Below are 144179 nucleotides of genomic sequence, written 5' to 3'. Positions count from 1 at the left end.
TACCAAGTCGAATGCCTTCTTGAGGTCTAGCACCAGGCACCCCACTCGCGGCCAGTGTCGGACAGCATATTCCTGTATCCGAAACAGTCGACGGATATTGTATGAGGTGTGGCGTTCCGGTACAAAGCCATTCTGGTCATGGTGCACCAGGAGGGGAACCAGGGGGGCCAGTCTCCGAGCCAGAGTGGAGGCCAGTATTTTATAATCTGTATTCAGGAGGGCTAGGGGGTGATAAGAGCCCACTCGTGTGGCGTCTCTGCCGGGCTTGGGGATGGAGATCAGATTGGCTTCGTTTAGTGTGGGAGGGAGGTAGGAGTCTTTTGTAGCCGCAGTGTACATTTTTAGAAGCTCTGGAATGAGGATGTCCGAACCAGCCTTGTAAAATTCGGTCGGTAGGCCATCCGGGCCAGGGGATTTACCGTTGGATAGGTTGAATATGGCATCACGTAGCTCTTCTGACGTGAGCAAGGCCCCTAGGTCTTCCTGCTGAGCAACGGTAAGTTGCGGCATCTGGAGGGGGAGAGGTATTCCATTACGTCGGGGCGGGGATCGCGAAGTCGGGAGCGATAAAGGGCATCATAGTGGGATGAGAACGCCTCATGGATGTGGCGTTGGGAGTATATTAGTCCCTTCCCGTCAACATGCAACGCCGCTACCGGAGCCGCTCGGTCTTCCTGTGAAATCAACCAAGCCAATAATTTGCCGGGCCTATCGCTTAGGTGATGTGTTCGCGCCGAGTGCGCGGCGTAGTTGAGGTTGCGTAGCCACTCTAGGAGGCGCACATTTTCCGCGCATGCCTCCGTTAGTGGGTCATCAGTGCCATCAACCGCTTCCCGTTCCCGATTAAGTAGGTCAGTCTCCAGTCGCGTTAAGTCGCCCTCCAGCTGACACCTCATGTGTCCCTTTGTCCCCAAGCAATGGCCCAGTATCACATCTTTAAAGGCATCCCATTCAACCTGGGGAGAGGATGCCGTGCCAGAGTTCTTCTCAAAGTATTGGGCAGTTTGTGCGAGAAGGGAGTCGCGAAAAGCCGCGTCTAGCAGGAGAGCCAGTTGGAGTCGCCAGGTGGGGATGGGCGGGTGTGGGCGTTCCCAGGCTATGCTTAGGAAGTGCGGGTTGTGGTCTGAGTGTGTACGCCCCATGTATCGTGCGTCCGTAACAATTGGGAGAAGTTCAGCAGACACCATAAATCTGTCCAGACATACGTGTAGGTTATGTGCGCCCGAGTAATAGGAATACAATCGCGTTGCAGGGTTGTGTGATCGCCACGCGTCATGACGATCCCATTGTGCGGCCCATCCAAGCAGCGCCTTCATGGCACCGTGTGTTGGTGCACCTGTTGGGGGTGGGAAAGAGCGGTCTAGTGTCGTGTCCAATACGCAATTGTATTCACCCCCCAGTACCCACTGGACTGCGTGCCAGGTCGCCATTGTCGCCAAGAGGCGTGCCAGGAAGCCACCCTGGTCAGTGTTTGGTGAGTAAAGGGAGGCCAATACCACGTGTTGCCCATCCAATCTGCCCTGCGCTGCCACAAATCTACCCTCAGGGTCTACATGTGTATCCATGGCTGTCCAAGGGGTCCCAGGGCGGATCCATATTAGGGCGCCACGCGCATATGAAGAATAATCTGTGGCATAAAGCTGCCCGCGCCATCTGCGATGCAGCACCCGCACCTCTATTCTGTTCAGATGTGTCTCTTGAAGCAGCGCTACATTGATCTTATGATTCAGAAATGGGGGTGGTGATGAACAGAGTGTCTGAATTAAGCAGACCACTCTTACCCAGTCCAAAGATCAGGGCTTGATCCATCACCGTTATTTATCTCACTGCACCATCCCAGTTCAGAACCTGGCTATATGCAAATCAGTCTGTCCCTGGCCCAGTGCATCATGGGAACAGGGCAGACTAAACTACCAAGCCAATTCTTCACCAGAAAGGAGACAAGCTACCGGGGACCGGTTTCTGGCATTTCAGCCGTCTTCGGCTCGGCTTGCTTGAATCCTGATGGTGCAGTGAGAAAGGGACTCATGTCTGAGTATACCCTGCCACACCTATAGTGGCCAAAAACGATTCAGAAATGGGGGTGGTGATGAACAGAGTGTCTGAATTAAGCAGACCACTCTTACCCAGTCCAAAGATCAGGGCTTAATCCATCACCGTTATTTATCTCACTGCACCATCCCAGTTCAGAACCTGGCTATATGCAAATCAGTCTGTCCCTGGCCCAGTGCATCATGGGAAGAGGGCAGACTAAACTACCAAGCCAATTCTTCACCAGAAAGGAGACAAGCTACCGGGGACCGGTTTCTGGCATTTCAGCCGTCTTCGGCCCGGCTTGCTTGAATCCTGATGGTGCAGTGAGAAAGGGACTCATGTCTGAGTATACCCTGCCACACCTATAGTGGCCAAAAACGATTCAGAAATGGGGGTGGTGATGAACAGAGTGTCTGAATTAAGCAGACCACTCTTACCCAGTCCAAAGATCAGGGCTTGATCCATCACCACCCCCTTTTCTGAAACATTGATTGTTAGACGGACCGGGAGGGTCGGCCGAGGACAAGGGGAGAGGTCTCCGGGGAGAGCCGTCTCCAGCGATCGTACAGACGAGTAACTTCCCCCCCACAGATGTACACCACACAGAAATAAGGTTTAACGTTCTTTATAAGCAATCTTTAAGTACGGTGGAATGGTACAAGGAGGTCTGGACTCCGGGGTCCCCTCGATTCTAGTCTCTTTGTTTGGGGAGAAGGGGTAGCGGGACAGTCTTGTTACCAATCTGGTAGATGCGATGATAAGATGGATAGCTCACAATCCTCGAGCTCGGCGTTCTAGATGATCGGGCCGCGGCGGAGCCAGCAGGTCCCGAGAAGGTGGTAGTTACAAACGGTCCGCAGCCACGCCAGCAGGTCCCGACGAGGATGAAGGTTTCAGAAGGTTGCGGCAGCGCCAGCAGGCAAGACAGTAGTTCGCAAGGCAGGGCTACGGCAGCGCCAGTAGTCCGTCAAGGATGAGTTCTTCACTGCGTTTCTCGACTCCAGGATACAACTGCCTTCCTGCTCTGGAGCTGCCCCAGTTATAGGTCTGGCGCCCTTTGATGTCCGGACCCTCGCACTTGGAGGTCGGGAGGTCCAGGATGAGGGAGTCCAGACACCCAGCAGGGGGGTGGAGCCAGCGCCTGTGGGAGCTGGGGGCGGTCGGCACCTGGCGGGGGAGAGCCATCGACACTTCTTTCTCCCATTGACCTGCCAAGTGGTCCGTTCACCTCCTGGGTGGATGGTGGTGCCGGGATGTCGGGCCTGGCCAGGCCCAGGGTTAGGGTCGATCGGAGGCCACGCGGCCTCGTGGTGCAGTGCCCAAGATGGCGCCCAGGCCGGGCGAGGGGGCCGGTAGTGATTCGGGCCCATGATGCAGAGATGTCCGGGGGCAGGAGTCCCGTATGAGTCGGGGAGTGGGTGGTTTCTGTGGGTAACACCTGGAGGGCCGGGCTCGGGCCTTGTCATGCGGGGAGGGAGCGAGCCCTTCACGTGGCCTGTCCAACATGCGTCCCCCCCAGCTGAAGGCGGGGAGAGTCACCCATCCTCTTGGGGACTCTCCTTGTCGAGGCGGAAAAAGCGTGACAGGCCATCCGCGTTGGCGTGGTCTTGCCCAGGTCGATGTTCCACAGTGAAGTCCATCCCCTGCAGGGAGATGGACCAACGCAATAGTTTTGGGTTTTCCCCCCGCATCTGCATTAGCCACTGCAGGGGCCGATGATCTGTCTGCACCCGGAAGTGGGTACCGAAGAGATAAGGCCGGAGCTTTTTGAGGGCCCACACCACTGCGAATGCCTCCCTCTCGATGGTGCTCCAGCGTTGCTCTCGGGCCAGGAGACGTCTGCTGATGAAAGCCACTGGTTGGTCAAGTCCTTCGGGGTTCAACTGGGAAAGGACTGCCCCAATGCCATGGTCGGAGGCATCCGTTTGGACAATGAATTCCCGACTGTAGTCGGGGGCCTGGAGCACAGGGGCGGAGCACATGGCGGCCTTCAGCTTCTCAAAGGCCGCTTGACAGTCTGGGGTCCAGTTGACCTTTTTTGGGTGGTTTTTGGATGTGAGTTCCGTGAGGGGCCCCACAATGCTGCCATAGTCCCTAACGAACCGCCGGTAGTAGCCTGTGAGTCCAAAGAAGGCGCGGACCTCGGTCTGGGTGATGGGGGGCTGCCAAGACTGGATGGCAGCGATCTTGAGTTGCAGAGGGGCCACCAGACCGCTTCCCACCTGGTGTCCGAGATAGGTCACGGACCCCTGGCCAATTTGGCATTTGCTGTCCTTGATCGTGAGGCCGGCTCGTTGGAGGGCCTGCAGAACCTCTCGGAGGTGGTTGAGGTGGTCGGACCAGTGGCGGCTGTACACAGCGATATCGTCCAGGTAGGCGGCGCTGAATTCCTCGAGTCCCGCCAGGACCTGGTTCACTAGCCGCTGAAAAGTTGCTGGGGCATTCTTCATGCCGAATGGCATGACCTTGAAGTGGTAGTGGCCATCAGGGGTGGAGAAGGCAGATCGTTCTTGGGCCCGGGGTGTGAGACCGATCTGCCAGTAGCCCACTGTCAGGTCGAAGATGCTGAGGTAGCGGGCAGCTCCCATGCGGTCGATTAGTTCATCTGCTCGGGGGATGGGATGTGCGTCGGTTCTGGTGACAGCGTTCAAGCCCCGGTAGTCGACGCAGAACCGGAGCTCAGGAGTGGTGCCGGGGGCGGCCGCTTTGGGGACCAGTACCACTGGGCTGGCCCAGGGGCTGTCTGAGGGCTCGATGACCCCGAGCGTGAGCATTTTGGACACCTGCTCTTGGATGCAGGCCCGTACCTGATCTGGTACGCGGTAGGCCCGATGTCGGATAGGGGGACTGTCTCCAGTGTCCACGTTGTGCAAGCACCAGGGGGTGACCCCTGGGGTGAGGGAGAACAGGGTTGCGAACTGCAGTAGGAGATCTCGGCAGCCTTGGCGCTGTTCCGGGGTGAGGGCCTCTGAGAGTCGGACCCCGTCCACGGAACCGTCCTTCTCCCGAGTCCGTAGGAGATCAGGGAGTGGTTCGGAATCCTCTTCGGCTCCGCTGTCTGTCGCCATCAGGAGGCTGAGCTCCGAACGCACAAAGTGGGGTTTTAATCTATTGGCGTGGAGGACCCGGAGGGGGTTCCGTGCAGATTCCATATCGATGAGATAGGTGACAGGGATCTTGCGCTCGACCACTTTGAAGGGCCCTGTCCACTTGTCCTGCAAGGCGCATGGTTCGGTGGGGGACATCACCCACACTTGTTGGCCGGGTTCGAATTCGATGGAGGAGGCATTTCGATCGTACCACCTTTTCATGTCTTCCTGACTGGCCTCCAGGTTCGCTTTTGCCATTTCTCTGAATCGCCTGGTCTGATTGCGTAGGGTCAGGAGGTACTTGAAAACATCTGGAGGGTTCTTCAGGGGGGGCATCTCCCAACCTTCTTTGACTAGGCTGAGCGGCCCTCGCACAGGGTGTCCGTATAAGAGTTCGAACGGGCTGAAACCGAGGGACTTCTGGGGGACTTCTCGATAGGCAAAGAGGAGACAGACACGGCAGTAGCACATCCCACTGGCGACGGAGGGGCTCTTCCAACCCCCCAATCATCCCTTTGAGCGTGCGGTTGAACCGCTCGACTAGTCCGTTTCCTTGAGGGTGATAGGGGGTCGTGAATCGGTAGGTGACCCCGCACTGTTGCCAGAGGGACTTCATGTATTTTGAAATAAAGTTTGTGCCCCGGTCGCTGACGGCTTCTCGGGGAAAGCCCACCCGGGAGAAGATCCCCATCAAGGCCCGGTCGACTACCGGGGCTGTCACAGTTCGCAGGGGAACAGCCTCGGGGTAGCGGGTGGCGTGGTCCACCAGTACCAGGATGAACCGATGTCCTTGTGCTGTACGGGGGTCCAGGGGCCCCACAATGTCTATTCCCACCCTCTCAAACGGGGTGGTGACAACTGGGAAAGGTTGCAGAGGTGCTTTAAGTTTGCGGCCGCTCTTCCCGCTGGCCTGGCACGTGGGGCAAGACCGGCAGTGATTGAGTACGTCGTTTCTCACCTTGGGCCAGAAAAAATGGGTCACCAGGCGACTGTAGGTTTTGTCCTGACCCAGGTGACCAGCCAGTGGGACATCGTGGGCCAGGTTTAGCAAGAAGTCTCTAAAGCGGAGGGGCACCACTAGCACTCGACTGGCCCCTAACTCCGCGATTCTCTGTTCGCTGTACAACAGGTCGTTGTCCCAATAGACCCAATGGGCTCCGGAGGTATCCCCTGCGCTCTGGGCGAGGGCTTGTTGGCGGAGTCCCTCGAGGGAGGGACAGGTCTTCTGCTCTTGACGAAACTGTTCCTGGGTGGGCCCCCCTTCCTGACGCCACTGAGCCAGGTCGGGAAGGTCCTGGGGCTGAGCGAGCCCTTCGGGGGTTTGCTCTTTAGGGTCGGCCCGGTCGGCGTCTTCTGCTGGAGCGACCGGGGGAGGAGGTGCTGGCCATTCTGGTTCTTCAGGTCGGGGGATGGCACGGGCGGCCATGGACCGGGTGGTTACGCACGCCCAGTCCGGGAGGCCCAACATCCCCAGGTGCTCTCTTCTCTCTACGGCGGCCCACGGGGAACTCTCAAGATCATTCCCCAGGAGACAGTCCACGGGGGCATCATCTCGGACCGTTACCTTCAACATGCCGGAGACTCCTCCCCACTCGAAGGGGACGCAGGCCATCCGGCATAGACTCTCCGAATTGTCGGCTGAACGGACAGGGCAGAGAATGTTCGGCAGGATCTGTTCTGGGGTCACCAGGTGACAGCGGACGGCTGTCACACTGGCCCCTGTGTCACGTAGGGCTTCGGCCCTGCGTCCATTAATGTTCACCCACTGACTGTACTTCCTGGTGTTGGCGGGTAGGGGGCCCGCGGGACCATGTCTCTTCCCCCTAGGCACGCTAGAACCATGGCGGCTGGTTCCCACTCTTGGTGTTCTTGCTCGCACTCCTCTTGTTCTTCGGAGATTTGTTCTTCCCCCAGGGCGGCGGCAGCCATCTGGCAGGGTCTCGGAGTCTGGTTCTGTGGACAGTTCGGGTCATTTGCGTAGTGGCCGACTCGCTGGCATCGGTGACACGTGACATTGGCTCTGTACCCCGGGCGCGCCGGGGGGTTGCCCCGGTTGGCCGGGGGTGGGGTGCTGGCAGCGGGAGCGGCCGGGGCGTTGTCTCTTCCTCGTCCCTGGCCCCCTCCTCCTCCTCGGGGACGGTGCTGACCTTGGTTGTTCCGGTTCTGTTCATGTGGCCCATTCCGGCCCACTCGGGTAATTTCCCACCGGTTAGCCTCGGCGGCGAGCTGCCGTGGATCAGTCAATTTACTGTCGAGGAGGTGCTGCCTGAGCTCGACGAAGCAGTTGTTAGATAGGTGCTCCCACACCATGAGATTGAAGAGTTGCTCGTAGGTCGTTACATTGCTTCCCTTGATCCAACCCTCGAAGGCTCGGCTGAAATAGTTCACATACTCCTCCCAAGTTGTACCCGGGATCCGGGTGCAGTCTCGGAACCTCTGGCGGTACATTTCGGGTGTGAGCCCATAGCGGGTGAGGAGGGTAGCCTTCATGTGGTCATAGGAGGTCATCAGGTGGTCTGGGAGCTGTAACAGGGCGTCGCGGCCATCATTGACGAACCTCCCCCATAGCCCGGCTCCCCAGTCACTTCGATCGATCCGGTGGGAGGTCATAGCGATCTCGTAGGCCTTGAACCATTGTTGTATGTCGTCATCTCGGAAATATTCTCGAACGACATCCTTGGGGAGGTGTACTTTCTTTTCTGTTGCTCCCGGTGTGCGCGGTTGCTCGGGCACCCCTAATTCTTTGTTCTGCTTACGTAAGTCTATTTCTGCTAGCTTGCGCTCGTGTTCATACGCTAGTCTCTTTTCTTCGAGTTCTCTTTGTCTCTGTTTTTCTTCCCGTTCTTCTCGGAGCCGCAGATGTTCTAGGTTCAGTTTTTGTTCGGCTAATTTGAGTTCGCCATCCATTTTGAGCCGGGCCATTTCTAATTCATGTAGTCTGCTTCTTTCTCGTTCTTGGATCTCATCCTGCGAGAGACCCGTTCTTCGCTCCTCGGGAGCCGTGGTGTTCCTCTCTGATGCTGCAACATTTTGGTCCGGGGTCTGACGGCCCCGGTTTCTGCCCATGACTCAATGGCGTGCTTGAAATCGTCTTTAGTACTCAGACCGGTGGTAGCGATACCTAGTTCAATGCAGAATTGTTTCAACTCACGATGGCTGTACTCTTCCAATTTCTCCATCTGGAATTTCTCGGTGGATCCGCTCTCTTTGGTTGTCATTGTGGTTTCGTCGTGGGGTGAGCTACTCTCTGTACGATTACGCGTTGATTCGGATCGCGCCGCAGGCTACCAATGTTAGACGGACCGGGAGGGTCGGCCGAGGACAAGGGGAGAGGTCTCCGGGGAGAGCCGTCTCCAGCGATCGTACAGACGAGTAACTTCCCCCCCACAGATGTACACCACACAGAAATAAGGTTTAACGTTCTTTATAAGCAATCTTTAAGTACGGTGGAATGGTACAAGGAGGTCTGGACTCCGGGGTCCCCTCGATTCTAGTCTCTTGGTTTGGGGAGAAGGGGTAGCGGGACAGTCTTGTTACCAATCTGGTAGATGCGATGATAAGATGGATAGCTCACAATCCTCGAGCTCGGCGTTCTAGATGATCGGGCCACGGCGGAGCCAGCAGGTCCCGAGAAGGTGGTAGTTACAAACGGTCCGCGGCCACGCCAGCAGGTCCCGACGAGGATGAAGGTTTCAGAAGGTTGCGGCAGCGCCAGCAGGCAAGACAGTAGTTCGCAAGGCAGGGCTACGGCAGCGCCAGTAGTCCGTCAAGGATGAGTTCTTCACTGCGTCTCTCGACTCCAGGATACAACTGCCTTCCTGCTCTGGAGCTGCCCCAGTTATAGGTCTGGCGCCCTTTGATGTCCGGACCCTCGCACTTGGAGGTCGGGAGGTCCAGGATGAGGGAGTCCAGACACCCAGCAGGGGGGTGGAGCTAGCGCCTGGGGGAGCTGGGGGCGATCGGCACCTGGCGGGGGAGAGCCATCGACACTTCTATCTCCCATTGACCTGCCAAGTGGTCCGTTCACCTCCTGGGTGGATGGTGGTGCCGGGATGTCGGGGCCTGGCCAGGCCCAGGGTTAGGGTCGATCGGAGGCCACGCGGCCTCGTGGTGCAGTGCCCAAGATGGCGCCCAGGCCGGGCGAGGGGGCCGGTAGTGATTCGGGCCCATGATGCAGAGATGCCCGGGGGCAGGAGTCCCGTATGAGTCGGGGAGCGGGTGGTTTCTGTGGGTAACACCTGGAGGGCCGGGCTCGGGCCTTGTCATGCGGGGAGGGAGCGAGCCCTTCACGTGGCCTGTCCAACATTGATCTTATGGCATTTTAAATATGAGTATATCTGATACCGCCTAGCCGGTGTGTGCATGCCCCTAACATTCCAGGTACATATTCGGATTTCAGCCATAATCTTTGCCCATGAATGTCCTGTCCATGTCCGCCAGGGCCCGTCCCCCAGACCTGGTTCCCCGCCAGTTCCTCAATCCCATCCCCTCCCTCAGGTTATTCGTAGCTGCTAGCACATTATGCAACTATTCCTCCTGAAATAAAAGGGTAGGAAAGAAAGGGAACCTAAAAAAAGGCCAAAAAAGGGCAACATGGTAAATAATGCCAAAAGGTCGGCTGCACAACATGTCGCCGTCCAAACACTCAAGTGAGCTAAAGTAAACTATACAGTTCTAGGGGGAGATAAGTGGCTTATGCAACAAGAGTCCGTGTGTCAGTGTTGTTGATGAGAGAGGTACCACCTCTCCCGGGCCGGCAAGGAGCGGCCGTGTGTGTCCAGTAGGCCCATCAGTCCACCCGCCCTGTGCGTTTCAGGTAAGGCCCTTCAGTGCTAAAAAAGAAAAAAAAAGAAAAATGGGGGGTGGGGGGCTCCCACAGTGTCCCCGTCTCCAGAGAGTCCAGTACAGAGATTGCTGGCAGGCCCATGGTGACAGTCTAGGCGTCGAATCCATCAGGGTGGCAGACAGATTCGTGTGTATATAAGAAAATGTTACTCACTGCGTCCTGATAGGTCTCGACTCCTCAGGGCAGGGAGATCCCTGCACTAGACAGTTCTGCAGTTCGCTCACCTCAGGGCAAGTCAGGGTGGCAGTTGCGTAGTCATACCAATCCCGCATCATGGGGGAGAAAGTCTTTCAGGGCCCCCTCAGCCGAGAAGGTCCACTGTTTGCGGTATGACATCAGGGAGGTCTGCAGAGTGCTGGGTATCCGGCAGGCCGTAGATTGCCTCATCGTCACTCGGGAGAGTGGTCGGGGTGGCATTCGGGGCGGAGGATGGGGCCGGAGAGTTGCTGATCTCCATAACCCTGCGGAGCGCATCCTGTTGTTCCTGTAGGATCAGATCCGTGGGTGGTGAGCGGTGTGGCATTTCCTGGGTGCGGGTGGGTGTAGGCGTCCTGCGCTCGCGGCGTCGTCTCGGCCCGCGCGTGCGTGAGGTCGTGGTGGTTCCGTGTGCCTTTCTAGGTGCCTCAGATACTCCTCCATCTAGCCAGGCCTCAACCTCTTCAGGGCTGGTGAAAAAGTGTGTTTTGTCCTGTGCCACCACCCTCAGTTTTGCAGGGAAGAGCAATGAGTATTTAAGGTCCGCCTGTCGCAGCCTTCTCTTCACTGCCAGGAAGGAATGGCGTTGTCTCTGTACCTGCACAGTGTAGTCTGGGAAAAACATCACTGTGGCGTTGTCTATTTGGATGTCACCAAGCTTCCTGGTTTCTCGCAGGATCGTGACGCGGTCTCTGTAGTGAAAGACACGGAAGATGAGAAGTCTGGGGTTAGAGCCAGGTGGAAGGGGCCTTTTGGGCACTCGGTGAGCACGTTCCACCACAAAGTGAGGCGACAGTGTGTCTTCGGGCAGCAGGTCGTGTAGCCACTCTTCCACTCGCCGAGTAGGGTCCATCCCTTCCCATTTCTCCGGGATGCCCACGAGTCGGATGTTGTTTCTCCATGCCCTTCCTTCCGCATCCTCTGCGCGTTCTTCTAAAAATTCCACTCTGTTAAGCAGATCACGGATGTGTTTGTCCGCTTGGGTCACTGTGGGTTCCAGCGCCGCCACCGCCCCCTCCAACGTTGTAGTGCGATCTTGAAGTTTCTTGTGATCAGCTTTGAGATGTGTCAGGTCGATCGCAACACTGTCTATCTTTGTCTCAAGGGAGGTGCGAGTCTGTTGCATTGATTCCTCTAGCCGTTCCATGACGGCTTGCACATGATTGAGCTTGGAGGTCACCAGTTCCGCATCCATCTTGGACGCTGTTTTGCAAAGCTTCCCCTTCGGTATCGTGCCTCCGGTTCCGGTCCGTGTCTTCACTCCTCCAGACATGGGCCAGATGTGGCAACTGTGTTCGGCTTGCATGCCAGTGGGAGTGCCCCAAGCCTCTCTTCAATCAGTAAGTGCGTAATTTACCTGGAAGCCAGCGGCCTCCTACACAGTCCCGATTGAGAAGGGGGACAGCTGCAATGGCACTACTTAGCTTGAGTAGTGTCGCGACTGCGTAGTCGTCCCAAGCATCAGCAGGCACTCGTAGACGGTCCGGTGAGTGAGGCAGGCGGCGAGGGTGTCTTGGAGTGGCCGCAAGGGGGTCCAGGCAGCAGGTCCAACAGCAGATGGTTGCAACAGGGCGCACAGCCAGACAATGCAGTCGACAAGGGGCACCCCTCTGACACGGGCAGTGCTAGGCAGTTGTTTCAGCGTGTGGCAGCCGTTTCTTTGCAGCAACTCCCAGGGCCGTTGCAAGCGTCAAGGTTCCAGGTCATGAAGTGGTGCCCACTCCCTGGGGGGGGGGCCACGGGTCACTGCTTGATGTTCCCACCATTTTGTTGTCAAGTCTGTCCCTCTGGACGCTTCTCGGCGCAGTGTCTTCACAAGTGTGGGGGCAGCAGGGGCTCCAGTGCCCCGAAATGCTATCCGGTGATGGCGGAGTATGGGCAGGAAAACCCTGTACGAGCACGGCCCCTCTCGCGTCCCAGGTCACTGCGCCTAAAGCCGCATGTCTTGTCTTGTCTCTTGTGTCGGCCCAGGTGGTGGAGAGAGGGGCGCGTGGCACCGTCTCACAGAAATTTCGTGGTTCGGGTGGCCCTCCGATGCAGGGGCACACTGTTCGTCCCTGATGTTGCCGCGTGGTGGCCGCGGCCAAGGCCCAGCACCGTCACCGTGCCTCAGGAGGCAGACGCTGCAGCAGGTATGGTTCAGCAGAGGTGGAGGGGGGCGTATCTCACAGCCTCAGCCCCCAAGCCACCTGGGCCCACCCAGGATGTAAGTGGGCCGTGTTTCCAGGTCTAGCGTCCCAATCAATTGTCCCCAGGCGAGAGCGTCCGTGTGGGGGGGGGCGCCGCCCGTGTGTGGGTCGCGCCCCTTCGCAGTCACTCACCGGCGGAGTCCAGGTGGTGCCTCAGTGTGGTCAGGTACTGCCTCCAGGAGTCCGCCGATGCAGCCGTGTTGTTCCCCGCCTTGTACTTCGTCTCCACGCTCAGCTCCCCAGGCGGCGGCTCCGTTCAGGTTCCCAGCCTCCTCTGGCCTCTCACCCCAGTTGTCGGCAGGGGCGCAGGCGGGGAGGGCTCAGCGGCGTGGCAGTGCCCAGTCAGCGGTGCAGCCGATTTCACAGCCACCGCTCGTAGTTCTCGCAGGGTCCGGTCAGGCAGCACACAGGCCGCGAAGTCAGGCCTAGCCCCAGCGCCTGAGCCCCGGCCTCGCGTAATCAAGGATGCCAGGGGGCGTTGCGACAGTGAGTCCTTTCTGGCGGGAAGTTTGCAATGTTGTTTAAGGGAAAGTCTTTGGAAACTGGCGATCTCGCTTCGATACAAAGGAGCAACGCTACACCCTGCCCCCTGTATAACTAATCAATACAGAGGTCCAATGAACATCTACACGGCCTGAGTAGACGGACCGTGAGTACGCTTCAGAAAGAGACCAGGACTCCTAGTGGAGCTAGGTCTGCAAGAGGCTGTCCTACATATACACAGTCCTGATGAAGACCCGCCTTTGATGCATTAAATCACCGCATCGCTCCCCAGGGTCGAAACGTCAATGCAATCCCTTTTTGACACGAACCAACTATTCAAAACCTTGTAGGATCCAAGATTAAATTGATGTACCTACAGGATTATTGTATATATAGTTGTCATTTCCAATAAGTATATGAAGTAACAATTTTACTTGTTATTTTTAATGTGTATCATTTCTACGCACAAAATGTATGTGTCATGTATGTTTTAAGTATGTTTTAGGGACAGCAATTGAAATATTTTGTTTTTCAAATTCAAGAGATGAAAGTTTATGAGTAAAAATTTGCTTTCATTTTTTACTTTGTGGTCAGTGTGTTTGTAGTGGTATAAGTACATTTATCTTTGTATCCTGGTTAGGAACGAAGTACGCAAAAAATACCATTGAAATACTAAAACATTGTGTATTTCTGTCCGACAGAACCATTATTATTTTGTCTTCTACCGGCCACCGCTTCTCAGCGTGCGCCGATGCGGGCCCCGGCGCCCAATCCGTCCCGCAGCCAGTCAGATATATTGAGCGAAGTATAGGCTGAGAAATAGGGTAGTGCATTGGAAATGCTAAATTAAAAGAAAGTGATAAATGTATAGATCCATAATTAAATTGAAATTATATCTATTATCTATACTAATATAATAAAGAGAGAGCCCAAACCTTTGAGGCGGGTAATCTCAGGAACCACAGCACCAATCACAACACCCAATACAGTAAAAGAACCGTGCCAGCAAAGTAGTCCCTTGTGGGCGTGTCTGCGTTGTGCTGTGGGCGTGTGCTGGAGGCGTGACAAACGCTGGGGGCGTGTGGTACGTTCTGCCCTTCATGCCATGTCTCATATCGTGTGCTGTGGGCGAGTGCTAGGGACGTGGGCGTGTGCGGGGCACAGGATTACGGAAAAAAAAGCGAGCGTTGTGCCCAATATTTCATTGTTTTTTTGGACCACGTTAAGTACATTCCAGCTCCGGGTGTGCTTGCCCCACGCTCCCAATGACGTGCACCTGCTTTACTGTATGGAGGTCTGGCATGGCGCTATTCCCAAGAGCCGGAAGGAGCGCAAAAAGGGGCCACTGTGCAGGAAATCTAATCTCGCCTTAACTTCCGGTGATGCCTGAAGCACACACTGGAGATTTTCTACTTCTGTGGCGCACAGGCCTCGCGCCACGCACATCTGGACACAAGGCCCGCCTCCACGGAAATAGCAAGAAAGGGACTATGCCTCCCCCGGTAAGTAGATTGGTGGCACGGCGGCCAACATCTCCAGCAACATACTCATATTTTTTCACCACCCATTTAAAAAATGCACAGGTCTCTCTCATTGATGGCCAGCACCGACATACACTTTTAGACACACCTACCGCCAGAAGTTCTAGAATTGAGAACTTTAGAGGTGGGGAGCTACGTTCGAATCTCGGCATCAGCTCAACATCCTGTGAATCCAGGCAAATCGCTTTGTCTCCCCGTGCCTACCACAAATGAATGTGTTCTTCTGTAATGTAAATTGTGCTCATGCCATGTTGTCGAGTTCGCGCTATATAATATTGCAAGGAAAAATAAAGTAGGGAAACTCGAGTTCACACACTACTGACTGCGCACTCTTAAGTGCAGCAGCAGTGCACTGTGAATCGGAGCATTTCACAGGCCTGTCACAGATAAGAAATGCTATCAAAACGAAATCCTACAAAACAATATACTACTGGCCGGCAGCAATTCATACCCGGACAACGTCGGTACGGGCTGCTCATAGATACATAGAGGAGGTAAGTATATGGTCTCTTTAAACGGATACTTTTCATAACTCTACAGACAATAACATTTTTACCAATAGTTTTTCCATTGATGAGAACATGACCAGCAGATATAGCAGATCTATAACAATTAATAGATCTATAACTCAGCCCTCTATCAAACTGTTCAGGAATTTGACTATGTCAACAATAGGGGCCTCCAAGGGATCCAGGTCCCTTTCCAGACACCACTGTACCCATACTCTCCAGATACTATTGTATCTGTAGTGTGTGCCAGGAGCCCAAGATTCCCTGAGGAGGGTTGAAGCCGACTCCGAAAGCCCTGAGATTTCATTAGATCTCCTGACACTTTCCAGGCAAGAAGGGATAAACTCTCGTTCAGAATTAGGGGGTGAATTTGACCGTCTATTCGGTGAGAAGATCTCCCAGGGAATGAATTAAGAAGGGGACACTGCATGTCAGTTCCAGAATAGTCGGGAACCAAGCTTGAGAGGTCCAAAAAGGAGTTATCAAAACTAGGCAAGATTGTTCTCGTCTCACTTTCTGAAGGACCCTCTGAATCATTGCAAAGGAGGGAAAAGCATATCCCCGGATGTCTTTCCAAGATTGTAGGAAGGCATTGACTGCCAGAGCACCCGGGTCGGGCATCCAGCTGAAGTAATTCAGAATTTGAAAAGTTAATCTGCTTGCAAACAAATCTACATCCAGAGGACCCCAGATCTTGTTCAGGGTGCTGAAAACAGAAACGTTCAGCTTCCAATCGCTGTAATCGACAAGGAATGTCAAATTCCAAACCGCCGAGAAGTTTGCTTCTCCCTGAAAATATTCTGACTTGAGGGATATCTTGTGTTCCAGACAAAACATCCAAAGTTTCTTGGCTAGGTTTGATAAGTCCGAGGACTTTGTTCCGCCCAGACGGTTGATATAAGCCACAGCCGATATATTGTCCATCTTCAGAAGGATGGACCTCTGCTTGAAACTCATAAGGGCATAGAGACCGGCAGTCAATTCCAAGAAGTTTATGTGGTGACGAGATTCTTCTTGAGACCAAAGACCACCAGTGTTTTGATTGAGTAAACAGTTTCCCCAGCCATGAAGGCTGGCATCTGATTTTAAGACAAATTCTGGCTTGGGGCCAAAGATTGCTTTTCCATTCCATGCTTCCAAATTGTCTAACCACCAATTCAATTCTGAGCTGGCTTCTAGATCCAAACAAATTCGGTCTTCGTACCAAAGTCCGGATCTCAGAGCCCTCGCTTTGATCATCTGGAGTGCTCGATAATTGAGTGGTCCAGGGAAAATAGCCTGAATGGAGGACGATAGAAGACCCAAGAGTCTCGCAAGTTCTCTCGGAGATAAGTACCGATGTCTCAGAACATATCTTATCTCCTTTTTTATTTTGGAAACTTTCTTTGAGGGAAGAAGGAGAAGACAGCGTATCGTGTCCACGGTGAAACCTAAGAATTCGATGGACATTGCGGGAGTCAAAGAAGATTTTTATTTGTTTATGATGAACCCCAGATTCTCCAAAAGATTCATGGTGAAATTCAAGACTTGAACCAGTTGGAGAGGGTCCTGAGACATAATAAGGATGTCGTCGAGGTAAATAATCAGACGAATCCCTCTTGATCTTATATGAGACACGACCGCTCTCATCACCTTGGTGAAACACCGAGGGGCGGAAGAGAGTCCGAAGGGAAGAGCCTGGAACTGATACAAGTGATCTTTCCAAAGAAATTGAAGGAAGGGTTGATGAACTTCGGCCATGGGAATAGTGAAGTAGGCTTCTTTGAGGTTGAGTTGGACCAACCGATCATTCTCCAAGAGAAGATCCCTGAGAAGATGGATGCCCTCCATCTTGAAGTGCCTGTAAGTCAGGAACTTGTTTAGGTCTCGCAAGTTGATGATGGATCTCCAACCTTTTCCCTTTTTTTCTACCAAAAAAAGGTTGCTTATAAATCCCAACTGATCGAATGGGACTTCCAAGATTGCACCTTTCTGAATCATGGAAGAGATCTCTTCCTCTACCATTTTTTCTTGGTCCAAAGACATGTGAATCTTCCTGGGAAAGGAAGTCTGTATGCGAGGACGAGTGAAGTCTATCATAAATCCTTTTATGGTATTTAAAACCCAGGAATCCTGAGTAATCAATTTCCAATTTGTTAAAAAATGTGTGAGTCTTCCGCCCACCTTTAGTGGAAAAGAAGGAGAGGGAAGAAAAACACTCACCTGAGGGTGTGTTTGAATTGCTCGTTCCGCGGGATCTATAACCTCTGCCTCTGCCTTGGCCTCTACCCCTTTGTGGGTAGAACTGTGGGGTATTAAACTGTTGCTGTTGATATCCCCTGCCGAAGCCGTGACCTCTTGCGAAGGGCCTTTGATTGTAATGGCTGGAAGATTGGCCTTGTCTTCCGGCCCGACCAAAAATGTTGTTGTTATTAAAACCTTGTGCATGTTCTGCTGCGCCTTATCAAGAGCGGTAAATATGGAAACGTACTTTCCAAGAGATTTAGTTAGGTCCTCTCCGAATAGAAGACCTTTAGGATTTTTGGAGGGTTCTTTATCAGCCAGATCTCCTAATTTTGGATTTATCCTAGTAAGGACAACCCTACATCTCTCAGAGTTAATGGAAGAGTTAGCATTCCCCAGGAGAATAATAGCCCTCTGGCTCCAACCTCTGACCATTTCGGTATCCAATGGAGTACCGTTGATGTGGGACTCTTCTGTTGAGTCCAGGATTCTGGCCAGAGGCCCCAGAACACACAGGAGATGCCAATAAATAAATAAAGAAAGAAAGAAATAAAAAAGTATATGTAGATTAAAGATATTGAAAGAGGCACAGGATGAGAAATACGGTAGTGCATTGGATATGCTTTTTCAGGAGAAAAATAACAGACACACAGATCCAAGTACATGGAAGGTATATAGATGCACAATGAAAGTATGTACATGTAGACCAAATATGATTTTTATTTATTTATTATTATTATTTTTTCTCTCAACAACAAAATTATTTTACATGTTTATACAAAGTAATACACAAAGATAGGTACATATCTATAGTGAAAAAAATGCTTGTATACAGAGGGATATGCTGTAAACTTCTGTTTGCATATGGTGCTTATGTGGGGAAGAGCCAAATCTTGAGTAGTTTTCTGAAGATAAGTTGGTTGTCGGTGGACCTTATGTTGGGGGGGCAAAGAGTTCCATAGTTTGGCTGCTTGAACAGAGAAGGATGTGCCACCCATGTTTTTTTCTTGTATGGTGGGATTTTGAGGCGAGATGCTCATTTAGAGCGGAGGTTTCATTGTTGAATGTGTTTGGTCATTTTATTCCTGATGAAGAGCGGTCCCATTCCATGTATTGCTTTGTGGGTGATACAAAGCAGCTTGAACGTGGATCTTCTGGCAACCGATAACCAATGCAGGGCTTTCAAGGCAGAGGAGATGTGGTCTCACGGTTTGATATGCAAGAGTAGTCTGGCAGCTGAGTTCTGAATCCATTGTAGTCTTTTCATGGTCGTTAAAGGTGATCCGTGGTAGAGGCTATTGGCGTACTCAAGTTTGTACAGAACAAGGGAGATGGTAGCTTGGACCTTGTGTGGAAATCCCAAATGAGGAAGAATTAATTGCAGCGTTTTTATAGTAGCAAAGCTTGATGTTGCTAGTTTATACACTTGGGCATTCATTGACAGCTTGGAGTCCATGGTCATTACGAAGTTTCTTACTTCCTTCGATACTTTAGGCAGTGATCCCAGTTCATCAAGCCATACTGCAAGCGGGTTGTAATGTTTCCAATTGCCACAAGTGAGTATTTCAGTTTTTGAAGCATTCAATTTGAGATGGCTCCAGGTCATCCACTGATCCACGGCTCTGAGACAGCTGAAAATTGGTGATTTTCCAACGTCTTTGGGGCTTTCCAGTTGAAGGAGTATTTGCGTAGTTATAGCACGTGAGGTGAAATTTATTGATCAGTACTGGTAATGACTTCATGTAGATGTTGAAAAGCATGGGCGAGATGATAGAACCATGAGGGACCCCTGCTTTTGTGGAGTATGGTTTGGACGAGACAGGTGGGGTATGGATGACATTTGTTCTGTTTCGAAGGTAGGACGCTATCCAGTCTAAAGGAGTTCCCTTTATGCCGGCTTCATAGAATCTTTTTTTCAGAGTGTCATGGTCAACCGTATCGAAGGCAGCTGAGAGGTCCAAGAGGAGTAGCGCAGCAACCCCGTTGCGGTCAACTGTATTCTTTAGGTCATCCCAGATGGCAAGGAGGGCAGATTCAGTGCCTCTTCCCGGACGGTATCCTGTTTGGAAGTCTGAAAGTATGTCATTCTCTTCAATGAATTGTGACATCTGGGCGAACTTTGCTCTTTCTATCAGTTTGCCCTGGAACGGTCCATTTGTAATGGGTCTGTAGTTGTCAGGGTTCAGCGGGTCCAAGTCTGTTTTCTTCAGTAAAGGGCGTATGTATGACTTTTTGAGTTCTTCTGGAAATATTCCAGTAGTTAAGGAATCGTTGATGATTCTTCTTACTGGAGTGGCAGCAGAGGTTGTTAAAAGAATTGTCTTGAAAGTTTGTGGCGGACTGGGGTCAGAAGGGCTGCTGGTAGGCCTGCCTGCTTTGACCGGATCCATAAATTCATCGTGTGAGATGTGTCGGAAGGAATGCAGAGGCTTGAGTAGAGCATTCCTGGAATGTTGTTTTGTACAAGGGTTAGTGCTGGTGCTTTGTTTCTGTTTTAAGAACGATTCCAATGTGTCTGCTTTGTCCGTGTAATGATTTGCGAGTTTGTCTGTGAAATCTTGAGTAACAGGATGAGTTCCTTCTAGGCAATTTGGTTTGCGAAATTCATTGAGTATTTTAGAAAATTCCTTATTTGCACATTTGGGGCCAGATGTAGGTCGGCAAATACCGGTCGGTAACGGCCGATTTCGGCCGTTACCGACCGGTATTTACAAATGGAGATGTAGGGGCCTTACAATGTACAGAATCGGTATATTTACCGAATCGGTAAAGTTACCGATTCGGTAAAATACAGATTCTGTAAATTTACCGAATCGGTAAATCAATATGTAGGTGGCACAGAAAACAGTGGCACAGGCCCATACCGATTCGTTATTTACCATGTAATTCTATTGCATGGTAAATAACGAATACCTGTGTACATGCACATCTGTGCATGTACACCTGTGCCATGTGGCACACAGACATGCCCTAAGGGCATGTATGTGTGTCACATGGCACACACACCAAAATCAGGGGTGCAACAGGGTGTCAAAGTGACACCCTGTCACCCTTGCAAAATCGGTAATTTTACTGAATCGTTATTTACCGATTCGGTAATTGACATTGATTCCTATGGGCCTACAGGCCCATAGGAATCAATGGCAAATACAGATTCGGTAATTACCGAATCGGTAATTACCGAATCTTAACGATTCGGTATTTTTACCGAATTTTTTACCTACATAGCAATTACCGAATAGTAAATACCGAATCGGTAAAATTCGGTATTTATCATTCTGTAATTTGCTATTACCTACATCTAGGCCTTGGCGTTTTGAATTCTGTCTGAATAGTACCTTTTCTAACCTTTTTTGATCGCAGACTTGTATAATCTGTTATTTTTCTGTAGGTGAAGTTTGTCTTGTTTGGCGTTTGTTTTGAGCCAGGTATGTTGCAGCTTTCTAATTTGTTGTTTTATGTCTTTTACTTCTATGTTTCTCCAATGCGCTTTTTTTCTTTTGTTCTGTTGTGTGGTTTTGAGTGGTTTTGAGTGGTATCAGGATGTCAAAAGCTTCCTGTAGCCACTCATAAAGATTTTGAACAGAATTTATGCTTTCCAGATTTTTACTGGATGTTAGTTGTGTTTCCAAGTGTTCCAAATTGAGTTTGTTCCACGGCCGATAAGTGGAGGTAAGGTAGTTTTAGGTGAGTCGCTTAGCGTTGTTTTATGTTGGAAGGCAAGCAAGTGGTGGTCTGACCATGTGACTGGAGTTATAGTTTGAAAGGTAACTAGTTCAGTATTAGCAAAAATGACATCTAGAATATGTCCAGCGGTGTGTGTCGGATTGTGGACAATCTGATGCAGGTTCAAGGCATCTAAGCTGGTGATTATAGTTTTTGGATGGGTCATATTGGGTTTATCAAATCAAATGTTAAGGTCACCCAGAACGCATAGGTTGGAGTGTATTGTTATCAGGTTTGAAACTGTGTCTAGAAGTGCGTCTGGGAAAGTTGCCTTGCTAGGTGGAGGTCTGTAAAGGAGCAGGAAGTTACAGGAGGATGACAGTATAGGATTGCATCTTGTTAGAAGAGCCTCACAATTCTTTATGGAGATGTTGTCAATTTTAGTGAAATGTATTGTTTGCTTGAATACTACAGTTAGACCACCTCCTTTTTTTGGCTATTCAATTTTGGGTGATTATTTGATAGCCTAGAGGAATGGCTTCATGCAGGACTGGAGCCATATCTTCTCCCAACCATGATTCGGTTATGAATAGTATGTCTTGTTTTGCATCGGTGAGAAGGTCATAGATGTGATGCTTGTTTTTAGAGAGGGATCGAGCATTTATTAGTAGACAGTTTAGTGAGTGGCCTTTGGTGATAGTGGGACTTTGTTTGGTAGAAGAGTGATCAGTATTGTGTGGGTTTGTAGCAGGTGAGTTTTTAGTGCTGGTATTAGCTGTTTTAGGATAGCAATCGTGTAGCTGTTCTGTATCGTGTTTCTCATCCTACATGCTAAGAAGGCATTTTGATGGGTCTGCATGTGTATGTGTTAGAGATGGTGTTTGAGAGTGAGTTGGAGTGCTGTGTTGCTTTTGTGGTGTAACATTGTTGTGAGGTAGACATGGGGAAGCAAAGTTGTGACGTGTGGCATGTTGCTTATATTTTTTATGTGTGTTTAAGGTGGAAGGTGTATGAGTCAGGGGAGGTGGTGCAGCGTGTGGGTCATGTAGTAATGTTCTAAATTGTCCAATGAATGAGAGGCGGTTAGAAGAGAAGTGCTGTATTTCTGTATCTGTGTTAGGTGTGGTGGAAGAGTGAAAGCTTGGCATTGGAGGTTGTTCCTTTGTGTGGTTTGAAAGGTGAGTATGTGTTTGTATTTTGGGATGGTAAGTATTATGATGTGTTGCGCTTTGAAGATCTTGTTGTGCTGGTGTGTGTGATATGTTTTGCTTTTGAGGAGTAGTGAAAAAGGGTGCTGATGTATATATTTCATCCAATGGATTTGGTTGTGTAGTATTGTTTGTGAGAGGAGGATGTGACGTAGAGGGGGTAGTGATGTGTTTATGGGTAGAGTGTATGTTGTGTGTAGGAGGGAATGAAGTAGAGGTGAGAGTGTTTATCTTAGACTGGTTTGTTGCAAGAGTTACAAAGTGTGATGGTGTGCAGTGTGTGTGTTGTGCGTTAGTGTTATTATGGTAGAAGGGAAAGGAGGGTGTTTGTTGGACAACTGATGGAAGGACGATTATAAGTTTGTTAGTGATAAAAGGTGGTCTGTTAGGTGTAATTACAGCAGGGAGAGTGTGTCTCAATGGGATGTATTTATGTATGGTGTTGATTGGGGTTGTGTTAGTGATGAGTGTATTGGTTAGTGGTATAGGATAGAGTTGTGTACTGTTTGTAGGTGATGGTGGATATGTATGGTAGTTGGGATAGCAGGGTGTGTAGATGTGGTTTGGTTGGGTTTGTAGTGCAGGCTGGTACATTAATCTGTGCATAGTGTTGTGCGTGGTGTACATTTGATGTGAGTGTGTTGCTCTGTTTCTGGATGTGGATGGTGTGGGCTGGGTATTGCTAAATGAGAAAAAGGGCAGCATTTCTGGCCCTAGTCCCGACCAGTCTCGAACAGGCTCAAACCGGAAACTGCCCTTGTCCTCTCTGCCCTTAACAGGCTCAAACAGGAAACTGCCCGGGCTGAGACGCCCTAAGCCTGGCCTTTTTTATAGCCCTAGTAATCAGATGACCCATTCAGCCAATGGGAACCCTAGCCCTAACACTATCCAATCACAACACTAGCCCTAAAATCTGGAACCAATAGGAGACCAAGACCTTACAGCCAATCTTAGCCCTAGTTCAAGCATCCAATCAGTTCAAAAACCCTGATCTCTACATCCAATAAAGGCCCTAGACCTACCAGTAGGCCCAAAACAAGTCCATGCAACCAATGGCACAGGTAGCCCTAGTCCCTACTTCCAATGGAAAGCCTAACCCTACTCTAAGTCCCACACCTAGTCCAGCAACCTATCACACCAGAAGCCCTAATCGCTACTTCTAATTAAAGGTCTAACCCTAGCCCTGGCCCCTTCCTACTCCTAACAACCAATAACATAGGAAGCCCTAGTCCCTACTTCCAATAGAAATCTTAACCCTAGCCCTAGTCCCAACCCTACAATGATTGAATCACAGACCCAGAAACCAATCAGAACCCTCAAATACCCAACCAATGAGGACATTAACCCTAAATCAATTGAAACACCAGATACAACCACCAATCAGTATGGACATGTACCAACCACTAGCAGACCATATAAGGTCCTAGCGACCTCAGACAAGGTTTGCTGGCCAGGGAATTGGAAGCTGCTTCTCCTGTTCAGAATCTCCTAAGAGACAGACAGGCTCAATCCACACTTTGGACTTCTGCAGGTAAGGGCCTCACTAACTTGAAATCTAACAATACTGTTTGAATAAAACTTTACTCCCCCTGCTGGCCAAAACACGAAGTGCACTGGCCCTAGTAAAACACAGTTTAAACAGCTCACAGAAGCACCCTCTGATGTAGAAAAATCCCTGTTGCTGGGTGGGGGTGGTAGGGGGCTGATTTCACTGGCTTGTGAACACGAAAAGGTGGCTGGGAGTGCACTGTTTTAACATATAGGTCTTAGCACAGAGCAAAGGAGAAATTTGGAGGTAAAACAGAATTGTCACCAAGGAATTAGAGGGACAAACTACAGAGGTTGGACTGCAAATCCCACAATTCAAAACACTAAATGGAGGCAATCATTGGCAGGGAAAACCACAAATTTAAAACACAACACAGGTGATAAAATATGCAATCACAGGCAGGCTAAAACTACGATTTTTAACTGTAACAACCACAGGCATAGACAGAAAACACAGAAAGTGATTTTTTTTTAAACAACGTTTTTTCTTGGGAAGAGACAGAACTAGTCTGTCTCCTTACCACTTCCTGGACTCTGCTCACTGCAATCTGGGGCACAGGTAGGCTGCAAATCACAAGATAGAGGAGAATGATTTAGGGTGCACCCAACAAGGCCTTAAGGGGCCTGGGCAGGTGTGAGAGGGGGGCTCAGACTTGCCTGGTAGCTGAATAGTCAATAGTCTGCTGGCTTGGGGGTGGGGGCTGTGCAGCTGCTTCCCCTGTTCAGAATCTCCTAGGAGACAGACAGGCTCAATCCACACTTTGGACTTCAGCAGGTAAGGGCCTCACTAACCTCCTAACGGCTAAATTAATGCCTTTAAATAATCCCAGAGAAATAATCATAATGACTGATGACCAAGCCAGTGAGTGTGATTCAGTAATTTCATTAATGGATCTACCGATAAAAGATAATGTGAGGGAAACCCCAAAGAGAGTTATACCTAGCAGTTCAAAGGAAGGAAGGACAAGGGTCAGGAGTTCCACTTCAGTAACACCAGAAGATTTAGAGAAATGGGCACAAGGGATTGAAAACAGAGTTCGCCTCCTAAAATATTAGATATTTACATATTGAAAGTAGGATTGGAAGAATTGATTGCTGAAAATGTGGGTATAGATAGATTGAACAGCTATGATAAAGAAGAATTGTTGTTTGTACGCAGGCGTATAACCAGAAATGCAAGATTGTTTCATGAAATATTGACAGAACTTTCCTCTGAGATGGGAATAGACATAGGGAGATCAAAGGTATTACAGAAACCTTACTGAGTGGATTTTACTGACAAGGATTTGGAAAATATGAATGTGTCCAGAAGAAAATTACAAGTGAAGGAGTTGTTGTGTATCTTGCAGAAATGGGGAGATCTTGATTAATGGAGTGAGATGGCAAAAGAAAAAGGAAGAAGCACAGGCTAGGGAAGTGTTTAATGCATATTTGATGAAAGAAACAGGGAAAGAAGAAAGGTTGTGTCCCATGAGGTAGGTACCTGGTGGTGGATACGTGCATGTTCCATGGAGTCGACAGGATATTTTGTCATTTACAAATGAGTTCCCAAAATTGAGGGAGAAGCCAGTTGAATGGTATAGGCAAGTTGAAAGGTTTATGAAAGTTTCAAAGGTTTTAGTGAAAGATTTAGAAGGCCTGTTTGATATAGTGGTGCCTGCAGACTTGTGGTCAGAATGTAAAATCACAGTCCAATGGCCTAGTGAAGAATAACCAAGAGATTCAAAAACAGGAGCACCCTCAGATGACGTGAGGAAGAAATATCATCAAGTAATGACGTTTTTGAAAGGGAAGGTACCTCCAAAAGAAACAGATTGGGTAAAAATAGATCGAACTACCCTAGACCCAAATGAATCTGTTCATGCCTATTATGAAAGGTTATTGCAGGTATTCAAGCAGTAGAGTGGATTTGAAAGCATTGGAGATAAGGATATGGGATATTTTGTTTTATCGATTTGTTACTGGATGAAAACCTGAGATTTGTCAAATGATTCAACAACATAAGATTTGTTGGCAGAGTAAGGCCATAGATGACATATTAAAGTATGCTAAATATTGTGGAGATGATATTGAGGATAGGCATAACAAACTTAAAGAAAAGATGATGTGGGCACACGTGAAATTGGCAGAACAACAGGGAATACATTTAGATGCTCAAACAGATGGACAGGCAAAAGAGCAGAGTCAGAGTGATAATATGGCTTCACAATGTTTCTTTCAGAAAAAAAATGAAGAAAATATTCTAATGCAGTGACGGTGCCTGAGGGGGGCGGAAGAGGAATGCGTACTTGGCGCATCCTTACCAGTAGATCAGTCAGGTCCATTTGTTGTTGGGAAAGTAGAAGGAAATTACATCCCTTTTCTATTGGATACTGGTGCTACCCATTCTACTGTGAGAACAGCAGACATCCCAAACCTACCCCTCTTGGGAGATTCAATCCAAGTAGTTGGAGTTACCAAGCAGCAGATAAGAACCCCAATTACAAAACCTATGGAGGTAAAAATCAGAACCTTTAAAGATATGCAAAAATGTGTAGTCTGTGATTTAAGTCGAGTGAAAGTATTAGGCAGAAACCTTTTGTGTAAAATGAACGGCACAATTTTTTGAACACAGAATGGTGTTGTTTTCCAAACCCCTGATGAAGATATGGTTTATAAAATTATGTTAGCTAAGCAAGGTAATGAAATAGACAAAATGTATTAATTAAAGACAGAAAATGACTTACCAGAAGAGCTAAAAATTACTGTAAATCCAGAAATATGGGATTTTACTGGTAAAGAAATAGGTCTAATGACAAATGTAGAACCAGTAAAAGTGACTGTGAAAGAAGGTGCAGTTTATCCGAACACCCGACAATACAAAATGAGTCCAGAAGTTAAAGCAGGAGTAGTTTCTGAAATAGATAGAATGATTAAACAAGGCATTCTAGAAGGAATAATGAGCAGTACTTGTAACTCACCTATAATAGGTCTCAAAAAGCCTAGTGGGAAGTACAGGATAGTGTACGATTTAGGGAAAATCAATAAAATTATAGTACCATATTGTCCAGTGGTGCCAAATCCAGCAGGGATTTTGTGTCAGATACCCTGGAATGCTGTCTGGTTTACTGTAATTGATTTGTGCCAAGCCCTTTTCCCGATTCCTTTACACCCTGATAACCAGTATCTTTTTTCCTTTTAAATTTGAGGATCGTATTTTGGCATGGAATCGCGTTCCACAAAGGTATACGGAAAGTCCATCTATTTTTAATCAGATATTGAAAAAGTGCCTAGAAAAGACAGTTATGCCCCGAAATTCTGTCTTAGTGCAATATATTGATGACCTGCTTGTGGCATCAAAGTGCAGAGATGATTGTGTCACTGTTTCAATTGCACTATTAAATCATTTGGCTGATGGAGGACACAAGGTATCTCCAGAAAAATTATAATTTTGAAAAACAGGAGTGAAATATTTGGGTCACCAAATAGAAAGAGGAGTGAGGAAAGTGACCACAGAAAGAATCAGAAGAATAAGACAAATGCAATTGCCCCAAACACAGAGAGAATTCAGAATGTTTCTTGGAGTTGTGGGCTACTGCAGACAGTGGATTGTTGGATTCTCCTTCCTGGCGAAGCCTTTAATCGAGATGACACAAAAAAGAGCAAAAGATCTATTAGTTTGGGATGATGAAAGTGTAGAAGCCTTTGTGAAATAAAAAAGCTATTTATGTGTAGCCCCAGGCCTAGGAATGCCTGGCTATACAAAAGAGTTTGCAATGTTCTGTTGGGAGAGGGAAGGTGGTGAACTCTCAGCCTTAACCAAGAGACATGGATTAAGCCGACGTCTTGTAGCCTATTTTTTAGCTACTTTGAATCCTATGGCTTCAGCTTTACCTGGCTGCTTAAAAGCAGTTGCTGTTACTTGTATGAGCATAGAACAAAGTGAGTCAATTGTGATGGGACATCCAGTGAAGGTATATGTTCCACCTTCAGTCGAGATTTTATTAACAAGAACTCGAACACAGCATCTTAACCCTAGTCGAATGACTAAGTACGAAATAATAATTCTAGGAGCAAAAAATGTGACAGTAATTAGTTGTACTATGATGAATCCAGCCACACTATTACCAGATCCCAAATGTGAAGAAGTGAAAGATGAGGCAGAACATGACTGTTTAGATGTTACTGAGATGTGACCTAAGCCACGTCCTGACATACAAGAAGAACCACTGAAAGAGCCAGAACACCAGTTATTCGTTGATGGCTCTTGTTTTAGACTTGAGGTAGGCGGACTGAGTGCAACCTATGCTGTATGCAAATTGACTGGGGTTGTTGAAGCGTCCTGTTTACCTGGAGTAAAATCTTCACAAGTAGCCAAATTGATAGCTTTAATTAAAGCATGCAAAGTTGGCAAAAATTGGAAAGTGACCATATTTACCGATAGCCAATATGGTTACGGGGTTGTGCATGATTTTGGCCAGTTGTGGTCACAAAGGGGGTACATGATTTCTTCAGGATCCCCTATTAAAAACAGAAAATTTGTCAAAGAACCTACCTTTAGTCCACAAGGTAGGGATGTCCAGTCGGCCCCTATACAGGCCACACCATCATCTGTAGGAATCCAGCCTGAGGGAATCATGGTCCCTACAACCTCCCACAAAATTTCCCAAGATGAGCCCCTTGACAGGTCACCCCTAGCGGCTGTGCCTATTTCACCTGCATTTGCTTACTCTCTCAGCCAACCTATCACAGCTGTACCCCCGTTAAAGTTTGTAAGCTGGAATGTGGCAGGGCTAAATCGGAACTTTGATAATCCCGAATGGCATGTGTTCATAGAGCCATTTGACATTTGTATTTTGCAAGAAACCTGGACCTTGGACCCAAAACATAGAGTAGGATTTACCACCTATTTTGTCCCAGCTCTCCAACAAAGGGGTTCAAAGGGTCGTCCGTCTGGAGGCCTTTTAATATGGGTTAGAATTGCTTTGGGTTTAAAAGTGAGTCATAGGTCCACTCATTCTCCTGACTTGCAGAGGATCTCAATATATTGCGAGGGGGCAAGATGTTAGAGGTCTTCAACCTATATCTGAGGGGCGCCAGGAGCGGGACATCAAGCCTACCTCAGACAGGTCTTAGCAACGACCTAGCTGCTTGCAAGATTGACTCTTATATTCTCCTTGCAGGCGACTTTAACTGTTGTTTCGAACCGTTGGCAAAGGAAGATATTTTGAATTCTTTCGAGGAAGATGCAAGAAGGGGTATCCCGACCTTGTCCCTTGACCCGATCCCCAAATGGACACAAAGTGCGATAGATATCAATGCACTCTGTTTGGAGCATAATTTGAGATCAGCGAATGGCCGCTCAAAATCGGACCTTTTGGGAGATCATACTTACAATAGACTGGGTCACTCCTCCAGAATCGATTTTATCATCTTGAATTACAATCTCTGGTCATTCCACCTAGATATGGAGGTTGTAGCATCTTGCGATAGTGACCACAACCCCCTTTGCCTAACCCTCTCTCCAATTTGGCAAAACAAGAAGTACAAGCAAGCCCACATTTGGAAGTCATCCCATGAAATTGTTCCGTCTAATTGTGGTAGGCGTTTGAAGTGGGCAAAAGTTAAAGCTGATGAGGCAAGGTTGGCGCAAGCCGGGTCCATCTTGTCAGTGGTGGAGCCTCGGCTTGACGCTATAAGCCCAGCCAGTACAAAAGTCTTACCACTTTTCATAGAGACCATAGTATCACTGAGTAAACTGTTTACTATTCAATATACTAAACCCAGGGTGGGTTCCAAAAGAGATTCCAATGCTAGAGACAATTGGTACTCTCCTAAATGTCGTATTGCTAAGGGGGAGCTTATTGCTGCAGTAAAGAGTAGGGACCAGGTCGCCATTAGTTCCGCGAGGAAATCCTACAAAAAAATAGTGGCTGAGGCAAAGGAGGCTCATGATTACCATTTCTGGTGTGACCTAACTGAAGCTAGTACCTTGAAGGATTCCAAATGGTTCTGGGATCTCCTAAGAGCAAGGAACAAGCCCATTGACCAACAAATAACCTGCAATATTCCGGGTGATGCTTGGTTTGCCCATTTCTCCAAGCTTTATTCTGTTGCACTGGACTTGTCTCCTCCATGCCCGGGATCTTTGGCCATTACAACAGCTAATTCTCTTCCTATAGACTTCCCTTTCACTAGTCAGGAAGTTGAAGGGGCTATTAGGGGCATTGTCCCTACCCGGTAGTATGGAGCAGATTAATCGCTTCACTCTTAAATGAGGCTCTGCTAGGGGGATCTTTTCCTGACTCCTGGAGGGGCGCAGAAGTTGTGCCTATTTTTAAGAAAGGCAGCAGGGACGACCCAGCAAACTATCGCCCCATAAGCTTGCTGGATTCAACCCAGAAGGTTGCGGGGAAAGTTGTCCTGGGTAGGATCCTGCAGTGGGCCGACGAGGGAAAGATCCTGTCTGATTTTCAGGCAGGTTTCAGAACAGGGACAGGCACCATCGAGCAAACATTCCGCCTTCTGATGATATATTGGAAGGTGGTGGTGCTGGGAGGGGGTACGTTATATCTAGTCTTTATAGACTTGAGAACGGCCTTCGACCTAGTCCCACGGGAACTACTATGGAATGTCCTCGATGGTCTAGGGTTACCCACCTACCTGTTGTTCTTGCTTAAAAAATTTCATGAAGGCAATTTCGCCCAGATCAGGTGGGGTGTCCAGGGAGAAAAAACATCTTGCATCCCAGTAGACAGGGGCGTCCGCCAGGGGTGTGTGCTTGCCCCCACTCTGTTTTCTCTATATGTCAACGGAGTGGTGGAGCATCTGCTGCAACACCCTGCGGATGCGCCTACCCTGGCGGGCAGAAAGATCCCAACGCTCCTGTTTGCGGATGACACCCTCCTGATCTCGAAATCTCCAGGAGGCATCCAGAAATTGCTTTCTAGCTTTAAATCCTTCTGTGACAGCAGGGGTTTAGCTATAAATATAAGCAAGACCAAATTCCTTGTCCTTAATCCCCTCAAGAAATCCGTCGCCCCACCTGTTTTAGACTCCACCCCCCTGGAGAGAGTCAAAGAATTTGACTACTTGGGAATTCGCTTGTGTGACTCAATGAGTTGGAAGGCACACCATCAAAAGGTGTTTCTTACTCATAAAAGGGTCACGGGTGTTTTGCTCAAGGAACAACGAGCCTCCTCATTGAAACCAATCGGGGCAGTGCTAGATATCTACAGAGCAAGGGTTGTAAGCGCAGCTTTATATGGCGCCGAACTGTGGGGTACGCAGAAGGTCGATACGTTGGCAAAGATGGAAAACAACTTCCATAAAGATCTGATGAGGCTACCCCACAGCACTCCTACAATCCCCCTCTTGTTGGATGCAGGCACTCGCCCAATTTGTGAGCAAGCAAAACTGCGCCCCCTGTTACTTTGGTCCCGGGTATGGAATGTCCCAGAATTGTGTAGTTACGCTGATGCCCTGAAAGATCTGTTGTCTCTCCCAGGTTGTAATAAGATACCCTGGTTTAGGGAGGTAAAACGACTGCTCTATGAGCTGGGATTGGGAGATGCTTGGGCCAATAAAACAGCACCGCCCAAGCTGCTTCTAAAAAACGCCTACTGGCTATGGGTAAAAAATAACAGAATGCGTAACTCCAATCTTTGCAAATCTGTTGCCCAGTTTTTACTAGTTAAAGATCTCCCCTTCAGGGAACCTTATTTGGACCTAATTCACAGCTCTGGAGACAGATCACTCTACTTCAAATTTAGGGTGGGTGTTCTCCCCTTAGGATTGTTTACTTCCTCTTGGAATCCTCCTTTTCAAACGGTCCCATTTTGTCCATTTTGCGACTCAAGGGTTGAGTCTGACGCCCACCTTCTGTTTGAGTGCAGTGTCTATGCAGCTCCTAGATTGAAATGGTTAAAGCCCTTGTGCAGAAGTCTGGGAACAAGATCACACTTAGAAGCCCTACGTATATTGCGCTCTGATGCCCGCCCATTCTTTGCATGCTGCATGGCAACATTTCTTGGCTGGGCATGGCGTATAAGATCTGCAAAAAAGCGATTGATTCAATAATGTCCTCTTTTTTGTGACCTGTTTTTAGATACTAGTGCAAACATTTGTAAGAATAGCTTAAATGTGTATTTTATGTATTATTGTCTATTATGATTCCCTACGGTATTTTATATTATGCATCTCTGTAATGATTTTACTTTTTGTACTGCTTTTATGATATGTACCGTATCGAAATAAAGCTATACTACTACATTGGAAGCAATATAATTGGCAAAAGAAATAGCAGTGGTCAAGTGTGCTGCTCACCAGTCAGGAAATGACAAAGTGACCGTTGGTAACCGTTATGCTGACCAAATGGAGAAGTGTGGCTCAATGATTAGAGCGGCAGACCCTGATGCAGAGGTCTAGCCCGGGACCAGGGTTCAATTCCCCGGCTCGGCGGGTCTTGGGCTCAAAATGCCACAGACCTGATAATTCTCGCCTCAGTGCCTATTCCAATCATGGAGTCCCACTCTGCAACTCTGGGCAATAGCTTGCTTAATCTCCACAACGGCCCCCACAACGCTAAGGATGCCTGGCCGCCACCTTGGGGGTGCTCAGGAGTGGACGCCTCACAGGTAAAGCCAGGATGGGTTCCACAGCGGTATTTGTACAAGTGCCTTGAGACCCTTGCGGGTGAGTAGTGGGGGTGAGTCAGGGAAACATGAGTTGAGCCAGTTCAAAAACAAAGACAAATCAGAACTTGTGCCAGTCCAAATGAAAAAAATATCATCAATGTAACGTCGCCAATGGCGTACGTTAACCCCTTCGATGCTGGTGACGGAACCATTCCGTCATCAGTCACGGTTGAGCTGTGCTGATGACGGAATGGTTCCGTCACGACCACACTGTAGGAGAGTAGGGTCTGCAATCCTATGATCACCCAGATTTTTTGCTTTTGTTTCACTGGTTTACGACTTTCTCTGGCTGTGGGCCTGCCAATCAGACCCACAGCCTGGCTGTTCTCTTTCTAAATTACGATATGTACCTTAGGTGCATTTACCAATTGGTACTGGGCCACCTTATCAGACCCTGTAACTCAGGGCATAGGTGTACCCAGGGCCGCCAGGGGCTGCAGCATGTATTATGCCACCCCTGGCTGGCCTCCTAAATTTGACACAACTGGCTGCATGACAGCTGGGGCGAAGTCGTGTAATCACCCTTTGCTTTAGATATAGTAGCTCTATATCTAACCATACAATGGACACCCGAGTTCCTATCAGTCACTCCTATGGCAGGCCTTGACAATCCTGAAGGCAGAGTGCATGGGCTCGTGTGAACTGTGTTCTGGCCCGAGCCGAGCCGGTTGCCGCTTGCGGAGAAAAGACCCAATGGCTGTTCCAGGATAACGCGTACCACATCGGTAACTTCGGTGTCGCGTTATCAAGACATGTCGAGTAAGGTGTCATACGAATCGGGGTGCTGCCCTCTCACCAACCCTGGCGACGAGGTTAGCATTCCGCCCTTCTAGAGGGACACGACATGTACGTAACTGTGAACCCCGGTTAAAGTTAACGAAAGCCTCAGCTCCACAAAATGGATGCTGCCACCACAGACACGAGTCTGACCTCCTGCTGCTGGGAGTCCTTCCAGCGAGGAGCGCTTGGACAAAGGGTTTCCTGTCGAGGGCGGGGTTCGCACCGTCCCAGACAGGGTTTGTGTATTCTGGGTAGGTAGGGCTTTTGCGAGAAGGTGACTGCGGAGTGGCACCCCGGTGCTCACTACGCATCTGCCGGTTAGAACCAGTTCCAGGGGCGACAGCCCTGGCCTGGGGAAAGTCCGGCAGGGGAGAGGGGTGTAACTACCCCCCTTCCTGGTCCCACCCTTAGGGCAGGACCTAGTCATGTACCCACCCCTTTCTTTAGAATAAAGACCGGAGCGGGGACCCTTCCAAATTAGATCATCTTTGAATCAAGAATACTTTCTACGAAAGGACTTCAAGACTCTTCTCAAGATTTCTCCCTTGTGGCTAAGGAGTAGTCACCCTGCATCAGCAGGCACCATCTAAGAACTCTGCGGGTTGCTGTAAGTCCTTCCTCAAGGAATCCGACGGCCCAGCTCGACGAGAACCGGCTTCCCTGGCACCTCTGACCTCTACCCACGTCATCAGCTCAGCTGTGATCTGTGGGTGCGACGAGACCTCGAGGGACCGGCCATCATCAGAACCTGCACGCTCTTAAAACCAGCACGACCATCGAGGTAACTCTCTGGTGAGTGCTCTGGGGTCCGAGAAGCCCCGACCCTGAGCCGCTCCAGCTCCGAAGTGCAGTCTCCCAGCATCTCCACGATCTGCGTGGGGCCCTTCTGCTCGCTGCTCAGCACGTTGTCTGGTCACTAGCCGCTGGCTTGTGTCCTTCTGTGACGACATCCGAGAATCATCACCGCCGGTCTGGTTGCTCCAGACTGGCCCTTGCTTCCATCTTTTCGAGGAGCACCCCGGACCCTCCTGGTCCACTCAAGACGCCATCTTAGGCCCACCACGTGGCCCTGAGATTTGCCGAGGCTTGTTGCCCCATCCTGGGCCCAGCGACGCCGACAGCATCATCCTTCGTGGGACAGCTCGCACCTCCACCGTGGTCGCCGACAACGCCTCCTGGTCCGTGAGACTGCAGAGCCTAGCGTCGCCCACTCACCTGGTCGAGGTGACGGCCAACCGGTGCCTTCCTGGTACCCTCTGACTACTGGCTAGTAGTACGAACTTGGTCCCCTCTGCGTTCAGGTTTCTTCAATCTCCGATCCAGGCTTGGATCTCTATGAACTATTCAGCACTGGTCGCCGGCCAGCAACTCCTTTTCTTCCGGCCCCTGGCTCGTCAGCGAAGACCCCGACGCCTGTAAGACTTGTGCAGCCGCAGCCCTCGTGGCTAGGTAACTCGGCATTTCGGTGCCTGCATAGCCTCCTTACTCTAGGGTCCCGAGTCCCTCGCTTCCGACTTGCCTTAACCTTTCCGTGTCCTCGGACACTTGTTTAAACGTGCACTTGAAGTATTTGCTAAAGAGATTTGGTTTGTGCTTAGTACCCTGTCCTCATAAAGAGTACAGGGCTGTTGTGATTCTTAATAAATATACTGTTTATTTTCATAACACTTGTGTGGTGTCCTTTCACTGGGTGTTCAAGGGGTACATGTGTGGTAAACAGCTGGCTTAACGCGCCCTCTCGAGTCTTTAGCCTTAGACTGCTCGTATCCACGCTACTAGGATAGCTGGTCTATAGGTTGACTTACAACCAAACACCATAAGGGTCGTTGGAACGATACATAGCGGTCGCTAGAATAGCGAACGTTGCATATCGGGCCAACTTCTCACATTGGTGGCAGCGGTGGGATTTGAGCTTGCTGTTGTTTTACCACACGTATCCTAAGAATATCTTGTTGAAAGATCGCACAGGTACTGTTAGTACATATAACTAAAAGCTTAGAATACTCTGAGTTCTACTGAACCAGCTGTTGTAGCTCCTCAAGGCTTAGCACACCTTGGCTACAACTCTTAGCAAGGGAACAGTAGGAAAACACATAGTGTAGGTAGGTGCATCACTTACACCACACTAGAAACAGTATGTCGGGCCAAGGAGGAAACTCTGAGTCTCCCCTTGTGTCAGTTGACCCTCCACAGGTCATCCCTTCAGGATATACTGTGCTGAGCTTCAAGGAGTTAAGACGACTGTGTCACTCCAGGAAGATTCAGCAGGGGTCTAACCCCACAACGTCCTTTCTGATTGGTCTCTTGGAGACTTATGATGCCAGGAGAGCTGAGAAACTTCGTAGCTCTTCTAATCCAGAAGGAGACATGCCTCCCCTCGAGGGAACCCGAGACGATCCTGACCTCATTCACCTCGCAACCGAGAACGAGGATGTGGAGGAGGATGAGGATGAGGATCTCTCTGGGGACGAGGCAGATAAGGGACAGGTAGAAGTCGTCAGACTAACACGGTCCAACTTAAGCAAACATGATAGCGGTACTGGGGGAACCCCGGCGCAGCTGTCAGGTCCGCTTAACATGGGGAATGGACGAGCCAGATCTCTGTCAAGAGACTCTGGCAGATCCCTTCATACCAACGGCTCTCACAACTCTTCTCAAAGAGGGATGACGTCCCCTCAGAGGAGAGTGTACGAAGCGAAGGAAAGGGCAGCTAATCTGAGGATTGAAAGGGAAGAACTTGCCCTGGCCAAGGAAAAGCTTGCTTTTGCTAGAGAGCAACAGTTAAGTGGGGTAGTCCCCACTGGTGGCAGCAATGTACCTAGTAATAGGGAAAAGAGTTTCGATACGAAACACCTTGGGAAGATAGTGCCCCCCTTTAAACAAGGGGACGACATCCACAAATGGATTACTGCTTTGGAGAGGGCCTGCACTGTGCAGGGTGTTCCCCAGAGTCAGTGGGCAGCTATCTTGTGGCTCTCCTTTGAAGGAAAAGGAAGAGACAAGCTCCTCACCACAAGGGTAGAGGACGCTAACAATTACCAAGTCTTGAGGAATACACTCGTTGAAGGGTTCGGCCTAACCACTGAGCAGTACAGGGTGCTGTTCAGGGATACCCAGAAAACGCAGTCTCAAGATTGGTCTGACTTTGTCGATTGTGCCACTAAGGCTTTTGAGGGCTGGTTGCTGGGCAGTAAGGTTACTGATTACGAAGGATTGTATAATTTGATGATGAGAGAACAAATTTTAAACAATTGTCAGAACCAGTTGTTGCATCAGCATCTTGTCGACTCGGATCTGACCTCTCCCCAAGAATTGGGAAAGAAGGCAGACAGATGGGTTCGTACGAGAGTTAAACAGAACCAGGGCCAGAATCAAGGTGGTCAGAAGAAAGCAGACCAGAAGGGTAAAGATTCAAAGGGGGAACAGAATGACCAGAAGTCTTCGACAGGTCCCCAACAACCCAAAGAGGGTGGGGGTCAGGCTCCCCAAAAGAAGAAAGAAGGCCAATCCAAAAGATGGTGCCAGTACTGTAAAAGTAAATCTCACTGGTTTAGTGAGTGCACCAAGAAAGGAGGAGGGCAGACTCCTGCCACTGCAGCCCCTAAGGCACCTGTGCCCCCTAGTACAGTCAGCAGTGGTAGTGCGCCTCCCAAGGGTTTAGTAGGGTTAACCCTGGGTTCTGAGGGGCGTGACAACTTAGTTGGTACACTCACTCAGGCTGTCCTTGTCAGTACAGGGGACGTGGACGTGTCCCCTGACGTAAGCCCCAATACTTTGGGCAAATACCGACAGACGCCTTTCATAAATGGAAAGATGGCTCAGGCCTATAGGGACACTTGTGCCAGCGTCACCATGGTGACGCCTAACTTTGTGGACCCTGGACAGATCATGCCAGGCACAGAATTCCTGGTGACCAATGCAAGCAATGTCACTACCAATCACAGTATGGCAATTGTAGCTTTCTCCTGGGGAGGGGTAACTGGCCAAAAGAAGGTTGTAGTTAGTCCAGACCTCCCAGTGGATTGTTTGTTGGGCAATGATTTGGAGTCGTCACAATGGTCAGAAGTGGAGCACCGGACTCACATGGAAATGTTAGGGTTGCCAGCACATGTGTTCGCTGTGACTAGGTCACAGGTCAGGAAATGCCCCACTGAACAGGTGCTGGATCCTGGAACAACGGACCAGACACCTCCCAAGAAAAAGAGCGGTAGGGTTAAGGCTGCGCCTTCCCCCTTGCCCCAGGTCGTGGATCAAGTCTCAGAGGAGGCTGACCTACAGGAATTGAGGGAAACTGAGCCTAGGGAATTCGAACTTGATCAAGTTGAATTCCTGGGTTCAGGGGGACCCTCAAGGGAGGACCTGGGGAAGGACCAGTTAGACTGCCCTTCTCTTGAACCCCTCAGACAGCAGGCTGCTGCTGAGGCTGCTGGGAACACCACAGGTACCCACAAGGTATACTGGGAAGATGGACTCCTGTACACTGAGTCAAGAGACCCCAAGCCTGGCATGACCAGGAGGCTGGTCGTACCCTTGTCTCAGCGTGGTTTCCTACTTACTTTGGCCCACGAGATTCCCTTAGCAGGTCACTTAGGCCAGACGAAAACGTGGGACAGGCTTGTCTCGCACTTTCACTGGCCTCACATGAACGAAGATACCAAGGAGTTTTGCCGCTCCTGTGTCACTTGCCAAGCCAGTGGTAAGTCAGGTGGCACGACAAAGGCCCCCCTTATACCAATGCCTGTGGTGGGGGTGCCCTTTGAACGGGTGGGGATCGACATCGTCGGTCCCATGGAACCACCGACAGCCTCAGGGCACAAGTTTATACTGGTGGTAGTGGATCATGCCACCAGGTATCCTGAAGCTATTCCCCTTAGGACCACTACAGCACCTGTTGTGGCAAGAGCCCTAGTTGGAGTATTCTCCAGAGTGGGCTTCCCTAAGGAGGTCGTCTCCGACAGAGGTGCAAACTTTATGTCGAGCTATTTAACTGCTATGTGGAAGGAATGTGGTGTCAACTACAAGTTCACTACACCCTATCATCCACAATGCAATGGGCTTGTTGAGAGATTCAACAGGACCCTAAAAGGGATGATTCATGGACTACCGGAAAAGCTTCGGCGTAGATGGGACGTCCTGATCCCCTGCCTCTTGTTCGCCTACAGAGAAGTCCCACAGAAGGGGGTTGGTTACAGCCCTTTTGAACTTTTGTATGGGCATCCTGTAAGAGGACCCCTGTGTTTGGTGAAGGAAGGATGGGAGAGACCTCTCAAAAAGCCTGCAGCCAACATAGTGGACTATGTGCTTGGCCTCCGCTCGCGGATGGCTGAGTACATGGAGAAGGCATCCGAAAACCTTAAGGCCAGCCAAGAACTCCAAAAAGCTTGGCATGACCAAAAGGCTGTCTTGACTGTTTACCAGCCCGGACAGAAGGTGTGGGTGTTGGAGCCAGTGGCCCCAGCAGCACTCAAGGACAAATGGTCCGGGCCCCACACCATCCTGGAGAAAAAGGGAGAGGTCACCTACCTGGTCGACCTGGGAACTCCCCGGAGCCCCCACAGGGTGCTTCATGTCAACAGGCTAAAAGCATATGTCGACAGGAAGGACATGAGTTTGCTCATGGCCCTAGATGAGGGACAGGAAGAGGAGAGTGACCCTCTCCCCGACCTGCTCACTCAGAATCCTGACGATGGCTCGGTAGATGGTGTTGTCTTTTGTGGCAGCCTCTCCGAACATCAACAGAGCGACTGTAAACAGGTTCTTCAGTCGTTCCGACATCTGTTTTCTCTGACACCCAGCCAGACCGATTGGTGCACCCATGAGGTCGACACTGGTGACAGCTTGCCCGTAAAGAGTAAAATCTACAGGCAGCCTGATCACGTTAGAGACTGCATCAAAAGTGAAGTGCAGAAAATGTTGGAGCTGGGAGTCATTGAACTCTCGGATAGCCCTTGGGCTAGTCCCGTAGTGCTAGTGCCGAAACCTCACACCCAGGGTGGTAAGAGAGAGATGAGGTTTTGCGTAGACTACAGGGGTCTCAATGCAGTCACTAAGACTGACGCCCACCCAATACCAAGGGCAGACGAGCTTATCGATAGATTGGCTTCGGCCAACTACCTAAGTACGTTTGACCTGACAGCTGGGTATTGGCAAATCAGGTTAGCTGAGGACGCCAAGCCTAAAACCGCATTTTCAACCCCTGGTGGGCATTACCAGTTCGTGGTGATGCCCTTTGGTCTGAAAAATGCACCTGCCACCTTCCAACGGTTGGTGAATCAAGTCCTTACTGGGCTGGATGACTTCTGTGCGGCGTATCTTGACGATATTGCTGTCTTTAGCTCCACCTGGGAGGATCACCTGGTCCACCTGCGGAAGACGTTAGAGGCGCTGCAAGCAGCAGGCCTCACTATCAAGGCCACCAAGTGCCAGATAGGGCAGACACAGGTTGTATACCTGGGCCACCTTGTAGGTGGAGGCCAGATTCAGCCACTGGAGAGCAAGATACAGTCAATCAGGGACTGGGCTCCTCCAACCACCCAGACTCAGGTTCGAGCTTTCTTGGGCCTGACTGGTTACTATAGGAAGTTTGTCAGGAACTATGGTTCCATCGTGACACCATTAAATGAACTGACAAGTAAGAAAATGCCAAAAAAGGTTCAGTGGACAGCGAGCTGTCAAAAAGCATTCGATGACCTAAAGCAGGCCATGTGCACGGCGCCTATCCTCAAGAGTCCGGACTACTCCAAACCATTCATTGTCCAAACAGATGCTTCTGAGTTGGGTGTGGGAGCTGTTCTTTCTCAACTGAATTTTGATGGTCAAGACCAGCCCATTGCTTTTATAAGCCGAAGGCTGACCCCTAGAGAGAAGAATTGGTCAGCTATTGAGAGGGAGGCCTTTGCTGTGGTTTGGGCCCTGAAGAAGCTGAGGCCATACTTGTTTGGCACTCACTTCAAGATTCAGACCGACCATAAGCCCCTCTTGTGGCTAAATCAGATGAAGGGTGAAAACCCCAAACTGCTTAGGTGGTCCATTTCCCTACAGGGGATGGACTTCACAGTGGAACATAGACCTGGTACTGATCATGGCAATGCCGATGGGCTCTCCAGATATTTCCACTTAGAACAAGAAGACTCACCTGGTCAAGGTTAGCTAGTTGTTCCGACGTTTGGGGGGGGGTCATGTAGGAGAGTAGGGTCTGCAATCCTATGATCACCCAGATTTTTTGCTTTTGTTTCACTGGTTTACGACTTTCTCTGGCTGTGGGCCTGCCAATCAGACCCACAGCCTGGCTGTTCTCTTTCTAAATTACGATATGTACCTTAGGTGCATTTACCAATTGGTACTGGGCCACCTTATCAGACCCTGTAACTCAGGGCATAGGTGTACCCAGGGCCGCCAGGGGCTGCAGCATGTATTATGCCACCCCTGGCTGGCCTCCTAAATTTGACACAACTGGCTGCATGACAGCTGGGGCGAAGTCGTGTAATCACCCTTTGCTTTAGATATAGTAGCTCTATATCTAACCATACAATGGACACCCGAGTTCCTATCAGTCACTCCTATGGCAGGCCTTGACAATCCTGAAGGCAGAGTGCATGGGCTCGTGTGAACTGTGTTCTGGCCCGAGCCGAGCCGGTTGCCGCTTGCGGAGAAAAGACCCAATGGCTGTTCCAGGATAACGCGTACCACATCGGTAACTTCGGTGTCGCGTTATCAAGACATGTCGAGTAAGGTGTCATACGAATCGGGGTGCTGCCCTCTCACCAACCCTGGCGACGAGGTTAGCATTCCGCCCTTCTAGAGGGACACGACATGTACGTAACTGTGAACCCCGGTTAAAGTTAACGAAAGCCTCAGCTCCACAAAATGGATGCTGCCACCACAGACACGAGTCTGACCTCCTGCTGCTGGGAGTCCTTCCAGCGAGGAGCGCTTGGACAAAGGGTTTCCTGTCGAGGGCGGTGTTCGCACCGTCCCAGACAGGGTTTGTGTATTCTGGGTAGGTAGGGCTTTTGCGAGAAGGTGACTGCGGAGTGGCACCCCGGTGCTCACTACGCATCTGCCGGTTAGAACCAGTTCCAGGGGCGACAGCCCTGGCCTGGGGAAAGTCCGGCAGGGGAGAGGGGTGTAACTACCCCCCTTCCTGGTCCCACCCTTAGGGCAGGACCTAGTCATGTACCCACCCCTTTCTTTAGAATAAAGACCGGAGCGGGGACCCTTCCAAATTAGATCATCTTTGAATCAAGAATACTTTCTACGAAAGGACTTCAAGACTCTTCTCAAGATTTCTCCCTTGTGGCTAAGGAGTAGTCACCCTGCATCAGCAGGCACCATCTAAGAACTCTGCGGGTTGCTGTAAGTCCTTCCTCAAGGAATCCGACGGCCCAGCTCGACGAGAACCGGCTTCCCTGGCACCTCTGACCTCTACCCACGTCATCAGCTCAGCTGTGATCTGTGGGTGCGACGAGACCTCGAGGGACCGGCCATCATCAGAACCTGCACGCTCTTAAAACCAGCACGACCATCGAGGTAACTCTCTGGTGAGTGCTCTGGGGTCCGAGAAGCCCCGACCCTGAGCCGCTCCAGCTCCGAAGTGCAGTCTCCCAGCATCTCCACGATCTGCGTGGGGCCCTTCTGCTCGCTGCTCAGCACGTTGTCTGGTCACTAGCCGCTGGCTTGTGTCCTTCTGTGACGACATCCGAGAATCATCACCGCCGGTCTGGTTGCTCCAGACTGGCCCTTGCTTCCATCTTTTCGAGGAGCACCCCGGACCCTCCTGGTCCACTCAAGACGCCATCTTAGGCCCACCACGTGGCCCTGAGATTTGCCGAGGCTTGTTGCCCTATCCTGGGCCCAGCGACGCCGACAGCATCATCCTTCGTGGGACAGCTCGCACCTCCACCGTGGTCGCCGACAACGCCTCCTGGTCCGTGAGACTGCAGAGCCTAGCGTCGCCCACTCACCTGGTCGAGGTGACGGCCAACCGGTGCCTTCCTGGTACCCTCTGACTACTGGCTAGTAGTACGAACTTGGTCCCCTCTGCTTTCAGGTTTCTTCAATCTCCGATCCAGGCTTGGATCTCTATGAACTATTCAGCACTGGTCGCCGGCCAGCAACTCCTTTTCTTCCGGCCCCTGGCTCGTCAGCGAAGACCCCGACGCCTGTAAGACTTGTGCAGCCGCAGCCCTCGTGGCTAGGTAACTCGGCATTTCGGTGCCTGCATAGCCTCCTTACTCTAGGGTCCCGAGTCCCTCGCTTCCGACTTGCCTTAACCTTTCCGTGTCCTCGGACACTTGTTTAAACGTGCACTTGAAGTATTTGCTAAAGAGATTTGGTTTGTGCTTAGTACCCTGTCCTCATAAAGAGTACAGGGCTGTTGTGATTCTTAATAAATATACTGTTTATTTTCATAACACTTGTGTGGTGTCCTTTCACTGGGTGTTCAAGGGGTACATGTGTGGTAAACAGCTGGCTTAACGCGCCCTCTCGAGTCTTTAGCCTTAGACTGCTCGTATCCACGCTACTAGGATAGCTGGTCTATAGGTTGACTTACAACCAAACACCATAAGGGTCGTTGGAACGATACATAGCGGTCGCTAGAATAGCGAACGTTGCATATCGGGCCAACTTCTCACACACACCCTGTTCATAAAAAAGCAGCACAGCAGGAAAATTCCTGTAGCAGCGATGTGGTTAACAAAGACTTTTTGGTATCATGATTACATTTTTACAACGCATTAATTTATACGTGTTTTCTTGTTCTTTAAATTTTTCCAGCCCATTGTGGCGTTGCAGCATTGCGATGATTTGATCACCTTTTTCTTGGCATGATCTGTTGAATTTTATGGACAGATGCAGCCATCTTGAAATTTCTCTATACCATTGGATGGCTTAATTTAAATTCCTGCCCATCATATATTTTAAGTAAGTAGTTGCTACACTAAGATTGCCTTTGGTGTTTCTGACTGAAAGACGAGATATATTCTTAGTTCCCCTTTCTTGTTCCTAGTGAAAGTCTGGAACCACATGCCAACCCCGGACTTTGGACAGACTTTTCTTTCGTCTCTCTGCCGTATCTCCCTCCTATCCAATTACCCTTCCCCCCTTCCCCTCTACACATTTCAATTATCTCATCTTCTATGTCATTTGCAATTGTTTGTCTAGCAACTGATGTAAATTGGAACTGATGTAATCTTGTAATTGTAATTTTTGTGTAACCTCATTTAAAGCGCTCTGATACCTCCGGGTCTAGCCAGCGCTATGTAAAACTCTTGAATAATAATAATAATAATAATAATAATAATAATAATAATAATAATAATAATTTTGTTCTATGTTGTTCCCTCTATGTGACATGTATTTTTTTGTCTGGTTTGTAATATACACTGTTTTTGTACCAGCACATTGTATTGAGCGTCACTGTCTAAACTGTTTTAATATTTATAAAAAAAGGAATACATTTACTATATATTTTTTCAGAAAGTATCATTGTCTATGGGTCTCTTTACACTTTTCTTTTTCTTTCTGCTTTATTTTTCCTTGTTATTCAGTCATTGATTCATTATTGTTCTTATTATGGTTTAAACATTTTTGTGAATATTGCAATTTGATGTTAATTGCCTCTTGGACCTTTGTTAGGATCATACATTGACTGCCCCTGGTTCTGGTGCTTTGGGCTGCCCGTGTGGCTGCTAATAATTTAAGTACAGCTGGTTAGCTGTGAGGGATCCTTCTGTCGTGACATTTTGCCTGAGTAATTATGGCCAATGACGACGCCCCTATCTATTCTGAGGAGTATATCACTAAGATTAAGAATGGTCCATCGCTGTTGGGATCAACAGTGGTGCAACCGATTGTGAATGAATCACAAGCATTGCTTAATGAATTGGAATAGTGCAGAAAAAACATATACGTACAACCTTGCATGTTTAATGATGATGGAATACCTTAAAAAACATGTAATACCGGTGGTTCTACAAGTACGAAATGTCTCGGTAATTTTTACAAATGATCCTAAATTTAGGAAAGGATTTAGTCACATAGGGATAACTTGCTCTCGCCATTGGCTTGTCCATGGCATCGACACTGCTTTAGAGCATAGTAAAAAACAACTGGAAATGATTGCAGATTTGGGAGAAGCCTTTAAGGGAAGGCAATGTGGTTGCTGATGCTAAAGCGGCCGTTGAGATTGTTATGAAAACCATTGCTGAATTTAAAAAGATAGAACGTGATAAGAAAACAAACAAAATACAAAAAGAGCTAACGTTGTCCAAACTAAGGGGTTTATTAGGATAGCGGTCAGAAAACCTCCCCGACCGCCATGGAAGCAGTAAAAGACCGCCCGCAAAGACCGCAGCATAACCGCCGGTCCAATTAGGATGCTCCACAGTTGAAATCCGACCGCGGCGGTTGGATTCTGGCCATTAACATTGCGGCAGTCTCTGCTGCCAGCAGCACCGCCGCGAAGTTAAAAGGAGCATGTCCTGCATCTCCCTGCACTGCGTGGCAGGAACTGTGGGGCACAGGGAAATGTAGGGGGGTACCATGGGCACCCCCCCAGTGCACCCACACCCCCCAACACATTTGGGGCCCGCAATGGGCCCCCAGAACATGTTTCCGCATGCCTTTCCATGGCAGTTCCACTGCTGTGGAAAGGCTGGCTACCACAGGCATCATAATCGTGCCGGCGGTGCTTGGCCCTGATCCGCCACAGTTGTAGCAGTCCAGCCCCGCCCGCCAGACAAGCGGGGGGACTGCAACCCGGTAGAAAAGTGGCAGGCGGAAAATCACACCGCCGCGGTCACGACCCCAATGCTAATCGGACCGTCGGTTTTCCAGGTGTTGACCGCGGGTGGATGGCCAACGCCGGACCGGCGGCGGATATCCACCCGCCATCCCAATAGACCCCAAAGTTTCATTCATATTTGTTAGATGAATTTTATTCTCAGCCGAGGCAACAATACATTGAGAATTATCCAATATAGGGATGTTTCAATTTAAACACTGCAATTACATTCTCTGATTCTTCAGCTAGTTCTGCTGATGAATCGGACACAAACACTAATCCTCGACCTGGTCCCTCTAATTCGAGTTATAAACCTTTTCTAGAGTAACACGGACATGGGAGGGGGAAAGTGAAGACCAGATCCCCCATAACAACATCTGAATTTTCAAGCGGGGGAGAGACAGACGTGCAGAAAGTTCTATCAATGGGGCCCTCCCCAGTAGAAACTTCTACCTCTACAATTAGATCTGATACAATCCCAATTTTCAATGTATCTAATCATTTGCTGTCCTCTGCCGAGATTTCTTTGTTAACAAAAGGCATTAGCTTTGTTCCCACCGAAAAAACATGTTTGTTTGATATTCAATTAGAATTGCTGCCATTTTTTCTCATACTACACCTGAAAGCATTTTTTCTACATAACACCTGTAATAAGGGATTCAGCCCTTCTGGACTACAGCCTCCTTCTGTTTTTAATCCTCCTGCAAACAAAATGCCCATTGAACTGTTGGCGTTTGAGTCAACTTTTTAATATAAGTTTCCACTTTAGATAAGGATTTTGAGTATATCCCCTATAATATTTCCCTGACAGAGTGACAGGCATTGCGCACGCTCAAACAAAATCAGGAAGTTATTATAAAACCCACCGATAAGGATTGGGGGAATGTTGTACAATCCATTGATAAACACAAATCAGAAACCAAGAGCCAACTTGACAATGTGAACCACTTTCGGGCTTTGAGAACTAATCCATTATCTGAAATTCAGAAACTTATCGCTACTGTGATGTCTATTGCCAAATTGGAAGGGTATTTTAGTGATAAAGAATTCTCTTTTCTTAACTCTAAAACTCCAAAGACTCCTGTCCTGTACACCCTACCAAAAGTCCATAAAGATCTGGTGAACCCGCCAGGCTGACCCATAGTTTCAGGCTGTGGGTCTGTCCTGGAACCACTCTGTAAATATAGTGAAATTTTCATTAAGGACTTTGCCATCGGTACTCGCAGCTATGTGCGTGACAGTGGTGATATTATCTCACAGCTGTAACAAATGCAATTTTGCCCTGACACGGAATTGTTGGCATGTTTGGACCTGGAGTCCTTATACACCAACATTCCGCAGTTAGAATGCATTGAGGTTATCAGAAAAGTCCTGGATACACGTCTGGCTTCGGTTTTGGTTCCAACTGACTTTCTTGTGGAACTTCTGAAAATTTCACTGACAAGAAATTATTTTGAGTTTGACGGACAATATTGTTTACTAGTTAAAGGTACTTCCATGGGCACTTCTTATGCCCCCAACTTTGCTATATTGTTTGTGGACAATTTTGAACAAATTTTCATTTACACAAAACTCCATACTTTTTTAACGTACGCCATTGGGGACATTACATTGACGATATTTTTTTCATTTGGACTGACACAAGTTCTAATTTATCTTTGTTTTTGAACTGGCTCAACTCATGTTCCCCTGACTTGAAGTTTACCTCTAATGCAAGCAACACCTGTGTTGATTTATTTGGACTTGACAATTTTTCCTTATGATGGCAGACTGACGACAAGGCTATTTACAAAACCCACAGCCCGCAGTACACTTTTGGAATATTCAAGTCACCATCCGAGAGGCCTGAGGGATGTATTGCCCTTTGGGCAGTTTCTGCGTATTCGCTGAAATTGTTTCTTCAAGGAGGACTGTTTTCGCGAAGCAGCAATTTTAGCTGAGAAACTCAAACAACGTGGTTATGCTAAGAAATTGATTAAGAGATCTATGAAAAGAGCATGGTATAATCAATGTGAGTTCTTACTAACCCCCAGGACAAAGAAACAAATTAATCAAATCCCATGTGTTACCATGTTCGGGACTAAAAGTAACTTAATTTCAAGTATCATTAAGAAACATTGACCATTGGTCATATCGACTGGAATCAAACAGGAACTTCCCCTTTTTTCCTACAAAAGGGCGAAAAATCTCATAGACCATTTGGTACGAGCTGCACTTCCTCGTATTGAACCCCCCTAATTTGACAACTATTTGGGGTTTAAACAAACTTGTGGGACATTACAAATGTGGAAAGTGCCTTGTGTGATTCAAGTCTAAATACTAAACAATTTGTTCACGGAAATATCTATCATAACTTGCGTGATTACACCAACTGCAACACAAATAATGTTGTGTATGCGATTTGGTGTCTATGCAACCTTCTCTACTTGGGTCAGACGACCCAGAAGATAAAAGTTCGCCTTGGACAGCATAAAAGTCGAATTTGTTGCAAAACTGAGAATGCACCTTTGGTGTCTAATTTTCTGGAGAAAAAAAACATGCCCCTTCTGATATGCGTTGGCAGGTGATTGATGTAATACGGATACCCCCGAGAGGAGGCAATATTGTTAATATCCTGAATAAAACTGAATGTCGATGGATACTCCGCTGTGATAGTGTCAACAAGGACCTGAACTCTATGGAGAATTGTCATTCAGTAATATTTAGTTAAAGGATTAGCAAGTGAGCCTGTGCTGTTTTTATAATGCTGTGGCGATAATGTGACCTGTAGGCTGTACCACCCTACAGTTGATTAGTTTCATTCAAGTATCTTTGATAGCAGAAGAAGAAGGCATTAATATTACCAGCAATGATCCAACACATTTCAGACCAACGTCAAGATTTACACCTATGACAGGCAGAGATGCAGTGGACATTTGTAATGAACTAGTAACCATTGATTAAAAGAATTTATGTATCAACACGTTTGCTCAGCATAAAAAAATAACACAACAACAACGTGATTACACTGCTTTGGTCAACAAAGTTGCCACTTATTCTGATTGTATTGTATGTAATGCGGATAAGGGCGGTAACTTGAGGCTCTGGGGTAAGCAACAATACTTACAAGAAGAATACAAATTGTTAAATAATCGCTCTAACTATGTGAGAATATCTGAAACTACACTGTATAACAGTCATAGACTTTATAATTTGCAGTTACATGATTGGCATTCTAAAGGTTTATTGAAAGATGAGGACATGGCCTTTTTGAAAATCAGTAATCCGGTCACTCCTGTTATGTACCTAATCCCTAAGATGCATAAAGACCAGGTAAATCCACCTGGCCAGCCTACAAACTCTGCATTTAACAGTGCTTTAGCTAATACTTCAAGATTTGTTGATTTTTTCTTGTGACCCTTAACAAAAAGCCTCCCGTCCTATATACAGGATATGGGGGACTTTCTCAAACGGGTTTATGATCTACCCTGGGAGAGTGATTTTTTACTGGCCTCCATTGATGTTACAACCCTCTCTACAAGCATCAAACATGATGACGGTTTGAATGCTGTCAAACACTATTTGGGAAACAGACCTGTAAAATTCTGGTCACACACACAAATGCTAATCAAGATGACATCAATCTGTCTAAAAAACAACTATTTTATTTTTAATGGCGAAATATTCCATCAGGTATGTGGGACAGCAATGGGCACCCGCTTCGCCCCCAGCTTTTCTAATTTGCATATGGGCTGGTGGGAGGAGCAGGTGGCCCACAAATTGTACCCGGAAGAGTCGCAGAATAATGTGATGCATTGGAGCCGGTTTATCGACGATGCATTTGTCGTCTGGAAAGGCACTTAGGAGTCTCTGGTCGAATTTGTTAAAAAGCTACAAAAAAAATGTAAACCTCAAATTTACCAGTACAATCAGCGCAACCAATTTTAATTTTCTAGATCTGTCAATATATATGCAGGATGGTAAACTGGAAACAGCATTATTTCGAAAACCCACTGCGGGCAACACTTTGTTGCACGCTAGGAGTTTTCATCCCCAGAGCTTGTTTAAAAGCATCTCCTATGGGGAATGTTTACGAACAATAGGCAATTGCAGTAATCAGGCGAGCTGTAGCAATGAATTACAGGAATTACAATCGCTTTTTAAATCAAGAGGGTACCCAGAGGAGTGTATAAGATCAGCTATTTTTAAAGCCAAGAAAAGGACAAAGGAAGATATCCTCTTTAATAAAAGCAACACCAAAAAGAGAAAAGAGAATACAAGCAAAAATGACTGCAGAATGGTAACAACCTATAATACGCAGCACAAGAAAGTAAGGAACATCTTGTCTAAACATTGGCATCTGATACGTAATGATCGATCTTGGGCAAGATTGTCCAAAAAAGCCGCAAATAACTTTCAGACGAGCCAGGAGTTTTAAGCAACTGCTGGTCAGTAATGTGTTGAAAACCCTGCATACAAAGGCAGCCACCACAATGTGCTAGTAAGGAGGGAAGAGTTCGTGAAATGCACCAAGTGCAAAGCATGTGTATGTTGAATCAACACCACCATCAGGTTTTTCCAATAGGCAATTCAAAATCAAAGGCCACTATATATGCAAAACAGATTTTGCTGTGTTCGTGCTTCAGTGCCCTTGTGGCCTAAAGTACGTGGGCAGCACTATACTACCTGTCCATAAACGTGTGTTGCAGCATCTAAGGGCCATCAAAAATGGCGATGAAACCTATCTGGTGGCACGCCATTTCGAACTATACCACCAAAAGAGCACAGAAGGGTTGACTTCTTTTGTAATAGATGCAGTAAAACCAAATGTGAGAGTTGGTAACCGGGAGAAACAATTGAGAAGATTGGAATCTTCATACATAATCAAATTAAATTGTAAAATCTCAGCAGATTTGAATATGGAGGAAGATCTGCATACTCACTTGTGAATATTTGGATGAATTTGTTCTTCTCTCCCTTTCTGATTGTTTTTAACCATTACAAGAACTTATTGTTATGTTTATTTATTTACTTTTATACATTTTAGTCGAGCATTTGCAGGTGAAAAAGACAGAGTTTATAATTGCGATATTCTTCGTATTGATTGTTGGCCCACTGGGGCGTCATACAGAATGATTTAATTGCAAATCCATACAATGAAGCTGAATATAGAGTTATTATGTTTCATCTGCAATTTTGTATAATGATGTGAATATACGAGTTTCTGTTTTGATGATCTCCTGTTAGGCAGAAATGCTGTAATATTTAGGGCACTTGCCCATAATAACAACTTTATCTTCAATTTCAACTTAAGTTTGACGATTTCAGCTTGAGTTTTAATTTAAAAAATCATGTACGAATATGCAGTTTGGAAAATGTATATTTAATAGCAATTCAATTTCCGCTGAATTACGCGGGTCAAAATGTTTATTTTATCGCTGATATTGCATTTTCGAAATGAGAATTACTAGTCTGTCTTTCAATACACTGCAATGGTAGTTTTACACACATGACATGTGAATTGGGGCTTTCAAAAATGGTGAAAAACTTTACTGCAAACTGTTGGTGAAAAAGCCTGCAGGACAGGCGAAACGCGACCAGCAGCTGACTATTAAAAAACGCATATAGCAACAAGACATGGCGTCGTCATCCTTTACTTCGGTAATGGCAGTCCTGTATATATATACATATATATATATAAACGCGGCTTTCCGGATATATATATATATATATATATATATACACAAAAGGGTGTGGTGTGGTGATGGAAGGAGCATCTGAATCAATCAAACACTCACACCCAGTCAAAAGATCTGGGTTTAATCCATCACCGTTCTTTAGTCCACTCTGCCACCCCATTTTGTACCGCTTTTGGCCGCCATAAGTGTGGCAGGGTATGCTCAGACGTGAGTCCCTTGCTCACTTAGCCACTGGATTCAAGCAATCCGGGCTGAAGATGGCTGGAATGCCAGAAACCGCTCCTCTGAAGCTTGTTTCCGGTCCAGGGAAGACATGGCTTGGCAGTTCGGGCTGGACTGTTCCCATGAGGCACAGGGTCAGACTGATTTGCATATAGCCATGTCTGAACAGGGGTGGCAGAGTGAGCTAAAGAACAGTGATGGATTCAACCCAGATCTTTTGACTGGGTGCGAGTGTTTGATTGATTCAGATGCTCCGTCCATCACCACCCCCTTTTGTACCGCTTTTGGCCGCCATAAGTGTGGCAGGGTATGCTCGGACGTGAGTCCCTTGCTCACTTTGCCACTGGATTCAAGCAAGCCGGGCTGAAGACGGCTGGAATGCCAGAAACCTGTCCTCGGAAGCTTGTTTCCGGTCCAGGGAAGACATGTCTTGGCAGTTCGGGCTGGACTGTTCCCATGAGGCACAGGGTCAGACTGATTTGCATATAGCCATGTCTGAACTGGGGTGGCAGAGTGGGCTAAAGAACGGTGATGGATTAAACTCAGATCTTTTGACTGGGTGCGAGTGTTTGATTGATTCAGATGCTCCGTCCATCACCACCCCCTTTTGTACCGCTGAATGCAGTCAATGCAGTTCCTGTTCCAGAGCCCACTAAATTTATGTCATCCGGCACCATTTGTGTACTTTTGCGCTGTAGGCCAATCAAATCCATTCGTAATCCCATATCTCCAGCTGTTAATGTATCCGTACTGTTGGTTTGGGTCGTATTACTTCCTAGTACATTGTCTTTGGCTTGTTTGGTTGAGAAAAATGTCTTCAATTTTAATTTACAAATGTACTGAAAAACATCCACTCTAGTCTGGCCATAGCGGAAATTACTTTCTGGACTGAAAGACAATCCCAAAGACAAGATTTGTGTTTCCGCCGTATATGTATACACACAGACAATCCCTGCAATCCTAGCCGGAAAAATGAGCCTCACCAGTTTTGAAGTTTACAAAATGCTCCGGGTTTATTTTTGGCAACGAAAACGATGTGTTTCGATCTCCAACGAGATCTTGGTCACATAACCTCTTTCCAGTTCGGCATATACTTAAAGGCACAGTGAAATGCACGACGCAGCATGCAGTGAGACATAAAGAAAATACTTCGGGGAGTTCTAGTGTTGTGTTAATAGCGTAAAATGAAATGCAACATTGTTGATATCACAGATGTTTTTGAAATAGTATATATACATATGTATAAATGTAAACATTTTTACCCATTGTAGTGAATTCATTATAATTCATACAGCAGCCTTATTGTGTGGTCTTGTGCTCCTAAAGACTATCCTGGGTCTAGTACCCATCTCTTCTGGAGTGTCTGGGATTTGTGTGTCTTGGGTGTAGTACCCTTATGTTCAACCCAATTAGGGTTGCTGCAACAGACCTCCTTACAGTGGCCATATGCTCCTTAATTTGAATATGGTGTGAGTACGGGGACTAGTGCGTGACGTGGCTCATCTTAAGGGGTAGTCTCTAGGATGGGGTTCATTTGCATGTTATGCGTGCTGTACTTAGACCCTTCTCCCAGTTGTGTAAACCTGCATCATTAAGCCCTGTCTACTACTAACATAAAATGTTACCCACCCTCCCTCCCCTCTGCTGGGTGTCCGCAGCTGTTCCTGTGCTGCCTGGCAGAAACAGATAAATTACTGTCACTTTTCAGTAAATGGAGCTTTCAATTCTGCTTTGCAGAATGACATAACCTTTGTCCCAAAAACCGGGACATTTACCTAAAATTAAGAAAAGTGTCCAGACACTGGGGCAGTCTTCTGAAAACAGGGGCTGTCCGGGGAAATCCGGGACGTTTGGTCACCCTATATTAAGACAACCTAATAAATTCAGCGCCTTGAATGCTGGGGGGGGGGGGGGGGTGAACTTAGCCTTTTATTCTTAAGAGGTAGCTAGAACAGCGGTTGGTTGAGCGAGCCGCTGAAGCATTCCATCACTGATACTGGTGTAACAGCAGCCCCGGCAGCCTCCGCGGGGTGGGAAGGGGGGGGGGGGGGGTCTCCAGGGGCCCCCCTCACGCGCTGTGTACGGGTGGCGGCTGAGAGCTCTTTCCTGGGTCCGGGGCGCGGTGAGAGTAGGGAGGGGGCTCCGCGCTCTTTGCAGGCCCCCCCTCGAATTTCGTTAGGTCACTGACTTACTATCATTGTCATTATATACGATGACGATATTGCTGACTCATTCTGCCCTCTTTGTGTGACTCTGTCACCAGAACAAGAGGGAGGGAGCAATTTACTGTACTCGGGATGAAGATCGCTTCTCTCAATTTTCAGACCAGCGAATGCTGTTTTTTTCCGCCCACACAGGCAGGAACCTTGGTGAAGGAGACATTGAAACCGAACAGATAAAGTATACAAAGCATTCGTGATCCCGGCGGTGGCATTGGGCGCGAGCTGGTCGTAAATGGGCACGCCGGTCACGCGCCAGTGCAAAGCGCCCAGCGCAGCTCAGACACGCATCAGCTCGAGAGCTCAGACCTCAGAGGCGGCGGCGCCCTCGGCTCCGAACATGGGCCTTCTCATAGCCACCCTCCAGGGTGGCATCATGCTGCTGACCCTGCCAGTGCACCTCTTGGCTCTCTTAGGAGTATGGCAGCCACTAGCCAATAAGATGTTTCCGTACGTGTTGGCCACATTTAGCCACGTCTACAACCGGAAGATGCATTCCTTCAAGAAGACTCTTTTCAGCAACATGCTAGACTTCGCCGGCCCCGGGGGGAAGCTCAACATTTTGGAGGTCGGAAGCGGAACGGGAACAAATTTCCAGTTTTTCCCGCCAGGATGCCGAGTCACGTGCACGGATCCGAACCCAGATTTCGAGCGCTTCCTGGGCAAGAGTGTTGCAGAAAATGACCACGTTCGGTTCACGCGCTTCCTCGTGGCGTCTGGGGAGGACTTGTCGGCGGTGGCCAGCGGCTCCACGGATGCTGTGGTCTGCACGCTGGTGCTGTGTTCGGTGCGGAACGTGGAGGGGGTCCTCAAGGAGGTGGTGCGAGTCCTCAGACCGGTGAGTATTCTGTAGTGCTATTTTGAGATGTACAAGTTTATTATGGCAGATGACTTTCACTTTCTCTGAGTCACTATTTCGAAGCGCAGATTACAAGGGAAAACTCGGCAAAGCAATAGCAACGAACTATATATTGGGCAAATGGCACTGGTTTCCTGACCCACACTTCACATGAATTATGTCAAAGCTGAGATTATTACTTGTTCACAAATGACATATTTCAGCCAATAGAACGTGTGCACTTTCTAAACTTGTAGGATTGCACATTCATAAAGGTTAAAATGTACAGAGACTTTAACTGCCAGCCTATGGCGTTACTTACCCAAGCGAAGGGTCGTTTATAGGAATTCCATTCCATTTTTTGACCTTTAAACCTGTAGTGTTCTGCAAAGGACACAGTCTAGTTGTTCTAGCCCTGTACTACACTGATCACCCACCCACCACAGACGTCACTGGGTCAGGTGACGCTGCTAATAAAAGGGGCCGAGCGCACGTGCTCGTGGCTATAGTTATACTATCTAACTGGTGTCCGGTGTCGTCCTTTACTCCAGCATGTGGGCCTAAGGCCCTACCACCACATTGGCGACGAGGCGGTAACGCGATGCCCACGCGTGCCAGCTCAAGAAAAACATCGTGGGGGAAAAGGAGGAGAGAGTGCTGCCTGCTCCAAAGGCACCCCCCTCCAGCAGCGCTGGCCGCCGAGAGGCCTGAGGGGCGTGTGCCGTGCCCCGGGGCCTAGATGTCCAGGAGGAGGTGACCGGGAGCTCACCCCGCACCTCCAAGCCCAGCGTGAGTCCCCCAGCGTGAGGAGAGAGTGGAGCGGACCGCCCAGTGCCCACCTGCGACGGCCGCGAAGCAGAGACCCCCACCGGAGAAGCACACCGGCCGGGCGGAGCCCACCCGCCATGACCGCGACAGAGCAACAGGCCCGCCGGCCGAAGGTGAGCCAGGGCGAAGTGCCCGCCATGAACTATGAGAAGGCATAAGCAGGACCAGCGGAGCCTACCCGCGGCCTGCCCGAGGTGTCCCCTGTCCCCGCCGCGTGGGTGACGTGCGGCAGAAGGGCGAAAGACTGCAGAAGAGCGCCCGCAGCGTGAGGGGAGCTGCCAGGTGCCTAATAGTCAAAGCGGAGCCCACCCGCGGCCTGCCTGAAGTGCCCATGTCCCCCGCCGCGCAGCGAGTGACCGAGGCTGCGGCGGGGAGGGGGTGAATGAACTGTAGAAAGAAGCGCCCGCAGCGTGGGGAAGAGCTGCGGGCGGAGACACACTGCAGCGGAGCCCACCCGCGTGAAAGCGCCTAGGCTACACCCTTCACGGTCCCACAAGCGGGTGCTCACCCCGCATAGTGACACACAACACTACAGTGATCATCCAGCCCCTCTCCCGAGCGCCCGGAGGGCAGCGGGACGGCTCTGGACAAAGCTAGCAGGCTCCGAGGGCAATGTCGACTTCTCCCCACCCCGCGCAGCATGTGCAATGAGGAGCTGCGGGGGTGGGCTGCGTGTGCAAAGTGAAGGCCGGACGGCCGCCGGCAACGAGAGCATGCCCCCACATCCTGGGCTCCCTGGCAGAGAAATGAAGCACCTGTAAGCGGCCAGCGCCGCCGAAATAAACTATCCCGTGTGCATAAAGGCACTGTCCGCCAGAACGCCCCCAAACAGGAGAAAACAGAATGCGCCGGTGAACCCGGCAGGACACAGAGCATTTCCCCCGTGCACAGAAACGAAGCACTGCCTCACTCTCATGCATAGGCCCTCCTGCCTCCCAGAAACAAAAGGGAATAGCAACAAACACTCACCGAGGGAAGAGGGGAGGTCTTACCCCCGCTGCCCTGGATCAGCAGCAGCTCCAGCCCCCGTGCAGCCGGAGAGTGTCAGGGACAATAGAGCAGGAAGACAACCAGGGAGGAAGGTCTCCGGACAAGGCAGGCTGCTGCCAAAGCGGTGTCTACTGCCATCTAGTGGCCGAAGGCAGCAATTGCAGGCAGAAGAAGGATCTCACAGAACCAGAACAAGCCTTGGACGAACCAAAGGAAAATGTTCAGCATAATAAAACCTGCCACCAACACACACAGCAACGTTGATAGTGGAGTCACGATACCGACAGTGACCAAGTGCAAGAGAGATCCAGTAAGTGCGCAACAGCGCAGGTGACACCCACACACACCAGCAAGTAGTCGGCGGCTGCCACGTCCAGCGCGATGTGGGAAGAGGCACGAACGCATCACTAAGCATCCAAGCACTGGAAGAACGTCCAGGGAAACGACTGCCGAGATCAGACGACGGAGAGAGCAGCGACGCCTTGTGGGCACAGGTGTTCACCGCAGCATCAACTACTCCCGCCAACGGTCCAAAGCAGCAAGTACCTGACGACAGCCAAAGCAGCAAGTGCCTGACGACAGCCGAAGCAGCAAGTGCCTGACGACAGCCAAAGCAGCAAGTACCCAACGACTCGCAACATGCGTCCAAGAACCCTGAACAGTAAGCGCGCTTAACGCGCCACATGGCGCAAGAACTCTACACCCGCACGACAGGACCGCGCAGCACAGCGCCAGGAATCAGGAGCGCCAGAGTGACGCTGCACAGCGACACGCCAACGCCACGGGACAGCGCACAAAGGTCCCCAAGAAAGACAGCGACATCTCGCAGCAACCAGAACGCCATCGTCAGCACGCATGGCATAGGAAGGTACATCCTGACTATGGTTGCCCCCAACTTTTTGCCCTGTGTTTTAGCTGGTTTTGGACATAGTCGACCTGGGACCCTGCCAAACAGGACCCCAGGCCTACTGCTCTCTCTTTAAAATGGATTCCATGTACCTTAGGTACATTTCCAATTGGTACTGGGCCACCTTATCAGACCCTGTAACTCAGGGCATAGGTGTACCCAGGGCCGCCAGGGGCTGAAGCATGTATTATGCCACCCCTGGCTGGCCTCCTAAATCTGACACAACTGGCTGCATGACAGCTGGGGCGAAGTCCGGTCGCTAGAATAGCGAACGTTGCATATCGGGCCAACTTCTCACATTGGTGGCAGCGGTGGGATTTGAGCTTGCTGTTGTTTTACCACACGTATCCTAAGAATATCTTGTTGAAAGATCGCACAAGTACTGTTAGTACATATAACTAAAGCTTAGAATACTCTGAGTTCTACTGAACCAGCTGTTGTAGCTCCTCAAGGCTTAGCACACCTTGGCTACAGCTCTTAGCAAGGGAAAAGTAGGTAAACACATAGTGTAGGTAGGTGCATCACTTACACCACACTAGAACCAGTATGTCGGACAAAGGTGGAAACTCTGAGTCTCCCCTTGTGTCAGTTGACCCTCCACAGGTCATCCCGTCAAGATATACTGCGCTTAACTTCCATGAGTTACGACAAGTATGTACCTCTAGGAAGATTAAGCAAGGGGCTAACCCCACCACCTCCTTTCTGATTGGTCTCCTAGAGACTTATGATGCCAGAAAGGCTGAGAAGCTTCTTAGCCCTTCTAATCCAGAAGGAGGCATGCCTCCCCTCGAGGGAACCCGGGACGATCCTGACCTCATTCACCTCGCAACTGAGAACGAAGATGACGAGGAGGATGAGGATGAGGATCTCTCTGGGGACGAGGCAGATAAGGGACAGGTAGAAGTCGTCAGACTGACACGGTCCAACTTAAGCAGACATGATAGTGGTACTGGGGGACCCCCGGCGCTACTGTCAGGTGCGCTTAACATTGGGAATGGACGAGTTAGGTCTCTATCAAGAGGCTCTAACAGATCCCTTCGAACCAATGGCTCTCGCAACTCTTCTCAAAGAGGGATGACGTCCCCTCAGAGGAGAGTGTACGAAGCTAAGGAAAGGGCAGCTAATCTGAGGATTGAAAGGGAAGAACTTGCCCTGGCCAAAGAGAGGCTTGCCTTTGCTAGAGAGCAACAGTTAAGTGGGGCAGTCCCCACTGGTGGCAGCAATGTACCTAGCAATAGGGAAAAGAGTTTCGATACGAAACACCTTGGTAAGATAGTGCCCCCCTTTAAACAAGGGGACGACATCCACAAATGGATAACTGCTTTGGAGAGGGCCTGCACTGTGCAGGGTGTTCCCCAGAGTCAGTGGGCAGCTATCTTGTGGCTCTCCTTTGAAGGAAAAGGAAGAGACAAGCTCCTCACCACAAGGGTGGAGGACGCTAACGATTACCAAGTCTTGAAAAATACACTCGTTGAAGGGTTTGGCCTAACCACTGAGCAGTACAGGGTGCTGTTCAGGGACACCCCGAAAACGCAGTCTCAAGATTGGTCTGACTTTGTTGATTGTGCCACTAAGGCTTTTAAAGGCTGGCTACTGGGTAGTAAGGTTACTGATTTTAAAGGATTGTATAATCTAATTATGAGGGAGCAAATCTTAAATAATTGTCAGAACCAGTTATTACATCAGCACCTGGTAGACTCTGATCTGACCTCTCCACAGGAATTGGGTAAGAGGGCAGACAAATGGGTCAGAACCAGGGTTAGGCCTAAAAACCAGGGTGGTGACCAGAAAAAGGAATCAACCAAGCCTCAAGAGAAGGGTGGGGATAAATCCACAGAGAAGACTTCCCAAGGGCCCCAAAACTCCAACAAGGGTGGTGGGTCCCAGAACACTCCTTCAGAACAGAAGAAACCTTATTGCCATACCTGTAAACAGGTGGGCCATTACAAAAGTGATGCCAAGTGCCCTAAAAATAGCAATAAGGAAGACATACCCCCAAGTAACACTCCCAGACCTCCTGTTACCACTAGTGGTAATCCCCCAGGTGGTGGGAGTACCCCCAGGAATGTAGTGGGCATTACTTTGGGCAATCAGGAGGACTATGGCTTAGCCAGGTTCCCTGACCACACTCTTGTCTGTGAGACTGGCATGGGGTTTGCCAACTTCACTACTGGACCCCACATTTTGGGCAAGTATAGACAAGAAGTTTTAGTGAATGGTCAGAAAGTTGAGGCATTCAGAGACACAGGGGCCAGCCTCACCATGGTGAGTGACCATCTGGTCCCCTCTGCTCAACTGACCCCTGGTTTTACTTATCAGGTGACGGACATTCATGGAATGAAGAGAAGGCATCCCATGGCAGTAGTCAAGCTCAGCTGGGGTAATGTCACAGGGCCCATGAGAGTGGCAGTGACAGATAACCTACCTGTAGATTGCTTACTGGGGAATGACCTGGAACTCTCAGCATGGGCTGAGGTGGAGCAAGAAACTCATTCCAGAATGATAGGCCTATCCAGACAGGTTAGTGGGGCAGTAATAGCTACAGCCCCAGTCCAAGCACCATTCCTCCCTGAAAAGGTTGGAAGGGCCGTGGTAGCCACTGCCCAGGCTCAGACAGACTTTCCAGAACAGGATAGGAGGGCTGGGACAGTCACAGCCCAAAAACAGACTGAGTGCCCTCCTGAAAAGGTTGGCAAGGTTGAAATGGTCTCAGCCTCTACTCAAACAGATAGTGAGGTTGTGAAGCCTGAAACAATGGATCACTCCACTCAAACAGAGAGCATTGAGGAGGAAGAAGAGTCTTCCCCCTCCCAGACACTAGGTGAGAGCCAGCCTCCTCAGGGAACTGACTCTACCCCTGTTGAAGGAACTGCCCCAGAGGTAGTCAGGCCTAGCCTGGCAGAGCCCCTGATGGCAGTGGACCCTTCCCAGGTGGGACCCAGTCTGGAGCAGGTAACCTGCACCTCTCTACCCTGCCTCAGTCAGCCCAGGGCTGAAGAGGACAGGGAGGCCAGTGGTGGACCCCAAAGGGCCCCCTGTCCAAAAGAACCCCTTAATCAGCAGATTAGGATCACTGAAGCTGGTAAACCTAGCCAAGTGAAAATAGAACAGACTCCTGAGGGATCCCCCTTAAAAGTAGTTAGGGAACTCCCACAGCTGGACACTGTTGGGCACAGCCAAACATGGGGCCTAAAAACCCCAGACCTGACCTGTCCCTCCAGTAAGCCAAACAGAGGGACTCAGCCTCCAGCTTTAGGTAGCCAGAGGCTGACCCTGAGAGCTCAGTGCATCTCAGCTAAAGAAAGAAAGGCACGTATGATGAATGGTGATTGGAGGAAGATGAGCCCAAAGGTAGAGGAGCCTCACTTCAGTACTCCATCCCAGCATCAGCCTTCTTCTTTCCCAAGACACACCAGAGACAGAGATTCCCTATGGTGGAGACCCTCAGATACCCTTAGGGTGAGGGGTTGCCTAGTGGACCATGACACAGGGGGAAACCAAGCCAGAGCTGGTCCTTCCTTATATGGCCACTTAGGTAATAGAGGCTTACCTGGGCAAGGATAGCCTTATCTCCTTTCGTTTGGGGGGGGGGGTTGTGTAGGAAGGTACATCCTGACTATGGTTGCCCCCAACTTTTTGCCCTGTGTTTTAGCTGGTTTTGGACATAGTCGACCTGGGACCCTGCCAAACAGGACCCCAGGCCTACTGCTCTCTCTTTAAAATGGATTCCATGTACCTTAGGTACATTTCCAATTGGTACTGGGCCACCTTATCAGACCCTGTAACTCAGGGCATAGGTGTACCCAGGGCCGCCAGGGGCTGAAGCATGTATTATGCCACCCCTGGCTGGCCTCCTAAATCTGACACAACTGGCTGCATGACAGCTGGGGCGAAGTCGTGTAATCACCCTTTGCTTTAGGTATAGTAGCTCTATATCTAACCATACAATGGACACCCGAGTTCCTATCAGTCACTCCTATGGCAGGCCTTAACAATCCTGAAGGCAGAGTGCGTGGGCTCGTGTGAGCTAGGTTCCGGCCCGAGCCGAGCCCGGTTGCAGCTTGCGGAATCAAGACCCAATGGCTGTTCCATGATAACGCGTACCATATCGGTAACTCCGGTGTCGCGTTATCAAGGCATGTCGAGTAAGGTGTCATACGAATCGGGGTGCTGCCCTCTCACCAATTCTGGCGATGAGGTTAGCATTCCACCCTTCTAGAGGGACATGACATGCACGTAACTGTGAACCCCGGTTAAAGTTAACTGAAGCCTCAGCTCCACAAAATGGATGCTGCCACCACAGACACGAGTCTGACCTCCTGCTGCTGGGAGTCCTTCCAGCGAGGAGCGCTTGGACAAAGGGTTTCCTGTCGAGGGCGGTGTTCGCACCGTCCCAGACAGGGTTTGTGTATTCTGGGTAGGTAGGGCTTTGGCGAGAAGGTGACTGCGGAGTGGCACCCCGGTGCTCACTACGCATCTGCCGGTTAGAACCAGTTCCAGGGGCGACAGCCCTGGCCTGGGGAAAGCCCGGCAGGGGGAGAGGGGCGTAACTACCCCCCTTCCTGGTCCCACCCTTAGGGCAGGACCTAGTCATGTACCCACCCCTTTCTTTAGGATAAAGGCCGGAGCGGGGACCCTTCCAAATTAGATCATCTTTGAATCAAGAACTACTTTCTACGAAAGGACCTTCAAGACTCTTCTCAAGATTTCTCCCTTGTGGCTAAGGAGTAGTCACCCTGCATCAGCGGGCACCATCTAAGAACTCTGCGGTTTGCTGTAAGTCCTTCCTCAAGGAATCCGACGGCCCAGCTCGACGAGAACCGGCTTCCCTGGCACCTCTGACCTCTACCCACGTCATCAGCTCAGCTGTGATCTGTGGGTGCGACGAGACCTCGAGGGACCGGCCATCATCAGAACCTGCACGCTCTTAAAAACCAGCACGACCATCGAGGTAACTCTCTGGTGAGTGCTCTGGGGGTCCGAGAAGCCCCGACCCTGAGCCGCTCCAGCACCGAAGTGCAGTCTCCCAGCATCTCCACGATCTGCGTGGGGCCCTTCTGCTCGCTGCTCAGCACGTTGTCTGGTCACTAGCCGTTGGCTCGTGTCCTTCTGTGACGACATCCGAGAATCAACACTGCCGGTCTGGTTGCTCCAGACTGGCCCTTGCTTCCATCTTTTCGAGAAGCACCCCGGACCCTCCTGGTCCACTCCAGACGCCGACAGCGACATCCGTCGTGGGACAGCTCGCACCTCCACCGTGGTCGCCGACAACGCCTCCTGGTCCGAGAGACTGCAGAGCCTAGCGTCGCCCACTCACCTGGTCGAGGTGACGGCCAACCGGTGCCTTCCTGGTACCCTCTGACTACTGGCTAGTAGTACGAACTTGGTCCCCTCTGCTTTCAGGTTTCATCAATCTCCGATCCAGGCTTGGATCCCTACGAACTATTCAGCACTGGTCGCCGGCCAGCAACTCCTTTTCTTCCGGCTCCTGGCTCGTCAGCGAAGACCCCGACGCCTGTAAGACTTGTGCAGCCGCAGCCCTCGTGGCTAGGTAATTCGGCATTTCGGTGCCTGCATAGCCTCCTTACTCTAGGGTCCCGAGTCCCTCGCTTCCGACTTGCCTTAACCTTTCCGTGTCCCCGGACACTTGTTTTAAACTGTGCACTTGAAGTATTTACTAAAGAGATTTGGTTTGTGCTAAGTACCCTGTCCTCATAAAGAGTACAGGGCTGTTGTGATTCTTAATAAATATACTGTTTATTTTCATAACACTTGTGTGGTGTCCTTTCACTGGGTGTTCAAGGGGTACATGTGTGGTAAACAGCTGGCTTAACACGCCCTCTCGAGTCTTTAGCCTTAGACTGCTCGTATCCACGCTACTAGGATAGCTGGTCTATAGGTTGACTTACAACCAAACACCATAAGGGTCGTTGGAACGATACATAGCGGTCGCTAGAATAGGGAACGTTGCATATCGGGCCAACTTCTCACAATGCCCAAGCTGAAAGCCGACCACCCAGTCTGGTCGCCAAGGAAAGAAAAGCAACAACAGAGAAGATCGCGACAAACGGTCCAGTCAGTGAAGGGAAGAACACCATGCCGGAGAGCTATGCCCAGACTAGAAAGAAACAGGTGGAGTGCACGCCGCCTGGGGAAGACTGGTCGGGAAGGCCAACGACAGCAAGAGGACCAGACCACGTCGCAAGAAGGAACATGGAAAGGAAGGGCGCGACGCCAGAAAGAAAAGGAAGGAGGAACAGTAGAGCCCAAGGAACTCGACGAGACAGGAGGGTCATGATGGAATTGACCAAAGAAGGGTATCCTGATTGAAGACAACAGAAGTGATCAAGTACCAGGAAGATACGACGACAGGTCTAGTCAACAAGAAAGGGGAAGACAGTGTCCTACCACATGGACAAGACCACGGGGACGACATGTAGAGGGCCCGCTACATGGAGAAGCCTGGTTAGCACGAGCAAGCAAGAAAGAAGACTTGACCTCGTCGAGGAAGAGAATGAAGAGGAAGAATGGAGTAACACCACATCACTCCACAGAAGAAGAGAGAGAACAAAAGTCAGCACACAGGAACATCGGTGCTGTCCAAGGAGCATTGCAACAGTCAGCACACACGAACATCGGTGCTGTCCGAAGAACACTGCAACATCCGTGTGGATCCCAGTAATCCCGACAACTCGCACCTGAGGAGACCAACCACCGAAGAACCGCATGGGTGCCCCGTGAACCTGAAGCACTAGACAATCAACCCTTGTGGACTACACAAGACTCGACTGTGGCCATGTCCGAAGTTCCGCAGCGACCCGCACAGCCCACGCGATCTAGTGGCAGTCCAGGGGACAAGGACCTCGGCCGCATGTCCTTTGAGAGAGGAATCCGGATGGGAGAGGTGCAGCAGCAGCAGCTCCACGACAGGCAACAGGAAGCATGAAGGCCCCAGGTAAACACCTGGCACCGAGAAACGGTCTGGCGAAGACACTGAACCCATGTCTCAACGGCAAGAACATCCTGGCGGATGACATCAACACCCCCGAGGACATCATGAAAGACTTGGCGGTGAGTCAGTTGGCAGTTCCTCAGCGACGCCTTTGCGCGGCTCATGCGAAGCCCCGCACGGTCCACCCGGTCCCATCGTGCCCAGCAAGAGGGTCCTCCCAGCGTCTCTAGTGAGAGAAGAGTCCAAGCGGTATGCACCTGTTACAACGCAATTTTTACTCCGCACTACCACTACAACGCAGGCATTACAATGCATACCGTTACAACGCATTGCGCTGGGGGGCGCTCTAGGATAAGAGGTAAGTTTAATTTACTATCCAACACCTTCCCTAGGGTCCACGGGGACTGGAGTTAGAATAGTAAATTATACTTACCACTATCCAGCACCCCAAAGCGCTATGCGTTGTAGCGGTATGCGTTGTAAATACCGCGTTGTAATGGTATGCGGAGTAAAAGTATGCGTTGTAACGACATACATCCGTCCAAGCAGGAGAGGCCAATCTTCAAGGCTCCAGTGAGAGAGGAGTCCGGCTAGACAGGCAAGTCGGAAGTTACTTGGCCGGCAGGAGGTGTGAAAGCGTCAAGATCAGCAAATCCAAAGAAAGACCTCTCGTGCCGCAGTCATCTCCATCAACCAACAAGCGTTGTCATCCACTGGACTAGGAACACCTGCGAGACCCCTCAAGGGTCAAACCCTATTCTGCTCCAGACAACCCCAAGTGTTGAACAATGTACATAAGCGCAGCAAGACAAGGATGATCTGAAGTACACCGCTGAGGTGAAGCTCATCTGACGGACTTTGTAATCCAGGAACTATCTTCAACATTCTCCCAGCCGATAGTCTGAAGAAAACCTGTTGGGGATGTAATTTGGTATTATTCTATTTTCTTGCAGATTGGACATTTTGTTTTCTTTTCCCTGAACTTTGGGAGGGATGTAGTGTTCTGCAAAGGACACAGTCTAGTTGTTCTAGCCCTGTACTACACTGATCACCCACCCACCACAGACGTCACTGGGTCAGGTGACGCTGCTAATAAAAGGGGCCGAGCGCACGTGCTCGTGGCTATAGTTATAATATCTAACTGGTGTCCGGTGTCGTCCTTTACTCCAGCATGTGGGCCTAAGGCCCTACCACCACAAAACCCTTTCCTAAACAATTCCATGTTCCGCCTGCTATGCTGTCTATGCTTTATAGCATGGATGGAAAACTTGGAATCACTGAAAAATCATAAAAATAATGCATGTAGGAGGCGAGAAATGATCCAGGCTTTGTAGGCAACAGGCACCTCTATGTAGGATCCTGGGCAACACCCACCCTCTTGCTGAAGCAGATCTTTATCTTTTTGTTAGGAATGTCGCAAAGCACACTTTTGAAAACACTGCACTTCACGTGCACAACTCGACTTGTGTAATTTGTATCAGTGTAAACCTACGATTTTGTGTACTTGACTGTACGCTTCTCCACATTTTAGTAAGTCAATGCCAAACATACTGTTATGATGCTAGTAATACAAAATATATCTCTCTCAAAAAAAAAATATATATAGATAGATACACATAGAGAGAGAAAAATTGTGTATTGTGTAATTGAGTAGTTTGGGCACTGACTTACTAAAAAGAAGAAAAAATATATATATATATACACAAACACACATATATACACTCACACACCCCCTCCCCTTATTAAGATATACGCCTCGTTGGTTTCATATACGAGCAAATATTAAATGCTCATGGGTTGGTTTCTTGCTACAATATTTACTCAGCTCGCATGTTTGCACAATTCATATTACTCCACAAAATGACCTCTGGAATAGTGAGATTGCAAAAGTTGTTTTCTTTGTAATCAAAGGTAGGGGAATGAATTCCCTTGCCTCCCCCCCCCCCAATATCTCTGTCTCCCTCCGAATCTTTAACCCTCTAGCCCTCAGTTTGGGCGCTACCATAATTGCTTCCCTTTGTTCCACAAACGTTTATTTTCACTAACTCCTCGGCGCACCCATTTTCCTCCTCTGTACGCCTGTCTCCATGCGGCCTTGCCCTGGTTTGCCTATATTTACTGCCACTCTATGTCCTCTATGACACTTTCTCTTTGCCCTCTCTTCTACAGTAGATTCGTCACAGCCCTGTGACATGCGTTTTTGAAGTGTCATACTTACTTAAAAAAAAGTGTCATTCGTTAAGTCCTCTCCATTTGCCGGGTGGTCAAGACAGCTTTTTCAAATGACCTTATATTTGGAGAGCTACCTCAGTGCTTGATTTTTAAGGTGTAGTGTTCAGAAGTTGGTATTTACTGACAGCTAGCTTGGAGAAGGACTAGTACTGACTCTTTTGGCATTGCAAGGGTAGTAACCAGGGCCGGCTTTAGCCCTGGTAGTGCCCAGTGCGACAATCATTTTTGGCGCCCCTTCCCAGGATTTTCTGGCCATGGGTCATTCCCACCTCAGCCCCCACTGAAGCCGCAGCAGCTCTGTGTTTTTCTTGACCCCCTCCCCTGCAAGGCCATCGCCCTGAGATCATGGAGGGCTGGGGAGGGGTGAAGTAAGATGATCCTTCCTGGCTTCCTGGTGTGTTTTTGCATAGGCCTCGCTCTGGGGCAACCTTTATTAAGCTTCTATTAAACCAGGGTGGAGATGGTGTTACAGACAAACCTGCTGACATAGCAAGTGGGAAACCAGGTTCCAGTGCCAGCGTCAGGTCAACATCCTGTGATTCTGGGAAAATCACATACTCTCCCAACAACCAAAGTAACAAACAATAGCTTTAGCCTGAGTGATTAATAATACGCTTTTTTTAATGTAAGTATTAGTTTGGTGAGCTAAAATCAAATGCACTCTACAATGTTTTTCGGCCTTATTGTAACCCTTTAATACTTTAAGTAAATCTCTACATTAACAAATGTAAAACTAACCTAGATGGAAAATCCGGTCTAATACCTTTAAATAAAGGCGGCAAGAGCTTTAAAAAAAACAGAAGTGTTGAAAGCAACAATACTGTTGTAAATATCTTGAGCATTAGTTACTGATCAGAGAACATCAGCAAATGCGGGCAGCCTTATTGGAAGCAAAGTAACAAAAGTGAAATGCAAGCATTGTTGCTAGTGTTATTTTGTGGAAGGTTGTTTCCTAGGAAGAGATCTTAGCTTATGTTTTAAAAGTTACAAGTCTTCACCCTGAAGGCCTGTAAACGGTGAAAATGGCTCTACATTAACAAATTTTAAACTGCGCCATGTGCTTTAAATAATAACTGTAGAAAGCCGCAATTCAAGTTATGGGGGGTGATATCGTTGCTACCTCAAAGCAGGATGCACAAGCAGGGTCGGAATGGGCTCACAATTCGGCCCATGAACCCCTCTAAAAGTGGCCCACGTTTCCGGATCACACCTGTTCGTGAAACAGCATTTGGCTTCTCTCATTGGGCTCATTGTTAGATACATGTTTGATAACTCGTGTATTTTAAAGCTCACAGCACCAGAAACATTGGTGAAAACTAGACGCACTGCATTTTGACTGGTTGAGCTAGATGAAATAAAGTGGCCCAAGGGCTACTACTCCTGATTTGGCTGTGTTTGCCACCAGGCCGTTTTTTTAACTGGCATTATCGGTATTTTACTGTCCTGCCCAGTACGAAAATGAAAAAAATCACCTAAAGCTGGTGCTTTCTTTCTCCTCTGATCAATATGTACTTTAAACAGTATATGTGGGGTGCAACCAGTTTAAAATGTTGTCTAAAGCTTCTTTAATGATTCGTGACTGCTAGTTAAAACTAAACAAAGGTAGAAAAGCCATGTAAAGAAGGAATATGGACTTTTTATTAATGTATAAAGAATACTCTTTCATTATTATGTTCCAGCCTTTGCAGAAGCTTAAAACATAAGCGAACAGAAAGTTATGTTCTTTATTGTAGTTTTGTACAGCTTGAACTCAGCCCAAGGGCAGTGATTATGTGAGCGAGTGACAGTCATATTGCCGCCCCCTCCCCCAAGGCCTGAAAGATACTGGAGTGGAGGTGCCAACAATAGGCCCTCAGCAAGCCCCTTTAACTTATCTGCTCCCCCCCCAGCCAACTATAGCCTCAGGGCGATGTCCTGGTAGGGGAGGGGTGAAAAAAAGCACAGAGTTGCTGCTGCTCCAGGGGAGATGATGTGATGATGGGCCAATGTGCACTTCACCTGCCCCCAGCTAGGCTGCTGCACCCTCAACACCCGCCTCACTTTAACAGCACAGCAGGGGAGTGGATGTCTGTGCCAGTCCCATCTGGGCCAATATAAAGTCTGCAACGGTCAACACAATGGTGGCCTAGCGATGCTGCTGAAACTACTACCTCAGAGCCTCTCTGCCCACATCACAGTTGCCTGGCAGGGGTGACAATAAGGCTTTTTGGGTCGGTTGACAGAGCTGCTAGCAAAAACTGACCCACAGGTGACAGTCAGTGACCCATCGCCCTATGCCTGACTGCACGCCTTCCCAATGTGCACAAGGAAATTTGCCGCAGGTGCTTTTAAATTGTAAGATTTCCAATCGGAAAGGGGTAATTTAAAAGAAATCGTTGGGAAGCATTAGTGGTAGCAGCAAACACTAAACCAGCATTTGCAATGCAATAGGTCTCACATTGGGAAAGTTTGAGCTATTGGTATTGTAAATGACACATTTTTTATTTATGTTTTGTTTTTGAAAATAGCAAAATTAATAGCTTTGTCCTTTACAATGCCAATAGTTATAACTTTCGCAAATGTGACACCTATAGCATTTGTAATGCAATATGTGTTGTATTTACGTGACTTACATGTATTGATATTACAAATAACAATGGCTTTTATTTTTTTAAATAATTAATACTTAAATAAAAGTTATTGTAATTTATAATGGCGATAGCTTAAACTTTTGTAAATAACTTTTGTGAAGATTATGTTCAGTGTATTTTATTTTGACGAAAATCCAAGAAAAGTGAAATATTAACATCTTTTTGTTACAATTGTAAAAAAGCTTGAAACATTGAGAGAACATATTTGAACCAGGTGTTGTTGAATGGTTGCACAGATTGATGCTGTGGTGGCGCTGAGTGATGTTGTGATGGCGAACGAGTGATGCTGTGGCGTTCAGTGATGCTGTGGTAGCGCATAGTGATGTTGAGGTGCCCCTGAGTGATGATGTGGTGGTGCTGAGTGATGCTGTATGCTATGTTTTGTTTTGCTACCCTGTGTTTTGTTATGCTATGCTATGTTTTGCTATCCTATGCTTTGATTTGTTATGCTATGCTGTGTTTTGTTATGCTATGTTTTGTTATGCTATGCTATGTTTTGCTATGCTATGCTTTGTTATGCTATGCCATGTTTTGTTATGCTATGTTTTGTTATGCTATGCTATGTTTTGTTGTATTTTGTTAAGCTAGGCTATGTTTTGTTGTGTTTTGTTATGCTATGTTTTGTTGGGTTTTGTTATGATATGTTTTGTTATGTTATGCTGTGTTTTGTTATGCTAAGCTATGTTTTGTTATGCTATGCTATGTTTTGTTGTGTTTTGCTGTTTTGCTATGCTATGCTTTGTTTTGCTATGTTCTGCTATGTTTTGTTGTGTTTTGTTATGCTATGCTATGTTTTGTTATACTAAGCTATGTTTTGTTTTGCTATGCTTTGTTATGTTATGCGTTGTTTTGTTATGCTATGTTTTGTTATGCTGTGCTACGTTTTGTTATGCTATGCTTTGTTGTGTTTTGCTATGCTATGTTTTGTTATGCTATGTTTTGTTTGGCTATCCTATGCTTTGTTTTGTTATGCTATGCTTTGTTTTGCTATCCTATGCGTTTTTTGGTATGCTATGCTGTGTTTTGTTATGCTATGCTGTGTTTTGTTATGCTATGTTATGTTTTGTTATGCTATGCTGGTGAGGGTGAGTGAGGGTGTGTGAGGGTGAGGGTGAGAGGGTTGTGAGGGTGAAGGGGGGTGAGGGTGTGCGGGGTGTGAGGGTGAGGGTGTGAGGGTGAGGGAGTGTGAGGGGTTGTGAGGGTGAGGGGGTGTGAGAGTGAGGGTGGGAGGGTGTGTGAGGGTGAGAGGGTGAGGGGGTGTGAGGGTGAGGTGGTGTGAGGGTGAGGAGTGTGAGTGTGAGTGTGAGGGGGTGTGAGGGGGTGTACATGGTAGTGTCTGTTAAAAACAAGCACTGGCGTTGCCAATAGGTCTCGCAGTAGGAAAGTTGGAGCTATTGGTTTTTGTAAATTACATTTTATATTTATGTTTAGTGATTTACAATGCCAATAATTTTAACTTTAGCAAATGTGGCACTTATAGCATTTGTAATGCCACATGTTTTGTATTTACGTGACTTAGATGTATATATCTTAGTAATATAAATGTTTTTTGTTTGTTAATTAATTAATATTGAAATAAAAGTTATTTATAATGTATAATGGCAACATTGTAAACTTTCCTAAATACCTTTTGTGAATATTATGTTCATTTTTTTTTTGGTGAGAATATCTAAGATTAGAAGTGAAATCTTAAAAAAATGTTGTGGCATTTGTAATAAAGTTTGAAACATTGAGCAAAGATTTTATAAATAGTTGTTGAATTTTTGCATGGATTGATGCTGTGGTGGTGCGGATAGATGTTGTTGTTGCCTGTGTGTGCGCAGTGCCGGTGTGTGTATGCAGTGCCTGTGTGTGCGCAGTGCGCTGTGTGCACTGTGAGTGAGGGCTGTGTGCACTGTGAGTGAGGCCTGTGTTCAGTGTGAGTGAGGCCTGTGTGCAGTGCGAGTGAAGCTGTGTGCACTGTGAGTTAGGGCTGTGTGCACTGAGAGTGTGCAGTATGCCCTGAGTGCGGACTGTATGCAGTGTGATTGAAGGCTGTGTGCACTGAGTGAGGCCTGTGTGTAGTGTGAGTGAGGCCTGTGTGCAGTGTGAGTGAGGGCTGTGTGCACTGAGTGAGGGCTGTTTGCACTGAGTAACGCTTGTGTGCAGTGTGAGTGAGGCCTGTGTGCAGTGCGAGTGAGAGCTGTGTGCACTGAGTGAGGGCTGTGTGCACTGAGTGAGGGCTGTTTGCACTGAGTAACGCCTGTGTGCAGTGTGAGTGAGGCCTGTGTGCAGTGCGAGTGAGAGCTGTGTGCACTAAGTGAGGGCTGTGTGCACTGTGAGTTAGGGCTGTGTGCACTGAGTGTGTGCAGTTTGCACTGATTGCGGACTGTGTGCAGTGTGATTGAGGGCTGTGTGCACTGAGTGAGGCCTGTGTGCAGTGTGAGTGAGCTATTACACTGTGGTATGCTGGAGTGCACATGGGTGTGCTGGATGCACTGCGGTGTGCTGGGTACATTGTGGTGTGCTGGGTGCCCTGCGGTATGTGGAGTGCACCAGGGTGTGCTGGGTGCACTGCGGTATGCTGGAGTACACTAGGGTGTACTGGGTGCACTGCGGTATGCTGGAGTACACTAGGGTGTGCTGGGTGCACTGCAGTATAATGGAGTGCACATGGGTGTCCTGAGTGCACCAGGGTGTCCTGCGGTATGCTGGAGTGCACCAGGGTGTGCTGGAGTGCTGCGAGCTCCGCTGGGAGGTGAGTTGGGATGCAATGGGGGTCGGCGCCGGCACCGAGATTGGCTCGTGCCGCGGGTTTTACACTCAGAGCACTGAGAGCAGTATATGTGGCTTTGATATCATTCTCAAGGAGCACAAGGTCATTTGAGATCTGTCTCCCTCCCCATAACTTAAGGACTGTACTCAACTGCACATTCTCATTTTTTCCAAAAGGATTTTTAAGAACGCTCAACTGCCTTCAGTTTAGTTTCTTGACAAAGTAAATCACTATTTACAATTTTTCGGTCTGTTAAAACTCCAGCCATGGCCGGGTACGTCCATAATGTGATTCCCCTGCATTTCGTGGGGTCAACCCTTCATCAAGGGTCACAAATAATACCAAACTAAAATGATCCACCTTACAAGGAAGCAAATGTTACTAGGCTAATTAAGCATGCAATATCTGATTAGTCGTGTCACAAAAGTAAAAAACAAAGGAAATTCATCACAATATTTTTTTCACAAGTTTGACCTCATCAACCAGCAATAGAGAAAATGAATCATATAACAACTTAATTTGATGCGTTTCATAAACAAGTGCCATACAGCACAATGTCCTGTCTCTGCATTATTTTGCGGTGCTAATTCTTTTAAACCAGGTCTTGAATGAAATTCACGGTAGGAACTCATTACCAGTAAAGTGTGTGAATCCGCCTAACAACCCTGCCCGGGTGGCTCGTTAAAGCCGCCTGTTCCTTAAAACGCTAAAGGTTGCATGTTTGTGCTACAGGGGTGTAGTAGGGTACTGTATTTAAACCTTAATTGTCCATGAACTCTAAGGTGCATGTTGATGTGCGTTGACATGGTTAATCCACGTGAATACTGTGTGGGTTGGGGATTGGATGTTGGCTGTTCACGTCTCAGAGGACGTAAACAGGAAACCACAATGACGCTAGCATGCTTCCTGCCGTGTAAGCAAGTATTGCAAAGTGTCCTGTCGACCAGAGCCATTCCTACGTCGTATGCTGGGACGTTTAGCCCAAACTTGCAGTGTTAAAGGTGAAATTGCAACCCCCAGAAAAAACATATTCTTAGATAAAATGCACGTCTGGGCCAAAGTGATTTCAACTTGTTGATGTCAGCAGATGACATGCAGTTCTGTATTCCACGCTGCGGTTTGGTGCTCTGTGTGTGGTTTTTTACCTACGTGTGACCTGAGGGAACTCTGCTTATTGGAGGATTGTGTCACTAAAATCCTTTTTCAGAAACCTTTAATTGTTTAAATTTAATTGCGATATTTTTATGATGTGCACTAAAGAGTACACGCGAAACAGAGCTGGATAAAGATAAAGATGTTGTCCAACTTAGAAACTGTGAATTAACTTAAAGCGATAACATGATGAAGTTTTAAAACTGCTGTAAATGTACACCGACAGAGATGCATAAATGTTTATGGAAGGGATGCGAACAGAAGCCAGAACGTTTTCTCTTGCAGAGGCGTCAATCGTGGGCCACCCATATAATTTACACGCATGTTAATTTTACTGTGGAATAATTTTCAAATTGCTTCATTGTAAAACACAAGCATCCGTGAGAAATGTGCAATATATTACTTTCGCTTGTAAATGTATTTGAAAACATTATTTCGGATTACACGTGTACTACATGCATTCGGCAAAAAATAACATAAAAAGCGGAAAAATGTGATGCACTCCAGCAAAGTAAGCTCTAAGACTGTGCGCATGTGGCTCTGTGGTTCTGCAGTCTGTACAGATGTGTTCTGCAGACAGAGCCGGCTGATGATGTGTAATGTCGAGGTTTGAGGAGGCGTGGAATGCGTGAGCCCCCTCCGCTACTGTGCATGCACAGACAAGGGTAGCAGCCTCCACCCACCCCTGTACGTGGCAGTCTCATCCCTGGAGGGGCGGGCAAACTGCAGCCTCGCCGGGACGTTTTCAGCCACTTGCAGAGCAAGCAACACCCTAAACACGGGCGTGTGCAAGTAAAAATTCACTGACTGCGGCTGCCGTTTATCTGCCTCACTCCCAGTCCCAACACACCAAGTACACACGTGAACAGCCCATACCCTTGATTCACAAGTAGTAGATTGCACTGAATCGGACCTTGTGTAGTGTAACGGGGAAATGTAAAACGTTCCAGTACCTTCGGTCGAATTTGCGCTATGTAAAGGTGCAAAGATAAACTGAGATTACATTGATATAGCGCCTACTAACCGCGATGAGCGTTGGGTTGCTTTCAAGGCGAGTAGCACACTTTACTGCCCAGCTGCTAGCCCATATATTGAAGGTGGTCATGCACATTGCGCTCTCCCCCACAACTTTGGCTAGTTTAGCTCGAGGCTGGCGCATGGACATCTGGAAGTATGCCACCATACTGTATTGTAGTACTATTTCTCGTTAGCACCTAATGGCGAGGCGCCGAAGCGCTTTGTGGACTGGTAGCACGCTGCTTAAAACATTAGTCTATGTGTGATGCATATGTTGTAACTAAGACAATGACGGCTCCTTAAACTACTGTGAAAAAGATCCTCAGCGGGTAATGGAGGCAATGAATGGTGCAAGCCCCTACACAAACCAGCGCCAGGTGATGTGTAGAACACTGATATGCGTGAGCTCCGAGGTGTGGGCTGATAAGGACCTGTGCAGATACCATATCGAGTGGTGCCTCACAAAGTGCGGCTCACTTTCTATTTCATCAAACTACTTTGTATTACTCAGACAAGGTCCAGATTGCCACCAGACAGGCTTCTTTTACACAGCCTCGTAGCAAAACCCTTCGTTGTATTGCTTGGCCCTCCTCGTAACACTTGTCTTTAAGACTAATGCTCGCAGTGCCATTGGTGGCTCTCATTATATAGCTCACCTCCCCACAGCAACTACCAATGCTTGAACCTCTCCGAGTCCTTAGCTTACCCTACTACTTGGTTAGCACCCACAGTTTTGCCAGACTAATGCTGCTGCTGTCCCCAACTCCAACATTAGTTCTGTGTGTCTGCTTGAGCCATCGATTGTTCCCCAAAGGTAAAAAAACAAGAAATAAATAAAGTGACACAGGACACAGAAAAAGAGATTGAATCCTGAAACAAAAGGCAGAATTAGGCAACATTAGATGGAGGAAGTGTTTGATATCCTAGAGCAGGGGAGATGCAGGCTGTCGCATGAGATGTTAGGGAAACTGAAAGTACGGCCGGCCACCGGCCAGCCATGAATAATTAGGGGAGGAGAAGCCGCACAGCACACGCTGGGAGAAGCCCTTTGATGTGCTGTGCAGCCGTGAAAAAATGCAATTAGGAGGGAGGGAGGGAGCCTGATGCTCATGCTTGTTTGGTCACGTGATTCACGCGAACTTAAAGAAAACCGCACAAACGAAACCCTTGGTTTCACAAGCATTTTGAGCACTTGAATTCTCGCCATTTTCCAATGAAAAAGGCGAGACCTAAAAATCAACAATGTGTGTATTGCTATCACCTTGCTATATAAAGTGTCTATTTCCCACTGTAAACCCTAAAGAACAGAAGTGAAATATTAACATCTTTTTGTTACATTTATAATAAAGCTTGAAACATTGAGAGAACATATTTGAACCAGGTGTTGTTGAATGGTTGCACAGATTGATGCTGTGGTGGCGCTAAGTGATGTTGTGGTGCCCCTGAGTGATGCTGTGGTGGTGCTGAGTGATGCTGTATGCTATGTTTTGTTTTGCTATCCTATGTTTTGTTATGCTATGCTATGTTTTGCTATCCTATGCTTTGATTTTTTATGCTATGCTGTGTTATGTTATGCTATGTTTTGTTATGCTATGCTATGCTATGTTTTGCTATGCTATGCTCTGTTATGCTATGCCATGCTTTGTTATGCTATGTTTTGTTATGCTATGCTATGTTTTGTTGTGTTTTGTTAAGCTAGGCTATGTTTTGTTGTGTTTTGTTATGCTATGTGTTGTTGTGTTTTGTTATGCTATGTTTTGTTATATTATGCTGTGTTTTGTTATGCTATGCTATTTTTGTTATGCTATGTTTTGTTATGCTAAGCTATGTTTTGTTGTGTTTTTCTTTTTTTGTTATGTTATGCTATGTTCTGCTATGTTTTGTTGTGTTTTGTTATGCTATGCTATGTTTTGTTATACTAAGCTATGTTTTGTTTTGCTATGCTTTGTTATATTATGCTATTCTTTGTTTTATTATGCTATGTTTTGTTATGCTACGTTTTGTTATGCTATGATTTGTTTTGCTATCCTATGCTTTGTTTTGTTATGCTATGCTATGTTTTGCTATCCTCTGCGTTATTTGGTATGCTATGCTATACTGTGTTATGCTATGTTATGTTTTGTTATGCTATGCTGGTGAGGGTGTGTGAGGGTGAGTGAAGGTGTGTGAGGGTGAGGGTGTGTGAGGGTGAGAGGGTTGTGAGGGTGAAGGGGGTGAGGGTGTGTGAGGGTTTGGGGGGTGAGGGGGTGTGAGAGTGAGGGGGGAGAGGGTGAGGGGGTGAGAGTGAGGGCGTGTGTGAGGGGGTGTGAGGGGGTGGGGTTGTGACGGTGAGGGGGTGTGAGGGTGAGGGTGAGAGGGTGTGTGAGGGTGAGGGGGTGTGAGGGTGAGGTGGTGTGAGGGTGAGGTTATGTGAGGGTGAGGGGATGTGAGAGTGAGGGTGAGGGGATGTGAGGGTGAGGGGTGTACATGGTAGTGTCTGTTTATTTTTTTAATTTTTTTAATCTTTTTATTGTTTTAAAACGAGAAAGACAAAATAGACGTATCTGGAACCATACAGTACAACCTAATAATAGGGCAGAGAGGTACAAAGACAGGAGAAACTTAAAGTATCAGAGAATCTCTGATATGTCCGCGCTAATGAATACGAAGCAGGATTAATAGTCGTACAATCAGCAAACAATTTAAGCGCAGGCCCACATAACCCTCCCACCCATAAAATCAGAATAGTAGTCAAAGCATGACAACCAGACACTGGAAGGTAAAACAAAATCAGGATAATTCGCCCATATTGCTGATAAGAGAGACCTAAAGAGAAGATTGAAAAAGGAGGAAAACCATACGAAGACAACCAAACAGAAAATAATAAACCCACCCCCCCACCCTGCACCCCTGCATATGGCAATCGCCTAACCCCAACTAGCAGTGTACCTGTCGCCCCAACTAACTAATACTAAATCTAGTTAAACATGGAGGAGGAGAGTTACATACAGGCTCCCGGTCTCCCTTCCCCCCGCCAGAAACGAACAACCCCTATAATAACCAAAAGCAATACGAAGTTATCGATAGAACAGTACAGGGAGACGTTAAAACACCGCCCAACCTCCCGCCAGCATTATGGTAGCAATTCCCATGTCCTCTAAAGCCCAGGAATCAGACCCAGACAGAAGATATCATCCTTGGCCCTTCCGAACTTTCGGGGGAACTCTAGCCGATAACACCACCACAGTCTCAGGATACTCAAAGTTCGAAGGTAGTTCAAGAAAACACAGTCCCGGACAAGTCAAAAACATTAAGTCTTTGCAAACTTCCGCCACACAAAGGATCGTCCTCCCCGACATTAGGTCCAGATGTTGTTTCCGCCGTAGTTGTAATAAAACCACCAGGGAGGGAAAATACGCTAATGTCTTCCAATAGGCATTCATGGAAGTCCCCAGGAGTGAAATACCGAACAAATCTACCTTAATCTGTAGCGATGGTGGGTGCTGCGATCTTGTCGGAGAACCAAGTCCGCCATTACTCCTTTGCCCACTGACAAAGGGCATCAATACTACTTCCTGCACGGGGCCCTCATCTTCCGTACCAATGTGCATAGTGGGGAACTCAATACGCTGTAAATCTTCCTATGAATCAGAGCCCGGACTCGGACGCCCAGTTTCCATGTTACCAGCGATCATTTTGTGGAGAATAGCGTCCAGATGTAAATGAAGAGTTCCGATGGCGGCCAGTACGGCCTTCAATGACGGCTCACAATTCGTCCGGACCATATCCGCTCATTTGGAATCAAGCACTGGAGTGTTCCCCGGGGAGCCGGCTCTCTCCGGGGAAATAGGCAAGAGCGGGGCAGACTGCAATGGAGGGTGCATTGTCAGCCAAAGGCCTTGGTCTGTATCCCGCTGCCGTGAGCGAGGGCCCCAACCCAGCGGACCCTGGGGGAGGGCAAGCCGGGTCGCCGGGACGGGGACTCCCCCCCACAGCCGGATCTTGTCACCACTCCTTCAGTAGCAATAGGACCGAAAGACCGCCACCGGAGTCGGCCAGGATAATCTCCACTGCAAGAGACCGGACCCTGTCTGAGTTCCACGGCCAATGTTGATCAACTGCGACCCGGCTGGGCCAGTACTCGAGGCCCCGGCTCACAGGCTGGGTTAGACCGAAATCCAAAACACGACACAACTACGTCAATCCGGGCGAGAAAATTCTTGGGATTGCACCACCAGGCTCAGCAACGATTCATCTACACGGAGGTCGGGCGTATGATCAGGATATATGTCAGGATCATCTGGCTGAGGACGGAGGTCAGCGGAGCCGGGAGCTTACGCGGCCATCTTGGTTGCTAGCGTAGCTCCTCCCTGGTAGTGTCTGTTTAAAAAAATCAACAATGTGTGTATTGCTATCACCTTGCTATATAAACTGTCTATTTCCCACTGTAAACCCTAAATATTACTTAAATGTACCTCAATTCGGCTGTACTCCCCCTTGATAGAATTAGTGGGAAGTCAAAGGCGTAGCCGTGTTCCTGCCGGGTGATTATGAATATTGTTCATCCATTTGCTATGTGATATGTTTCAGGCACAAGTTTAATAGAGGAAACTCGGACACTTGCCTGTATCTTTTTGACATTTGTGGTTTGTAGTCCCACTTTTCGTCCTTGTAGTTGTTAAAACTTGTAAAATATTGAGATATGTTTTAACTGAGGGTGCGCGATTACGATTAAAATAGATTTTGCCAACAAAGCATGTGGCGTAATGAATGATTGAAAGTATCAAGCGGAGAAACAGTTTAGATGAAAACCGCTATTACAAATATAAAAATAAGGGGAAACAATTTCTATTTGAAAAGCAGGTATGTGTGTATTAACGCCCAACCACAGGTCTAGTGGAGCATTTGAGTGCACAGCGCTGATAACTAAATCGCGGTGAACAGTAAAGAGTAAACGCTCCTATTTTGAAACCCTGTGTGAATCTCTTAGGATGCGGCAGTTTGTGTTTCAGCGAAGCACTTTTGAAGAAAGTATCAGGCGGCAAAGTCGTTTTGATACAAAAAAACGCAGTAACCAAAAAGAGCAAATGGCGAGCGCGCGCCAGTCCCACATGCACTGGCTATAATCCGCATTCCAAAGCCCTCTTGGTAGGATTTTCTGGTGCCCCTCTATATCTCTCGCCAGCAATGCGCAATCGCATTGGCAGGCGACCTAAAAAGGTGATACATTCTGGTCAGCTGTGAGGGACTTGCAATCTATGGGGCAGCTTCTCAGCCCCATAAGCTGCACCATTTTGAGCGAGTCCTGGGAAAAGCATTTCACAGAAATCTATGCTGCCCCCGCACAAGAGGCAGACCTCTTGGAGCTGGGGTCACTAACCAGAATACAAATGACCCTACCTGAGGTGGAAGAAGCGATCCATCAGAGCATGGGTAATAAAGCCCCTGAACCAGATGGCCTACCCATTGATCTTATTAAATACAAGCCAGACTTTTGGGTGCCCCTACTTTTAAATGTTTTTAACAACCTAATGCATGCTCCATTACCCAGCTCCTAGTCCACAAACACTATTGTTCCGATTTTTAAACAAGCATTTGCAATGCAATAGGTCTCGCATTAGGAAAGTTTGAGCTATTGGTATTGTAAATGACAAATTTTGTATTTATGTTTTGGTTTCGAAAATATCTAAATTAATAGCTTTGTCATTTACAATTCCAATAGTTTTAACTTTCGCAAATGTGACACCTATATCATTTGTAATGCAATATGTGTTGTATTTACGTGACTTAGATGTATTGATATTACAAATAACAATGGCTTTTAATTTTTTTAAATAATTAATACTTCAATAAAAGTTTTTGTAATTTATTATGGCAATAGCTTAAACTTTTGTAAATAACTTTTGTGAAGATTATGTTCAGTGTATTTTATTGTGAAGAAAATCTAAGAAGAGAGGTGAAATATTAACATCTTTTTGTGACATTTGTAATAAAGCTTGAAACATTGAGAGAACATATTTGAACCAGTTGTTGTTGAATGGTTGCACAGATTGACGCTGTGGTGGCACTGAGTGATATTGTGGTGACGACGAGTGATGCTGTGGCGTTCAGTGATGCTGTTATAGCGCATAGTGATGTTGTTGTGCCCCTGAGTGATGCTGTAGTGGTGCCGAATGATGCTGTGGTGATGCAATAGATAAAGTGAGTGCGATAGATAGATAGAGGGAGGGCGATAGATCGAAAGAGGGAGTGCGATAGATAGATGGAGGGTGATAGAGGAAGGGCTATAGATAGATAGAGGGAGGGCGATAGATAGATAGAGGGAGGGCGATAGATAGAGGGAGGGCGATAGGTAGAGTGAGGGAGGGCGATAGATAGAGTGAAGGAGGGCGATAGATAGATAGAGCGAGGGAGGGCGATAGATTGATAGAGTGAGTGAGGGCGATAGAGTGAGTGAGGGCGATAGAGTGAGTGAGGGCAATAGAGTGAGGGCAGTAGAGTGAGGGAGGTAGAGTGGTAGAGTGAGTGCGGTAGAGTGAGTGTGGTAGAGTGAGGGTGGTAGAGTGGTAGAGTGAGAGTGGTAGAGTGAGGGCAGTAGAGTGGTAGAGTGAGAGTGGTAGAGTGAGGGCGGTCGAGTGAGGGCGGTAGATTGAGGGCTGTAGAGTGAGGGTGGTAGAGTGAGGGCGGTAGAGTTGTAGAGTGAGGGCAGTAGAGTGGTAGAGTGAGGGCGGTAGAGTGAGGGCGGCAGAGTCAGTGTGGTAGAGTGGTAGAGTGAGGGCGTAGAGTGAGGGCGGTAGAGTGGTAGAGTGAGGGCGGTGAAGTGGTAGAGTGAGGGTGGTAGAGTGAGGGCGGTAGAGTGATAGAGTGAGGGCAGTAGAGTGGTAGAGTGAGGGCGGTAGAGTGGTAGAGTGAGGGCGGTAGAGGGGTGGAGTGAGGGCGCTAGAGTGGTAGAGTGAGGACGGTAGAGTGGTAGAGTGAGGCGGTAGAGTGAGGGTGGTAGAGTGAGGGCGGTAGAGTGAGGACGGTAGAGTGGAAGAGTGAGGGCGGTAGAGTGAGGGCGGTAGAGTTATTGCAGTAGAGTGGTAGAGTGTGGGTGGTAGAGTGAGGGCGGTAGAGTGAGGGCGGTAGAGTGGGGACGGTAGAGTGGTAGAGTGACGATGGTAGAGTGAGGGCATAAGAGTGGTAGAGTGAGGGCGGTAGAGTGGTAGAGTGAGGACGGTAGAGTGGTAGAGTGAGGGCAGTAGAGTGAGGACGGTAGAGTGGAAGAGTGAGGGCGGTAGAGTTAGTGCGGTAGAGTGGTAGAGTGTGGGTGGTAGAGTGAGGGCGGTAGAGTGGTAGAGTGAGGCCGGTAGAGTGGGGACGGTAGAGTGGTAGAGTGACGACGGTAGAGTGGTAGAGTGAGGGCGGTAGAGTGGAAGATTGAGGGCGGTAGAGTGGTAGGAGCATTACATCTGCAGCCTAACAGAAGAAGACGTGCTGAATCCATTAGGAACAGTGTCAGTAAAACAACATTTTAGACAGCTAGGGATTAGTTAAGACGACTATCAGTCCTATGGTCAGGGTGGTGGTGGGGGGGGGGAGGGGGGGGGTGGTTATAAGGATTATTAAACGGATTACTTGTTTTACTGTATTAAGCCTGAAATTCATTCCTAGTTGTGTGTTATGGTTCCCAGAGTGGGAACAAACTGGCAGATTGCTCTGGGATGGAAGTAATATAAAATTATTATGCGTTTATGTGGAAGAGGCAGCAATGGAAAGGGTGGGCAGAGTCTTTCCACTTCAACGTGAGGACATTTGTAAACAACAGAGGAGGCTGTGGATGCTTTGTTTCTTGAGAAATAAAGCCGGTTCCTTTAAAACCCCCCAAAAAGCACGCATTTTTTCAAACACAGAAGTATGATCCTCAGTGGTGTGTTTAGTCCTCCTCCCCTAAAACCTAAAGGGCAGACAGGGGTAATTTTTATGGGAAAGCAAGGGGTCACAGATACAGCCCAGATGGGTTGCCTGCCCTCTGCTACTGTTAAATGTTTTAAGAAACCATGGAGAAGAAAACTAGAGTCGAAGCCTAACCGCCGCCCTTCTCACAGAAATAGCATGTTTTAAGTAATTTCCAACTCATGTGGATAGCAGGAACACATATTTGAAAGGTTGCTTCAGCAAAGTTTTTTTTTTCAAAGTTTTTTTTTTTTTTTTTTGTTTCGGTACTCTTTTGAGGACCACAATATTGTTTAAAAATATACATTTAGTTTTACATACAAATTAATACATTTTCAGTGAAATTTTCATAAACTTAGAAATTCTATAGCAGACATATTCGTTAGGTGGCTTAACACATGAAGAAATAAAATCTTTTGCATTGACAATCCTGCAGGACCGATAGATGGGCTCTAAACATGTTAACCTTGCATTAACAACATTGTTGTTTGGGCATATAAAGAGCAGGTGCTCTAGATTCTGTTTACCCCCCTGACACAGGTTACATTGCGAGGAACAGTCTTGTCTCCAGGAAGAGGTAAAGGATAATACGGAAAGTATACCCAAGCGCAACATCATGATTGTGCGCCTTGCGCCGTGTGTAAGAGTATATTCCAAATATGGCTGTTTTTGCTTGTATTCTTGAGAGTCAGCATAAGTCTTGTACATAGATAGTTTAGTACAGTGGGAATGATCAAGCTCATAACTCAATTTGGGGGAAAAGTTTTTTAGAAAGAGTTTGCGTTGTACAGGTGTCCATAATGACAGCATTTCTAAACTGATTTTTGCTAAACGAAAGGCCTCTCCCATATTTTTGTAGAAAATAAAATGAGTGGAGTCCTTACTAAATGTCTCGACTTTTAACAGATGTCGTAGAGTACCCTCTTTTGAATGGAGAAGGTTATAGGCCCACCTGATGATGCTTGCTACTGCTGTCGCGTATGCGTTTGTGATCATACATTCCAGTCTTAGCGCCTGTACAGGTGTAGAATTAGAAACTTTCAGTAATTTATTTAGTATTTTGCTTTCATTTAAGTCCATATAACTCCATTGTTTTAAGGGAATATATTCGGAGGCATATGACAGAACCGGGGGAATCTTAGCTCTATAGATTTTTATTAGTGCCGAAAAATGCCTGCTTCCAGTGGCCGTGTACAGGCGTGACATGGCCCCAGCATGTAGATCACTTTTCCTTTTTAAATGGTTAATTTGTTTGTTGTTACTCATATTATACGAAAAAATTCTACCAAGATAGGTATATTCCTTTGTCTGCTCCAGCATCTCTCCTCCCAGTTTCCATTGGTACCTCACACCTTTTTTCTTTTTTGAAAATGCAACTACTTTAGTTTTACTTATATTTGGAATTAAAAAATGTTCTTTAGAGTAGTTGTATAAGATATCTAGAAGACTTTGAAGTCCAAAAGGCGTTAAATCGAACATAACTATATCGTCCGCATACAGCAAGGCATGTATGCGCTGAGTGGCAATCTTCGGAGGAGTACATAGCCCTTGTTGTAGATGCGACGGTAGGTCGCTTAAGTATAAAGAGAATAAGATCGGGGCCAAGAGACGCCCTAGTTTTAAGCCGTTGGATGTCCGTATTATCTTTGACAAGCCCTTATCACTCCCCATTTGAACTCGGCACCAGGTGTTACTATGCAGGTTCACTATTAGTTGTAATAGAGGCTCCGGGATACCCATCTTTCTTAATTTTGTCCATAGGGTCGGTCTGTCCACTCGGTCAAAGGCAGTAGTGTAATCTATAAACGCTGCATATATTGATTGAGATTTTCCAGTTACATATTTGTCTAGAATTGTTTGAAAGGTTGCTATATTGTCCGTAACTGAATGATTCGGTCGGAACCCAGCCTGAAACATGGGAATTAGTCCCCAAGTAAATGCCCAAGATTTCAGCCTGTCCAATATTTCTGCAGCGAAGATCTTACCGCCAGCATCCATAAGAACTATTTGTCTGTAGTTTCCGGCTGTACTCCTTTTTCCTTTTTTATATATTGGAATTATTATGCTTCCTTTCCAGGAGTTTGGGATTTTCCCAGAATCAAATATATAATTAAATAATGGCGAGAGCATCTGGCCCCATGCTTTATGGTCAGCTTGGTAAACCTTGATAGGAATCTGATCAGGGCCGGATGCGCCCGTACTTCTTGCCTTTTTGATGTTCGTGGCAATAGACAATGCCGAGGTCTTGGTGAGTTTAGTGTCTTTGATTTCCATATCTCGTTCAACGTCCTTTCTCACCATTGTGTTCAGATTAGATTTATATAAGTCGCCTAAGTAAATGCCCCAGTCTTCCTCTGAGACAGGGATTGCTTCTAACTTCTTTTTGGTTCCGGTCATTTTCGCTATCGAAGACCAATATTTACGTTGGTTACATTGCTTGGCTGCTAGTTGGATGTCAATCCAGTTAAAGTCCTGCTTCAATTTTTCCTGTTTAGCTTTTTCTCTTCGTATTTGGTTCTTTAGTCTGTTAATTTCCACTCTATTTACTGACGAGTAACTCAAATACTGGGCTCGAATCAACCTATTGAGTTTTTTTTTTTGTTTTTTTTTTATAGTTGGCTGATTCCAGTTTTTGTTCCTACTGGCACATTTTCTTTGTATTGGTCTATCCTGTTTTAATTTACTTTGTATGGCATGCTTAAGTTCATACATTATATATTCGAAGTTCTTTATGGGGTCATCTGAGTAGATAGTAGTTAACAGTTGAGTTTGTGAAATTAAAATGTTCAGATAATCCAGATTTTCTGCACCCCAGTAAATCCGACGCTGGACTATATTTACTTCCATTTTAGGTTTGTTGAATATTGGCTCATTCTGAAAAGTAGTCTGTGCCATCCAGAGGGTTGTCAAATGTAGGAGTGCATGATCACTTTCCTCATTAAATTTAATGGACAGTTGAGTGATTTGTTCCTTTTCTTCATTCCCACATATGAAGTAATCAAGAATAGAAGGAATTCCATTACCCTGCCTGGTGTATGATGCTGGTTTATCTCCGTTGATATTTCCGTTTAGTATTATCCCATTTATACAAGGAAGGAATGATAATAACGAGCTTCCTCTTTTGTCTGATTTAGCTCCTTTTGGAAATTGCGGGAGTGATATTTCCAAAGATTCCTCCTTAAATAATAGAGCCCATTTCTTAATTTCACTATTTGAAATTTTAGCATTTAAGTCACCCATTATGATATATGGCAAATGAAGTTGATCTTCGAGGATGTTAGTAATGGTCTCTAGTAGGTGGTCAAATAATGGGTCATATTTATTACTGGGTGGAGCATAAATGTTAAAAAGTAGTGTTTTCTTGTGAATAGCTGATGATTGTGTTTTAAATAGTACTTTGATACATTGCAGGTTATCTGAATATGTGTCAATTATTTCTTGTGACCAAGAATATTCTTCTTTCAACAAGATTGCCAAACCTCCCTTCGCATGACCCCTTTTGGATTTTTTTGCTGAAGTTTCATAGACATAATATCCTTTTTGTGTGAAGGGAGCGGTTGACCATGTTTCCTGCAGGGCAAGAATATCTGGATGATCTTTAGTTGCATCTTTCATTTTTTTGGTGGTTTTCCCGGCCAGATTCCATGACAATAGCTTCAAACCTTTGCTAAACCAGATGTTGTTGTGGTTTATCCATTTTTTTGCTGTTTAAAGCTTCTGATAGCCATGCCCAAGATTTTAGAGAATTCACTTTATTACTTAGATCTGTGTCCCGGGACCATACTGACCTTTCACCATGCATTACTTGTATTTTTAGTGTGTCTTTTCTCATTTTGTTTGATACAGATTCTCCCCATTCTGAACTGAAATTATCATTAGTATGAGTTTGTCTAATTGCAGCTTTATTTTGTAGATTTGTTTTAAGTTCTGGTATTGAGATTACGTCATAGCCATTCTTGTGTAGAATTTCCTTCTCTCTTATAATTATTCCAGGGAGAACTGGGGAAAAGAATGACACTTGTACTAATTTGTCATTTTCTTTTTTTGGAAAGTGTACTAGGTCAATTTCTTTACTTGTCAGAGAGTTCAGGGATGGTATTTCTTGTAATAGATTAATTATTCTACCGCGATTGAACGGCATATTGTCTGTGGGAAAGAGTTCTTCTAGTATTATTTGTTTTGATCGAGTTCGATCCCACTGCTGTAATGTATAGTCTTGTAGTTCTTTTGTATCCTTGGTTTTTTGCCCTGTTAGTCTTTTTACTATAGTCGGACAGTATTCTTCTACTTTTGGGTTCAAAGATTTCACCAGCGGTGTTATTTGAGTTGCTGGGGAGTTCACTAAGTTTGAAAAAGTATGTTTTTGAAATTTAAGCTTATTCCCTTTTTTCTTCTGAATTCTTCTCAGAGGCTTTCTTCTCTTTTTCTTTCCCATTTTTTCTTCCTGGTCTTTATTATTTTTGGTCTTTCCCGTCTGATTTGATTCCTGTCCATTGATAACTCTCGTTGAATCTACTTTATTGTCACGAGCTATCGGACCTGTACCGGTGTCGATTTCTTTGTTGAAAAAAATGGGATAGTGTTTAATGTTATTTTCGGTGATGTTTTCTCTGTCTTCTCTGAACAGTTTCTTGAGAGAGTAGGTTATAGGAGATTTTTTCTTTTTTCTTAATTCCTTAGTTTTAGTCTCAATTATTATCACGTCCGATGTTTGTGAACTTGCATCTTGTGTTTTAGGAGACTTAGTTCCATTTTTGCGGCCATCTTCAGTTTGTGACATGTTGGCTGTTACAGGTGTTTTAGATGTATCATTAGCAAGGTATTTTTTCTTTTTTTCTTCCACCAAGAATTTGAGAATACCTATTTGGACATCCAGGGTGTCATCAGAATTAGCTAGAATTTGACCAAGGTGGGTAAGAACTGATTCCAGAATGTCCTGTAAAGAAAAAAGTGCTTTTGACAGGGGGGAAACAGTGATTACCGGAGTTAAATTGGAAAAATGGGGGTCAGTGAGGTTAGTTTGATTAGAATACAGTTTGGGTGATTTTTCTGGAGAACTGGTAAGTGGCTGCTTTTGACTTAGCGGAATTACTAATTTTTCTTCTTCCATCTTCGTAATATTACTTGCAGAGACCTCCAGAGTTAGTTCGCTATCCTGGTGTTTTATGGGTGTTATTTGTGACGTCTCTAAGATCGATTTATGATACTCTTCAGAGAAGGAGATCTTTGCCAGGTTGCTCTCTATGTTTGTTGATCCTTGGTTATAAAGGCTTAGTTCAGAGGGTAATAGCAGCTGATGTTCAGTCTTGTTTATTGAGAGATTTAACTTTTTTTCTTCTTCTGATGTGAAAAGAAATTAATGGTTTTTCGTAGAAAGGGTGGAAAAATATTTAGTTATTGCCGGAGTACAGGAAATTTGTCCGGGTTTCATAGATTTGTCTGTAGATTTTCTGACAGCTGCGTCAGTACCCATGCGCTTCATATAGATTGTTCGTGAGCGTAGTTTTTTTAAGGCCATCATAAGGAGGCTAGAGATCAGTTGATGGTATTAGTGATTACTACTGATTCTATCTAGATTTTATTTTTAGTTCTGTATCTTATTTGAAAGATGTTTAGTGTTATTTAAATTGATCTTCGGTGAAATTTGAGGGATATAAATGGACGGGGTCCTCGGCTTTAATCAACTCCTAGAGATATGCATGAATTAGTATACAGTCTCAGCTGGATAGAGTAACGGTCGAATCTTTTTTCCAAGTACACCGGTACTCCTAGGTGAGGTGAAAGTGGGGTGGCCCGTCCCGTCCTCGGTCGTCCCCGGACGGCCACAGACGGCCCGCCCTTTGCCCGGGCTTAGCTCCGCGCTTGGTCCCGCGCGCGTCCCGCGTCGCGGGGGGCTAGATGTAATTTATATACGTTTCGCCGGTGGGCGTGTCCGTGGGCGTGTCGCCTGGGGGAAGAGGAACCAGCTGATCCAAGCTGGGATTTCTGGTCCTCGCAGTCCCCCGGGCTGAAGGTGTTGTTGTTGCTCCCTGGCCTCGACCCTAGGGATTCAAGCTGGGAGCGTGTGACAGAGCGTGCCGACTGCAGCTCTCGCTCACACCAGCGAGTCCAGGGGAGGCAGCACCACGGAGCGCTGAAAGATGATCGTTTGCACAGGACAGGCAGCGCAGGAGACAATAAGCATAGGGCAGTTCCCTCGCACAGCAAAGTTGAAAGCAGAACAGCAAGTCCAGGTGAGTGGCGCCCGCGAAGCGGGTGTCACGAAGTTAAATGCCTGCTTCGCCGGTGGGCGTGTCCGTGGGCGTGTCGCCTGGGGGAAGAGGAAGCAGCTGATCCAAGCTGGGATTTCTGGTCCTCGCAGTGCCCCGGGCTGAAGGTGTTGTTGTTGCGCCCTGGCCTCGACCCTAAGGACTCAAGCTGGGAGCGTGTGACAGAGCGTGCCGACTGCAGCTCTCGCTCACACCAGCGAGTCCAGGGGAGGCAGCACCACGGAGCGCTGAAAGATGATCGTTTGCACAGGACAGGCAGCGCAGGAGACAATAAGCATAGGGCAGTTCCCTCGCACAGCAAAGTTGAAAGCAGAACAGCAAGTCCAGGTGAGTGGCCTTCAGCAATAAAAGAGAAACAATTTGTTTCCCACTCAGCCACGTCAAAACATGCAAACAAGTCCCCTAAAAAAAAAACCTTCAGCATAGATAACTAGGTTTTAGTAAGACATATTGGAAACCATAGAATGGCAGAGAAAAGGCATCGCTGGGAGGGGGGCTGGGCAACCATGCCAGCATTCCGATTCACGAGCAGATGGTCCTGTTTATGACCTGCGGAGCGCGTGAAGTGGCTGGGGGCAAATGGAATCAGAGCGGCCGCGGTCGCTTTGATGTTCTTGTCTTGTCATGCTTTGTGGGAGGGGTAGGGGGAGCGGATTCCTGTGCACGTGCCTGGCTCACATGAACTCTACGCAATCCGCAGCTGGGTAGACTTTTCGGAAGCCTTACTATAAATCTCCCCCACCATCCCTTCGGGATGGAATAGACGAGACCTAAAAAGGGGATCGTTCTCAACCAAAGTGTTATAGACCTAGCTCCCTTATAAAATTTTTAGGTATAGTCCTATACAATAAGATGTTAGAGTGGTCTGAGGAAAATTGATTTTAGATCCTTGTCAACTGGGCTTCCAAAGTAACATGGGCACCAACGTACAATGCCTCAATCTTAACTTAATTATGGGCAAATACACCATTGCGCAGGTCTCTCCAATCTATCTGGCATTGATGGATTTGACCTCAGCTTTTGACCTTGTCAATCGGTCAAAACTCTGGTCTATCCTGCTGACATATGGATTGGATGAGCCCCTGGAGTATTTCTTGGCACACCTGCACAAAGATCTTAAAGCCAAGGTGAGGATTGGTTGTGGGGTGAGGTTTCTGAAGCCATCAATGTGGGTTGAGGGGTCAGACAGCGTTGCATTCTGGCCCCCTTCTTTTTATTATTTACATCACTGGACTGAACAAAACTTTAAAATCATTAACCCAAGCTGTTCTAAAAATCAACGTAAAACCACTCCCCCTACTACTCTATGTGCATAATGCGGCTCTTATGGGCCGCACTCCAAATTCCTTAGTATGCTAGTTCAGGGCTTTGTTAACCAAATGGACCGTCTGGACCTACGCACTAATTGTAAAAAGTCTTTTATAATGTTGTGTGGTCCAAAAAAACGTTAACTTAGTTCCATATCTGTGGGCAATCAGATGCTGATGAGCACTAGCACCTTTCCTTATCTTGGGGTGGTCTTTGCTGCAAATGGCTCCTGGAGTGAGCATATGGCTCACTCCAGGAGCAAGTTCTCATAGGCCTCCAACCCGATCCTCAGCCTCCCACTCCCAAAGAGAACAAGGGCTATTGCAGCCATTACATACACGGCTACGTATGGCGCTGATGTTTGGGGCTTCGCCAATAGTACCTGCATTCAACTGGAAGAGAATAGATTCTGCAGGAAATTATAAGGCGTTCCAATTTCCACACCCAAATACACTTGCCACAATGAACTTAACTTACATTTTATCGAAGATTTCATTAGTGCCCGCCCTGCCCTTTTGTGGTTATCTGCCTGGAAAAACACGGCCGCATCCATAACAAGCATTTACAATGCAACGGTCTCGCTTTTGCTAAAGTTAGAGCTATTGGCATTGTAAATGACAACATTTTTATTTATGTGTTGGTTTTGAAAACAGATAATTAAATGGCATTGTTATTTACAATGCCAATAGCTTACTTTCTCGCAAATGCAAGACCTATTGCATTTGCACCCACACACACAGGGCCACACACAGACACAAAGAGCCACACACACATTCACACAGAGCCACACACACACAGAGCCACACACAGAGCCACACACACACACAACCCCACACACACACAGAGCCACACACACAGAAGCCACACACACACACACACACACACAAAAGCCACACACATGCAGAGCCACACACACACACAGAGCCACACACAAACAGAGCCACACACACAGAGCCACACACACAGAGCCACACACACACACACACACACACACAGAGCCACACAAACACACAGAGCCACACACACACACAGAGCCACACACACAGAGCTACACACGCAACCACATACACACACAGCCACACACACACACATAGCCACACTGTACAACATGGCTAAAGCAATCACATTGACAAAGCCAATAGCTCTTATGTCGGAGAGGCCTACTGGCTTTGCCAATGTTTTTTTCTGCTGGGACAAGAGTTGCGCCAGCACAGCCAGAGCCAGTTGACCCCCATCAGCGTGCCAGCTCCCCGGCGACACACCCACAACCACCAGCCACCCAGCCAGACGGGGCTGCCGGCCCGCCGGACACGCACCGACTCTTCTTCCTCTGCCACGCCACCCGCTCCCTGCAAACGGCCAGCGAGGAGGACCGGGTGGTCATACTGAGCCCTGGGGCCATGAAGACGCATCTCAGCCGCTCCAACACCATGGCGGGACCTCACCCGCTGTTCTACCCACAGTCTCGTCTGCCGCCCCCCGGAGCCCTGCAGTACAGCCGCTCCATGTCAATGCTAGTTTCCCGCTCGCCACCCTCTGCTGCCAGCCCGATCATCCTATGCTCCAGCAGCAGCGGGCACGCCTCGGACAGCAGCGCCGCACCTCGACCATCCAGCTGCGGCGCCTCCACCTCCTGTTCGCCCAGCAACGCCGGCTTCTTGTCCTTGGACGAGTACAGCTCAAGCCCTGTAGACGCCGAGCGACCTTGTCTGCACGCTGGGGTCCTGCACCACCACCACCGCAGCAGCACCCAGGAGTCTGTGGCTGAGACGGCACCCATCCCCGGCCGGGAGATGAACGGCTACATGTGCATGGAGCGACCGCCCAGTGGGGCCAGCCTCGGCCCCCTCCACCACTCCCGCCTTTCCAGAGAGGAGTTGCTCGATCCGGCACACAGGAAACGTACGCATTCGCTGACCAGCCCGGCCCACCAGCGGAGCACCCCGCAGGTCTCATCCGCCTCCCTGGACGAGGCCACCCTGCTGCGAGTCGCCAGGCTGCAAAAAACCTGCGCTCATGAGTGCAAGCCTAAACCTACCAGCCACGTGGAAAATGGGGGAGACTACATATTTCTCAGAACCATTTCGGCCGACAGTACACCAAATTAAATGTCAACAAAGCAGACTCTGCCCCCTCGTACTCACAACCAGCGTTTTGTATCCAAGCTGCTGCTCGTCAAGCAGCCGGTGCCTGCACGAGTCGTGGCCGGTAGCACCGCCTTTCCCTAGCGCTGGATATATTGTTCTTCTGTCCCACCACCACTCCAGCAGGAACCCTGGGACCACAGGACAATTGGTGTCCGATGAGGTTGCGGAAAACATGCAGAGTAGCCCCCATGACACCTTCTTCTGGGTTTTTGTAATCCTTCGGCTGACATGCGAAGAGGATGACAGTATTTTGTACAGATCGAAACACGGGGCAAAACCAACCAATATAGGGAGGAGAGGACGGATTGGAGGTAAATAGCGGAGCCAAGGGGAGAAGGGAGGAGAGCGAGCACGACGGGCGAGGTAACACGAGCAAGGAAGGAAAGTAAGCTGGGAAACAGGGGAGGGGACACAAGGGAGAGAAGGAGGAGCAGCGAGCAGGGGAGCTTGAAATGAGGACAGGGGATGAGAAAGCGGTTGTGTGACGTAGACTTTTCTCCTCCCCCGACTTCCTTCTGCTGTAAAAGGCTTCTAATCTTTATGGGGCAGGCCCCATAAAGATAACAAATCTTTTACAGCAGAAGGAAGTCAAGGAACCCAGTCCGAAAAGGACGGGGTTAAAAGAGAAAGAAGAACGTCACTGGGACCTCTTGTCCAATGGCTAACCTCCGTTTAGCATGAACGGTGACGCCAGCTAATAGAAAAGAGGGGCGGGGCTTAAACTTGCTAGTGAAACTCATTCTATGTCATTAAGTCTCTCTAGCGAGACTGCGCACGTGCGCTGTCTTACGCTAGCCGAGACCTAACAAGAGAGAACATTAATGACTGTATAGATGTGTGAAAGAGAAAGACCATGGCTATCAGGTTTGTATCAGAGCCTCTGTAGCGTTAATAAGGGAAGAAGTTACACAGATCTTAGCACAGCAATGGCCGCGAACAAAAGTGGGTTTAGGAATGCGCTTTATTCATTATATAGAGCATAAAGGTTTGAAAAGGAATCCAAAAAATCCCTTGTGTATACCTTCATGGCCATTCAAAATTCTGTACACCCACTGGCTAATTATATTACCTTGCGAATGAGCCACTGGGAAAGGAGCCTTTTGTTTCGTTTAAGGGCTGGCACTATTACATTTGTATTATGTTTTCCCCATGGCTACCACTCTGACCGTGAATGCATTCCTTGCCAGTGTGACGGCCAGTGTGGCCAATCTATTCTGTACTTTTTGGTTTTTTGTAAATACTATTTAAAGTATATTAAGAGGCTTTTAACTCTGTATTTTTAAAAACATATGCGCATCAGTTTGGACAACGTTTATTTAAGACTACTTACCACGGACGATGTAGAGTTGGTCTTTCACACAGGCACTTTTTTGAGAATTGCAGTCCGAGCACGTCAAATGATGTCTAATCCCTGAGTTTTTAAGATTTGTATTAATGAATTTATATGAATCTAAAGATTATTGTATATTGTATGCTGCTATGGTTTTATTATGACTCTCTAATTTGCACATTTTTAACTTGTTTGTTGTTGTGTTTTTGTGCTTTTATGGGTACGACGTTATCCGAATAAAGTAGTTTTGAACCTTGAACCTGTAAGTTATTGCTAAACACAGCGCCCACCCTCCTCAGAGGTCAGCGCCCCTTTGCCCAGGTCAGCGCCCAGTGTGGCTGGACCAGTCACACTGCCCTAAAGCTGCCCTGGTTGGCCTGCCTGTGGGCTTTTGTAAGGGTAGGTAGCTGTATCCTGTTGAGAAAGACCTCTTTGCTATGGAGGGGGGTCGTCTTTAGAGGTTTACATAGAAGTGTGGGATTTGTTAATTTTACTCTCATCCTCTACTATCCGTGTCCTAGAGGCGACACTATCTCCTGTATATATTCGTTTTCTCTTTTGCCTCTCAAAAGCCATGCTAGGTGGGTGCCCACTTTATCCCCTGTTATGTATGCCCCGTTCCTAAGTTGGAGTAGCGAAAGTTCAGCCTTGTTCGTAAAATGCATGAGCAATATCCCTCTGGTCATTGTTAATCCAGAGGAATCTGACGGGAGGGCCACTGTAGCCGTTTCTGTTCTAGCTCTTGGATTTCTTCCTCAAGTTTCTATACTTCTAGTCTACGAAGCCACTTATGATCCATGGCTATCGCTATACAATTCCCCATAATAAATGCTTTAAATGCATCTCACACCCCAGGGATGGAAATCTCCCCTCTCTCATTCTGTATGAAGTAGTCCTCAATCTGGAGGGCTATTTCTTGTTTAATGACCACATCTCTGAGTGCGGAGGGATTGTGCTACCAGTTCTCAGGGTAGTCTCCTAAATCCCAATTCGAGTTGGGCTGTGATCAGCGCATGGTCCAATATCGAGATAGGGACAATTTCTGCTGTTCTAATCAGGCCTAACAGCGCACTGGTCAATAGTATGTAATCAGTCTGCATGTGTGTACGGTGTATGTTAGAATAGAAGGTGTAAGCTTTGGTTGTTGTATTTAATTCCCTCCAGGTGCCGCTCAATCCCAATATATCAATACTCCTTTTCAGCCTCTTGGAGAAGGCTCCTGTGAGAGTATCGTGACCTCTCTTTCTATCAGCACACAGATTTCAAAACATGTAAAGTTCCTAGTGAGGATGGTTTTGCCTTTGGCTATTCCGGTCAGCTTTTCCAGGAAGTCAATTAGAAACACTTCTTGGGCAGAGTTAGGGGCATAGATTGTAGCCATGGTTAGAGATCGACAGTATAGTGTCCCACCAACACAAGATATCTGCCCTCCCTGTCAGTGTAGGTCTGTGTGACTGTCACGGTGTGAGAGGCTGGCCTGGTATTTGATGTAATTATGTAAGTGGACATCCCGCACCAGTCCAGACAACCCTTATGGTGATTTAGGAGGTCTTAGACAACCATAGAAAGCTCTCTACATGGTAGCTGTGGAGAGCAGCCTTCAGGCTTAGTCCAGAAGGAGTGTAAAGCAGCTTGTTTTACCAGAATGTAATCTTATAGGTATAGATTAAATGAAAAAGAACAACACTAGGTATCTATAAAAATATGTATTTATTATATAATACTCACTAACACGTTTAGATATCGCCCACCCGGAGATATGCACAATGCACACAATACTTTGCATAGATATTGCGTAAATAGCACAAAATACACAGTGAACCCCAGGGAAACAAACCATATATTAAGAAAGTGGTATAAGAACCACGACTCGTGTCAAGACAATTCTAAGAGAATGTAGAAGTGCCGGGGACCCAAGGAACCACCCATGGTTAGGAACCCCAAGGAGATCGTGTGCAGTGTAGGAACACAACCACGTTCCCTGTGCAATCAATGTGTAAGTCGCAGATGCAATTAAAAAAAACTGAACCCTTCCCAGTTGTCCCTCAAGAAACCCAGTGGAAGATAGAAGGTTGGAGAGCCACCCCACCCTTGGATACCCTAGTATCCACATTACCTACACGTGGGAAGCCGGGTGAATAGGTGTGAAGTTGTGTCGGAAACTGCCGTCAAACCCAAGGGAGGACTTCAGGAAAGTACTGCTGCTGGAGAAGAGAAAGTTTCCGGTGGAATCCAAAGTGGATTAAAGTTGCGAGGTACCTGCAAGTAGAGGGGACAGAGTCTATGTCACTCAGGAGTGACCAGGAGACCTGGAAGACGAATGCCCACCGATTTCTGGTGTTGCAGGAGAGTTGCCTTGACCATGACTCTGCAGCTGTGAGGACCAGGTGATGCTGAGGAAGACCAGAAGCCATACACAAGCTGTCCCACGTCGGATGTCTCTAGCTGAGGGGTCGGTGTTCGGAGGAAAAGCACCAACAAGCCTTGGCAACTGCAAGTAAGGTGGAAGTTGAAGAAGGTGCAATATCAGGACCAGCAAGGTTCAGGGGACTCACCACAAGCAGGGGAGTCAGGGCTGGCCCCGAGCAATCTGGGAAGCCCAAAAAAAACAAAGGTGCCCCTCAACAGGACCCACAGGCCAAAGGCACTGGAGTCGCAAGAGGACCTCGAGCAGCTCACCAAAAGATGCAGGTCACAATGCAAATGATGTGGTGTGTATGAAAATTCTGGTCACTGGAGATGCTTAAGGTTGGGGCTACTTGGAGCCCGAAGATCTTGGTGGACGGAAGTCAACAAGTCGATGCGCTGCACAGGGGTTCGGATTCTGTAGCTCCTATGAGGGATACTGGTCTCAAACTTGGTGAGAGGGCAGGGCAGGCCTCAAGAGATGTGGAGAACCATCACCTGTGTTGCTGAGTCTTTTGGAGTCCATGGGAGCTCAGGATCAGCTGATAGGTCAGCTTCGCAGTGGTGCCTGCAGATGCAGGAAAGTGACTCGTTCACTCCAAGGAAGATTCCTTCAGGTGTCTTTGACGCCCACAGGCCTTGGAAGGTTCCTGTATGGTGCACAGGCACAGACGAGGCAGCAGACTGAAAGGAACACGAAGTCAGGCCAAAACGAAGTCCAGAGTGCCCAGACGATAGAAGCTGAAGTGGAATCTGAATTGAATTGTGTCCCACTACGAATCTAGGGCCTACAGCCAGGTAAGCCCTCAAGTACCCTAAGGAAAGGGTTGGGACGATTCATGGTTCCCTCCCAGGGGAGGGACTGGACAGTGGGGAGGATACTCCCATGACCTTTGTCCAGTTTTGGGCCAGAGTGGGAGCCACTGGCTCCCAGAGCTGGTTTGAACTGGCCTATGTAATGAGGCACCAAATGTGCCCCTCATGCAGACTGAGTGGCGCTGGCAAGTGCTCCCACCCAGCCCCAATACTCTAAATCCTGTCTAGGAGGTGGTCACACCTCCCTGTGACAAGATACCTATTGTTTGCCTTCCCTTGCTCGAGCTTGGTTCAGCAGCAGGAGGGCAGAATTGTGTCTCTGGTCGGCAGAAGCCATTATGTGCTGTCCGGGTCTAGAAGACTGGCACCGGGAGCACTGAGATCCCAATTGAGGCCCTTTCCAGTGCTTGGAACCATACCTCCTACATCGTTTATGGCGTGGGGATATGATTCCGACATGTTTGATACCAAACATGATAGGATAAGTTACAGCCAGTTTCCAGATGGTCAATGCGTTTTTACGTGGTGCCCCTCTATATAGTATATGGCTGCTTAACTTACAACCGGGTAGAATGGACTCCGTAGGCTGTAGGGGTGTCCGGCTCATGCAGGGGCACCCTTACACTTAGAACCAAGCACCTGCTTTCAGGATTGCAAAAGGCTTGCTATAGGGGTGACTTATAGGTTTTAGGTGCATTGACCCTAGATATAGGAAACCTATATCTTTCGTAAGTGGCGCTAGCACCAGCTTACACAGGATGCAATGGCAGGCCTGCAGTTATAGTTTGAATAGTTTCCCAAGGGTGACATAACACATGCTTCAGCCCATGGGGGACCTCTGGGGTACCTATACCCTGGGTACCTCAGTACCATATACTAAGGACTGACAAGGGTGCCTCAGTATCCAATCTAGGATGGACTTAAGTACTAAACATAACAAGTTAAGGGAGACAGCAGAGAGACTGGGGTCCTGATTAACATGATCCCAGTCAGACTAGTCAAAAACAGTTTAGCACCAGGCAAAAAGAGGGGGTATCTATAAAAGCAGATCCTACTTTCCTACACACTGCAAGGTTGCGTCTCAGGTATATCAGCACTCTTCTTTGTTTGGAATTAGCTGAAAAGTGGTAACTTGTGGGATATGCCGTGGTTCATTTTCCAATGGTCCTTGCACACTAGGTGAGTTCTCCATCCACATTGAAACTTTCAACCTCAGAGAAAAATACGAAACAACAAATAATTCACTAAGTAAGTACGGAACAGTTGATTAACAATGGGAGGTAAGTGCCAGCTAGTCATGTGAGGGGGGCTGGGGAGCTATGACTTCAGCTCATTTTCTCGCCCACAGTTACTGACCTCATTTGATCATTGCATCCTAGTATTCTGCCTCTGCATGCAGGCCCACCACCTCAGTTCTTTTATGGGGTCCATGTGGAACAGCCGTCTTATGGTTCAAGGCTTCATCGCTACACCATAGTCTTTCTGAGTCACTAGGAGGCCAAGGCCCCGCTGCGTGTCATGGCCTTATCACTGCCCCTACTACCCCACAGGTGCCAGTCCTCTTCCTTTAGGATGACCCAGTTGTGTATGCCTCTCATAGCACTGGTCCCGGCGGCAACAGGGTCCACCACACCTCGCAGAGGCGTGTGCAAGCGAGAACTGCAGCCCCTGTGCAAGCGAGAACTGCAGCCCCGGTCTTCATGTACCTCTCGGCAGGCCTTCCTCTTCCATGCAGCCGTTGGGCACACAGAACATTAGGCCTCCCCTGTCTCACAGCCTGCTCACCTCATTCGTCTCCACTGCCAGGGACTGGTACCAGCAATCAGCATGTTCCCAGGACCCAGGTAAGCAAATAATAGAGCTGTATGATAACAAAAGAATTTGAATGCTAGAGGAATAACTAATTTCTTCATCTTTTATTGCACAGTAAAATATATAGAAGCAATTCTTTTGGGATGTTTTTCCTGTCAACAGATGTATGTAGATTCCGTCTGTTCCAAAGGGCTCCGTACTGGCAATGCAGGGGTTCTTGGACAAGATTAACCTAGTCTTTTGGACACCAGCCTTAGCCAAGGCTGTGACCCTCTATGTTGCCAAGTTCCCTTACATTCTCAGCAAGATAAAAAAAAAGATGGGAACAAATTTAAGCACCTATTGTTCTAAAAGTAACAAGTTTTCATTAGCCTAAAATTAGCCGACTTTTGGTCATTCTTGTCTGTTAATTACCTTGTATAGACCCCAGTCACATTAACTCAGGACCTCATTATGATGTTGAACGGATTGCAACCCACAGGCTGTCCGTTGAGGTCCAACCAACATCTGGTGCTGTGGTCCGACTGCCACATTATGATGCGGGCAGTCAGAGGCAGTGAGCAGAGGGACCGACTAATGCTTCTGATGGGTTCAAGGAGCTTGTCGGACTGTCGGTCGGAGTGTAATACCCTACAATAGGGGCGGTGCCTGCTTAGACACCCAAATAGGGATTACGATGTCCCTTTCAGACAGCCGACCGCCATAGAACGTTTGTTGGAAACTGATTTTGCGGACCCCTAGCAGGGTCCCCATCTCCCTGCACCCTCCACTATAATGCCTGGGGGCACCTGTGATGCCTCCCCAAACATCCATGGCCCATGTGCCAGGCATCACATGGTGTCTGACACATGGTGCATGAATGTTTGAAAACCTCCATTTTTCTAATGCAGGTTGTGCTGCAGCTCTTTTCCGGCCACAATGGGAAAATTGATGTTTCCGACCGTATCCTAATTTTTCAGATGGAACCGCTGACTACTAGTCAGGCTGTTTCCGTTACGAAATGATGTTAGTAGGACTGGCGCATCGTAATAAGGGCCCTTAATAAGGCCCTCAGTTGTTAATAACCGATTATTCATCTGAATTCACTGATGCACTAAGCACTATTCTTCATTTCTCCAATAATATTACTGGTCACTGTGTACAGGACTACCAACTGTTTCCATCATACCACAGGATCAGTTTCTAGACTCCCTGCATTCAGCCTGACCCCAGTCTTTCTTAGAGGAGTTATTGTGCTTCCCTTATTCCTTGTCCGAGAAATAATACAACCTGGCAACCGCTTGGCACAACCATGCTCGCACATGACAATGGTGCTTGAATTTGAGCGGTTTCTAATGAACTTGGTGTACAGATGAGTCCAGGTTATGAGTCATTACTGGCTTTCGACATGCACAGGTTGTGCTTACCCTCCGTCCAACATCCCCTTTCGTATCGCTTTGTTTGCCCTAAGTTGGCAGGGTATGCTCAGACGAGAGTCCCTTGCTCACTTTCCCACTGGATTCAAGATAGCCTGGCTGATGAGGGTTATAAACCCGAAACTGGTCCCAGGATGCTTGTTTCCGGTCCAGAGAAGACATGGCTTGGCAGTTCGGGCTGGACTGTTCCCATGAGGCACAGGGTCAGACTGATTTGCATATGGCCATGTCTGAACTGGGGTGGTGGAGTGAGATAAAGAATGGTGATGGATTAAACCCAGATCAGTTGACTGGGGGTGAGTGTTTGATTTGCTCAAACGCTCCGTCCATCATCCCCTTTCGTATCACTTTGTTCGCCCTAAGTTGGCAGGGTATGCTCAGTTGTGAGTCCCTTGCTCACTTTGCCACTGGATTCAAGATAGCATGGCTGATGAGGGTTATAAACCCTAAACTGGTCCCAGGATGCTTGTTTCCGGTCCAGGGAAGACATGGCTTGGCAGTTCGGCTGGACTGTTCCCCTGAGGCACAGGGTCAGACTGATTTGCATATGGCCATGTCTGAACTGGGGTGGCGGAGTGAGCTAAAGAATAGTGATGGATTAAACCCAGACCAGTTGACTGGGGGTGAGTGTTTGATTTGCTCAAACGATCCGTCCATCATCCCCTTTCGTATCGCTTTGTTCGCCCTAAGTTGGCAGGGTATGCCCAGACGTGAGTCCCTTGCTCACTTTGCCCTGCATTCAAGATAGCCTGGCTGATGAGGGTTATGAACCCGAAACCGGTCCCAGGATGCTTGTTTCCGGTCCAGGGAAGACATGGCTTGGCAGTTCGGCTGCACTGTTCCCATGAGGCACAGGGTCAAACTGATTTGCATAAGGCCATCTCTGAACTGGGGTGGCAGAGTGAGCTAAAGAATGGTGATGGATTAAACCCAGATCAGTTGACTGGGGGTGAGTGTTTGATTTGCTCAAACGCTCCGTCCATCAACCCCTTTCGTATCGCATTGTTCGCCCTAAGTTGGCAGGGTATGCTCAGACGTGAGTCCCTTGCTCACTTTGCCACTGAATTCAAGATAGCCTGGCTGATGAGGGTTATGAACCCGAAACCGGTCCCAGGATGCTTGTTTCCGGTCCAGGGAAGACATGGCTTGGCAGTTCGGGCTGGACTGTTCCCATGAGGCACAGGGTCAGACTGATTTGCACATGGCCATGTCTGAACTGTGGTGGCAGAGTGAGCTAAAGAATGGTGATGGATTAAACCCAGATCATTTGACTGGAGCTGAGTGGATTTGCTCAAATGCTCCGTCCATCATCCCCTTTCGTATCGCTTTGTTCACCCTAAGTTGGCAGGATATGCTCAGTCGTGAGTCCCTTGCTCACTTTGCCACTGGATTCAAGATAGCTTGGCTGATGTGGGTTATGAACCGAAACCGGTCCCAGGATGCTTGTTTCCGGTCCAGGGAAGACATGGCTTGGCAGTTCGGGCTGGACTGTTCCCATGAGGCATATGGTCAGACTGATTTGCATATGGCCATGTCTGAACTGGGGTGGAGGAGTGAGCTAAAGAATGGTGATGGAATAAACCCAGATCAGTTGACTGGGGGTGAGTGTTTGATTTGCTCAAACTCTCCGTCCATCATCCCCTTACGTATCGCTTTGTTCGCCCTAAGTTGGCAGGGTATACTCAGACGTGAGTCCCTTGCTCACTTTGCCACTGGATTCAAGATAGCCCGTCTGATGAGGGTTATGAACCCGAAACTGGTCCCAGGATGCTTGTTTCCGGTGCAGGGAAGACAAGGCTTGGCAGTTCGGGCTGGACTGTTCCCATGAGGCACAGGGTCAGACTGGTTTGCATATGGCCATGTCTGAACTGGGGTGGCGGAGTGAGATAAAGAATGGTGATGGATTGAACCCAGATCAGTTGACTGGGGGTGAGTGTTTGATTTGCTCAAACGCTCCGTCCATCATCCCCTTTCGTATTGCGTTACCCTCTGCCCCTAGCAGGCCACTAGAAGATGGGCTATGAGACCACCACAGCTTTCATCACTTAAGCAATACTCCATTCTCTCTAGTCTAGAGGCTCTGTATATGCCAGGATTTAAGATTCCTCTGCATGTACCACTGCTGTTCCCAATGGTGCCACTATGTAACGTCTCCAGCACATTCGGCCTTCACCGTCGATTTGAAAGTGTGTTTCTATTTCTCTGATGATATGCGCCAACTGAGAAAGCATTCAATGGCTGTTATCATCACTTCCCTGAGAGCAAATTCAGTGTGTGTGCTCATTTCTAGAGAATAACTTCTCCGGTTGTTTTTTTTTTAGATCCCGGCATGCTATTTTTTTCTCTACATTTTTTTTTGCAGCTTAGTACACTTGATGATGCACACTTTTCACAGAAGTACATGAAATTGTCAAGTGTCTGTTTTCTTCTCTGTCCTCGCCTACAACAACGGCTATACTTGTCTAGTGACACTCAAAAGGGGGGCGTGAAAGAGAGCCCCTTGTGTTTCTGATGGTCTGAGCGCTGTATTGACATGTTAACAGGGCATGTCTTGAATTATTTGTGCGTCTGAGTGTACTCACCTAAAACAGGTTCTTTCATTGTCTTTAAATGAAGGTGTTTAAAAAAAAAGTGACCTGTCTGCGACGAGCTTGACGATTAACAATCTATTTTTTCTTGTGTGTAAGTTGTAATGTACTTTCTGCTCCACTCCACTCTGTTAGACTGAAAATGGACTTTTCACTACTGGCCTGCTTCACTTTTCCTCGCAGTAACCTTCTTCTTAGGTGTTTGGTGTGAGCAGGGGCGTGACAGAGGCAGCCCCTCCCCCCTTCAATCCCTTCAGGGGCCTCCATTCAGCCCAAGGCCAATGAATATCTCCGAGATATGCCACACCCAGGGCTCTTCCTCACATTTTGCGGTTGGGGAGGGGGGTAGGCAGTGCTTAATTTGTAAAATAATAAGGGCCAGGGCCCTGACCAGTAGGCCACTGCAGCTTGCACGACCCATTGCCCCTGTCATGGCTGCCAGTGAAGGTACAAAAACAACTACTAACCATCTCTATTCTGCAAGTGCGACAGTTCAGACTATTCCAGGTTCCCAAAGCTAAAGGAATGACTGGGAAGGCATGTTAGAGTAATCTTAAATGTATATTCTATTTATAAATAGGGCTCCCAGTTTTATGGGATTTATGTTTTTGTCATTTCCGTCTGTATTTATCCATATTTATTTTTTGCCAATTTTACCAGTATTTATCCATATTTATTTTACGTTTTGAGAAAAAATGAGGCTGAATGTGTATTTCTGCATTTATTTAACCAGTTAATGTGCACCCGTGCCTGAATGCCTCACAGGTTTCAATGATATATACACACTCAGATGGTAAAATATGCACTTGCAAGAAAATATGTAAATTTTAGTTTCAAGGTTGTGCAAATCTACTATTGTTTAAGGCTCTTTACTAAAATCCCTATATTTATTTTATCTCCATGCCTGTCAATCCGCACAGCATTTGGTCTTGCAGTCCTGACCGACAGCATTTGGAATCACTCAAAAACAACCCAATTTCCATTTTTAAACACATTTAAAAATTAATACAGGGCGGCGTGGCCAAGATGGCGGCGAGATAGGACGTGGATTCCTGTCCCTCCGGTGCCGCCACACTTTAGCTTTGATATATCGCCCGATTTGAATCCGAATCACGGCTTTCCATGAGCGGATTACTTCGAGGGCCGATAGGGTCTCAGCTGCTCGCTTCTTTTTTGCTGCCGCCAGCCCTTTTGAGGACTTTTCCCCTTCAGTGCGAAGGCGGCCTGGTAAGCACCGGGACTGCACTGGTGCACCGTTTATGGCTGATCGGAGAGCATTGCCGAAGGGTACAGAGTGGAGACGCGCGCACCAGTGAGCTTCCCCGTATGTGAATTGTGTATGGAGTAGTAGCAGGGCGGCTGGCGGCAGTACAGTAGGGAATTGCCTGGCGGCGATGCCATCTTGGAGTCTGACACGACTGCCTGGCCTAGTAATTGGCGTAGCCCGCTCATCAGGGGGCACGGGCCTAGAGGTTTGACGAGGCTGACACCCCCGGCTCCCGGTGTTGCAAGACAAAGAAGATACTGGGATTGCTGCGGGCTGTTCCGGGTCCCAACGGTGGTAACCGGAGTATCTTACTGTGCTGGGAAAACTTGGAGGTGAGGAGCGGGGCTCGGGGCGCGAGCTGCGGCCTGGAGGACTGGTTTCGCTTCGCGGATCGAAGGACAGCTCAATCTGGAAGCTGAATCTGCCCACAACCCGCTGCGCCCCACAAGGAGAGTGAAACCTTCCCAGCACATTTGGCGGCGACTTTGGGGCTTCAGCGGGCACAACGGCATAAAGGTGGTGACAGGCCTGGCATCAGTGCATATTAAAGGCTGTTACGATTGCCTGGCCGGGTAACTGGTAGAGACTGTGCAAAAGGGACTTGGGCCTAGCAGTTTGGTGAGACTGCCGCCGCTCGGCTCCCCGTGTTGCAAGCCGGAGATACTGCGGGAGGTACCAGGGCCCTGCGGGGATTTCCGGTCCCCCTGGAGGCGACGAGAAGACTCTGAGGTGAGGTGCGGGTCTCGGGAGTGCGAGCTGCGGCGTGGGAGACTGGTTTTGCTCCGCTGATCGGCGGATTGCACATACTGAAGGCTGCCCTTGCACTCAGCCCTGCTCCCCGCAAAGAGAGTGGGCTTATACCAGCGTCACCAGCAGCGCCTTTGGCGGGCACCTGCAGGATTGACCATCTACGCTATAGAAACTCCTCCGCCCAGGATGCTGCCCAAATAGCCAACACGGACCAGGTGCGGTACAGGAGGACTCGACTGGGCAAGGCCTAGTTGTGATCCATGAGTGATGTGGCACTGGTGCCCCCCTTTAAAGTAAGTTGTGAGGCAGTAAGTGTGGAGCGTTGCCGAATTCCCTGGGGGTGAATGGACCTGCCGAGAGCCATATTAATTCGGGGCCGGGTCTTTGCCCTGACAGCCTTTGTGGGGAGTGACGAGCCAGGTGGTGGCACTAGACGGTCTGCGGTTCGGTGGACGGTGTGGGTGTGAGCGGTACCTTCTGGCCCACTTTCGACTACAGTGGAGCGTGCACCGGCCTTGCCTACCAGTAGAAGTAATCGCCGGTGCTGGCACTCACACCAGAGTGGTGACCTGAACGCAGGATCTGGCCTCTGACAGCAGATGCCGGGGCCCAGGCCACAGTACAGGAGATCTAAAGCTCCCCTACGGCCCAGTGTGGTGAGTGGCATTGAGAAGAGCAGTGGTCCCGCAGACTTATCATGGCGACAGCGAGGGGCTCGAAGAGAGAAGTAACTGAAAGAGTTCCTTCAGAAATCGGCGGGTCCGTCGAATCCCCAGCCTGATCTGAAGGTAAGCCGCATGGATGGCGACGGTTCACCTGTGACCAAAGCTTTCATGGTCGAACTCTTTTCGGCTATAAAGGAGGATATTCAAGAACTTTGCTCTCAGCTAACTGCTGACCTCCGGGAGGTCAGGCGCGACGTCGATGGCATCGGCGAGAGAGTGACGACCCTAGAGGAACATGACTTGGGCCGGGAGGAAGACCTCCACCAACTGCAGCAGGAGATGATACACCTCCGTGAGCAAAATATCGGTCTACAGGCCCATGTTGAGGTCCTGGAGAACCGCTCAAGAAAGAACAATATACAGATCAGAGCGGTCCCATGGAAAGAAGAAGGTGATGATCTCCCGGCCTATGTCAGCACCTTCTTTCACCAGATTCTTGGGGACGAGGAGGGCTCAGACATCCAAATGGATCAGGTCCACCGGGTGGGCCTTCCGCATGGAGCTAAAGCTCCCCCTCAGGATATACTTGTCTGCGCACATGACTTTCAGTGAAAAGAATGCATTCTCTGGAGGGCACTTGATCAACATCCAGTGCAGTTCTGTGGGCACCAACTTGCTCTCCTCTAGGATCTAGCGGCCTCCACGCTCGTCAAGCGCAGAGCCTTTAAGCCTGTAAACAACCACCTCAGTGAAAAGAACATCCCCTACTCGTGGGGCCACCTGTTTCATCTTATCTTCAAGCATCAGGACAGACTCCTCCAGATCAGGTCCTTGGAAGAAGCACTGAAACCCTGGGAATCGAAAGAAGCCCATCTACGGGAAGATAGATCGAAACCCCGATGATGGCGACGCTCCTCGGAATGGCAGCGGGTTGGGAAACTGTCTTCAAGTCCAAAACCCGACCTAGCTACAAGCAAGCAAGAGAGGGAAGCAGTTCTTACATCACTGTCGCAGGTTAGAGAGCGCCCTGACGTCACTTGATTCTTCTGTCGCATGGTATTCATTTGGGTTCAACTAAGTGCACCGGAGGGGCGGGGAAGGGCGGTTGGGTCACTGATCCACTTTTTCCCTGGCGTCGGAGTGATAAGAGATTCTCCATTCCTGTTTTGACTGTTTCCTTGCCACAATCCCCTGGACTTTAACCACTTAGACAAACTTTTGTCTTGCTTGCTAAATTACACTTCTCCTTTTCAATCGTCAGTTGCTTGTTGTTAAAAGGGATGGGGTTCTTTTGGGACTCCACATCAGTTCTTAGGGGGGAAGGGCAGGGGATTGGGCCCCTCATATCACCCCCGACTGCGCAGGCCCTATTTAGACTTCTGAGGGTGCTCAACTTCACAACCCCTTGGCAATCCAATGGGTAGAGACCTGAAAGTCATTAGTTTGAATGTGCGGGATTTGAACAGTCCAGTCAAGCGCTCAGCTGTGCTCTCCCTTTTAGAAAACACCAATAGCGATATTTGCTTACTCATCTCCTCTCTAAGAACACCAAGCGCATGCGTGATAAGCGATTCCCCCAACAATTTTGGTCCGCTGGGCCGTCAAAAAAGAATGGAGTAGCGTTCCTGTTCAGCGCGCGCAGCTAATGTTAGGTTATTTCGACAGTTGCAGAAGTCAAGGGACTGCTACTGGCCTTTAGAGTCCAATTCGGAGACTCACACCATACATTAGGTACTTTATATGCCCCTAATGAAAAGCAAGAATCTTTTCTGTGCTTGGCGTTGGCGGAGGTGCCTGCCTCCCCGGATGCTGCGATTTTGGTTGGGGGCGACTTAAACTTAGTGCTGGATCCGGATTTGGACAGATCGGGGCAGAGGTCGCATCAAACCGGGGCTCTCTCACCAGTGGGGAGGGAATCGCTAGAGGACTGTGGCCTGCAAGATGTCTGGCAAACGCAACACCCTCATGAGCGCGGCTATACATACTTTTCCATATGCACGACTTCATCACTTTTTAGCTTCCCCTTCCCTTATAACCAGCCTACACTTGGTGGAGATTACACCCTGCTCTCTCTCTGATCATGCCCTCATTTCGGTTCTGTTACTTGCGCAGCGCTTGAGTTCGGCCCCACCAGGCTGGAGGCTGCGGGAATCTCTCCTTCACTTTGAAGAGGTAGTTAAGCGGATATGAGATACTATAGTGCATTACTTCCAAGATAATGATGTAGGGACCACCCCTCTCGCAGCGGTCTGGGAGGTGATGAAGTTGGTTACGCACAGAGTTTATCGCGATCACAGCTTCGTATGCAGCTCTGCGTAGGGAGAAGCAAGCGGAACTAGATAGAGAGGTGGGAGAACTGGAAGCTGTCTACAAACGTACTGGCGCTCCAAGGGTGTGGCAGGAGTTAGAAAATCGGTGACGAATGCTGAAACACCTAGATTTAGATAGAGCAAAGCATACTCTTCTGCGCCTGCGACACAAATTTAACCTCAGCAGTGATAAATGTGGGAAAATGCTTGCACATAGACTGCGGGCACAGTCGCAGATGTCTGTAATTCACTCAGTACAAGGTCGGAATGGTACGGAACACTCCACAGACAACCGAATTGTGGATGCCTTCCACAGCTTTTACCATTTACTTTATACAGGTCAGGATGCCCCCTGCATGATCCTAGTGCGTATTTGAGTACCTGCAACATATCCCCAATATCTCAGCATGCCTCAGATAGCTCAGATTCCGCAATACGCATAGAAGAGGTGATTTCAGCCATTTTACGATTAAAGATAGCTAAGTCGCCTGGACAGGTTGGCTTTTCGCCCTTTTTCTATAAAACATTGTGCATGGATCTGGCTCGCTTTTTAACACGGCTATTCAACTCTTTTCTCGACACGGGGAAGTAACACCATCGATGTCGGAAGCATCGATTTCGGTCATTTTGAAGCCTCGTAAAGATCCCAGGGATTGCAGGTCTTATCGACCCATTTCACTTCTAAACATCGATGCACAGCTGTTCGCGGGTATTCTGGCGGCGCGCCTTAACCCTCTTATGGCCGACATAGTAGACCCAGATCGGATCCATGACATAATATCGACAGACAGAATATAGACATACAAAAATATTGAAACAAAAATATCGACATTATAAATATCGAAGTTCTATCTACATAAAGGTAAGTACAAAAACATCGAGAAAAAAAATATAGTTGTACAAAAATATCGAAGTAAAAAATATTGTTTTTTTAAATGTATTAATAATAATGTAAAAATAATGTAAAAATACATATATTTTAACAAATTATAGATATAAACATTAAAACATATTAAAAAAATTATAACTAATACATATACATTTAAAATAAATTTAAAACTCTACATATAAATTAATATATATACTTACTCCACATATTGCATCAGTAGGGAAAGCGTTGGATAGCGTAGGGGTAAAAATTACTATTCCCACTCCAGTGAGTGCAACAGTAGGGAAACGTTGGATAGCGTAGGGGTAAAAATTACTATTCCAACTCCAGAGGGTGCAACAGTAGGGAAACAGTTGGATAGCATAAGGGTAAAAATTATTATTCCCACTCCAGAGGGTGCAACAGTAGGGAAAGCGCTGGATAGCATAGGGGTAAAAATTACTATTCCCACTCCAGAGGGTGCAACAGTAGGGAAAGCGTTGGATAGCGTGGGTGTACAAATGACTATTCCCACTCCAGAGGGTGCAATAGTAGCGAAAGCCCAGGATAGCGTAGGCGTTATATTAACATACTTATCAATTACATATTTTTTTAAAGAAAAAAAAGATGTGACATTTTATTCACAAAAATATATTACTAAATACCAAATATTTATAATTAATATTTACTAAAATAACAAAAAATTACTTCCCACTCTACACCCCTGTTAACACACAACACACTACACATACATAAAACACAATTAATCTAAATATCAAATAATCAATTAATAACAATTAATATTATTAAATTGATGTAATTATAAATTAACTAATTGACAAATATTTAATAACCAATTAACAATTAATGACCAATTAATAATTAATTACCAAGAAATGTTGAAGAATAAACTATATTTATTAATACATTCTTTATAATTAATATAAATTAATTTTAAAAAACTAATTACCAATTAATTAATTAATAATTAATTAATAATAAATACCAATAAATAAATATAATCTCTTTAACTAATTTAATTTAATTATTTCACACCCTATTCCCCTATAAACACACAACCCACTACACATAAATAAATCACATACAAAATGTAATTATCATTTAATCACTTAATAATATTTAATTACCTATTAATTATTAATTAACAATAACAAAAAATATTACTACATTAATTAATTAATGATAATTAATTACCAATTAATTATTATTTAACAATGAATTATTAGTAAAATAAATAAATTAAACCATAATAATTAATTAATTATAATTAAATTACTTCCCACCCTATTCCCCTATAAACCCACAACCGCTCTGATACTAAAACACAAAATGTAAACAAAATTACCAATTTCTAAACATACATTAAAAAACATGTTTAACAAACATATAAAATACATAATAAAAAACATAACACTAAACAAAATTTCGATATTAATAACATAGATACCTTAAAATCGATATTCTGTCCATCGATATTATTGCACATCGATATTCTATACGATCAAAATTAAAACATCGATATTATTGCATATCGATATTTTAATTTCGATATTTTGGCTACCTACCCCCAGATCAATCGTGTTTCATCCCTACTAGGCAAGGGGAAGACAACTCCAAAAGGCTGCTGCACCTCGTTGATCCAGTGCATTGCTCGCGGACACAGGCCTTCCTGCTTTCCATCGACCTGGAGAAGGCCTTTCACCGCGTCGATTGGAGTTACTTGTTCACAGTGCTGCACAGGTATGTCTTTGGGGACAACTATATTTGTTGGATTCAGTGCCTATACGCCGCCTCCAAGGCCTCTGTGCGGGTTAATGGTTGCAGATCAACTCTCTTCTCTGTAGCCCGGGGAACACGTCAGGCCTGCCCGTTATCCCCGCTCTTATTTGCGCTCTATATGGAGCCGTTCGCCCAGCGGATTCGGGCAAACCCTGACATAGTCGATGTGAAATTTGGGGCAGATGTGCACAAAATTAGCATGTATGCCGACGACATGATTCTTTTGCTTACTCAACCGGCTATCTTTAGAGTCTCTGAATTGCGAACTTACTGCCTTTGGGAATGCTGCGGGGTTTGCGCTATACAAGTATCAATTTACAATTTACAATTTAAGGTCAATTTTGCAAAATCTCAGATCCTTAACATCTCGATTTCTACCAAGGAGGTGCTGGATTGCAGCGGGATTTTGCATTCCACTGAGCGCATACAGATATTACCTACTTAGGCCTTAAGCTGATCACGACCATTGACAAGACGGTCTCCCTCAACTACTCTTTATTGTTGGAGCAAACGACCAAAGCACTGGACGCCTGGTCACTGCTCAAATTGGCATGGTTCGGGAGAATAGCTGCGGTGAAAATGATGGTGCTGCCGCGTATCCTTTACGTCTTCCAGATGTTGCCGCTGTCTCCACCACCCGGCTCACTCAAGAAACTGCAATCACTCATTACGAGATTCATATGGGAGGGCAAGAAGCTGCGCTTCTCATTAATGCACATATCTTCCCTGAAAGCCCAGGGTGGGTTGGGGCTCCCGTTGATAAATGCATACTATCAGGCAGTGTGTTTGTGCTACCTTGTGGAATTGATTAGACCCCTCTCCAGTAAACACTGGAATTTTATGGACCAATGCGTAGCGGGTAGGAATATATGGCCGGTATTGTGGCTCCCGAGTTAACACAGGGCATGGGGTCTATATTCGTCGCCTATCACCTTGCCAACGCTTAGGGTCTGTGATTGGTTGGCAGTGCCCAAAGGCTGGACAACATTCCCTTCGCCTATATCTCCCATTGTGGATAATCCCGATTTCCCGCCGGGACAAGCATTACCGGTATTTCACCTCTGGAGGGAGGAGGGTTGCAAGAGAGTGGGCTCCCTTTTTGATTTTGATGGGCTAATCCCCTTTGCCCAATTGCGTAAAGGCTACGACTTACCCTCTACAGACTCATTCTACTACCAACAAGTCGCGCACTGGGTTACACAAGCAGCTAATTTTGCCCACATGTCCCGCCCCCTTACAGGGTTTGAAAAAGGGTTGGTATGCAAAAAAGATGATCGTAGACTCATATCTGAGCTCTATGCTATAATTATTACACGTCCGAAGGGGCAGCGTACAAAGGCACAAGTGCGGTGGGAGACTGAACTGGGGAGGCCCTTATTGCCCAAAGAATGGGACCATATACTATATAGAACATATCACATGGCATACTGCACAGCGGGGGTAGAATCCACCTACAAAGTGGTCACATACTGGTATTACACACCGGCATGGGTACACTGTTGGGACAAGAATAAGACAGACCTCTGCTGGCGGGGTGTGGCTCAACAGGCACTCTAGTTAACTTGCTTTGGCACTGCCCGAAATTGGTGCGCTCCTGGAAAGAGGTCCTTGACATTGATGGTGCATTTCAGATTACACTGCAGCGCTCCCCAGAATACACACTGCCGGGTCTCTCCATCCTCAGTCATTCCCCTTGAAGTCGTTGAGGTGCAGACAGATTGCAATGGCGCTGCTCGTGGCGCTACAGGTTATACTAGCGCGCTGGGTGTCGCCGACCTTACCTGAGCCGCTTGGCTGGATACATCGTCTTTGGCAGCTCTTAGCCATGGGACGACTTTCGCTCTGTGTGGAAGGGAAGGGCAAGGAGTTTAAGAAATTATGGGCCCCTTATATACAGATTCTCACTGAAGATTTGAGGGAGGTGACTTGTCCTAAATATCTGCAAATTATCCAGCTCATACCTCTAGAACCTCTCGGTCCAGCCAAGGATAGAAAGGTGAGGTGATGCCTCAATATCCCAGTAGGTAGGCAACGGGTCCTGCATACAAACGTTGGAACTGATGCGAAGTGGGTGGGTTGGGTGGGTGAGGGAGGGGATGGGCATTTCATTGTTTTGTTTGTTCTCCTTCTAAAATGTGATTGTCTCAGATGGGTGACTTGGGCTGGTTCTTTTGGTTAAGAACTGTCGCGAGGTTCGACCTCAGGGTTGTAGACCTGAACGCTGTGTGTTATGCTTGTGTCACACTCTGCTTGCACCCTGTTGTAGTACAAAAGCTGTGTATATATCTATTGGATACCACTTAATAAACATGAATAATTCTAAAAATAAATACAGACAGGAAAATGTATGTTTTTCTGCCTGTATTTATGTGTAAAAATGGAAAACGAGGAGCCTTATTTATAAACAACTGTTGTTGTGCTATTCTCTAAATTAGAATAGATGTGCCACCATGTGGCAGACTGTCATAAGTGCCTGTGTTTACAATTAAGTGCCAGTGCAGAGCGCTGGAAACCACCCGCACAAATTAAGCACTGGGTGCGGGTATCATTTCACGTAATACCACTGGGCTTCAGCACTAACAACGAGATACTTCAAACAAAAGCACTGTGTTCAGCTAAACTCTGTAACCCGCCCATCTTAGGGCTCAGAATGAAAGGCGCCATCAGCAGCTACCAGTGGAATGCTTGAGTTGTAATGCACAATTATTGATGAGGGGGTCAAGTTGGAGTTCTGTGAGGCTTGCAGTACTATAGGATGATACACTGAGGACCTTCTGGCAGCTGCAGATAGTTAATGACTCAGAAACAAGGCAGCACAACAATATAGTGCCGGAAGGCAAGTCTGGAGGATTGTCTAGTTGATTAGGGATGTATGATGAAGAATGCTTGCTCTGCATATTCTATTCACTCTAATAATATTCATTATTGCTCGGTTATCCGTGATCATGATGGAAATCCTAATACATTTTTATAGATTAGCACATAATAAAAAGAAATTATAACTTTGTTAGGAGTGTGTATACTTAAGCATGGGGTTCAGGGCATGCCAACTCATCTATGTCCCGCAAACGATTTTCTGGCAGGTATGCAGTATTTTTAATATCCCTAAACATCTGTGACTAAAGCCCAGTGAGAGCAGGGAAGCCCCTCTGTAGTATGTTTCTACAAAAAGGCCAAGGTTAAGGATATTCTTCTGGGGCCTCAAAATATCTACCCAGGTGTGACCTCTAAAAAGGGGATTCACATGTATCTGGCTCGCACTTGGGTCCTTGCCTCAAGCAGACCGGCCTTCTTTAATGCTTATGATAAAGATGTAAAACTTGGCCAAGCAATAATACAACCATGACATTTATAAAAGGTCCAAACTAATTCAGTTGAAAATACTGCACTGTTAGGAGGAAAATGTCATGAAATTGTATATAAGTGGCATAAAGAAAACAAAAAAGAGCAGTGGGACTGTAAACATCCTAAAGTGTTCTGCCTGTTGTTTATCAAGACCTCTGCAACCCCTATGTCTGACAGATAAACAAGTGTGTTGGTTTGCGGTTGAAAGGTTGAATCTGTAGAATGAGAAACTTTACAGGAAGTAAAAAAAATTCAGTGGGAAAAGCCTGGAAGTTGTAGCCAGCAAAGTCTCCCCAAGATCAGATACTCAGAGTAGGTGATCACACTATATACTCAAAGGTTCTGTTCAAATAGCCCAGAATGAGGAATAACCACAACGTTAAAGCCACTACATTTTCATCTTGTTTGGGAGGCTTTGCAGGTTGCCCCACTGCCCCAAGAGTTGTTTTCTCACAGTTGCTCCTCAAGTTTTGGTAGAAGTTCTACCTCCAAGAAGAGTTCTGAATTTTGCAGGACTGGATCCTGGGACCTCAGACTCATGTTTCCATTTGCAAAAGGCCTTGTAAACATAGGTTGCACAGATATTGGCTAACCTAAAGGTTAAATCACCCATCCCCAATGACTTGGACAGATCACTACCTAGTGACTATGGATTTACCCTCTGGTAGTGACTCATACCTTAACCCTACACACCAGGTTATGAAAAGACCGTAGAAAAAACTTCGTTTGGAAGATTTTCACGCCCTTCTTACAGCAGACTCCCCCATGCCTAATGAAGACCCTAACCTAGAGTATGACAGTCTCTGTGACCGGATAAAAAAGCTTTAGATTCACTGAATCCAGCTAAATGGACTAAACCACAATCCCATGAATCTAGCCCTTGGTTCAACAATGAGCTTACTTTACTCAGAAAAGAGTTAAAAATAGCAGAGCGTAGATGGAGAAAGGACTATATATCCCACGTCCAAGAGCGTATATGTTCAGCTACAAAAAAGTTACCACCGCAATATATGTAGGACCAGAGCTGCATATTACGCCACTGAAATTCACAATAGCCAAAACGCTTCTAAAACTATTTTTAGAATGTTAAAAGAACTTAGCGCCAAAAAAACTGTAAATAACCCTAACACCTCTCCTGCTCTTTGTGAAAATCTGGCCACTTTTTTCCTGGACAAAATTAAAAAAATCTACAACTCGTTTACGACCACGTCCCAACCCATCTCCATAACCGACTCTCATAGACCCAAACTCTCCATCATTCCAGCCATTAGCCATGAAAATTACTTGACACTTTGCGCCAAAATTAAATCCGGCTCTCCCGCAGATCCCTTGAAACCTGAATTCTTTAGAGATGCCGGTGATCTAATACTAGGCCCACTCAGAGATATAACCAACTCCTTCCTTACGGCCAACATTCCCGCCACCTGGAAGCAAGCATGGGTCTCTCCCATCATAAAAAAACCCTCACTTGACCCTAACCTCCCTGAGAACTTCAGGCCAATCTCTCTGCTCCCCTGGCCAGCCAAAGTGGCAGAAGCCCATGTTAATTCCACCCTGACCAACTTTTTGGTGTCTAATTCCATTCTAGACAGGTCTCAACATGGATTCCGAGCCGGGCACAGCACCGAAACTGCCCTCCTGAGCGTCATTGAACATCTTCGGACCATACTAGACGCAGGAGGAACGGCAGCACTGATTCTTTTAGATCTCAGTGCTGCCTTCGATATGGTTTCCCACAAGGTGCTGCTGTCCAGACTTGAGGAATAGGAGTTGTCGGCCAGGCTCTTAGTTGGTTTAAGGCTTTCCTGTCAGACAGATCTTTCAGGGTCTCCATTCCACCTTTCCTCTCTAAGGAATGTCCAGTTGAACAGGGAGTTCCCCAGGGGTCGGCTCTCAGCCCCACCCTGTTCAACGTGTATGTCCTTCCGTTGGCAGAGGTAGCCAGGAAGCGTGGGCTCACACTGGTATCCTACGCCGACGACACCCAGCTGGTGGTAGCACTAAAAGACGAGAGTGGCTTGAGTGCTCAGAACTTCAAACAAACTCTCACATATATCACCAGCTGGATGTCAGCAAACTATCTCCAACTTAATGCTGGCAAAACAGAGGTTTTGTTGCTAGGTAAAGATACAAGGGCCTGGGGAAACAACTGGTGGCCTGAAACTTTGGACCAGCCGCCTGTACCCAAGAATGTGGTAAAAAACCTAGGAGTATGGGTGGACTCTGCCTTGAACTTTACCCACCATACTAAAAAAGTGGCTGCCACATGTTTCAGAATTCTACGAAACCTTCAGCCTATTTTAAAATATTTTGACCAGCAGACCCGCCAAGTGGTGGTACAATCAGCAATTCTATCGAGGCTGGACTACGCTAGCTCCTTACTGTTGGGAACTAACGTAGCCGAGAAAGTTAGATTACAGAGAGTCCAAAACGCGGCCGCGAGAGCCCTAACAGGTCTACCCCGGCACAAAGCGGTTTCCTCTACTCTCAAGAGCCTACACTGGCTCCCAGTTGAAAAGAGGATCCACTTTAAATCCTTATGCCTTGTTTTCAAAATTCTGAAACTCGCCTCCCCCCCTGATGCTATGACCACTCCTCTCCCCCTACGTTCCTCGACGCACCCTTCGGCCGGAGGGTCAGAACCTGGTCACCATCCCCTGCATCAAGCTAAGTCAAATGGGCGGTCGCTCATTTGGATACTTAGCTGCCAAACTCTGGAATGGGCGCCTAGTCCAGATCCGTGAGATGAACGATCTTTTATCCTTCAGGAAAGCCATCAAAACCTACCTTTTTAATTAGTTATGTTATGTGCACTTCAGGAAAACCCCCCTCTAATTTACATCTTCAGCTGTCTCCTGGACATTGGCAGCTAGCGCCGGGACGCCCCTTGGCTGGGGCAGCCGTGCGCTATATAAACACCTTTAACATAACATAACATAACATAACATATCACTGTTTGCGAGTGTTGGACTTGGCCCATTTCTCCCAAACAATTTCGCTTTTCACCCCCCTGTTTTAGGATGTCTCCCCCATGGTAGAAAGTTGTATAGGACATGTGTGGTGTGAGATGCCCTAGTAAATGTAATGCAATGGTGTGCGCACTTGTTAACCCCCCATTGTAGAAATGCACCCTGGTAACATGCTACATTTAAAATGAATGCCATGGCTCTGTGTGATGCCACCTGACAGCAGTAGGTTAGCGGCCTAGATGTTTGGTTCCCAGACATCCCAGCTTTTGGAGGGAAAGCCTGGCACCCAGGGTGCCAGGCTGAGCCAGTTAGAACCAGTTCCCCAGAGGCTTTTAGAAGCTTCTGGCACTGTCTGGTAGGTAAGGTGAGGGCCGCACAAAAAAGGGGGCTGTGCCACCATGTGCTCAGACAGAGCAGGGACAGGAACGCGAGGGGGCCTGCTGCCAGGGGGTTCTGCCACTTGGGCCTGTGTGCTGGACCCTGCACCCAACTACAACCCCTCTACTGTCCACAGGGCTAGTGGAAGCCCCACTGCAGGAGTACAGGCTGCTGTACAGGAGGAGTGCCATGCTACAGTGGAGGATGGTGAAAGCCTACTGCCCTGTCCTGATGGGTACCCACTGACTGCTGACCTTGCCCAGTAGTGCTTGCTACTTTGCTACCTGGACCCTGACTGCTGGCAAGCGCCTGGAGAAGAAGAGCGCTTTCTCTGATGGCCAAGGAGCTCCTTTGCCTGTGCCCGGAAGGAGGAGAGGAGCGCTACCTGCCGCCCCCAAAGCTCTGGTGGGACTGAGCCCATCGTAAGCGCTGGATTGAGAGGACTGAGCCCCCTTGCGCTGTGCTACCAAAGCGCTGTAATTCCCTAAGCACTGTGGGGCCCAAGAGAACTGTTTTATTGGGAAGCGCCTGTTAGACCCGGCCTCGTGGCGTGGTCATCCCGGACCCGTAGCGACACACCCAGCCCCAGCGCGACCTAGGCCGAGAGGCGCCACCCCGGCTGGAGGACAGCGTGCTCCTAGTGAATGAGAGAAGGAGGAGCAGTTGCTATCGCCCCTCCGTCCTCCCTGAGGGCTGGCTCCACGCCTGCTGTGTGTCTGGGACTCCTCCTGAACCTGACTTTAACCCCTTCCATGCTGATGACGGCCCCCATCCGTCATGCATTACAGTGCTCGTGTGCTGATGACGGCTGGGGGCCGTCATAAAGCCATTGATTCTTTAAAAGCCTAGCACACGAGGAAAATCGGCCCAGCATGGAAGGGGTTAAAGGATCAAAGGGCAGCGTGGCAGGAAACCCCAACAAGCGACCCCCAGGTGCTAAGACCCCTGCCTGCGAGGACTCCGGACATCAAAGAGGAGTCGACGTATAACAAGGGGTGCTGTGGGACTATCGGGCAGATTCGATTCCGGAACGATAAGAGCCCTGCTGACGTGGTCGCGGCTCCCCTGGCAGAGAAGGACTTCCGCTCGACCCATCGGAGTCCTGCTGAGTGACTCGCGGCTCCCTTGCAACCTTGGAACACCTGAGCCCTGCTGAGTGACTCCCGGCTCCCCTGAAGATCGTAAGACCTCCGACATCTTGCTTGAGCCCTGCTGAGTGACTCGCAGCTCCCCTGAAGATCGTAAGACCTCCGAACGCTTGCTTGAGCCCTGCTGAGTTACTCGCGGCTCATAAGACTCTCTCGGTCCGGCTGGACCCCGAAGACTGCATTGCATCCCCCGGCTCGAGGATTGAGAGCTGCGCGACGGATACACACCTGCATTGACCCTAATCCGCAAAGACTGTTCCGCTACCCCTATCCCTATCAAGACTCTCGGAGCCCTTGCTCTACTTGTATATACAAACCCTGCTGATCATAAAGATCTCCCGAATTTGCTAGATAAAGATCCGTTCTTAAGAACCTACCGTGTGGTGTCTCCTTGTCGAGTGGTGCTTGTGCAGCGCGTGCGATCCTAGATACGAGACTCTTCCCCTGAGGAGTCTCTCGCCGGTGCTCGGCTACATTACTAAGGAGGTGGGTCCCAGGGTGGTCAGGTACACTCCCTGCCTCCCCTGAGGTCGCCTTCTAACATTGGTGGCAGCGGTGGGATCGGAGCCCGCAATCTAGAGATCATACAGTAAACAGCTGACGCACTACCGAACAAAGACGGCAGAAGAAACCACCATGAGTCTCACTGAAGCCGATGCGAGTACTACGTTCCGTGCGGAACAACTGGAAGAGTACACGCACAAAGAACTGAAGCAATTCTGCAAAGAACTGAAAATCGCTACCACTGGTCTCAACACCAAGGAAGATATGCAGAAAGCACTGAAAGCCTGGGTGGAGTCCGGAGCCCCCCGCACAGAAGGAGCGGTAGAGCAACAAGACGAAGCCGGACTCCTCCAAATAGGAAGCAGCAGCAACCCGGTACGGAGCCACGTACCAGACGGGGGCCTATCCCCGGAAGAACTAGCCGACAGAGAAAGAAGTTGTTATCACGAACTTGAACTGGCCAAACTGAAAATTGAGGGCGAGTTAAAATTAGCTGAGAAAAAACTAGCAGTCGAACAAATGTGAGTACAAGGCGAATTAGAGGAGAAGAAACTCCAACGGGAGCACGAAGGAAGAAGACTTCAGCTGGAGCATGAACGCGGCTTGAAGGAGATCGAGCTCAGGGCAAGGAGCGAAGAAGCACGGTCCCCGGGGGCCGAGAGACCGTCCCCCCAGCAGAGCCGAAGGTCCACATCCCCAAAGATGTGGTCAAGGAATATTACAAGAACAACGACATCCAACAATGGTTCAAGGCCTACGAAGTCGCCATGGCCTCCCACAGAGTCCCACAGAAGGATTGGGGGGACGGGTTGTGGGGTCGATTTCTGAGCGAGGGGAGAGACACCCTGCTCGACCTACCGTCCTCCATGCAGACCTCCTACAGCCACATGAAGGAGGCCCTCCTAACAAGGTACGGCCTCACCCCAGAGATGTACCGCCAGCGGTTCTGGAACTGCACGAAGGTCCCTGGCACCACGTGGTTGGAGTACGTGAACTTTTTCAGCCGTGCATTCGAAGGGTGGATCAAGGGTAGCAAAGTAACCACCTTGGAAGAATTGACAGACCTCATGTTATGGGAACACTTGTCCACGAACTGTTTTGTGGAACTACGCCAGCATCTGCTCGACAGCAAGCTCACAGATCCGAGGAAGCTGGCTGTTGAAGCGGACCGCTGGGTAAACACCCGGGTCTCCCGGGGCCCCGTAGGAGATTACCCCCGAAACAATCAGGGACCACCCCGCCAGAGAGGGGGGGGGGGAATCAGGGAGGGCAGAAAGACTCCCAGTCCGGGCCCCAGAAAAGCCAACCCCCGAACTTCCCAGCACCCCCACCACCTACTTCCGGTCCCCCAGGTAGGCAGGGGCACCGGGTTACCATCACTTGTTTCAGTTGTCAGAAGCCCGGGCACTACACCAGTGACCCCTAGTGTCCCATGGCCCCGCGTCCCATCACCACAGCCTCCCCAGCCAGACAGATAGGCAACGTAGCCCCAGGGGAAGAGTTTGAGGACACCGAGGAATGGGTACCCGCTGCCATGGCCCTAGTATCATTAGGAGATAGGGAGATGGTCCCCGGGAGCCCCCTGCCCAGAAACACCAAGAAATACCAGCAGCTAGTGACGATTAATGGCCAACGAGTAGAAGCCCTTCGCGACACCGGGGCAAGCATCACAGGTGTCCTCAGTCATTTAGTCCATGAAGACCAGATCCTCCCCAATGTCTTTTGCCCTGTAATTTCCGCCGACAACACTGAGAGCCTCTGTAAGGTAGCCCTGGTGCTGTTTGAGTGGGAAGGAGTGGCCAGCAAATTAAAAGTAGCAGTACGAACCTCCCAGCCTGTCGACTGCCTCCTGGGTAACGACCTAGAGAGTTCCCAATAGAAGCAAGTCGAGCGCAAGACCCATCTTGGGATGATGGGTCTCCCCGAGTGGGTGTGCGCCACCACCCGATCTATGGCGGCCCGACTGCCCCTCCTTGGGGGAGTCGAGGACGAACCCGCCAGCCACCCCCCTGTCGACGAAGACAGGGACGACCCAGCTGAGGCCCCAACATCTTCCCACGAGGAGAAAATGTCGCCGGCAACGAACCCTTACAACCCAACCCCGCACAGATCACAGAGTTAGGCGATCTGCCCGAGTTGGCCCAGTGGCACTACAAGGGGGACCCCTCCCAAGAGTAGTTCTGCCGGGAGCAAGCTACCTGTCCCTCCCTGGTCGGTCCCCGGCAGCAGGCCGAGGCCCAGGCCGCGGGCGACCAATCTCGAACACATTGGTTATACTGGGAGAATGAACTCCTGTACAGCGAGCAGAAGTCGGCGGAGCTAGGATAAGCCCGGGTGCTGGTGGTACCCCTACGCTTCCGAGACTTCCTCCTGGGCTTGGCCCACGATGTACGCCTAGCAGGCAACTTGGGCCAAGACAAGACGTACAGCCACCTAGTGACTCACTTTTACTGGTCGAAAATGAAAACAAACGTAGAGGCCTACTGCAAGTCCTGTCCCACGTGCCAGGCTAGTGGGAAAAGCGGAGAAAAGCGCAAGCCTCCCCTCGAACCCTTCCCCATCGTCAGTAACCCCTTTGAGCGGGTCGGGATCGACATTGTGGGGCTGCTGGACCCACCAACCTCTCAAGGTCACCGCTTCATCCTCGTCCTCGTGGACCATGCCACCCGATGCCCCGAGGCCATTCCCCTACGCACCGTCACAGTCCCTGTGGTGGGCCGGGCGTTGATGGGAATCTTTTCCCATGCAGGTTTTCCCCGAGAGGTCGTGAGCGACCGCGGGACGAACTTTATCTCCAAATACATGACGTCCCTGTGGCAGCAATGTGGAGTATCCTATAAGTTCACCACTCCGTACCACCCCCAAGGAAATGGCCTAGTAGAGCGGTTTAACAGAACTCTAAAGGGGATGATCATGGGCCTAGAAGAGCCCCTCTGGCGTAAGTGTGACGTCCTGCTCCCCTGCCTCTTGTTCGCCTACCGGGAGGTCTCCCAGAAATCCTTGGGGTTCAGCTCGTTCGAGTTACTCTACGGACATCCCGTCCGGGGGCCCCTCAGCCTGGTCAAAGAAGGGTGGGAGACGGCACCCCGAGACCCCCCGCAAGATGTGTTTCGGTACATTTTGACCCTCCGAAACCAGACTCGGAAATTCAGAGAGCTCGCCGAGACCAACCTGGAGGCGAGCCAGGAAGAAATGAAGAGCTGGTACAACCAGAATGCCAGTCTGGTCGAGTTCCAGCCGGGCCAGCAGGTATGGGTCATGGCCCCAGTGAAACCTTGCGCCCTCCAAGATAAATGGACAGGGCCCTTCAAAGTCATAGAGCGGAAGAGCCAAGTCACGTACTTGGTGGACGTCCAGTACCCTCGGGACCCCCTTCGGGTCCTACACGTCAACCGCCTCAAACCTCACTTTGTGCGGATAGAGTTGAGTCTACTGCTGGCCACAGATGACGGGCGGAAGAGGAGAAGGAGCCTCTCCCTGACCTCCTGTGTACCAAGGAGAAGGATGGCTACGTGGAAGGAGTGAACATCTCTCCCTCCCTCACTCTCTAGCAACGCGAGGACTGCCGCCGGCTCTTGGGGCAGTTCTCCGACCTGTTTTCCCTTGTTCCCAAGGTCACCGACTGGTGTGTCCATGACGTGGACACCGGAGACAGCCCTCCGGTGTGACACAGAGCCTACCGAGTCCCCGATCGAGTCCGGTCCTGCATCCAGGCCGAGGTCTCAAAGATGTTGGCATTGGGGGTGGTCGAACCCTCAGACAGCCCCTGGGCCAGCCCAGTGGTGCTGGTCCCGAAAGCAGCGGCCCCTGGCGTCGCCCCAGAACTAAGGTTCTGCGTAGACTACCGGGGGCTCAATGAAGTCACCCGAGCCGACGCTCACCCCATTCCCCGCGCAGATGAGCTCATTGACCATCTCGGGTCTGCTCATTTCCTCAGCACCTTCGATTTGACCTGCGGATACTGGCAAAGTGCGCTCACAGAGGGAGCCAAGGAGCGGTCTGCCTTCTCCACCCCGGATGGGCACTATCGCTTTCGCGTGATGCCCTTCCGGATGAAAAACACCCCGGCCACCTTTCAACAACTGGTAAATAGAGTCCTGGCCGGGCTGGAAGAGTTCCGTGCCGCATATCTGGACGATATCGCGGTTTTCAGTTCAGAATGGAGCGAGCACCTACGACACCTCCGGAGAGTGTTGATGGCCCTGCGCCAGGCAGGCCTCACTGTGAAAGCCAGCAAGTGCCAGATCGGGCAAGAATCGGTGGTCTACCTGGCGCACCAGGTCGGAAGCGGGCATGTCGCCCCTCTGCAGCCTAAGATCGACGCCATCTTAGCCTGGGAACCACCCAAACAGAGGTCCGAGCCTTTCTGGGCCTCACCGGTTACTATCGGAGGTTCATCCGAGGGTACGGCAGCCTCATAGGTCCCCTCACAGAACTCACATCCAAAAAACAGCCCAAGAAGGTGCAGTGGACCCCTGCCTGCCAAGAGGCGTTCGACGCCCTGAAAACGGCTATGTGTTCTGCCCCTGTGCTCCAAGCCCCCGACTGCTCCAAAGAGTTTGTGGTGCAAACCGATGCTTCCGATCATGGCATTGGAGCAGTCCTCTCACAGATTAACGACAAAGACCTAGACCAGCCCGTAGCCTTCATCAGCCGAAGGTTACTACCCTGAGAGCAAAGATGGAGCACCATTGAACGCGAGGCCTTCGCTGTAGTCTGGGCCCTAAAGAAACTACGACCCTACCTGTTCGGAACCCATTTCAGAGTCCAAACCGACCATCGCCCCTTATGATGGCTCATGCAGATGCGAGGAGAAAACCCAAACTGCTACGATGGTCAATCTCCCTACAGTGGATGGATTTCACAGTAGAGCATCGCCCTGGTACTGACCACGCCAATGCTGACGGCCTCTCCAGATTCTTCCGCCTCAGTGAAGAGAACCCCCAAGAGGATGGGTAGTTCTCTCCGGCCTTCAGCTGGGGGGACACGTGTTAGACCCGGCCTCGTGGCGTGGTCATCCTGGACCCGTAGCGACACACCCTGACCCTTGCACCTCACTCGACCCAGGGGCACCCGGCCTAGCCAACCGCTCCCTCCATGACACACACACCCGACCCCGGTCTTCCCCGTTTGTACCCTCCCTCTTCCCGGCCCCATAAGGCCTGTGTACCCACTTCCCTGCACCTAAGATGGCTGCCCAGCCCCAGCGCGACCTAGGCCGAGAGGCGCCCCCCCGGCTGGAGGACAGCGCGCTCCCAGTGAATGAGAGAAGGAGGAGCAGTTGCTATCGCCCCTCCGGCCTCCCTGAGGGCTGGCTCCATGCCTGCTGTGTGTCTGGTACTCCTCCCGAACCTGACTTTAAAGGATCAAAGCTCCGCGTGGCAGGAAACCCCAACAAGCGACCCCCAGGTTCTAAGACCCCTGCCTGCGAGGACTCCGGACATCAAAGAGGAGTCGACGTATAACAAGGGGTGCTTTGGGACTATCGGGCAGATTCGATTCCGGAACGACAAGAGCCCTGCTGATGTGGTCGGGGCTCCCCTGGCAGAGAAGGACTTCTGCTCGACCCATCGGAGCCCTGCTGAGTGACTCGCGGCTCCCTTGAAACCTTGGAACACCTGAGCCCTGCTGAGTGACTCGCGGCTCCCCTGAAGATCGTAGGACCTCCGACATCTTGCTTGAGCCCTGCTGAGTGACTCGCGGCTCCCCTGAAGATCGTAAGACCTCCGAACGCTTGCTTGAGCCTTGCTGAGTGACTCGCGGATCCTAGGACTCCCTCGGTCCGGCTGGACCCCGAAGACTGCATCGCATCCCCCGGCTCAAGGATTGAGAGCTGCACGCCGGATACGCACCTGCATTGACCCTGATCCGCAAAGACTGTCCCGCTACCCCTATCCCTATCAAGACTCTCTGAGCCCTTGCTCTAATTGTATATACAAACCCTGCTGATCATAAAGATCTCCCGAATTTGCCAGATAAAGATCCGTTCTTAAGAACCTACCGTGTGGTGTCTCCTTGTCGAGTGGTGCTTGTGCAGCGCGTGTGATCCTAGATACGCGACTCTTCCCCTGAGGAGTCTCCCACCGGTGCTCGGCTATATTACTAAGGAGGAGGGTCCCAGGGTGGTCAGGTACACTCCCTGCCTCCCCTGAGGTCGCCTTCTAACAGCGCCGGACCTGCAAAGCGGCATAATGCCCAAGCGCTACCTTGCCCTGGACCTCTGACAGACTTCTGCTGCCAGACTGTGCCCCTGCGCTGCGGGCCTAACGCGCTGAGCTACTGGAGTGCTGTATAGCCTCTAAGCGCTTTGCATGCCAGGAGAATAGTGGTCGCCTACCCCGCTTTATGAAGATTTTGCTGAGCGGGTGCCCACCCTGCGTAATGGCGGCACAGTGGCTTATTTAAATTAGGCGGGAGCCTACTCGTGCTTTGCCCACATGATCGTCACCGACGCTGCCCGGGTACCTGAGAGGAAGCGCTGTGCGACCCCCGATCACCACCGCAACCAGGAGACGTGGGAGAAGCTGCGTGGACTTTGCAGCGCTGGATGAAGAGGAGGCACCACTGCGAACCGCCACCGCGGTCCCCCGAAGCCTGGGACGGCCGCCGTGGTAAAGGATAGGCCGCAGAAGGCCCGGAGCACTCCGCAGGGTGACGTCATCAGCTGCGTCTGGTGGTAGGCACGGCCCCATTGGATCCTGCGGCCACGCCCTCCTGAAGCCGCCACCTTATTCGTTCCTGTGCCAGGCCCCAGGGGAGCTGTGCCGCCATTGGCGGAGGCTGTCGCGCCCCGTGCGAGCCGCACACGGATTGGCTATGGGGCCCGAAGCGAAGCCAGTGGCGACATTGCGGGGCTCCCGTAGTGACAAGGGAGTCCCGGGAATGCTGAGAGACCGGAGCAGGAGCCCACCCCGCCGGTCAGAGCCTCGCAGTGCCCGCAGCTGCCGAGTGAGGGAGAGGGGGCGTCGAGGCACGGTGTCCAGTGCCACATGGAAGTCCCCGAGGACCCGCTTGGGAAGACAAAGGGGAGCCCGGTGAGTGGGGTTCAGCTGTGTGGGGAACTTCCTGCGGCCTTTGAGGAGCTGGGGGTGGAGAGGGCAACGGTGCAAACTGTTGGTGCTCGCCCCCCCCCCCCCTTTCGCCTGTGTGACTTCCCAGCTGCCCCGACTGGCAGTGGGCAGCTGCAACAATGATTGAAGCCCCTGTGGGGCCTCACCACGGATAGGGCCACAGTGCCCCGGGGGCTACACAGTGACGCCACAGTGGCGGGTCACTGCAGCGACTGACGCATTTTTGACCGCGGCCCAGAAGAAGGACTACAACGTTCCGGGTTGTTTTGAGGGCTCCTACGTGGCTGCGCTGACAGGAGTTAACACCACTGCCCCGCTGAACGGTGGGCAGTGGTAACGGTTGTGGTGAGAGACTGATCTGCCCCATGCCCAAAGAACTCTGCCTGTGGTGTCCTGATGTTATGCCCACATGTTAGGCTTCATGACCCCGCTAGTGCCTCTACATTAACGCCCCATGTTCATGTGATAGTGGTAACTGCTGATGAGGGTTGGGCAGGTGATAATGTCATACCTATGCTAATATGCTTATGCCAGTACCTTTCTAGGCCTAGTTGGATGCTTTCTGTTGAGGGTATATTTATTGCTGTGCCCAGGTTTGTGCCTAATGTTAATTATGACTTATGCTAATGCTCCTGAGGCCTACTGGTTTTAGCCTACTATGTTTGGGCTCCAGGCTAATGTTATGCCCACTGTTGATGGATTCCTGCCTAAGGTTCTATGCCATTCTTATGCGCACTGTTTTTCCTGCCTCATGATTTAGGTCTGCGGCATGTCTATGCCTGATGTTAATGCTCAATGCCTAATATTCTTTTTGCAGGGGATGCTGATGCCATGCATAATGTGCTTTTACGCCTAAGGTTAATGCTTTATGTTTTTAGTACATCCCTAGAACTGATGGACTTACCTTTTTCTTCCTTTTCCTTTGCCCTGCACATAATCCCCATCGTAAATATTGCCCTGGCGCCAGTTGGCGCAGTTTAGTGATAATTGTGATTACCTGTGTAGGTTTGGTACAATACAAAAGTTATTCTTTCCATCTAATCTGGTGCGGTCTCTGTTTGTGGTGTGCCTTGTGTGTCGTCTGTGTGTACTGCGTGGATGCTTCACACATGTCCTCAGGAGTTTGGCCTGCCGGCTCTGCACCATGCTACCCCATTTCTAACAGCGAGTATAAGTTATGCCAAAAACACTGAACCCATAAGATGGCAAACTCAGTTGAAGGCATTCTCCAACTGCTACGAGCGGGCCTTCTTGTATTAGATAGAAATATCGCAACAGATAAGCTGCTGTCTTGGGGATTACTGTACAATCATAAACGTGTAAGGTTAGTCGAACACTTCACTATTCTAAACTTAAATCTGTTGAAAGATTTATGGCTCAATCTGGAATGGCCTGCTGGTGTGCAAATTACTTTTTGCTTCCATAACAGGATTCTGACTCATGCACTCACAGCACACTGCAGGTTTTTGCTTGTGCAATTATTGTCATGTAAAGTCGACAAAAAGAGTGTGGGCAATTAAGAAACAGTATAATATGAAAACATGAATTAAGTACAACTTTGTTTTTGGATGCCAGCGTCTATGCTGTTAACCCTCTGTGACAAATCCATCCACATGTGGGTTTATTTTGTTTAGAATAGCTTAGGTCATCGGGAAAAAGAAGCACAAGTGTGACTTGATTTCTTTACAATTTAAAAATCTACAGACTGGAGGGTGTTTTCTTTTTTTGCTTTGACACTCTCGAGAGAACTTAGTTCCAAATGAACTTGCTCGATTCTCCTGGGGGGGCTAAGGACCCCATCTTATTTTTCATAAGCTACTAGTTTGTTTTTGATTAATTTTGTAGCACGCGCTGCAGCAACAAAGACAGGTAAGACACCCTCGAGTGAAACATAAGAGTCAGGAGGGAGAAAAACACCTGTTACCATTAATTGTATCTCTGTTTACGTTTGTGCGAAGTTGCCTGCTCGTGTCTGATCTTTATTATTTTATTCCACTTGTCACTCTGTCTTGAACCTGGGAATTATGGAAGCTGTTCCAGGGGCCAGTGCAATCAAGGCTGTTTAGTACAAGACAACTATACCTGGGTTAGCAGAGAGCTCTTCACAATCCTGGACATCTGCCCACTTCTCCTGCTGCACTACTGATAGCGACATTCCTGAGGCCGGCATATTTTATGAGGCACCAACCACCATAACTGACGAACAGCCCATCTTGTGAATATATTTTTGGTCTGTCCAACTAAAACAAACCTATATGATCACCTGACATCCAAAGTATGCAAAGTCCACTCTGCATGCAAGGACACGGGGAGGGAAAAGAAAGCAGTACAAACTCCTGATTCATATGGAAATTTGTCAATGCATATGGAAAGGATGGAGGATAGTGTTAGGAAGCATAGCTGGAGGCTTGGCTTGCCATTTAAGATACTGCGAGCATGGGGGAGCGATACTCCAAACCTGCTCGTGTTGAGCCCATCTCAGGGAAGGAAAAACGGGTAGTTCTTGCCAGCCGCGGTGCGTCCATTGGGGCGTAGGGGCGTAGCCCCACCAGCCACCATGGACCCGCATCGCGGCCGCCGGCCGCAATCCTAGTATCACTATCTTCTAAATAAAATACAGCCGCCGGCAGGGGGGGGTGGCCTGCTGCAGCTTGAGTGACAGTCCACACTCAGGCTGCAGCAGACCGTAGTGCGCAGTGACAGTCCCGCTGGGGAACTTACAGTGCGCATGCTTGGGAAAGTTGGCAACTTTCTCAAGCATGCGCACTGTAAGTTCCCCAGCGGGACCCAGGGGTGCTTGTTTGCTGCCACAGCCTGGGTTTCCAAAGGGCGACAGGGCGAGCAGCAAATGTGCCCCCCTAGCCAATCCTGGCTTCATGCAGCGCCAGGATTGGCTGGTCCACCGCGCAGCATCCATCATTGGATGCCGCGCGTGGTGGAGGGGGACATCCTGTCAAGGAAGAGCTCTGCCTCTGGCGCGGTCGGCGTCTCTTTCGTGTGCTCCAGACGCGTGGTATAAACAGGTAAGTTGTTCAGAAATACTAACCCAAGTGAACTCACCACGGTTTAGATTTATATTGTTTCTGCCCCTACTAAATGTAAACATCAACTCTATATTTGCCATTTGATCACTTTTAAAGCAGGGACGAGGGTTGGAAATAGCGGCCATGCCGCATGTGTATCGCCCAGCGCTAATCGCAAGTGTTAACCCCTGCTCAAATGGTGGACGAGGGGCCAACACGTGACAGGAAAGAAGAGTGCGCGAGTCTCAAGGGGAGGTGATCGGAAGAGAGGATGTGACAGTGACGGCCCTGAAAGTGACAGCCAGGCATTTAACGGAGATCTAAACAGGGTCATGGAATAGAAAGGGATGGACCCGAAAGTATCCAGAGATGGTGCGAGGAGAAGAGGACTCTCGACAGATCAGAGCGAAACAGAAAGAATGAGCCACGCTCAGAGGGGAGACGGCAAGACAGGTCCACAGCGATCCCTGTGAGCCCCCCTCCTGCAGAAATGTGCGTGGGTGCGACCCTCAAGTGGCATGCGTGGGCATCCGCGCAGCCGTCGCGGTGATCTGCCTTTCCTTTTTGTCTCACAAGTTTTGACCGCCGGATCAAAACTTATCGGGTCAAAGCGCCTGTTGCAATGCCCTAACCTTGAGAAGGCATCGAGATAACTCGTCGGATTAACCCACCTGCTGCAAAGATCTGTGTGACTGTTGTGTCATAGATCAGATACCTTTTAGGGTAGCTCATGTGGTTGTCGCACCTGCTGGGGATCTCTTTCGATCTCCTGCAGAGCACAGCATGGTGGATCGGTGGCACAGCACGTTCTGCAGAGATAGATCCGCGTGCAGGACGCACTGCCACGATTGACGGAGTCTAAGAAAGCCAGCCGAGCGGGTTGGAGTTCCTGTTGCCATTGCCTGCGTGTAGGCTTCAGGCCAGGGGTTCAGATCCCAGCAAGTTGGTTCAGAAGGTTAGCATAGGTGTAGGTAATTATGGGTAAGATCATCAGGTGAAAGGTTACGATCCAGTAAGACAGCTCGGTCTGTTAAAGGTCCTTTCGTATTGATCTGGGTCTAGCCTCAGTGTCTCACGTGGGGGTTGCAGATTGCTAGCTGAGCAGGTTAATGAGCCTGCTGTAGAGACCTCCATATAACTTCCAGGCTCCTGAGAAGCCTCGGCTGGTAGTGCCTTTTCTCAGACGAGTGCCTCGGTCGTAGAACTACAAATTGATGCTTGGGATTACCACATATCTAAGTGCTTGCAATATTGAAAGATAATGAAAAGGGAAGTAAGTATGTAAAGTGGTAAATGTGTTATTGGAAACCGAAAGCCGGTCTCCTCTACCCACAAATCAGTAAGCCCTCTCCACACCAACTCACACACTGGTTTTCTGACAGTCACTCTTTTTATGAATTAGTGTTTTCTAGTCATGACTATGAAAGAGGGGCGAGGAAAAGAGGGGCAAGGAGTGGAGTTCCAATGAAAAGGGAGCACAGACTGACGGATTACAGCTAACAATGCTTTTTAACAGCCAGATAGCGAGCCTACACTTTGTCTGCAGGATGATTTCAACTACACAATGTCGTGCTCACTGCACTGCGTCTGCCCTCAGCTGCAGCCCCAGCATGCACTGCTCCACTCGCTGCACTCTCTCACCCAGCATCTCATCACTACCTTTGCCCTAACATCGTCACACTGGATTTACCCATACACACTACCCTTGAACCCAAAACACCCTTGCTCCAACCTAATAGCATTGCGTCTTCACCAGTTCATTCACTTACCTATTTATTCATCAGCCCATCCATGCATTTACTCGCACAGTTATCTGTGCATCCATGGGCTACGTTGTCCATCCATGCACTGGATCACCCATCCCTTTGCTGCTCCTGCCTCTTCCATTGCCCCTTCCTACACTGACACCCTTGTAGTTCTAGCTTTAATACCTCACTCCTTTTTGCCACTATTGCCTTGCCCCTCACATTGCTGTTGCCTCTCGCATTGCCGTTGCCAGCTACACACTGCCCTTCTTTTTAGGCTTTGAAGCACTTGCCCATTCATCTAGCCTTCCATTATGCACTCTCACACCTATTCAATCATTCATTCAATCACTGAAACATTCTTGTATCCACACACTCCACTGCCATCTTAGGCACGCAGTTAACGAAGAGGCACTTTCACTTCTAAGCCGGGTCTAATGGCGCTTTCGGGGTTTACGTTTACACTCTGACAGAGAAGAGTTGCATAGCTTTGCTTTGGAATGGGAATGTAAGGAATAGATGACAGGCACTGCTGGAGATGAACCCCTTCCAATGGTGGGAATTAATCCCTATCCACAGTGGAAATTGAGAAGGGGACATCCTCAAAATGTAATAGGAGCATAGGACAGGAGGTTTCTCCTTGTCAAAAAGAAAAGTATTTTAAAGTATAAATGTGTATTTCTAAGCAGTTAGAGCTGCATAGTGAAAGGTACGCCTTGTACATGTATACGTTTAAATGCTTATGCATGCGAGCACCTCTGAAAAGCTGCAATTGCAGCTTTTCTGAAGTACGGCTGGGATTTAACACAGCCCTGCACTACTTGTGCTGCATGTCAAGACTGGAGGTAAACGGCAAAGAACCCCAAACCACGCAACCGGCCTGCCGCCTCACTGCCCACTGAAGGGACCCACCGGCCGTGCTCCTGCCCTGCTGGCACCTCCCTGCTCCAGAGTGTGGGTGAGGCAGGGCTCTGTCACCGGACAGCTGGCACTGGAAGCAGGACTCAGGCTGTCCAACGGCCAGACACCTGGGGTCCCCTCCAACACCACTGCGCTGTTACCCAGTGAAGTATTCTAGGTCACAGCACTGCACACAGGCACATCCCTGCTGCTCAGAAGACACTCTGCACCTCAGCAAAGGGAAACATCTGGAGAGCAGGTGAGGACAGGTGTGTGCAGCCAGAGTAAAGTGACAGCAACCACACAGAGAGAGAGATAGAGAGAGATGACCACCATGCCACCCACGCAGGGACCTGAAGTGCTTGGTTTGTTCTCTCCATCTCCCTGCAGCCCACCCACACATGGACCTGAAGTGCTTGGTTTGTTCTCTCCATCTCCGTGCAGCCCACCCACGCATGGACCTGAAGTGCTTGCTTTGTTCTCTCCATCTCCCAATAGTTGTACCTTTGCAAATATAGTTGCCATTTCAACAGAAAATGTACTTTCTGTAAATAACAGTGCGCTACCTCTCAAGCACTCCAAAATGCACTACCAGCTTCATACCACACTCAAAACATTCTCCTGCTGAACGGGCATGGCACATTTGTTTTTTTGTAGGACACTCGGATTTTTCAAAGTTCCTAGTGTGCGGACCGGGGTCATTAAAGCATAGGGGAGACGGGCACAGCATTGGTGGAGGCAGACAAGATGCTGGGACAGAAGGGGTTAACTTAAGGTTATAGATTGTGTGATATTGCACCTGGCGGATATAGAATGAGCGAGGGCACAGAGGGAGTGACGGGACAGGATGTCCTACCGACCTTGGAGCTGGGGAATCAGGTTTGGGTCTCGGCTTCGGCTCAACAACCTGTGATTCTGGGCAAATTACTTAATCTCCCCGTGTTTATCGAAAATGATGTGTATTGTGATTGGTGTTCATGTAAAGCGCTGCAATACCTTCTGGTCGAGTTCACACTATATAAAAACTGCAACAACAAAAAAAGCGGATGAAGGCTCGAAGATGGGGTTACAAGTACAAACCAAGTGGTATGCGCATGGGGGAGGGTGACGCAGTGGTAGACGGTGCACAGGGCATGGGTGCCATAGAGTGCAGGAGCGATTTACAAAAAGGGGGTGGTGATGAACAGAGTGTCTGAGTTAAACAGACAACTCTTACCCAGTCCAAAGATCAGGGCTTGATCCATCACCGTTATTTATCTCACTGCCCCATCCCAGCTCAGAACCTGGCTATATGCAAATCAGTCTGTCCCTGGCCCAGTGCATCATGGGAACAGGGCAGACTAAACTACCAAGCCAATTCTTCACCAGAAAGGAGACAAGCTACCGGGGACCGGTTTCTGGCATTTCAGCCTTCTTCGGCCCGGCTTGCTTGAATCCTGATGGAGCAGTGAGAAAGGGACTCATGTCTGAGTATACCCTGCCACACCTATAGTGGCCAAAAACGATTTACAAAAAGGGGGTGGTGATGAACAGAGTGTCTGAGTTAAACAGACAACTCTTACCCAGTCCAAAGATCAGGGCTTGATCCATCACCGTTATTTATCTCACTGCCCCATCCCAGCTCAGAACCTGGCTATATGCAAATCAGTCTGTCCCTGGCCCAGTGCATCATGGGAACAGGGCAGACTAAACTACCAAGCCAATTCTTCACCAGAAAGGAGACAAGCTACCGGGGACCGGTTTCTGGCATTTCAGCCTTCTTCGGCCCGGCTTGCTTGAATCCTGATGGAGCAGTGAGAAAGGGACTCATGTCTGAGTATACCCTGCCACACCTATAGCGGAACAGACTAATTTGCATACAGCCAGGTTCTGAAACTGGGATGGTGCAGTGAGCTAAAAAACGGTGTTGGATCTAGCCCTGATCTCTTGACTGGGTGAGAGTATTCTGTTTAATTCAGAGACTCTGTCCCTCACCACCCCTTGTTGTAAATATTTTTGTCCACCCTAAGCGTGGAAGGGTATGCTCAGATGTGAGTCCCTTGCTCATTGCACCATCAGGATTCAAGCAAGCCGGGCCGAAGAGGCTGAAATGCCAGAAACCGGTCCCCGGTAGCTTGTTTCCTTCCCAGTGTAAGAATTGGCTTTTGTAGTTTGGTTTGCCCTGTTCCCATCATGCACTGGGACAGGAACAGACTAATTTGCATACAGCCAGGTTCTGAAACTGGGATGGTGCAGTGAGCTAAAAAACGGTGTTGGATCTAGCCCTGATCTCTTGACTGGGTGAGAGTATTCTGTTTAATTCAGAGACTCTGTCCCTCACCACCCCTTGTTGTAAATATTTTTGTCCACCCTAAGCGTGGAAGGGTATGCTCAGATGTGAGTCCCTTGCTCATTGCACCATCAGGATTCAAGCAAGCCGGGCCGAAGAGGCTGAAATGCCAGAAACCGGTCCCCGGTAGCTTGTTTCCTTCCCAGTGTAAGAATTGGCTTTTGTAGTTTGGTTTGCCCTGTTCCCATCATGCACTGGGACAGGAACAGACTAATTTGCATACAGCCAGGTTCTGAAACTGGGATGGTGCAGTGAGCTAAAAAACGGTGTTGGATCTAGCCCTGATCTCTTGACTGGGTGAGAGTATTCTGTTTAATTCAGAGACTCTGTCCCTCACCACCCCTTGTTGTAAATATAGAGTGCAGGAGGGCAGAGAGTCCATCATAGCTCAGTGAAAGTGGGAAACGTCGCAGAGTGGGCGTTTTGTTTTGTTCTGCTTTAGAATATGCTGTAGAACCTTGCATGGTCATTCTGTGGTTATACTGAATAAGCAGCTACCTATGTTATGCCATATATTAATGTAATAACTGCACTTTCACAATTGCTTTATTAACCTTCCTGCTTTCTCAAATTTGCTTGAAAATTGACGATTTTTCTTATTTTTTTCCAAAATTTTCTTGGGGGGGTAACCCCCCCCCACACCCCTCATTTGGGGTTCGGGCTCGCTCGCTGCGCTCGCTCGCTACGGTGCTGTATACAAATCAATTTACTCACCACCGTTTGAAATGTCACCCACTGCCCCTTGTTCTTGCTGAGTGATGGCACTGTCTTCAAAGAGGCTCCGAAGGAGCAGAATACACAATATCTAATGGAGGCCCTTTGCAAAGGATTTTGGCATGAAGGAAACATTCTGCACTTATATTTTGAATTAGAATATATTTTAACGCACGAGTTAAAGGAAAATAACACGCACATGCACCAGACAGCAATAAAACATTATTATAGGATTGGACTCTGTCTCATAACGGAGGGTCGTTCTAGTAAAGCAAAATAGAAACAAAGCACTGATGCAAAGCCAGGCGTTGGGTAGGGGGGGCACTGATGCAAAACCAGGCGTGATGGAGGGGAGGCACTTATGCAAAAGAAGACGTGAGGTGGGCGGCACTGATGCAAAACCAGGAGTGGGGGGTACGTTGATGCAAAAACTAAGACGGTCATACAAAAATGCATATTAAGATGCTGCCTCGTGCAGTCGTTTGTTACTGTGTCTTGAAAAAAGACTGCTCATATGCTGGAGACATAAACTTATGAAACTCTACGCACCCAGAACAGCAGTCTGCAGCAAAAGGATGCTGTAAATAACATGCCCTCTTTTCCTTGCTAAAGGACAAACCACAACGCGGACAAGGGTTTGACATTGTACAGAAGAGCTCTGTGACCTCGACACTTGGAAAGCAGCACGAGACAGTAGTTGCGCAGTTAGTCACTCCTTTCTGAAAGCAGCACTAGGCTTGGCAGACAGATGAAATTGTAACAAGGTGCAGCTCGGAGGGGCTTTGTGGTGTTTTAAAGTGTGAGTTCCTGGTGCTCAATGCATGAAAGCGACTCTGCAAAGCGGACATATGGTTCTGTCCGGAAGGGCTGAGGCAGAATTAGAATTCAGCTCCCTGGCTTTGGCAGGAGGCACCGGCTGCTGCTTTGCATCTCTCTGGCAAACACTGCTCTGCCATCTCATTCTTGCTTAAACGAACTACAGCAATTCACCACGAACAGCACTACACACATCCATTTGAATTCATCACTACAGATGCACCTACCTTTGAAAGGTTCTCAGATGGTTTAAGATAATTTGGACTCAAAGCGATGAAAACAAGCATTTGCAAAGCCGAATGAAGAAAAAAAAAAGTGCTTACCAACTAATGAAGGAGACTGTGTAACGCCGCAAGTAAAAGATCCAGTCCTGATGGGTAATCCCAAAAAGGAGACAAGGCGGTAACAAGGCGGTACTAAGAAGCCTCATTATCAATTGGAAGCCAGCATTTACCATGGGCGATGACGCCAGCCAATGAAAAATATGGGCAGAGCTTCCACGGCACTGCCACATCTGTCCCTACTACAATATGCCTCGCAGAGCGAGCAGCACATGCGCTGCAATGCTGGGCTCGAACTAAAAAGAGTTAAGGGAGCAGGTAAAGTAAAAACGAGTTAGAAGGAGAGAGAATGGTTAAAGGGAGTCTACAGGGTAAAAAAGAGTTAGGAGAGAAGAGTTAAAGGGGGCTGCAAGGTAAAACAAGTTTAGAAGGAGAACGAGGAGCAACGAAACGGATGGGAACCTTCAGGGAGATCCGAGGACCTGCCTGGCAGAGCGAGCAGCAGTGGAGAACTGCCCTGCAGACCTGCTCAATGGGGTTACGCTGCGGCCTCCATTAAGTTGGTATCCCGGGAGGGGGCTGTGGCACTGGATGGGGTCAGTGGGACGCGGAAGGAAGACGGCAGGCGAGAAAGCTGGGAAGGAAAAAGAGGTTAGCCTGGAAGTAAAATGGGGTAAAGTTTAGAAGGGAAAAAGCAAGTTTCAAAGAGTAAATTGTTAAGGAGCCTGCAAAGTGAAAACGAGTTAGAAGGAGAGAGAATGGGTAAAGGGAGCCTGCAAAGTAAATAGGAGCCCTGCAAGGTAAAACGAGATTAGATGGAGAACAAGGAGCATAGAAACACATGGGAACCTTCAGGGAGATCCAAGGACCTGCCTGGCATAGCAAGCAGCCGGGGAGATCTGGCCCGGAGACCTAGGACCACACAAAGCAGACACCAGAAATGTTATTCTTTATCTTGATAACTAGGTACAAATGAATTAATGAATCACAATTGCTTTGCAACAATATTGGGTGTTTTGAACTCCTATGCTTTAGCTCTCCTTTTTACAGTTTTAAAATGTCCAGGTGGAAGGGGATTTGCCGATTTACGGATCATTGCTGCAATGTATAATTGTTTCAGTGCTGTGTACCATAATTCAAGGAGCCTCTTTAAAATAATATATATTTATAAACAGGTAAATACAACACCTAGTAACCTGTCTGAGAAGTTGGCCTGGTATATGATGTTCACTATTCTAGTGAACACCTTGCATCAGTCCAAACAACCATTATGGTGATGGTTGTAAAGTCAACCTTATAGACCAGCTATCCTAGGGGTAGCATGGACAGAGCAGTCTTAGGCTAAACTCAAGAGGGCATGTGAAGCCAGCTGTTTTACCATATGCTATCCCTTTAATACCAAATGAAAGGACACCACACAGGATATATATTCAAAATATATATGTATTTATTTCTAAACAAACCCCTGAACTCTTTATGAGCACAGAAGCACAAGCGCAAAACAAGGAACTTAATATACCATACAAAAGTTGTACAAATATGGATAGGCCGCGGTGGCCAGCTAAACCATATATTAAAATAGTGGTATAAGTACCACGTCACGAACAATGGTAAGGCCTAGGGACTTGGGAATCACTGAGGCTACACTGATCTAACAATGGTTAGGGAGCTGGAGGCCCACGGGATGCGTGTGCAGTGTCTAAAGGCACACGCGTTTGCACATTGAAGTCAATGGGTGCGTAAAAGTTACAAAGTTAAAGATTTAGGAGCCTTCCGACTGGAATAGAATTTAACCACTTGAAACTAGGACACTAGGGATGTAAACCTCTACAGGAGTACCGTAGTACTCACGTTACCTAACCCACAGGAACCGTAGTACTCGCGTTACCTAACCCACAGGAAGCGGGTGCACAGGTTCAAGAGTGTGTCGGGTTTCGTCGTGGAGATCTATGGAGCCTTGGAGTGAAGATGCTGCAGGCGGCCAGAAGAGAAGAGTCCGGGTGGATCCAAGGGTGGATCGAAGATGTAGAAGACCTGAAAGCAGAGGGGACAGAGTCTGGGTCACTAGCCAGTGACCAGGATGGAACCAGGTGATGTCGCGTTGCAATCAGGTGCTGATGGGAAGCTTGTCTCTGCAGCCACGTGGACCAGGAGTCATCGACGATGACTAGGATGGAGGCACGGACAGTCCCACGAAGGCTCTCGCTGTCGGCGGTGTCAGCTTCAAGATTGGAGGCAACAAGCCTTGGCAAAGGCAACCCACACAGGAAACGATGTTGGCTTCCTACTCAGACCAGCAAGGTCTGAGGTGCTGCTTCTTTTAAGGGAAGCCAGGGCCAGTCTGGAGCAACCAGACCAGCGGTGTAGTTCTTCGGATTTGTCGCCAAGATGGCCACTAGCCAATGGGCAAGTGATCGGGCAGAGGCGTCGAGCAGGAAAAGGCAAAAGGGCCCCACGCAGAACTCGTGGAGTGTGCAGGGCTGATCATCGGTGCAGATGCTGCTCGGGGCTGGGGCTTCTCAATCCCCAATGCACAGCTTCGAGGAGGCCTCGGGGGCTGCACAGTTAGCAGGTCGCAGACTTTTCAAGATGGCCGGTCCCACGTCTCTCGTCGCCTCCACGGGTCTCAGCTTTGCAGGGACTGTGGATCGGGCTGTTGGATGTCTGCGAATCCGGTTCTCGTCAGGCTCTGGGCTCGGGCTCCGGCAGTGTCTCAATCCTTTCAGCCCTCCCTGTCCCAATACACAAAGTCCTGTCTGGGGTGGTGCTAGCACCTCCCAAGACAGTAAACCTATTGTCCAAGCCTCCCTCGCTGGAAGGACTCCCAGCAGCAGGAGGTCAGACTTGTGTCTGTGGCAGCAGCATCCATTTTGTGATGCTGAGGCTCTGGTTAACTTTAACCGGGAATAGTAGGAACAACATGCTTTTCCCTCTAGAAGGGTGGAATGCTACCCCCGTCGCCAGAACTGGCGAGGGGTAGTATTCCAAATCGTATGACACCTTACTCGACATGTTTTGATAAAGCCAAACCATAGTTATCATGTAACCGCAAGGATTATAATGCACTTAAGAGTACATGGTATGGCAATATCCCAGAACAGCTAAAGGACATGGTTGCGAAAGCTGCAGACAGGCTCAGCTCCTGCTAGAGCACCATCTCACATAAAACCAAGCACTCTGCCTCCAGTATTGTTAAGGCCTGCCATACGAGTGACTTATAGGTGTACATGTGTCCAGATATAAGGTTAGATAAAGGTATACTATATCTAAGCAAGGGATGATTACGCCACCTTGCCCCAGCTGAGTGATCAGCCAGTTGTGTCAATTTAAAGGGGCACCCAGGGGTGGCAAAAGATATGCTGCAGCCCCTGGTAGGCCTTGGATGCACCTATGCCCTGGGTACCTATGGTACACTATACAGGGGCTCATAAGGTGATCCAGTATCCAATTGGTAATGCACCTAAAGTGCATTGTAGAGAATTTAGAGAGAGAACAGCTGGGCTGTGGGTCTGATTAGCAGGCCCACAGCCACCTAGAGTCGAAAACCAGTGAAGCAAAAAGCAAACAGTGGGGTGACCATAGGAAAGCAGACCCATCTCTCCTACACTGTCACTACAGCCATTGTGCAGTTACAAGTTTATTGACAGGTACATTTCGGAACTCCAACCGAGAGGCACACTAATAACATCTAAATCATGTTTTCTATTTAATGTAACTGAGGTTAGATATGCCCTCCAGCAGTACAGCAGCAGTAAGGCCTAGACCTTTGGGAACCCCTTTTAACTAATGTTTTTAATGTCATAACTGGTGCGGCGGCCACTTGATTCATAACAAAGGTGGAAAATCAGTGCCCAAAAATTACAGATCCATTCCTTATTGGATTGCACGGCTAAATTAATGGGTAGAATTTTACTAAACAGATTGGAAGAATTAGCCACTCAGAAAAATAGTATGATACCTGCACAACATGGGTTTACGAAAGGGAAAGGCACAATAGACCAATGCCTTAACCTAAGTATGCTTAATAACAAATATACCTTAGCTAAAAGGAGAACGGTCTATATGACCTTCATTGATCTATCGGCAGCTTTTGATTGTGTCTCCCATCGTCATCTATGGAGAATCATGGAAGAGATGGGCATCAATGAGGCCATAATCTCATTTATAATGCAGCTGTATACTCAGGCATCAGCATGTGTCCAATTTGGAAGCCAGGGAGAGGGCACTAGGTGCTTTGAGAATGATAGGGGGATCAGACAGGGATGTGTCTTTGCTCCTTTTTTATTTTCCATCTATGCGAATGGCGTGGAGGCAACCCTGCTAGATCTTCCCTTAGACGTCCCTGTGGTAAACCAGGTGCACATTCCCATACTCTTTTACACTAATGAAAAAGTGCTAATCGCCCGTACTGGCATGGCACTGCAGAAACTCATACTGGAGTATGTGAAATTTATGCAAAACTTGGATTTATAGGTGAAAGAGGCAAAATCTTTCGTCTTAGTGGCCGGCCATCGAGCAAAGAAACGACCTACTTTTTATATAGCTGACCGTAGAGTATAACACAGAGATACCTTCTCGTACTTAGGAGTATTGTTTAATAAAATTCCCTCTTGGACACATATGGTAGCTAATAGAAGCCTTCTCTTGGAAAAAAGCATTAACACCATTTTTTCTTTTATTAAAAAACTGGGTTCCAAACCATTGGATGTCATTAAAAAGATCTACAGGGCTAAAGCTACATCTGTTGCGGCATATGGTGCTGGAGTGTAGGGATGCACAAACTCAGACTCAGCCCAAACCACAGAGGACACCTATTTGAAAATTTAGTAGCCCTACATAGTAGTTCCTCTTTTAATTGCCATTGTGAGCTGGAAGCACCCTATATATCTGATCAGGTGCAGTGCGCCTAGCCCCAATCTTGTGTGGTATTCGATTTGGCAAAGGGAGTCAATTTATCTTACACAACATATTATGAAAGACTGTTTAACTCTTAATAATGCATATAAGATACCTTGGATCGCTTATGTCCCTAATACCTTCAATTTTTGGGGTTTACAACAGCTGTTTGAGACCTCAGCCACATGTATGACCATTTCAAAAAAACAAATTAAAAATCGTTTTTCAAGCAAAATGGAGACGGAATGATATAAAATCAATTGTACTAAATCTACGGTCTCCATCTATTTGAATGTACCCGCTATCTCCAGAGGGAGAGTCTCCTATATGTCATTTGTTACAAACCACCATCAACGCTTTGTATTATTACGGTTAAAACTAAACCTCATCACAAGGTTGCTGGGCTACCCTTCTGGCATTTATTCTCAGCAAGCCCTGCCTCCCTGTCTGTGCGATGGAGTATCTAGTCAATCAAACCTTCATATCTTTTTTCCTGTAAAATGTATGCAGTAAATCGTAAAACCTATATTTTTCCTATATCCTGAACTACAAAATCAGGCAATGCTGACCACGATTACATTTTTTACAGTGCCTTATGACCATTATGTCTGTTACTGTGTAGCAAACTTTTTATGCTTTTCACTAAAAGCAAGGAGATTACAACAGTAGTTAGGATCAATAGGTTTTAATTTAGTCCTGTTATTTGCTGTTTTCTCGATTTTTTAAATATATTTTTAAATATTTATTCAAGATATTTTATTACATGATGTTTTGTCTATATAAATTTGTACTTTTATGATTTATGTGTTTTGACTGACAGACAGGTGCTTTAATGTTGGAAATAAAAATCAGCAAGAGAAAAAATAAATATTGCAAAAGCATGTTCTGATACACAACTTTTCCTTCTAGGGTGGAGTATTCTATTTTCTGGAACATGTGGCGGCAGATAAATCTACATGGAGCTTCTTCTTTCAACATATTTACCACCCTACTTGGAAGACTGTGTGCTGTGGATGTCACCTCGTCAGAGAGACTTGGAAAGACATTGAGAAGGCAAATTTCTCTAAAGTGAATCTACAGCACATATGGGCGCCCATGGACTGGAATCCTGCGCGAGCTCACATTATGGGATATGCCGTGAAATAGTGGTACCCTACTGTAGTAACGAAAAATTTACTGGAGTTGTCTTGTTTTTCTTTTCTAATTACTTGATACTGAGTTTTCAGAAATATGGGATATAGTTTGCCAATTAAGTTATAATGAGGTACCTCGCATGGTATTACCTATGTGTCACCTTTCTGCTCAGGTTGAAAATCGGGTCGGACTGGGACAGAAAAGAGTCACTGGCACCAAAATAAAAGCAGCCTTCATTTGTGAATTAGAGAGCTAAATCATGGGCCATTTTGCAAACTGTGTACATTTTGAACTAGTTAAGACAGGTTCTATTGGAGTTTTGCAAAATATCGAAGTGCATGCATTTAAACATGCTATAGGCAACGTTTGTGGTAGTATCAAGAAAATCATCTGATAAATACCGGCCCAGTAGACCATTAAACAGGCCCACAAACAGCCATAGAAATGGCGCACACGCTGACCGGTCAGACCAGCCCTTCGAGCACTACCCGATTGTCTTATAGGGCAGTCCAACCCTGCTTGAAAGACTGGCTGTTACCAACCGCACCGCAAGAATTTAGAGAACTCTTTAAGTACTATAGAAGAAACACGTGTACCTTTCTAGCTCTCTTCGAGAACGTAACGCAGGTGTCTTTCTGAAGCAAAACGAGAAGCGTTTTTGATATGCAATGTTCTCTTTGTAAAAAATAAAACGTTAAAAAAAACAAGGAGCATAGACTGTATGTGAAAATACCTGTAAGGACGTCACATGAAACATAATTAAAAAGAATAACGAATATAAGATCCGTTACCACCTTATCATGTACTATAGCTGCTATGTTATTCATTGTCTAATATGGGGCAGTGTCTTTGTAGCTTAAATAAATCAAGTCAAATAAAAATCAATTAATCTTATGCTACCATTCTCAAAAAACAGCTGTTTGCTCATGTTTCTTTGTATATTTTCGTTTACTTACTAAAGAAGGTATATCTCGTTTAATATAGCAAAACCCCCAAATCATTTGAACTAAGGCCATCTTGGTGCAGGTGGCTATTTACCTTCTGTGCCAGGGGAGTCGCTTTACACCATGATGAATGGACCTTCGCCTCTAAACCACACCAAGCACTGGTCCAGTCTCATATGGACTGGGTTAGCCATGCTGGAGCTCTGAAACAATCATGCACTTAATTACCAGATATGGATATGTATGAAATGCATTATGGGAAATCCACGAGATTAAGGAGTGTCCCGCCAAAGATACTTAATCAAATTGCTGTTTTAGCAAGACCTGATAGGGATAAATAGATGCGTGATACATGAAGGGAACAAGTTCAATGTGCTTTGCAAAGAAACGAGTCAAAAGAATCCAAAACAATCAGTATCTGGGTCGTTGTAATTGTTCTCTTGTGTTTTATAGAGGTGCATTTCTGTGTGACAGGCATCTCTGCAAAGTGGCAGACAGATTTTGCAAATACTCAGACCGGTTTTATGTCCTCTTGGCTTTTGTGGAGGGCTGGATGTACCGTCTGTGCCAACCATGGGTTGTCAGTTTGAGATCTCAGCAGACGCTACTGGAATTTAAATGTATAAAAGTATGTTTAAGCCAAACTTTTAGTCTTTCAGCAACTACTTAAAACAATAGTTGATCCAAACTGCATCACTACATTCACAATTGTTATTCACCTTTAGGTCTCTGCTTGGGATTTGTTACCTTTGTACCTCAAACTCTTTCTCTATTTGAATTTAGTCTTTTCCAACATGTACTCTATCTTTGGAACCCATTAGCCAATTAGACAAGTATTGGCGAATGCCAACAGGTCTGGCTTGAAAGGAATATTTACTAATGTGAAGCATTACAAATAAACAGCTGGGGAATGAATATGTACTTCTCCAGTATTAGGGGTGTCTTTCATAGATTCACATGCTTGAATATTCCCCGTTGTCGAAGTGGGAGTCCCACAGTAAATAAAATAGCAATAATGCTAAATATATATAAATATATTACCTACTGGCGGTCGCCAGTAGGTAGTTATAGTTAGGATTATTTTGAATAGGGAATTCGCAACATTCTATTGTGAATAACTTTGGCACCGGTTGGGGAATCTGCCTGAAAATTACCTCAAATTTGCCTGGCGGCGCTCCGGTCCTTCCCTGGAAGTTTGGGGGGGATTCGTCAAGCGGGGGCCGAGAAAAAAGGGGGGCCCCAAAACGTGTTTTCCCCATGTTAATTTTCATAGGACGGTCGACCTCACTTTTAGCCCGAACGGCTGAATGGATTTCCACCAAACTTGGCAAAATTGTAGGGACTGGTAGCCCGATGTGCCTTTGCTATGTCTCAAGATATGTGCTCCAGTGGATTTTGAGTAATTTAGGTTAAAAAAAATATATATAACTATAAGCGCGCTCCGGTACGCGCACCGGGGCGCGAACCAGCGCGCTACGCGAGTTCGCGCGCGGAAACCTGATTGGCTCTCGGGTGTCTGTTAACATTCCAAACAGTCCGGAGCGGCCGCCATCTTGTGTCTCGGTAGGATGGAGACACAAGAGGTGGCAAAAACAAAGGGGGAAATGACCAAAAGGGGGCAGAGTAGACCCCCCCTGACCCCCTAGGTTTGATGTGCGGGCCATAAAAGGGCCCCGCGAGGCAAAAAAAACAACATTTTTTTTTTCGATTTGCGCGGGGGGAGCGCCCGGTACGCGCACCGGGGAGCGCACCGGGGAGCGTACCATGGGGGAAAAAGAATGACAGAGTTTTAAAAAAATGTAGCCTTTTTTTATAAATTGGAGGTAGTTCTAAAAAGAACTGTTTTTTTTCTTCTTTTTGTTGTTTTATATTTTTTTAATGTTTTTTTGAACATTTTGTACTTTTTTTGGCTTTTATGAACTATTTTATATTTTTTTGTTATTTTTATGCGGAGAAACAAAAAACAAGGAATTGAAAACGGCTCAACTGGAGCAAAAAAAAACAGGAAAAAATTATGGATTTTTGGGGCAATTGTGGTTGTCACCAGCACGGTTGATAAGCTTTATGCTTTGCTCACCATAGGTGATGGTTTTCCCACAAAAAATACAAGTGATCTTGTATTTCCCAAACTGGGGTTGAATGTTTGGGACCATCTCCCTTGTCTCTGGTCCCGTGGAGTGGGTTGCTTTCTTTTTGAGGTGCTGGGTGAAGATTGGGGAGGGTTGCTGGCCAGTTCTCTCACCTCTGCCGCAGCATAGTTGTTAGGGTGCTTGCGTTGCATATGGCGAATCATGGTGTGATTACCAAAACAATATTTTTTTGTTGGGTTCCACCTAGAAAGTTCACAGCCACAGATCAGACAAGTCACTTTTGCTGCATTGACTTTCTTCTGGCCTTTTGGGTATTTAAAAAACTCCCACACAATGTGCTCTCTTGGCTTGTAAGGGGGATTGTCTTCAGGAAGGAACGTCCTCTCCTCCTCCTCTTCCTCCTCCTCCTCCTCCTCTTCTTGACCACCAATGTGGTGTTGTGGTGGTCCTTGTGGTGGTGGTTGTGCAGATGCTCCTGCTGCTGCTGCTACTGTAGCCATTTCTCAATGAATGAAAACAGGTCTTCCTCACTCAAAGAACAAAGTGAGAATGAGGAAAAAAGGTGGGGGCTTTCATCATTAGGAAATGAAAACTGTCCTGAACCAATGAAAAGTGTTATTTTCAGGTCACATGACCAGGGCTTTCATCATTTGGAAACCAAAACTGTCCTGAACCAATAAAAAGTGTTATTTTTAGGTCACATGACCCGACACGCTTACGCTACGCGCCCCGGGGCGCGTCGCGTAAGCGCGTCGGATGGGTACGTAGCGCGATCGTATGCGCTCGAGTGCTTCCGGGTGCGCTTACGCCGTGCGTATCATGCAGACGCGGCTACGCGATACGTCACGATAATGTTTTCGTTCGCGGCAATAGCGCTAACGGGACGCTCACCGGTACGCGCCCTGGGGCGCGCCGCAAGACTGCGCTTACCGGTGCGCTCACCGGGAAGCGCACCGAGAGTGCTCCAGGACAAAAAAATAAAAAACATGAGCAATATACATAAAAAAAATAGTATTACATACATATACAATATAGGAT

General features: G+C 48.1%; 1 protein-coding gene across 1 annotated transcript; it reads left to right on the top strand.

Moving 5' to 3' along the window:
- The first annotated feature begins 52923 nt into the window (after positions 1–52923).
- Positions 52924–141015, top strand: LOC147749122 (thiol S-methyltransferase TMT1A-like). Its single transcript, XM_086966378.1, has 2 exons — positions 52924–53728; positions 139883–141015. The coding sequence occupies exons 1-2, from the start codon at positions 53126–53128 to the stop codon at positions 140117–140119; spliced, it is 840 nt and encodes a 279-aa protein (XP_086822504.1). The 5' UTR covers positions 52924–53125; the 3' UTR covers positions 140120–141015.
- The last annotated feature ends 3164 nt before the right edge of the window (positions 141016–144179 follow it).

This window comes from Lissotriton vulgaris, chromosome 1_1 (assembly GCF_964263255.1).
Source record: "Lissotriton vulgaris chromosome 1_1, aLisVul1.2, whole genome shotgun sequence".
NCBI classification, from domain to species: domain Eukaryota; kingdom Metazoa; phylum Chordata; class Amphibia; order Caudata; family Salamandridae; genus Lissotriton; species Lissotriton vulgaris.
Note: the sequence above shows the minus strand (reverse complement) of the source record. Positions and strands in the feature narration are given on the sequence as shown.

Coding starts and splice junctions, on each gene's coding strand:
- LOC147749122 (XM_086966378.1), top strand. CDS start 53,126: ATGGGCACGCCGGTCACGCGCCAGTGCAAAGCGCCCAGCGCAGCTCAG. Junction 53,729..139,882: donor TGGTGCGAGTCCTCAGACCG/GTGAGTATTCTG, acceptor TTTTCCTTCTAG/GGTGGAGTATTCTATTTTCT.